General features: G+C 49.9%; 1 protein-coding gene across 1 annotated transcript; it reads right to left on the bottom strand.

Annotated features, from left to right (window-relative positions):
- Positions 1-24,071: 24,071 nt before the first annotated feature.
- On the bottom strand, positions 24,072-102,163 carry SLCO2A1 (solute carrier organic anion transporter family member 2A1). Its single transcript, XM_030873450.3, has 14 exons — positions 101,974-102,163; positions 66,370-66,507; positions 59,798-59,960; positions 44,089-44,316; positions 43,222-43,320; positions 41,222-41,358; positions 39,323-39,401; positions 38,638-38,802; positions 37,416-37,605; positions 35,657-35,822; positions 33,180-33,343; positions 29,801-29,865; positions 27,178-27,301; positions 24,072-26,336 (listed from the first exon to the last, which is right to left on the bottom strand). The coding sequence occupies exons 1-14, from the start codon at positions 102,067-102,069 to the stop codon at positions 26,216-26,218; spliced, it is 1,935 nt and encodes a 644-aa protein (XP_030729310.2). The 5' UTR covers positions 102,070-102,163; the 3' UTR covers positions 24,072-26,215.
- Positions 102,164-121,896: the final 19,733 nt, after the last annotated feature.

Genomic DNA, 121,896 nt, shown 5'->3' with positions numbered 1-121,896 from the left:
ATATGTGGCAAGTAAAAACTATAACAAACTAGTAAATAGAGCAAAAAAGAAGTAGACTCACAGATACAGAGAACAAACTGTGGTTACCAGTGGGGAGAGGGAAGGGGAAGGGGCAATATAGGGGTAGGAGAAAGAAAAAGGTTATTATGGGATTATATGAAATCATATGTGTGAAACTTTTGAAAATTGTAAAGCACTGTAGGATTTAAAGAATCTTTCATTCAATAAAAAATTTTCTAAATAAAAATAAATTTAAAAACTAAAAAATTCATCCTTTTCCCACTGGGAAAAAAACAAACAAACAACTGTTCCACTTCTCAGAATGGCCTTTGGTTTGGAGCCCCATAGACTGTAGGGCATCACCCTGGGATATCTCCCCTATGATGCCTGGCATCAGGCACGGGGCCACATTTCAAACTCCCACCCCACTTCTGCTCTGGGGTTTTGCTCTCTCAGGAGGCTGCATCCAGCATGGGGCTGAAGGATGCCCTAGAAGGAGACAAGCCTCCCAAGCTGCAGCCCTTCCTGCCTCTATGAGTGGTCCCTCCATGGGAGGGGCAGGGGAGGCACCCAGCGGGGCACCCTTCCTCCTACCCACACCTTTTCGTAACATCTGGTGCTGTCTTCCCACACACTCTTGTCACATCCTGAGGAAATCATCTGTGGGAAGACGAAGTGTGACAGAAATTGTACCATCTTATCGGTAAGCCTGCGCAAGTCCTGTGCCTTCCCTGACCATCTGGTCCATACATGAGGCAGTGGGGCCGTAGGGGAGGGAGGGGTTGGGCACGGGCCCCTCTGGGCACCTCTAAGCCTCTGAGTCAACTTACATGCTTACCAGCCCCAGCTGACTGTGGGCCAGGATGCCTTGTGGGACTCTGTCCAATTCTTCCAGTTCAAATGACAAAAGCCCGACTCCAGCTACTTAGGTACAGCGACGTGGGCTGGCTCAGGTAGCGGGAGCAGACAGTGGCATTGCTCACAGAATGTGGTCATCAGGCTATGGGATCAGAGTTGGCTCCACATCCCTCTCCTTCCCCATCTTTTGTCATTGCTCATCTCTCCTTATTTGGGGTCTTGTTCTTAACCTGCCCTAGAGCAGACAGGCTTTCTCCAGGTGGGGAAAACAAAATGTGAAATGTGGCCACTGTGACACTCAGTTTGGCAATCCCACTGGAACAAGTTTCTTCCACATGGCATCCTTGTGTTCCATTTTTGAAAATTATGTAAAGCTTCCTATTGAGGCTAACGATGTATATATAAGTTGTAAAGAAAACCTGTCATTAGGAATGCCCATTTACCCTCCACCCAGCTGGAGCAATCAAACATCACAATATTCTGAGGTGTCTGTTGTTTCCCTCCACTGCACCCCTGCTGCTCCCTCCCTCCCCAACACAGAAATGCAGAACCCCAGCTGCCTTTTCGTTGAGTTTATCACATTTGGATGTGTCCTTCAACAATATCTCCTTTTGTTTGCATCGTTTGAACTTTATCTAAGGTATCAAATGACGTGTTTTTCTCCTATGACTTACATTTTTCTTACGTCATGTTCCTAAGATTCATCTGTTGATGCGTATAACAGCAGTCCTTTCATTTTCACTGCGATTTTGTATTCCATTGTTTGCTCCAATTTTAAAATCATTTTCAGTAAAATGTGTCCAGTTTAAAAATGTAAAATACTTTTAGATTCACAATGATAACATCTTACATAGCCATAGTACATTAGTAAAACAAGGAAATTAACACTGGAAAATGTACCCAGTTTTCCTTCTGCTACTACAAATAATGCTGTTGTGAACATTCTTTATGTGCCTCCTGATACACCTGTGAGAAGTTTTTGCAAGCTGTGTTTTGAGTAAATAAACTGAGGTATAGAATTAAGTATATGTTTAATCTTATGCCAAACTGTTTTCCAACAATAATCCTCAGCTCATATAGCTCTACACCTTCACTTATAGTTTTCATTTTCTTCGAGAGTCTTGACTCTTCTCAGCTCTTTGCTATTATATGCACTTTTTAAAAACTTTTTAAAAATTTGAAGTATAGTTGATTTACAGTGTTTCAGGTGCATAGCAAAGTGATTCATTTATACATATTATTATATGCATTTTTAATTAAACTTTTTATTTTGAGATCATTATAGATTTACAAGTAGTTGTAAGAAATAAGACAGATCCTGTGCATCATTTATCCAGATTCCCTCAGTGGTAACGTCTTGCAAAACTATAGTACCATATCACAACCAAGATACCGACAGGTGCAGAACATTTCCATCCCCACAAGGGTGCCTCATGAGGTCCTTTTATAGGGACACCCTCTTCCTCCTGCCCCACCCCTTTCCTAATCTCTGGCAACCACTAAACTGTTCTTTGTCTCAATAATTTTGTCATTTTAAGAATGTTATATAAATGAAATTATACAGTATGTAACATTTTGGGATTGGTGTTTTTCACCTGGCATACTTCTGTGGCAATTCACCCAGGTTCTGTGTATCAGTAGTTGGCTCCCTTTTACTGCTGACCAGTGTTCCATAGTAGGGATTACCACAGCTTGTTTACCATTCACCCATGGAAGGGCATCTGGGTTATTTCCAGTTTGGGGCCATTACAAATAGAGCTGCTATGAACATTCATGTACAGGTTTGTTTGTTTGTTTGTTTTCATGTACAGGTTTTTGTGTGAACATAAGTTTTTATTTCTCTGGGATAAATACCAAGGAGTGCAATTTCTGGGTCATATGGTAGCTGCATGTTTAGTTTTTTTTCTTTTAAAGGAATAGCCTAACTCTTTTCCAGTTGGTACCACTTTATATTCCTACCAACGTCACATGAGGGATCCGGTCTCTCCACATCCTCACCAGCATATGGTTTTGTCACTATTTTTTGAGCCATTCTGTGAAGTGTGTAGAGATATCTCACTGTGGTTTTAATCTGCTTTTCTCTAATGGCTAGTAATATTAAACATCTTTTCATGTGCTTATTTGCTATCTGTATATCCTCTGAAATATCTGTTCATGGCTTTTGTTCATTTTTTAATTGGATTGTTTGCTGTTTTACTGTTGCATTTTGAGAGTTCTCTATATATTCTAGGTATTAGTCCTCTGTCAGATATGTGGTCTGCAAATATTTTTCTCCCAGTCTGCAGCTTATGTTTTCATCCTCTTAACAGGGTTTTTTGCAGAGTAAAAGTTTTCGATTTTGATGAAGCCCACCTTACTGATTTTTTTTCTTTTAAGAATTGTGCTTTTGCTGTTATGACTAAGCCCTAAGTCTCAAAGATTTTCTATGTTTTTTCCTAAAAGGTTAAAAATAGGTTTATGTTTTACATTTCAGTTCATGATTCACTTTGAGTTAAATTTGTATGAGCTATGAAACTTAGGTTGGAGGCTTATTTTGGGTTTTTTTGGACTATGGATGTCCAGCTGCTTCAGCACCATTGTTCTTCCTCTAGTGAATTATTTTCGGCCATTTGTCAAAGATCAGTTGGGCCTTGTTACTGTTGGGGAGGGGGTGAACATCCGGTCTCCCCACATGGTCTTCGCTGACACTACAGGTGGGAGTCACTGCCCACCTCCCCCCACCCCATACTGCCCAGTGGGGACAACAGGCCCAGCTCCCATCTTGGTCTTCTCTGATGCCCCCATCCCAGCTGAAGGATTGGGGCACCTTGATCTAGCTTAGAGATGGTAGAAGTCTATACTCACCACTTGGACTTTACTGGGGTAGGTAGGTGGGAGTGGGGGGACCTCACAGTTTTTCTGCAGTGTTTGACTAAAAGTTTTCTGTCTTACTAAGCTGCCCCTCTCCTGCTCCATTGACTAGAGAGAGCAAGCTTTGGTTGGGGCTTTATTTTTTTCTGTGCTCAGTGGTGTTTTTTAGTCACTAGCTTCTTCAGCTCCAAGTCCAGGACATAAGAGGTAAAAGGAAAACCCAGGGAACTCATCACCATGTCATTCCTCAGGCCCTAAGGTCCAAAGCTGGTCTGCCTTCTTCTCTCCACCTTTTAGAGTTTTCTTATGTTTGTTTTGTACATAATATCTGGAGTATTCAATTGTATTTAGCAGGAGGAACAGGGAAGAGTATGTTTGCTCCACCTTTCTACCTACATATTTTAATGTAAACTTTTATTAAAATGTATCATGCATGCCTAAAAGTCAACAAATCACAAGTGTACAGCTTAATGAATTTTTCCAGAGTGAACATATCTATCTAACCACCACTCAGATCAAGAACAGGAATATTTTATATATATATGTATAACTGAATCACTTTGCTGTACACTTCAAACTAACATAACATTGTAAATTAACTATACTTCAATTAAAAAAAAAAAGAAGAGGAATATTGCCAGCATCCCAGAAGTCTCCGTCATGCCCCTTCCCAGGCATTGTTCTGTTCCCACAAAGGAAAGAACTATTCAGATATTTCAGCAAAGACTGGTTTTGCCCATATTTAAACTTTGTATAAGTGGAGTCAAACAATATGTACTCTTTCTTTTATATTTATTTATTATTTATTTATTTGTTTTGGCTGTGCTGGGTCTTAGTTGCAGCACGTGGGATCTTCATTGCAGCATGTGGGATCTTTAGTTGCAGCATGTGGACTCTTAGCTGTGCAATGCATGTGAGATCTAGCTCCCTGAGCAGGGATTGAACCTGGGCCCCGTGCATTGGGAGCATGGAGTCTTACTCACTGGACCACCAGGGAAGTCCCAAACAATATGTACTCTTGCATCTCTGGCTTCTTTCATTAAATACTGGGTTTGTGAGAGTCACCCATGGTGTTGCATGTAGTAGTAGTTGATCCACTTTTGAGGTTGTATAGTGTTCCACGGTGTGAATGTATCAGTTTATTTATCCATCTATTGTAGAAGGACATTTCAGTTGTTTCCAGTGCTTGGTTATTACAAATAATGCTGTTATGAAAATTCTTAGATGTGTTTTTTGATGAATATATGTTCCAGATATACACGTGTATTTCTTCTGGGCATATACCTAAGTGTGGAATTGCTAAATCATAGAGTATGTCTATTTTCAGATTTAGTATATACTTGCAGCTTTCCAAAGTAGTTGTACCAAGCAGCAGTGATATATGAGAGTTCCAGTGTTTCACATCCTTGCTTACACTTAATATTGTCAGTCTTTTAATTTTAGACATTCTGGTGGATAGGTAGTGATTTCTCACAGTAGCTTTAATTTGCTTTTCCTTGATGCCTAGGAAGGTGTTATCTTTCTTTAAGGAGGATTTACATTTGTTTATGCCAGGCACTAGGGAATCCTAGCAAACGGTATTCACTTAATCCAGTTTCAGAAACTGAAATGCTTTGGAGCTGGACTGAAGTCTCTGTGAGAGCTGGTCTCCTTGCAGTCCAAACTGATGACTAGGCTGCACTTCTCTGGGTTCTCATCCCAACATGAGTCTCTCTTCTTCAGTGAGTCCTAGACTCCAACTATCTACCCCATTCCTTTGAGCCTGACTAGTACACCTCCCAGACTCTCGGCTGACTTGTCCAGAATTAGTAAATGCTTCTGGGCCAGAAGTAGTCCAAATGTTGGGCACACCTTCCTGGATTCCCATTTTCTCCAAAATCTAGGCCCACTACATCTTTGCTACTTTGTTCTCTCTCCAATACCTTCAAGTATATTTTTAAAAACTGCGCCTAGTTTTTCTTGGTGTCTGGAATGAATCACCTAAACTTCTATCAGAAGAGGCATGGGGTTTTTAAAAAATTGCTTCTTGTTCCTTCTTCCTTTTACAGATATTCTCCCTTATACCTTTGAATATATTTGCTACATTTGCTATACTTATTTTACACAGTTGATCTGTATGCATTGTGTCCAGTTTGTGTATATCTTTTATAGTGGTTTTAATCCTCAAGTCTCTCCTGGTTTTGGCTTGTGAACTCCCGTGTCCCTTGTGGTTATCAGCTGTCCAATCAGATAATGAGTAAGGGATACGATGAAGGTCTGTTTTTGTCGCTCCTGGTAAGTATGAAGGGTGGTGTGGGGATGACTCACACCAGATGGAGAGCCCTGGGTACTCCAGAACTGCTACTCAACCTCCTTCTTGCTTTTGTGTCACAGAGAAATCTCTCTAGTCAGGGACTCCTAGATTCTTCGAAAAAAGCAGCAATGATAGAAGACAGAGTCTTTAGAATGGTCTCATGAGTGGGATCACCTACTGTCCTTGAAACCGTCAGCTGCCATCCATGAGGGTCTGGAGGAGACTGGGATGGAAGAGCAGATGTCTGGGCATCTGGGCAGCCTGCATGTGCTTCATCAGAATCCCAGATGGGCGTGGCTCTGCTATGAGCCTGGCACCCCGAGCAGCCAAGTTGCTGCCGCTCATTCCTTTTCTCCCGTGACAGAGGCTCCAGCCATCCTCCGGGAAATACAGCAGCCAGGAACGAACAGAACTTAACATCTCTCCACCACCCTTTCTTCCCACCTGTGTACCTGCCACCCCCGCCTCAGACTGCTACTAACGTTTCCCATTAGTCACCCAGCTTAGTCTCCCAGGGGTTAGTCAAAGTGTTTATATTAGTTTCTCCATCTTACTTCTGTAATTTCTCTGTCATTGATTTCTTGGGGGAGGCAACCAGAAGACAGGGCTAGTTCACTATCTTGCACCTCCCTTTCTCTTCCTTGAATTCCTTATCATCATAATTTACGTTCCCTTCTTTTTCCTCCTTCTTCCTCTTTCTCCTTTCCTTTTTCAGCTTTAGGTTTGATTAGCGTTTCCTTATCTCTACTTTGCAAATTACTCTGCAAGAGAGTCTTTAAAATTTATTTTTATTTCTACTCTATTTCCTTTTGATTTGTTGTGATGTGTGTTTTTCGTAAATCGCCTTTATCCAGTCATTCTAGCTATGAATCACTCATCTGAGTGAGAAACTGAGCTTCTCTCCCATCAAGTTCTTACTGCGGTCCATTGAAGTGAGGCTTCCAGGCTGCTTAACCTACATAGGGTGGGGTGGAGTAGTTGTTAAACTATGTGTAAATTGGCAGGTCATGTTCAATAGTGGCTGGATGGCCAGAGAGCTGAGCAGTGGGTGGATTTTTGAAAGGTTTGCCCACAACAAAAATATCAGGCCAATGTTGGAGGAGGTCTAAAGCAATCCAAATATGGGCAAAATTTCTGCCTCATGGTCTGCGGCTGTCATCTTTGCTGATGACCCTTCAATAAAGAGGGGATTGGTTATTGTGAGAAGATCAGAAGTTTCAGTTATTGGGGAGATTGTTAACAGAGGGCTCCATGCTTAGAGCCATAAGATCCACAGTCTCTGTTGTAAGAATTTTCATATGGCTGAGAGATGATTAGGGTGTGAGCTCACAGACCTCCTTATTGCTCCCATGGAATGCTGTGGTCTTCTCTCTTTTCTTCTTTTGTTCAATTTTTTTTCTTTTTTTTATACAGCAGGTTCTTATTATCTACTTTATACGTATTAATGTACATATGTCAATCCCAACCTCCCAATTCATCCCACCACCACCCCCACCCCCGCTTTCCCCCTTTGGTGTCCATATGTTTGTTCTCTACATCTGTCTCTATTTCTGCCTTGCAAACCGGTTCACCTGTACCATTTTTCTAGATTCCACATATATGTGTTAATAGACAATATTTGTTTTTCTCTTTCTGACTTACTTCACTCTGTACCACAGTCTCTAGGTCCATCTACGTCTCTACAAATGACCCAATTTCATTCCTTTTTATGGCTGAGTAATATTCCATTGTATATATGTATGTGGTCTTCTTTTGATGATGTGAAATGGAATGAGATCACAAGAGAATCTTAGAGGGATACCACTCCTTATTCTATGGAAGGTCTAGATTTCAGAGTTATCAGTGATTGGATGAATTGAAAAACTGTCTGGATGAGTAGATGAATTAATAGAAAGGATAAAAGGATCCATGGGAGATGGAATGGACTAATTTTTGAATGGGTGGCTTTGTGGATGAATAGCTGAATAGAAGATTGTCCGGAAGAGTGGGTGTAATTATGTATGGATTTATGTACATGGGTGGATATTGGAGTAAATGAATGTAGATATATGGATAGACAGATGAATGGAAGGGTGGTGGGTGGACTGACAGACAAAATAGGGGGTGGATAAATGGCTACATATACATGCATGTAAGTCTGCATCATGTGTGTGAATGGAGGGATGATGAAGTAGGTAGGTGGATGTTGGATGGATGGATGGGGATAACAGATGGATAGAGTCAGAGCTACATAGGTGGGAATGATGGATAATGAGCGAGTGTGTAAGTGGATGAGGGCAGTGGATAATGGATGGATGACAAAAGGGTAAACTTTGAAATCAGTCCTGTGTTTTCATCTTGACTTTGCATCCTAGCTCTGTGACATAGGGTAAAATCCTTTAATTTCTCTAAGCCTTGGGAAAATTTTAAATATTCAAGAAAAAGTAAGCCATAAGTGAAAAATTTAAGGGGAAGTATTATTGAAAATAAATACTTCCAAGGATAAAAACATTCAAGAAATAAATATCAGAGAGGGGTTAAGGTCTTACTTGGAGTTAAATGTCTGTAAATCAAAATGTAGATTTCAGGAGTGGAGAAGCTGTGTTAAGATTTGGAAATATTTAACTATGAAATAATAGTAATACAAAACATTTTACAAATTGTAGTTACAAACTAAAATATAAATACTATTTATGTAAACATATTAATATCACAATATATGATGATGTGAGGGAGGGGAAGGAAGGTTTTGGATCTGGTGTCCTCATCTTTCATATCAGGGAGTCCAATGATAATGCCTACATTGAAGTATGGAAAGTAAAAATGATTACTCTCATATCAATGTGTTTTTTCCCTCTAAACTCTTTTTGTAATTATAGAAGGATCTTTTACAAAACCCTCTTGAAGTGAATAAATATTTATTTGAAATTTTATCATTGTTTCATGTTCCTTTTGATTTCTTTTTCAGGTTTTAACTAAAAATGAACTGAAATACAATAACATTACAAATAGCATATTAAAAATCACATATTTATCAAAATATTTCAATATATATACACTTGATCTTAGCCAAAAAGCTGAGAAGTGATAAGATATTTCAGTATATCTATTTAGCTTTTCTGGAACACATACATGAAACGATGTCTAGAATGATACCCTCCTAATGTAAATATTAATTATTTATGAGTAGTGGCATTTGAATTTCTTTAACCTCTACACAGTGCTTGAATAATTTATAATAAGTATGCATTCTTTCTACAAAACTCATACTGGTTTTACCTCATATGAAAGAGAAAATTTAAAAAAAAATTAATTCTCTGCTTATTCAGATCTTTTCATCATTACCTGAAGTAGTTTATTTGTAGGCGTGCTCTGTAACCCTCTAGCTCCAGGCTTACTGTTAATTCTCTCTGGAATGCAACCCTTAATCTCAGGACATAGAAACTGCCATGCTCGCTTTATTTTGTACGCTTGTTAGAGAAAAGTGTTCCTTTTTAAAGTGTGAATTATGTGCCCCACGAACGTCCCAGTGCAGTGAGGTGGGAGGAGAGAGGAAGGTGTGTCTCCAGAGATGCCCGATCAACACATAAGAATCATGCTCATGGACTTCCTTGGCGGTGCAGTGGTTAAGAATCCGCCTGCCAGTGCAGGGGACACGGGTTTGATCCCTGGTCTGGGAAGATTTCACATGCCACGGAGCAACTAAGCCCGTGTGCCACACCACTGAGCCTGCGCTCTAGAGCCCGTGAACCACAACTACTGAGGCTCTGTGCCTACAGCCTGTGCTCCGCAACAATGAGAAGCCCGTGCAGTGCAACGAAGAGTAGCCCCCGCTCGTGGCAACTAGAGAAAGCCCACATGCAGCAATGAAGACCCAAGGCAGCCAAAAATAAATAAATTTATTAAAAAAAAAACATGGTCATATGAGGTTATCCATCCAAAGACGTGGAATAAGATTCAGTAGTATTCAGGTAGACAGTACAGTGATTTGTAGATTCCTGACTCATTGCCACAAATGTTTTGTTCTGTCCCCCTGCCCTCCATGTGTCCCTGTGGCCTGAGAGGGCCCATCTTTGCAATCTCACACAAAGTCCAGTGAAAGAGTGTGATTTTTAAATTCTAAAATGTGTGTAAGCATATTAAATGAGTAAAGAAAATTCATGTATAGAGGACTGGACTTTATAAAAAAAACAAAAACTTTGTTCTTTTCTTTTTTCAATACATGAATTGTTTTTAATGTTTACTTATTTATTTTCTTATTAGTTATCCATTTTATACATATTAACGTCCATATGTTAATCCCAATCTCCCAATTCATCACACCATTACCCCCATACCCTGCCACTCTCCCCACTTGGTGTCCATACATTTGTTCTCTACATCTGTGTCTCAGTTTCTGCTCTGCAAACTGGTTCATCTGTACCATTTTCTAGGTTCCACATATATGCGTTAATATATGATATTTGTTTTTCGCTTTCTGACATACTTCACTCTGTATGATAGTCTCTAGATCCATCCACATCTCTACAAATGACCCAATTTCGTTCCTTTTTATGGCTGAGTAATATTCCATTGTATATATGTGCCACATCTTCTTTATCCATTTGTCTGTCGATGGGCATTTAGGTTGCTTCCATGACCTGGCTATTGTAAATAGTGCTGCAATGAACATTGGGGTGCATGTGTCTTTTTGAATTATGGTTTTCTCTGGGTATATGCCCAGTAGTGGGATTGCTGGGTCATATGGTAATTTTATTTTTAGTTCTTTAAGGAACTGCCATACTGTTCTCCATAGTGGCTGTATCAATTCACATTCCCACCAACAGTGCAAGAGGGTTCCCTTTTCTCCACACCCTCTCCAGCATTTGTTGTTTGTAGATTTTCTGATGATGCTCTGATGGTGTGAGGTGATACCTCATTGTAGTTTTGACTTGCATTTCTCTAATAATTAGTGACGTTGAGCAGCTTTTCATGTGCTTTTTGGCCATCTGTACATCTTCTTTGGAGAAATGTCTATTTAGGTCTTCTGCCCATTTTTGGATTGGGTTGTATGTTTTTTTAATATTGAGCTGCATGAGCTGTTTATATATTGTGGAGATTAGTCCTTTGTCCATTGATTCATTTGCAAATATTTTCTCCCATTCTGGGGGTTGTCTTTTCCTCTTGTTTACGGTTTCCTTTGTTGTGCAAAAGCCTTTAAGTTTAATTAGGTCCCGTTTGTTTTTTTTAATTTTTATTTTCATTACTCTAGGAGGTGGGTCAAAAAAGAAAAGATCTTGCTGTGATTTATGTCAAAGAGTTTTCTTCCTATGTTTTCCTCTAAGAGTTTATAGTGTCCGGACGTACATTTAGTTCTCTAATTCATTTAGAGTTTATTTTTGTGTATGGTGTTAGGGAGTGTTCTAATTTCATTCTTTTACATGTAGCTGTCCAGTTTTCCCAGCACCACTTATTGAAGAGACTGTCTTTTCTCCATTGTATATCCTTGCCTCCTTTGTCATAGATTAGTTGACCACAGGTGTGTGGGTTTATCTCTGGGCTTTCTATCCTGTTCCATTGATCTATATTTCTGTTTTTGTGCCAGTACCATATTTTCTTGATTACTGTAGCTTTGTAGTATAGTCAGAAGTCAGGGAGTCTGATCCCTCCAGCTCCGTTTTTTTCCCTCAAGACTGCTTTGGCTATTCGGGGTCTTTTGTGTCTCCATACAAATTTTAAGATTTTTTTGTTCTAGTTCTGTAAAAAATGCCATTGGTAATTTGATAGGGATTGCATTGAATCTGTAGATTGCTTTGGGTAGTAGAGTCATTTTCACAATATTGATTCTTCCCATCCAAGAACATGGTATATCTCTCCATCTGTTGGTATCATCTTTAATTTCTTTCACCAGTGTCTTATAGTTTTCTGCATACAGGTTTTCTGTCTCCCTAGGTAGGTTTATTTCTAGGTATTTTATTCTTTTTGTTGCAGTGGTAAATGGGAGTGTTTCCTTAATTTCTCTTTCACATTTTTCATCATTAGTATATAGGAATGCAAGAGATTTCTGTGCATTAATTTTGTATCCTGCAACTTTACCAAATTCATTGACCAGCTCTAATAGTTTTTAGTAGCATCTTTAGGATCCTCTATGTATAGTATCATGTCATCTGCAAACAGTGACAATTTTACTTCTTGTTTGCAATTTCTATTTCTTTTATTTCTTTTTCTTCCCTGATTGCCATGGCTAGAACTTCCAAAACTATGTTCAATAATGGTGGTTAGAGTGGACATCCTTTTCTTGTTCCTGATCTTAGAGGAAATGCTTTCAGTTTTTCACCATTGAGAATGATGTTTGCTGTGGGTTTGTCGTATATGGCTTTTATTATGTTGAAGTAGTTTCCCTCTATGCCCACTTTATGGAGAGTTTTTATCATAAATCGGTGTTGAATTTTGTCAAAAGCTTTTTCTGCATCTATTGAGATGATTGTATGGTTTTTATTCTTCAATTTGTTAATCATTGATTGATTTGCATATATTGAAGAATCCTTGCATCCCTGGGATAAATCCCACTTGATCATGGTGTATGATCCCTTTAATGTGTTGCTGGATTCTGTTTGCTACTATTTTGTTGAGGATTTTTGCATCTATATTCATCAGTGATATTGTTCTGTAATTTTCTTTTTTTGTAGTATCTTTGTCTGGTTTTGGTGTCAGGGTGATGGTGGCCTCATAGAATGAGTTTGAAAGTGTTCCTTCCTCTGCAATTTTTTGGAAGAGTTTGAGAAGGATGGGTGTTAGCGCTTCTCTAAATGTTTGATAGAATTCACCTGTGAAGCCATCTGGTCCTGGACTTTTGTTTGTTGGAAGATTTTTAATCACAGTTTCAACTTCATTACTTGTGATTGGTCTGTTCATATTTTCTATTTCTTTCTGGTTCAGTCTTGGAAGGTTTTGCCTTTCTAAGAATTTGTCCATTTCTTCAAGGTCATCCATTTTATTGGCGTACAGTTGCTTGTAGTAGTCTCTTAGGATGCTTTGTATTTCTGCGGTGTCTGTTGTAACTTCTCCTTTTTCATTTCTAATTTTATTGATTTGAGTCCTCTCCCTCTTTTTCTTGATGATTCTGGCTAATGGCTTATCAATTTTATTTTCTCAAAGAACCAGCTTTTTGTTTTATTGATCATTGCTATTGTTTTTGTTTGTTTGTTTCTGTCTCATTTATTTCTGCTCTGATGTTTATGATTTCTTTCCTTCTGCTAACTTTGGGTTTTGTTTTTTCTTCTTTCTCTAGTGCCTTTAGTTGTAACGTTAGATTGTTAATTTGAGGTTTTTCTTGTTTCTTGAGGTAGGCTTATATAGCTATAAACTTCCCTCTTAGAACTGCTTTTGCTACATCCCATAGGTTTTGGATCGTCGTGTTTTCATTGTCATTTGTCTCTAGGTATTTTTTGATTTCCTTTTTGAATTTTTCAGTGATATCTTGGTTATTTAGTAATGTATTGTTTAGCCTCCATGTGTTTGTGTTTTTTACGGTTTTTTCCCCTGTAATTTATATCTAATCTCATAGCGTTGCAGTCAGAAAAGATGCTTGATATGATCTCAGTTTTCTTAAATTTACTGAGGCTTGATTTGTGATCCAAGATGTGATCTATCCTGGAGAATATTCCATGCGCACTTGAGAAGAAAGTGTAATCTGCTGTTTCTGTATGGAATGTCCTATATATATCAATGAAATCTATCTGGTCTATTGTGTCATTTAAAGCTTGTGTTTCCTTATTAATTTTCTGTTTGGATGATCTGTCCATTGGTGTAAGTGAGGTGTTAAAGTCCCCCACTATTATTGTGTTACTGTCAATTTCCTCTTTTAGAGCTGTTAGCAGTTGCCTTATGTATTGAGGTGCTCCTATGTTGGGTGCATATATATTTATAATTGTTATATCTTCTTTTTGGATTGATCCCTTGATCATTACATAGTGTCCTTCCTTGTCTCTTGTAACATTCTTTATTTTAAAGTCTATTTTATTTGATATGACTATTGTTACTCCAGCTCTCTTTTGATTTCCATTTCCATTGAATATCTTTTTCCATCCCCTCACTTTCAGTCTGTATGTGTCCCTAGGTCTGAAGTGGGTCTCTTGTAGAGAGCATATATATAGGTCTTGTTTTTTTATGCATTCAGTGAGCCTGTGTCTTTCGGTTGGAGCATTTAATCCATTCACGTTTAAGGTAATTATTGATATGTATGTTCCTGTTACCATTTTCTTAATTGTTTTGTGTTTGTAGGTCCTTTTCTTCTCTTGTGTTTCCCACTTAGAGAAGTTCCTTTAGCATTTGTTGTACAGCTGGTTTGGTGGTGCTGAATTCTCTTAGCTTTTGCTTGTCTGTAAAGCTTTTGATATCTCCATCGAATCTGAATGAGATCCTTGCTGGGTAGAGTAATCTTGGTTGTAGGTTCTTCCCTTTCATCACTTTAAGTATATCATGTCACTCCCTTCTGGCTTGTACAGTTTCTGCTGAGAAATCAGCTGTTAGTCTTAAGGGTGTTTCTTTGTATGTTATTTATCGTTTTCCCCTTGCTGCTTTCAATAATTTTTCTTTGTCTTTCATTTTTGCCAATTTGATTACTATGTGTCTTGGCGTGTTTCTCCTTGGATTTATCCTGTATGGGACTCTCTGTGCTTCCTGGACTTGGGTGGCTATTTCCTTTCCCATGTTAGAGATGTTTTCGACTATAATCTCTTCAAATATTTTCTTGGGTCCTTTCTCTCTTCTCCTTCTGGGACCCCTATAATGCGAATGTTGTTGCATTTAATGTTGTCCCAGAGGTCTCTTAGGCTGTCTTCATTTCTTTTCATTCTTTTTTCTTTATTCTGTTCCACAGCAGTGAATTCCACCATTCTGCCTTCCAGGTCACTTATTCGTTCTTCTGCCTCAGTTATTCTGCTATTGATTCCTTCTAGTGTATTTTTCATTTCATTTATTGTGTTGTTCATCTCTGTTTGTTCTTTAATTCTTCTAGATCTTTGTTAAACATTTCTTGCACCTTCTCGATCTTTGCCTCCATTATTTTTCCAAGGTCCTGGATCTTCTTCACTATCATTATTCTGAATTCTTTTTCTGGAAGATTGCCTATTTCCATTTCATTTAGTTGTTTTTCTGGGATTTTATCTTGTTCCTTCCTCTGGTACATAGCTCTCTGCCTTTTCTCCTTGTCTATCTTTCCGTGAATGTGGTTTTTTTCCCCACAGGCTGCAGGATTGTAGTTCTTGCTTCTGCTGTCTGCCCTCTGGTGGATGAGTCTATCTCAAAAACTTTGTTCTTGAAATAGGTAGCTTGTGAGTATAAAATTAAACTATGTATAAACAATTAAGCTCCCATTTAAAAAGTAAATATTGTGCTCTGACAAGACAGAACATATGTATGCAGATATTTTGGGGTAAAAAGTTATTAATTAGAACATTTTAAGAGGAAGATGAATTTTGAACAATAAGTATTAAAATTTATTACAATTTATGCTGAATGTTAAAACTGATAATCCTATTTTTTCCCACATAATGTTTTTTCCCCTATCAGACAGTGCAGAATGAGGAAGTGGGGAATAAAAAAGCCACTTCTTTATTCTACTAAGTTAAAACAAATCAGACTTTTGGCTTGAAGCCATCTCTGTCTAAAATAAGTTGCAGGGCAGGTGGTGCCATATAACATGATAGTATTGGCCCTCATTTTAAAAAATCATAAATATAAAAGTAAATTGGTGCAAGTTTTACAATTGGAAATGCTTTCTATTTGAGGCACTTCAATACAAAGACCATTTATTTTAAAAGCTGGTAACATGTTACTGTACAATAAAATCACAAGTGTTGATTTTAATCTAAAATTTACTCAAAAACTTAATTAAATAAATCCTTGTAAAATCAAATCTTAGGTGTGAGTTTTACTTTAAGGACGATTCTGTGTTTCATCCATGGGGCAATGGTGCAATTACAGAGGTGCCAAAAGAGATGCATCCATGTCATTTTGACTCTTTATACTGTGAACTATGATACACAGAAGCACATAAAGCATAAATGCATGGCTCAATGAATTATCACAAAACAATGTATCCACCAGGAGTTCAAGAAGTAGAACATTGCTACAATCACAGCAGGTATCCTCATGCCCTTCCCAGTTACTAAGCCTTCCTTTCTTCCCAAACTAACCACTTTTCTGACTTACAACATGCAGTTTCATTTGAGTGGTTCTAGAAGCCCAGGGTATGAATTCTATTGGGTTTCAGCTTTTCACTCAACGAAATGTTTGTAAGATCCATCCATGATGCTGTGGTTACTGTATTCATTGCTGTATGTATTGTATATGTATGTGCTCATGTATGTGTATGGTGCAGTTTCCAGGTGGGGCTATTATGAATGATGTTGTTATGAAACATCTTGCTGGTGTCTCTTGCACACAGGCAGTGTATTTCTGTGGGTATATGCATAGGAGTGGGGTTTCTGGGTCAGATGATATGCAATGTGTTCAGCTTCAGTAGAAAATGCCAAAATGCTTTCAAAGTGATTACACCAATTTACACCCCCACCAGCCACATATGAGCATTCCTATTTTTGCCAACACTTAGTATCATCAGTCTTTATAACTGTGGCCATTCTGGTAGAGATGTAGTAGAATCACTCTGTAGTTTTAATTTTTATCTCCTGAATGACTAATGATATTAAGTACATTTTGATATATTTGTTGGCATTTGGATATCCTCTTTTGGGAAGTAAGTATACAAGTACTTTGCCTATTTCTCTGTTGGGGGTATGTTTTTCTTGTTTACATGTATAGGAATTTTATGTACAGGTTCTGGATACAAGTGTTTTACTTATTATATAAGTTGGAACTCTTTTTCTTCTCTGTGGCTTGCTGTGTCACTCTTTTAATGGTGTTTTTGCTGAAAAGAAGTATTTAATTTTCATGTAGTTCAATTTATCAATCTTTTTAATAGTTAGTGCTACTTGTACTCTACATAACAGATCATTACTGAGGTCTTCCACTTCCATTTCAACTTTGGAAACAGGCAGTTTCTTATGAAGTTACACATCACATACCCTTTGATCTAGCAATTTTTACTCCTAGGTTTTTCCCCAAGAGAAATGAAAACATAGATCCATAAAAAGATGTGTGCATAAATGTTCATAGCAGTTTTATTCATAGTAGTAAAAAAAATTGTAAACAACCTAAATGCCCAGGTGAATGGATAAATTATGGTATACTCATCCAACGGAATACTAACCAGCAATAAAAATGAATGAACTTGTACCTATCCACAACCACATGAATGAATCTAAGCAAAAGAAGCCCGACACTGAAGACTATGTATTGTGTGATCTCATCTATATGAAATTCTAGAACAAGTAAAGTTATCTGTAGAAATAAAGCGTATCAGTGGTGGTTGAATGAGGTGAGAGGATGGGGTAGGGAGGTAAGTGTAGTATTGACTGCAAAGCGGTATCAGAAAGTTTTCTGGAGGTCATGGAAACATTCTATATCTGGATTCAAAACTCACTGAACAGTAAGTAGCCTTAAAATTAGTGCTTTTTGTTGTATGCAAATTATATGTCAATAAAGTTGATTTTTTTTTTAAGCTTATTTTCCATTGTCTCCGAGGTTTTGGTCTAATCACTAGGAGGCTAGAGTGCTGTTAAGTGAGATGGGAAAGTCAGTGAAAGGAGGTTTGGGGAAAAAGGTGGGAGTTCTGCTTGGACTTCATTCTCCAGCAGGCCCCAATCAGCCACCTGCAGTCACCACTGTCTCTCACGGCTTCTAGCAGGCAGTCATCTATCTGGAGGTTATTTCTCAAACACAGCCCTTTGCTTCTGGACTGGCCCTTTCCAACATTCACCCGGATTTCTGGTGGCTTAGCTTGAAGCTTTAGGGGTGTAGGTATGTGTGAAAATTTAAATACCCACAGGGGCTAAGCACGTGATGTGGGGACCTCAGCAACCCTAAGAATACAGGGACCACCTGAAAGGGTGGTCTCTACTCAGCTCCAGTTCCTTGTTGTAGGACTTGAGTACTGGCCCAGGGTTTTTCCAAGAAAAAACTCCCGAGATTCAAACTCTCTCAATGATTGCAGCTAATTTAAAAACAAATGTTAAGTGGGCCAATTAGACCCCATGTGTTGGGCCCAGAGACAGCCAGTTCCCAACATCTATTTTTTAACAAGGCACATTCTGGTGCAGGGACCCGCTCCAGCAGGTCTCATGCGAACCCTCACACTCTGGGCAGCTCAGCCTGGCCACCGGGAGCCTGTGGGCCCCTGGGAGGCTCCTGCTTCTCGCTGGTCCCACCCTCGGCTCTGGACCTGCTGGGGCATCTCAGCTCTGACCTTCTCTAGCAGCAGTGCCCCCAGCAGCCACCAAGACAGGAAGGAGGCCTCCTTCCTGAGAACCTACCTTTGCCAGCCCGGCTCCCTTTCCCAAGTACAATGCAGCCCCAGCGGCCTTTTAAACCCAGAAATCTGGTTGCATCTTGCCCCTTAAAAGCGTGTCGGTGGCTTCCCATTACCCACAGGCAGCATCCAGTTACTAAAGGAGGTGTAGACGGTACGTGGCACACCTTCCCTCTAGAGCCTGCTTCCCAGCTACACTCCGCCTCCAGCAACTTGTAACTGTGCTACCCACCCCCGACCCCCCTCCAGGCAAACATACCACAAGCTTCTCCCCTGTGAGTCTCCAAGCCTGTAGCTCCCCCTGCCCAGAACACCTTCATTCTAAGGCCCCTGCTCCACAAACTTGCTCCCACCCTTCAAGATTCAGCTGGAGTTCACCTCCCCTACTCCTGATCCCTAATCCACTAGGGAACTGGCCTCTCTCACCTTTGTGATACCACCACATACCCCCCTTTGCCCTGCATTCCGATGCAGGCATCTGTCTGCACTTCTCCTCCATGGCACTATTGCAACTGGAATTATTAGCCAATCCCAACCACACAATTTGTGTGCCTTCTTGGTTACGTCTGTCTTCCACCGGGGAATGGCTTCTATTTGTCTTGTTCACCGCCACAAGCCTCGTGCCCGGCACTTGCCTGATGCCCGAGTCTGCGACAGGATGGGCAATTGGACACTCCCCGAGATGGACAGGGCCTGAATCGGACATAGCTTTCTCTCTGGTGCCCGCTTCTGTCTCAGGGCCAGACCCCAGGAGGTGCTCCAAGAACCGGAGTTAAGGAGGGATGGGAGGATACCTGAGCGCCCTGCAGCCACAGAACGATGGTTCCCAGGCGGCGACGCTGCGGGGAGGCTGTGACCCCACAAGGCGGGCTGGGGTGACCGCCCTGCCCACGACACGTCGTAGAGCGTGGGGGAAGACATATGTGCCTGCGGGCCCTCTCGGTGCTTCCTGGCACCCTTTTCTCTACCTTCCTCGTTCTTGAATGTGTTTACTGCACTTTCGTACTGAAAATACAGATAAACAGACTAAATGGCGCTTTATCGCGCGGCGGGGGAAGGAAATCTTCTCAAGGACACGCCAGAGGCAGGCGCCGGCGGGCTGAGACCCCGGGCGGTCCCGGGGTGTCCAGGATGCGGGAGTGGGGTGGGCGAGAGGAGCCCGGCGGGCCCCAGGGCGCCGGGGCGGGGACGCTGAGCTGCGGGAGGCGCGCGGGGCCGGGCCTCGGGGGGCCCCCAGACGCGCTTGGTGGGGACGCAGAGCCGGTCTCCCCCGCGCCGCTCCGGAGGGCGGGGCGTGGTGCCCGGCGTCTTACTCCGGGCCCGGCGCGGCGGGCGGCGCCCCCTGGTGGCCGCCTGCCCCTCGGCCTCGCTCCCATGGCGCCCGCGAGGCGCGGCTCTGCAGACCCCAGCGCCTGCCCCGCGCCGCCTTTCGGTGGAAATGAGAGAAAAGGGCCCCGGACCACAGTCCGCTGTGCCTCAGGTTCCTCATGGGAAACGGCAGGATAATTACATCTCACTGGGCTTGTGGTGACGATTAAAGGTGCAAACGTATGTGAAGCTCTTAGGACAGAATGAGTGGGCGCTCAACACACCTGATCTATTGAAACGCTGGGCTGCAGGAGCCCTTCTGGAATCTCGGTGTGAATGGAGAGGAAAGGAGCCAGACGGGAATAGCGTGAAACCTGCCTCGGTCTTTCGCAGTGGGGGACCCAAGGGAGAACTCATCCGAACCCGCTGCTTCCTTTTCCGCAAGCTGGTGGTAGTGAGGTGTAATGAGGGCTGAGGTTTAAACAAATGTTGGGCCCCGTCTGGGATCTCTGAGGTCACGTTTATGGAGCTGGTGTCTGTAGAAGGGGCTGCACGCTGATGGACCACAGATAAAGGAGAAGGGGGTAGCAACACTAAAGGCCTGGATGGATGCCCCTTTAAATTACCTGCCCCGTTCTGCCCTGAGACTCAGACTTTCTGACTCCCAGCTCCAAGTCTGGAGTTCCAACAGGCTCAAGTAGGGAGAAAGAGGAGGTGGGAGGGGAAGAGAGGGGATAGAGCAGCTTCCACCCCACGCTGGGCTGGGGCAGCCTTGGCGCTCTGGCCAAGAGGGAGGACGCAAATGGGTGGTTCCTCCAAGCACAAGACGTGGGGGCTCCCTGGAAGCATGCCAGGTGTGCTGGGGGTACTGAGAGGACCGCTCCCTGAGGGACGGCAGGGCCCACTCAGGAGCCCTTTCCCAGTGTAGACAGAGCCCTGGAGGGAACCTGAGCTAGAAGGACCTTCCTGGGATGGGTTGGCTGGGGCTCTGAGGTCCTCCTTCCAGGCCCAAGTGGGAAGAGGTGGGCGCTGACTCAGCCAGGACCAGGGGGCCCCACCACTCCTGGCCGCCCTCAAAACCCTCCAGGAACCGCTAAGCCCAGACACGACTGCCTCTCCAGAGATGACCCCTGCTCTCCTTCATGCACCCTGTGTCCAGTGAGTTCTCAGAACTCCCACAGGTTTTCCTGCTTCCTGATCTCTGCCTGGAATGTCTTTCCCTGCACCTTGGGGTCTCCTGAAATCTAGCCCATCCTGCAAGGATGGATCAAGCCCCTACTCTGATCTCTCAGCCGAATGAGCTCTCAGCACTTGTACCTAATTCTTGCTCTTAATTATGTGACCTTGGAGGTTAGGGATCATGTGTGTATCATCTTTTGTCCTCATCTACATCAGGTACTAAGTGAATAAAGGAAGGCACAAGTCACAACTGGGAGGGCCTCGTTTTCTTCATTTGTAGGGTAGAACTAGTCGTGCTGGCCTTTCAGGGCTGGTGGAAGCTCTGGGTGAGATTCCTGCACAGAGGATTGGCGCACCCCCTCTTCCTCCTCAGACCCCTTCACTCTGGCTCCTCAGCCTCCCTGCTCCCTTGGCCATTTGCCCCAGAAAGTCTCTCCCATCTCAGGAGAACCCTTCCCCGACCCCGCATCTCCCTCTGCCAATACTCCATCTGCTTCCTCTGAGCCAACCTTCCTGCCCACCTCCCCGTTCCTCGGCAAACTGCCTACGGGCTCAGCTTTGCCTGGAAATCACCTCCTCACCTTTGGGGACCCAGTACTGATGCTGCCTCCTTTGGAGAACTTCTTTTTGCTGGACCCCCTCCCCCAACACCTGATGCACTTAAGTGTCCCAGTGAGCACCTACCTCCATCCAGGTTCGCCCCAGTGGTGGAGGAGCCTAGCGCTTATCCATATCTGCTGTCTCTTCTGAGCTCACAAAAGGATTCTCTTTCCCCATCCCTGTGGCAGTTAGGCAGGGACACTGACTAGTTCTGGCCAAGGGGCTGGGAGCAGAGGTGAAGCATGTTACTTCTGGGCCAAAATGTTTACTTACCAGCGCAAGACCTTCGAGGACTGCCTGGCCCTGCTTCATCCATCATGGCAGCATGTTATGAAGTGGAGGTACTGAGCCACTGCTTGGAGGCCACTGCCCTGAGAGTCACCCAGAGCCACAGTAGACTAGGACGTAAACTCCTGTTGTGTCACGTGACAGATTGGTGAGGTTTGCTACCCAGCGCAGCCAAGCCTATCCTGACTGAGTTTCCAGTTAAAGGAGTTTGTTAAATGAATGGATGGCTTTGTGAACTGTAAATATCTGTGCACATTTTAGTTACTGTTATTGTCATCAAGCTGTAGCAGGTGCCTGGGATCAGGGACTTCAGCAAGCTGTGGTGACCCCTGTGTGGCACGGCAATGACACTGCGGGGGTGGGGTGGAGAGCGGATGAGTGGGTGAGCGGGCAGGGTGTATCTTGGGAGAAAAACTTTCTCTCACTTATAATTTGCCAAGGGCTTGCCCACGACCTGTTTACATATTTAATCTCTGGTTAAAGGTTATAATGAATTCTGTGCTGTTGGCAGGAGATGGACATTTCTCCCAGCTATTTAGTTCTTGTGGTTGTAAAAGATAGTATTTCTCTCTTGGATTCACAGAGTTTTTGTTTTTTCTTTCTCTCTTCCTCGCTCTCTGTCTCTGTCTCTGTCTCTCTCACACACGCACACACACACACACAGACACACACACACAGCCCCTGGGAATCTGTAATATAATATTTTAATATTAATTTGATAGTGACTGGATTCACCCCCAGATTAAATGTATCTCTTCATCTTTGAACGCAGCTGGAGAAAATCACAACGTGGCTTTGTTTCCTAAGCGAGACTGCTAACCCGTCACCAGGTGGGCGTGTCTCCTTGAAGGTCTGTCTGTGTGCAGCTCTCTCAAGGCCTTTTCTCCTAAAAGCCTTTTCCTCTTTGTCCCTTTTCTCCGTGACTCTCCTTTAACTTCTGGTGCTATAGGGCTGACGTGGCCCTGGTTAATGAACAGTTGTAACGTTCATTACTTGAAAAGCAGGTGGGTAAGTGAAATATTACCTGGTTCTCTCCATCTCCGTTACCTACCTTGCTTGGCCCTCAGTAGATTCCCCCACCTCCATCCCATGGGCTAGTGAACTTCCGAGGGAACAGACTGACTCAGTAGGGGAGCTGGAGCAGACAGAGAGCTCTGGACAGCCTGGTTTGAGTCCAGATCCGGCCAGTTATTATTTGCGTAAACTTGACTACACGGTCACTTCCTTGATTTCAGATTCCTCATCTTCAAATGGAGCCTTAAGACCAGTCTGGCCTCCAACATGGGGCTATGGTAAGGATCACCCCAAAGGGCTGTGGGCCAAAGCATGATTTATGGAGATGTGGCATTTAATTCTCACTGCATTTTCCCTTTCCTGTGCCAAAAAGGCTCAAGGAAGGATGGGATAAAAAGGTTCCTGCATACCCTTCCTTTCCTGGCTTTTTCATTCAGCCCCCGAGGGGCTGGGAGAGGGAGTGGAGCGGAGGGGTGGACTTCCTAGGACTGGATGTGGGGATGGGGAGCATCATTGCGGGTACACAGGACCCTAGTCTTGGGATCTGGCCTCTTGAGGGTTTCCAGGCTCAGGGAAGAAGCAGGGCTTCTAGGAGGCCTCAGACTGGGAAGGGACCAAAGACCCACAGTGGCAGGACCCAAGGACATGCAGATGGCTCTGAGAGCCAAACACAAGGCTGGTTGAGGTCGAATTTCCGGCCAGTCAGCAGCATGAGGGCCTGAAGTCAGACACAACCAATATGAAGAAATGACAGTGACACATTTTGCACTCTCAAGCTTGTAGAGGGAGAGTTCCACCCTTAGGACTGGTAGAACCCAATATAAATGTGGGCTCTTGCATTGTTTTCCATGTCCACTAGCCCCTGACTGGAGCCTTCTCCTCCTCCAGCCACCTTTGAGCTGACCACAGGCCCAGTGTGGGTCCGTGTCTCAGTGGTCTAAGCATAAGTGGACATCCTTGAGGCCCTGACGACCCACCACACAGGGTCTAACAAGCCACATCAGCCTCACACGAGGGGCCAGTTAAAAATGCCACTCCTGGGCCCCCTTCAGCCCCATATAAAGGGCCTCTGGGGCTGGGTGGAGAGGGTCGGGAATCTGCATTTTAACAACACACTCTATGAGAGTCCAACACTCAAGGAAGCTTGTTAAGCTTTGCACCGGAAGTGAAATGAAGGTGACACTATTATAGTCCCAGCTGGAAGGTTTGCTGTGGGCCAGTTGTACTGGCTGTGACCAAGTGATCGGTGATGATTACGATATTAGTTCTCTTTTGTGTCATGGACTTAGCTGTCCATGTCCAACCCCACTTCTGCATATAAACTCAAGGGCAGGGATCAGGGCTCCTGAGAGCCCAGCACTGTGGGGTCTTGACAGTCACCTGCAGAGATTCACTGAAGGGACAAGAGGTACCTGCTGCTGCTCTGTACCAGGATGATGGGTTAGAGTAGCATCACTTCCCATCCCCATGGCCTTGGGCCCCCAAGGGTTGGGGCAGGGGCAGCTCCTCTGGCCAGAAGGTATAGGTTCTGTCTGCTCTCTAGCCAATATACATGACAGTACAAATTCATGACCAAATTATATCAACAGCAGAATTATAATATATTAATAGCAATATCATAATAGAAAAAAAGGCTTGGGAGGGCAACCATCTTCCAGAATCTGAAGGTTGGCATTCATTCTTCATGAGCTCAGCTGAAGATAGTGCCTTCAGAATTTGGTTAAATGGCAGCGAGAAGGACCAGGGTTAGTTGCAGGGAATCATTTTCCAAGCAGGCCATTTAAGGGCCTGAGGTTGCATAGAGCCTCCCTTCCAGAGTGAGATCTGTGGAAATAGAGCTGGTGGCTTTGGAATCAGGCTGTCTGCGACAGTGGCTTTCACAAAGACTTCGGTCCCATGGCAGTGTGGCCGTTGACATTCCACCATATGAGGCCTTTCTGGAGGTGGCTTCTGGACGGGTCTTCCAAGAGCAGTGGCACTCAAGAGATCTGCATGTGGCCACAACCAATGTCCAAGTGCTCCAGAGGGCATGGCGAGTCAGCTCCCTGTTTGGTAAAGGCCAGGAGCGGGCTCAGTCCGATGGGGCGTGGACGGTCAAGGTCTTGTTGACAGTCTCCGGGTTCTTGCTTGTGCAGTCCCAGCCCTGCCCAGTGAGCCCACTCTGGGAGGAGGCCTTAGTGTAGATGGAGGGCGGGGAAGCTCCGGGAGAACCACGCGCCAGCGCCGCCTTGCACAAGGTCGGTCTCCAATAAATAAAATACTTGTGGATGAAAGGCCTCCCTTGCTGGTTTCTGACTCTGAACCTGCACCCACAGCAGCAGCGCCTCTCAGCCCAAGTCCGGAGAAGGCGCTCACCCCTCTGGAGGCGGTGAGAAGAGGCTGAGAAAATGCTGATGAGTGTGTTCAGGACCAGGAGAGTCAACCTCTCGGGCCTCTACTTTGTGGGCTGCAGATGGCCGAGCAGCCTGGCAGCTTTTGACATTCCCTGGGCTTCATCACCTGTTTTGCAGACATCCCTGATGGCCTCCCTTTACTCCGTGACACACAGGCTAAAGTCCAGATGAGGGAGCCCATGTGAAGCCACCTCATCTGCGCCTGGGGAGGCTTGTGGGGGAGGGGTTCTTCCCACCACTCTGAGATGACGAGTCCTGTCCTCACACCGTGGAGTGGGGCCTGGGCATCACGGCTATCCACAGCCGGCCACAGGTCTTCACCACAGCGTGGCATTCTTAGTTCGAGATATACCCCCAGAAAGACAGAGATAAACATGCACAGACCCGTGTACGGAAGGGCCTAGAGTTAACGTGAACGGCATTTGGATGGCCCATCCTTGGGTGTCAGTCCCAGCTCTGGCGCCTGAGCGTGGGTAACTGAGAGGGGAACAGCTGGCTGTACTTCCCAACGGGGAAGCTTCCAAAGTGGCCTCTCGGGGCAGGAAGTGAGGATCTGAGGGGAAGGGAGCCAGCCCCTCCTGGGTTCTGTGCTGGTGCCGAACCTGGAGGCAGAGGGGGCTGCAGCCAGCCTCCCCCTCCCCTAGCCTGGTTCTGGCCAGTAAGAGCTCAGCCCTCCCTTCTTCCTCTGGGCAGATACCCAGAGGTCTCTCCGCCTGGGAAACCACCCACTACGGGGCTGGGGGTGCAGAGCTGCCTCAGTGAGCATCCCTACTGCGCAGGATGAGCCTGGGCCTCTGGGGGCCCCTCCCAAGGGGCCAGGGAAGACCCAGCCCACCAGCTCTGTGCCCCCCCTCGCCCAGGTGCACAGCAGCCCCAAGGGACCCTGGGGTGCTCTGGGAGGGGGGGACAGGGAAGGCAAATGTTGGTGGGGTTTTCTCTCTTATTTAAGAAATGAAAAGGAGATGCCGTGTTAACGTTAGTAAATGTGGGCAGGTGCGGGGCAGGGTCCGTTCTCGAGAGCAGAGCGGCGGCCGAGGTCACCCGTCAGATGAGGCTGGCGGCCTTCTCCTGCACGTTGTACTCCTTGTTTTTCTTCACCCGCCAGCTGATGTAGAGGAGCAGCAGCGTGCCCAGAGCCTTGTAGCCCACCTGCAGGCCCAGGTACCTGTGGGGCAGGAGACAGGCCCTGTGAGGGGTGTGGAGGCTCTGTGGGCAGCATCACAGTGGCCTGGGCCAGGTGTCCTCACCACTCAGGGCAGGATCCGGGCCCACCCAGGTGGGGCTGCCCTCCTCATTCCTTTTAACCCCAGGACCACAGGCCTCGCAAGGAGTAGGCGGGGAGTAGATGTGGGACTCCCAGTTCACTGCTTCTCGTCCCTGCCCTGGCGACCCCTGGAGGGCCAGAGAAACACCGCAGACCCAGCCGACTGGAGGGTCCTGCTGCCCAGCACAGCCAGGAGGGGGCACCTTCCCGTTGCCTCTTGGTCTGCCCTGCTCCAGGCCTTCTATGCCACTCCCACGCCGTTTCCAGATCCCGTCCTGCCCCCTGAAGCCCACTCTCCCTGCTGTTTCTGTCTGTGTGATGAGGCAGCAGGTGAGGTGGCTGGAAGAGGTGCCAAACTCAGTGGTGCTGCAGCTGGGTGCCGCCTGCCCTTGGCCTCTGCCAGGAGCCGTGATGGGCCACCTCTTTCTGAGCAGTGGGAGGCTGGCCTGGCATCATCATCCCACAGCCACGGCCTCTCCCTTTGAAAAACCTTTCTGCTGCTGTTCCCACCCCCCGAGGGCCAGTGGGGACCGCAGAAGGGGGGCCACAACAGAGCAGCCCCTGAGTCTTGGACGGCTCTCTGTGGGCCCTGAAATGCCGGTCACCGGTGGCCCCGCTCCCTGCCCAAGGCAGCTCCCCTCCTGCCCTCTCCCTCGGAGGCCTGAGAGCCTCACAGTTGCCACTGGAGCAGATGACGGCCTCTGCTTGGGCCTGGGGCCTGGCACGTCGTGCGGGCCCTCACCTGTCTCGGAGAGCGTCGTTGTCGTAGTAGATGCAGGCCCCTCGCCTTCCAGAGCACTGCGCGCCCCAGCGGATGCAGGAGTAGTCGATGGTGAGGCCGTAGAGGGCTGGAGACGGCAGCCAGGCTGGCATCAGTGGGAAGAGAGTTCAGAGAGCTCAGGTCACGTGGAGCTGCCAGGAGAGGCACCCGGCAGGGTGGGGAGCGAGCCCCCCAGCACCCCTGCACAGCTCACGGGCATGAGCACGGCTCTGCCCCACCCTGGGAGGAACCACAGTGACTTTGGAAAGCAGAAGAGCTTTCCATGAAGCCTGAATTACTCTTTCACCAGAGGCTTAGAAGAGAAAAGGGGCCTGAGCCATCCTTCCAGGGCAGAGTGAGTCGCAGATGTCACCGTGGGCCTGCTCAGACAGATACCATAGTTCCCACACTTGGGGTTGCTAGGCTCCACTGGGTGGCAGGAGGCTCTCAAGGACACCAACTCCTCGGGTCCTCACAGCAGCCCGGAGGTGGGTGGCTGTCCTCATTTTAACGGGGAGGAAGGTGGGCTTGGCTGGCTCACCTTTGCATAGGCAAGCGGGGTTAGGGCTGGACTTTGCACCCTCGTTTTTGGAGGTTCAGATCCCACATTCTTCCACTACACGAAGCTGCCCTGCTGGTTTAGACAACACCCCCAGCAGACCCCCAATACCCTGGCTGCTCAGAACCTCCCAGGCCCCCTGAACTTCCCCACAGCTGAGTGGCGAGAACTGGTCCATCGGGGCCATGCCCTACGGCTGCTGAATATTCGGATGAGCCCCACATCCTTAGCTACAGTTCCAGGCAGTCACTGGACTGGGGAAGGGCTCGGCCGGATCCACACCTGGGCCAGGCCACCCCATTCTCAGAACCACTCTGAACAGTCTCTCAGACTCTGTTTTGGGCCCTGTGGGAAGCTGCTTCTGGAGGAAAGAAAAAGGCAATCTTCTGCTTCTGGCTCTGCCCAGAGGTGGGAACCTTCAAGAACCAGCCTCTCTATTCAGACCTGCTGGCTCCCTAATCTCCAGGTGAACAGGGGATGGAAACTGGACACAAGGACTGACCTTCCTGAATGCTGTTCCCTGAATAGAAATAAAGTCCAGAAAAATTTTCAGCCAAGTCCCAGTGGGTAATTTGAAACTTGCCAAGTCCTCTTTTCTACCCAGGGTGGAATTGCCTTCTCAGGTGATGAATGGATCCCTCCAGCCTGGGTTTTCTATCTGTGGTGGCCACACTGAGTTATCTGAGCTCAAATGACAAAACAAAGGCAGCAGGTGCTTTGAGCCTCAGGAGAGGGGCTGTTTTCACCGTGGCTGGAAGAAGCAGGGCAGGGCTCTCCAGAGCCCATTCTGGCTGCTGTTGGGCTGGGCGGAATGTAAGGTTTCCTTCCCAGTGGAGGTTTCAGAGCAAGTTATAAATGATAAGTTATAAATGGAAAGGCACTGTGGTGATGACCATACCTCTGCCACCAGGACAGGATAGATCCCAGTGTCCTGTGTCCTTTGTGCTTGTAATATAGGCCAGAGGAGCAGAGTCTGAAGGGGGGCTTCTGGGGCGAGAGGAGCAAGTGGCCAGACACCGAGAAATCCCACTGAAAAAACTGATTCACTCCTCATCACCCCACACCTCCCCCAGATTTGGTCGGAGAGGGCCTCCTGCTCAGCAGGCCCAGGAGAGACATCACCCACACACCCCAGTGTGATCATGGAAGCTGCTACGGGGTGAAGTGCAGATCAGACTCCCAGATAATAATGCACCATGCGCTCTGCAGGGATTTCAGCGTTTAAGGTCAGAAAGTGCACCCTGATCACAGATGAAATCCCTCCACTGCAGTCACCGTATTCCCCGCTGCGGTGCATGCCCCCGGGTCCTCAATAAATCTGTCATTTTATCTGGTCCCTTTACTTAGTGTGAATCCGTCCTGGAATCAGTCCCTTTACTTAGTGTACCTTCACTGCAAGGGTCTCCATATTAGTGCCCTGTGTTTATCTAGTGCTTGGAGGTGTCCAGAAGGGACAGTCCAGCGTGAGCAGTCTGGGAAAGGACCTGCAGGGCAAGCTGGGTGTTCCCTGATGCCTGCAGGCAGCTCGTCCTCCTGTCGCCAGTCCTGATTGCTGTGCACAGTTCCCTTCCTCCTGGGTTCTGGGCTGCTTGAGAGCAGGCAGGGTTGGTCGGCAGAGGGCCCCACTTTGCTAAATAGAGGTAGGAGGAGTGTATTTTGTCAAATGGAAAGGAAGCCAGGGCTGGGCTCCGCTGCCGTTCTGCTTGGGACAGGAGCACGAGGTTTTGTTCCTACAGCGAATTCTTGGAGAGAGATGAAAAAATACCTGCCTTCAATGTTCTATTAGGCATTCTCAGCTGCGTCCACTTTTCCTTTTTCTTACATACTTTCATTTGGTGTTAATGCCATAGATGGAATCTTTCCTAACCTCAAGTGATGGGGAAACCGCCCATATGGGATTTGGCATTTACTGTTGTGTTGACTGTGTACAGCTTCTCTTTACGACAGAGATGAGACGGGGCTTTCCCCGTCCCCACCCTGCACCCCACAGCCCTCTGATTCCCTGTCATCTGGGGCCACGGGGAGGGGGGCATCTCTGACACTTACCCAGCAGACGCATCAGCAAGAACTGTACTCCGATGGCAAATGACTTTTCCTCCTGGTTCACCACGCTGAAAAGGCACACAGGAAATCAGCAGTGGGAGGACTCAGGGCTGTGCCTTCCCCCCACCGGGGCAGCCACAGCCTCAGGGCGCGTCGGAACCTGCCCTCACGTGGCCTGGCTGGGTTCCCCGAGCTCCCGTTGCTCCTCTCAGTGGTTCTCAAAGCATGATCACTGGACCAGCAGCGTCAGTATCCCCTGGGAACTTATTTGCAAGGCAGATTCTCAGGCCTTGCCTCAGAAGAAGAGTCAGACACTCTGGGGATGGGGCCCAGCGATCTGTGTTGGAAGAAGCCCTCCAAGAGATTCTGTGCACACTCAGGTTTGAGAACCACTGGTCTCTGTGATTTTCTGGGCTGCCCAGAGCCCCCTTCAAGAAGCAAAGGGCAGAGTGTCTGGGAGCGGAGAGGATACTGAAGGCTGTGTTTATGGCTGCAGGTCTGAACAGCTCCTGTGGTGTTTACAGCAATAGAAGACAGCCCTGATACTAAGTGTAATTAGGGCCCCTGGGCTGTCGGCTCCTGTGTGCAACTAAAAGAATCCTCTACTTTGGGCCGGCTTCGTGGGCATGCGACCTGTGTGGCCTCACAGGGCCCCACCCTCAGAAAGGTCCCGTGTTTGCTTTAGTGCTCTGCTGTGGCTGGCTTGAAATTCTTAATAATTTTCAAACCAGGAGCCTTGCGTTTCCATTTTGCACTGGGTCCTGGAAGTTATGCAGCCAGTCGTGCTCCCACCCTTCTTCTCTAAAGAGGAGAGAAGTGCTTGGCTGAGGAAGGACGTTCAGAGAGAGAGGAGGCAGGCTGTCTGGAGGAGGTACCGCCAGGCCCTGTCATCCCGGCTGGGGCGTGGAGCAGAGCGAGGACACGCCCTTCCACGAGGTGGGGGGCCAGGGGCGGGCCAGCCGGGGCACCAGGCTTCCCTGTGCCCTGAGTGCACGCACTCCTGAGCGGGAGTTGGCTGGGGGAAAGCATTCGGGGGCTGAGGGGCCAGCAAGGGAGGGAACTCAGAAGTAATCCCCAGGTCTCTGCACACGTTTTGTTTTACCTCCATAGTTCTGCTAGCAAACTGGAAAGGGACCTTCTTTCAGCTTCTCAGAATACCCACTGGGGTGAAGCAGCGGGGAGGCACCCACTGGGATCCCCCACGTGGGAAGTGCCTCAAATCTCAATCTCATGGACACTCCCTTAATTGCCCACAGATGCCTTCAGTGGTCCGATCCATAGGAGAAGCTTCCGTGTCTTGGTCCTTATCCCTGGGCAGACTCCTCTGGATTCTCAGCCAGATGGGACTTGGGAACCCCAGTTTGGCTTCTGATAGAGATTTTGAGTTCCTTGTACTCTCTGCCCCTTCAGCCCCGAATTAACGCTGGCTCTCTGACCTCTCTTTCCTGATACATTTTCGGCAAACCTTCACTCCCAGCCTGTATTTCCATGCCTGGCTGGAGGCCACGACTGATACAAATAAGGTTTGGGTCACCTACAATGCCATCGTTAAGCCTCACCTTCTCCATACGACACAGCATCCATTCTTTCATCTTTCCCAGTGGGATTTATCTTTAAATCATTTTGGGATACTGGGGCCTCTTCTCCAATTTCACTCCAGCCCTTGACCAGAGATTTTCTAGAAAAGCCCACCCTGTGGTTGAAGTGGTGCTTTGCCTCCACTACTTCCCCATCCCTGGGGCTTGACAGCCCTCTGGGAGGTGATCTAACAGGGATGCCCTTCTCCGCTGCTCAGGGACTTCCTTATCCTATTCCCTCTCCTCGTCATGGCCACCCACACACCTTTCTCAGGATCCCTGGGTCCACCATGGTCCATCTGACTTGGGGTGTAAGAAGGGAAGCCCACTCAGGGGCCTTGGGTGAAAGCACGGGTACTTGGAATGCATGGATGGGGAGCAGTGGAGGAGAGGGTGGTGCTGGGAGGCAAGGTGCTCCCAGCGTCCCTACACAGTCTTGTGGAGTATGTTAAGAATGCAAGGTCCTGACTGTTCGCTTCGTGGGCCATTTCCCAGGGTTGTGGCTGCAACGAGCATCCTTGAGGCATGAGGTAAAATCTTCTAGACCAGCAGCAGGCTTGGTCTATATAAGCAGTGGCTCTCCCAAGCTCAGTGTTCCTTAGCTGTGACCTACACCCACTGCAGGCGAAACATACACCTGAGCCCCTCCACGTCACCCAGTAGGACTTGGGGGGCATGGATAAATGATGCAGCATGAGGTTCACACTGCTTGCTGTGCTGTGAGCAGCAAAGTCCTTTGGCTTTGACCCGGGAGTCTCCCAGACTCTGCCAGCATCCTTGTGGAACAGTAACAGAAACAGGAGCTTGGTAGTTTGCAAGCTAACTTGTAAATGAGGGAAAATCCCAGACCCTTCCTCATCTCCTAGTCTTCTGGGGAAACTAGCCACCTAGCTAGCTGATAATAGTAATAGCAATAACAATAATTTGGTTAATAGTGATAATTAACTAATATGCAGAGCACCTTGTATTTACAAAGCAATTTACCATATAACCCTGACACCAATCCTTCGAGGTCAATATCATTAACCCCCTTTCATCCGCGAGGAAACTGAGACTCGGTGAGATGGGCAACACCCAAGGACTTTCAGCCAGTACATGGCAGAAGTGGGCCTTTGACCCTGGCCCTGGGCTTCCAGATCCTGTGTTTTTCCCTCTCTGCTTGCCAGACGGATGAGGACACGAGGGAGGCAGGCAGGGGGTGAATTATGCCCACTTGGTTGAAACCTTATTTTCTCCTTCGCCGAGGGTGAGGTGAAGGGAGGTCATTCCCTGTCCACACCTCAGGGGCACCTCAGTGCTGCTGTAACAGGATACCTCTGTCCTCCCCTCCCACCTGGCCGGCCCCTCCCTTCTGACCTGGCTCCTAGCACACTGCGCTTTTCTCATTTCCATCCTTTCCGTGGCCCTCATTCTGTCTCTGGAACTTTCCTCATTTTCCTTCCCCGATTTTATGTATCCAACTGAATTCTCCTCCACCCTCTCAGTTCTTTTAGGACTTGAAGATAAATGAGTCTACAGATGTGCAATCAGGCAGCCTGGCTTGGTCACGTGGCTCAGCCGTCAGGCTCTGCCCTCCCTGTGCGGGATGGAGGCACAGGGACCCCGTGAGACACGGAGTGAGGCTGCAGCGAGGGACTCCCAACAAGCCCGGCACAGAAGCCCCCGCCACTGGCGCACCAGCATTATCTCCCTGTATCACCCCAAGAACGTCCAAGGACACTGAGGGGCACGAAAGGCAGGAGAGCTGAGAAGGGGGCAGTTGGGCACGAAGTGAGGGAAGCGTGGGGAAGGAGAAGCACACTCACCGCAGCACCATCATGTAGAGAGGGTTGTGGGAGATGCAGGCTATGAGCGCCACAAAGGAGATGAGGAAGATGGCCGGGAGCAGGAAGTGGGCGCAGGGGATGGGGCACGGGCCCGTCTTTGCTGAAGCGGATCCTCCTCTCACGCAGCTGCAGTTCGAGTAGGTCTTGGAAGGAGAGGGAGGGGAACGGGGGAAACATGCTGTCATTATTTCGACTCCACATACTTTTAAATGCCTGCTCCAGCTCTCGCTCCTCTGCCCTCCCTGGGGAGCTGGTGATGCTGGATGCAGAGGTTGGGCGGGAGACCAGGTGGGGGTTTCAGGTGCCCCATGGATACTGCCTCTGACCACTATTTGGGCAACAGAAACCATCTTCACCAAAACCAGTTGTCCAGCGTGGGATGGGCTCTTCCCGCAGTTAAACCCGCATCAGGATATGTAGGATTCCACTGCCAGGCACTGCCCACCCAGTGGGGACCGGGGCCTGGGAGGGCCCTCCTCTGGAGCAGCAGTGGTTTTGTGGGTTGCTGTTTTTGCTGTTTGTGTGTTTACTGCAGGGACATTAAAGGAAGATAAAAATAGGGGGAGATAGCAGTGGGAACCCAGAGGAATCTACTGTACTTTCTGCCTGAGAGAAATTCTTCCTGTCTGCAAAGGTCTCTGTCTCAAGTCTGCGAATCCATACGGCTCAACACTGTTGTATAGCTCTCCTTGGTGGCCACTGCCTGTCAGGTGGCCTTCACCTTTTCTCTCACATTGTCTGATAGACCAGCCTATGGTCCAATTACTGTAAGTGTCAAAGCAGTTATAGGGGCAAGATTAGAACTAATGAACTGGTATGCTTCCTTCTACCAGGCATTGGAACTATGTACTCTTTTTACTTTGGCTGCTAGGAAGCTCATAATTAAGTTATATACAGTGTTGCTGCTACCTCCTTCAGTCTGGATTTTTTTAAACATAGATACTTTTCCTTATAATTTGCTATTTTTTCTTGATATTATGCTAATGGATTTTGGTCTTGATGTGCTTGTGCTGTTACTGGAAACCTGTCAAGATTATTTCTGGAAATAGATGAGTCAGAGGTAAGTAAATGAAGATAAGAAAACCACAGAAGCCACCACAGGCTCCTCCAACTAGAAGGCAACTGAGAGAGTAACTTGTCCAAGTTCTTTGTCCTCCTGCTGCCTGAGAACCACGCTCCTCTGTTCGCAGAGCTGGCTGTGGAAGCAGCCTTGTCCTGTCCTCTCAGGGGAGGATGGTAAATGGGTCTAGCCTTGCCTGTGCCCTCCACACAGGCTTAAAGGAATAAGATGCATCCTCTCCTTAGGGCATCCTCAGGGGAACTGCACAGACTTCCCAGTGCTCTTAGGAAAAAGAACATCCAAATCCTAACCTGACCCCTGCCGGCTCCCTGGCTGAGCTGGGTATGACTCTTCTCCTCACTCCCTGGCAGCCCTGGCCTTCTCTCTTTTCTCCTGTGCCAGCTCATTCATGCCCTGGGGCCTTGCAGCTGCGTTCACTCTGTTCGTTTCACTCCCAGGTCTTCATAGTGTTTTCTTCTTCTGGTGGTTCAGTTCTCATGTCACCTCCTCAGGGAGACCCCCAGGCATTCTCTGTCCCATTAAGTCTCTTCATGGCATGGGTTACTTTCTAAAACTCCCTTGTGCGTTTATTTGGTAGAATACAAACTCATGAGGGCAGGGACCTGGGCTGATAGGTTCCCCCCGAATACTTAGCACCCGCAGCTGTGTCTGGTGTTTACTAAGTATTTGCTGAATAACCGCACAAACGACTGGACTTGGTTTGCTGCTGTCTGGTCCTGGGAGGCTGGGAGCCGTAGTGCTCTGAGGGCTGGCCAGGACCTCACCAAGTTAGCCTGGTGAGTGTGGGCTACCTGAGTGGGAGGCTGTGGCCAGGAGATACCTGGCCTTGCACAGACATGCCCCAGGCTGAGGCAGCACCCTGAGTTCTAGTCTCAGATCTGCTCCTAAATAGCTGCAGACTTCAAGCCAGTTGTGTGGCCATAGGTGAGTGTCGAGAGGGATTGAACCAAATGACCTCTATCACCACTTCTGGCTCTAAGCTTCCAGGTCCACATCACAGAGGCCCTCTGCCCTCGATTTATCTGGGCCAGTCCATGTGGCCTTGCAACACTGCCAGGACGCAGACAGGCCCATCAGGATCCTTCAGGGTGAGACTGGCAGTCCTCAGCTGAAGGAATGCTCTGGCTTGTTTCTGCTCTGAGCATTGTTAGGCCTCAGGAATGTGAATTTGTTGGACATCGGCCAATCTTTAATTGACTTTAGGCTGTAGACATCTGGTCATGACCCTAGGGAAGGGGAGGTGGAGAGAGGGTGGGTGTGGCCCAGAGGCCAGGATGCTGGGAATGAGTGGGGTGGAGCCCTGCCCGTCCCGAGTGGAGGAGCAAGCTGCAGGGGCACACACTCGGCAGTGGCCCGGGGCCCCTCCGGCCCTTACCGGTTGCTTGGAGACTATAGAGCTGACGTTGATTTCACTGCAGCCAGCATGGCAAGGGGAGAGGTACTCAACCCCATCGTCTCCACAGACCGGGTGGAAGATGGAATCTGGGCACGAGCAGTCCCTGCGGCAGGCGGGAGGCTGTGGATGTATAGAACTTGATGTGCTGCCAGCAAAACAGGAAATGGGAATCAAACAAAGCAAGACCAAAGGAAAACCTCTCCACTCCAGCCCAGCGTGAGTTCCCCGCCTGGTTAGTGTGCCTGTGCGTCTCTGTTTGTCTTGGGCCAGCGCCACCCAGGGATCTGAATTATGTCTATTGGAGCCAACAGTGAATTTGCCCAGTGCTCGTGGCACCTCTACTTCTTCTGCTAGTAGGGTCCCAAACTACTAGTCGTTGGAACTGCTTGGTTGGCAAATCCCCCACTTTGGAAGGGGTCGAGACAGCCAACCAGTCAGGACTCTGATGAGAGAGGTGGCAGATGCTATGGGAGAGTCACAGGCAATAATTTCCCTTCCCTTCTCTTTCATCTGAGCTCGGGCTGAGGCCCCTTGAGGCAATCCAGGGTCTAGATGGCTCCCGTCTCTGGGTCTATGTAGCCATCACCCAGGTCACTCCATTCCCCTGAGCTTCAACCAAGCGATTTCACTGGCTGATCTCACCAATCTTACCGTATCTGATATTCCTGATCTTCTTAGGGGAGGGTCGGGATTGGGGCTGATAAACCAAGGTTCAGAGCTTTGCTAAAATAATTACACTAATCCTAGTTAATGGGCATCCCTCATGCTCCAGGCACTGTGCCCGAGGGCTTTTCATGCGTGCCAGCCATCGCAGTATTAGTGGTGCTCCTTTTGTGGATGAGGAACCTGAAGATTAGATAAGTTAAGTAACTTTCCCCAACCAGTAAAGAACAGTGCCAGAACTAGGACCTGGTCTGATGACAAAGCCCCGTGCTAAACTCCCAGTGAAAGCCTTCTTGGTCTCTCTCAATCCACAGCCAGAGGACCAGGACAAACCGGTGGGTGGGTGGGGTCCCATCCTGAGTGATACTCCCTTCCCTCATACCCACCAGAGACAGGAGAGTTTCTTTCAAAGAGAAAGAGAAAACACCAAGGCTGAAAAGTATGGCATCTCCAAGTATTGCAACCTCACCGGGCAAAATCTTAAAGAAGAGCTGTTGAAAGGTGGCTCCCAGGAAAAAAGTAACGGCTCCTTGCTCAGCACACTCCCTCATGGGCCTCAAAGCCCTTCCTGAACACGAAGCCAGACTTAGAACTTAAAACCATGTTGCTTTATGCAAACCGACAGGTATGCTTTACCTGCCCTCTTCCTCACCTGCCCTAATTTTTCAAGTCTGCCATCACCTTCCTTGCTCTTTCTCAGACCTTTGCAGGTCTCCGTCTCTCATCTTTCTCTGGCAGCTCAATAAGACTGTAATTTTAGCTGGTACAGAGTGGATGCTAAAGGTAGACAGTTCCTGGTTTCTGAGGCTCACAGCACTACAGATTCATCCTGAAACCAAACTAATTAGTTTTTGGTGCTTCTTAAAAAACCGAACCCTAACCTGATTGCTGGTGCCCCACTAGGACCCTCTGATTTCCTCTCATAATTGAGCACACTACTCAAGATCTGATTTTCTCAGTTGCCACGTAAGAGATTAGATCAACAAGGGAAAAGGAGAGAGGATAGTTGAAGAAGCAGAAAGGAAGACGTGTGGCAGCCACAGACAGGCTCTGGCCCCGGCCTCATTCCCACTACCTGCGGGGGTTGACCTCTGCCACGACTGGTGTGGAGCAGCCCATGAAGAACAGAGGGGCACAGAGGATCATGGAGATGGTGATGATGGTGGCAGCCACACGGGGAATGGTTTGCAGAGAGAAAACAAAACGCTTCATGAGGATTCCTCCAAACAGCATCCCCAAGGCCGCAGCAGGGAGGTTCACAGCACCTACAGACGGAGAGAAGCTGGTCTGGGTGCACAGGCCTTGCAGTGTGTGTGGGCCGCACATTGAGCTGGACCACAGAGAAGGGGGCATGGCTTCCTGAAGCGACATTCAATATGATTAATTGCAATAGTAATAAACGACATTAATTGAGCATTTACTGCAGAGTTATCTTGACATGGCAGACTGCCCTGCCTGTGCCAAGAATAAAGAAAGAAGTGGGGCCCTTGCAGCCAGAGGGATGTGGGTTGAATGTGCACTTATTAAGCGCCTTTCATTACCTGGCCCGTCCTTGAACTGTGATCACATGGGGTTAGCAAGGCACTGGTGGCGCCCCCTGCCTGATGTGCTAGTCAGAGGCCAAAGGCTAGAGGCGTGAAGTCACAGCCAAGAGCCACACAGGAGGTCAGGGGTCACGCCCTGACCACCTTGCCACTTCCACATGGTCAAGCTCACCTGTGAATTGGGCCCCATAACTCCCTTGGGTACTTGGTGGGACCACATCAGTGCTTCTCACCCTCAGCTGCAAAAAACACCGATGCTGGATGCTGGACATTCTGCTTTCATTGATCGAGGGTGGGGCCTGGGCGTCCGTATGTCTTAAAGCTCTCCATGGGAGCCTAAAGTGCAGTGGGGATGGAGAATCACTGGGCCCCATACTCCTTATCCAGGTGAATGTCTTCAAGTCATTGGAGAAGAAGGAAAAAACCCAGAGGCATCTTGCCCAGCCCCCAGTTCAATCCTCTCTCTTTCCTTTGTCGCCCCTGATGATGTCAGGGCCTTTGGGAGGCAGTCAGGCTTTCAGCCCCTCTGACAGGGTGGAAGTCATCCCCCAGCCTCTGCCCACTCCTGTCTGGAATGATAAGGGCCTAAGAAATCTGCCAGGAACGGTCTAGACTGCCAACCTGGAAGAATGTCCTTAAAATTCTTTCTCTCGGGCAAGAACCCTCTGGCTCCTGCCTGTGTCCGGTCTGGGGGTTCCCGGCCCTGGGTGGGTGGCGGGAGGGCCCAGCTGCGGCGGCACCCGGGGGACTCACCGATGAGGAAGTTGGCATAGGCCGCGGAGGCGCCGTACTGCTTCTCCAGAAACTTGTTGAGGAAGGTGGAGAGGCCGGCAATGACGGAGGAGAAGGTGCACTGGGCCAGGACCACCAGCATGAAGAGCGGGCTCATCAGGAGGCTCAGGAAGATGCGGGGGAACCCTGCCAACAGGCTGCCGTCAGGGCCGGGCCTCCGGGCAGCGGTCACAGGGTCCGCGACACTGGCCACTGCCCTTCCTCCCCCCGGCCCCCCTCCAGGCAGCTCCTCTCTCTTCCTCAGGGCAGAATCCAGGCCCTGAGCTGTTCAGTGGCCTGTTGGGGGCACACAGCCACTCGGACTCCACTCAACATGCTCATGGGCTGAATGAAAGGAGGACAGGCCTGGAAGAAGTCAGGCGGAGGGTGATTGTACATGATGGCTGCATCCATGGGAAGGGAGGGGAGAGGAGAACGTGGGCCAGGCGGTGTGGGTGGGGCTACCTCTATCTGAGTTTGGGTCCCCTGCTATCTGCACAGCAGCAGTCACCAGGGCCCCTGGCAGAGCCCCTCGTGAGGGGTTGTCCAATTTTAGACCGCCTGCTTTTAGTGCCCCTCACCACACCTAATACCACATGGGCTGGGCTACCCCGGACCGCCCCCACCCCAAGCCAGCCCTCCCAGGGCTGCCGGGTCACTCAGTTACGTTTAATGAAATCCACCAGGGAGCTTCTTGACTTGGCCTCTTCCATCTTCCTTGCCTCATCTGCTATGGTGGGAGTCCTCTGAAGGCAGCGAAGGGGGTGAGGGTTAATGACCCAGGTTCCCTGCAGCCACCTTCCCTGGGCCCTTGATCCCTCTGGTCTTAGTGGCTCAGGGCTGGGCAGTGGTCAGCCACCCCGGGTGTGTGTGGGAGGGCGTCCAAAGCCATCACCACCTGTGTCGGTGAGCCCGGTGCTTGGCCACCGACCAGAACGCAGCCATGCCAGGGCCTCCCAAGATGTTATTTCATACCTGGGCATATTATTTCGTATCTAACTGCTGGCTGATGCCAAAAGGCATCTGAGTGGATCTCACCCCTCGTCTGTCTGTCATGGCTACACTTCTTCCCTGTCCTCAGATTCCAGGGGCTGCGGGCTTCTGGGACGCTCTGGTCTAGAATGACCTCTGTTTTCCAGCTCTCTCTTTCAGTCTCCTCTATGGAGTCCCTTCTTTCTTCTGGGCCCAAACCTGGGCACTGTTCAAGGCTCTGACCTGGCTCTCAGCCTGCACTTTCTGTGCAGACCTCCTCAGTGAACTCGCCTTCCGCTTCTGAACTTGTTAGCTGCAGCCTGAGGCCCCCAGCTCTGAACCACCACACAGACGCAAGGCCCCTGAGCTCTGACACAATTAGGATCCCCCAGGGGACTCATCAGCAGGCCTAGGAGCTCCCATTCGTTTAGTGCTTTCTCCACGGTGGGCACCACACCCAGCGCTCTGCGTGCAACCTCCCATTCCTCACAACCTCCTCCCAAGATAGGGACTCTATCTCCAGTATTTTAAAGCAGAGGAGATTTAGGAGCAAGGAAACTTGCCTAGGATCCCTCAGCTAGTTGACAAGTAGCAGAGCTGGATTCAAATTTGCCTCCCCGCAAAACCACCCCGATGTGCTGCCAACCTCTGAAATTCTTCAAGACAAGTGGAGGCCCCTCTCCCCTCACCCCTCCTCCAAGCTGGGCCTAGATCTCACACACCTCATTGCCAGACGTCCAGCTCTGCCTCTGGCTCTGAACCTCGGCACAAATTTTTGCCCCTCTCAGCTCACTGCTGAGTCCTTCTCGGCACCCCCTCCGAGGACATCTACCCCTGCCCTTGCCTCATCTGTCCGGCAGCCATGGCCTCGGTCCTCAGCTGCATCCCCCATCTCTGCACTGGCCTCATCAGATCTCCAGCCTTCATTCCTTCCCAACTCTCCAACCTCAACCTTGACCCAGTTGCCATGCTGTCACCTGAGTGGGCACCATTCACTCAGAATTTCATGGGATCAGAACAAGTTTTAGACCCTTCAGTCTAAGGGCAAGGCCCCCACCCAGACTTCTCCCTGCTGTTTTCCATTCTCATCCTTCCCTGATTCCTTTCCCCAACAGATATGACTGGAAGATGCAGGGCAGGGCAGTCGGCTCAAAGTATGCTCTACTCACAGCCCACCCTCACGCTCTGCAGCACTAGGAATCCCCTTCTTACTCAGTCCTTTAGGATTAGACATGACCGGCCCTATCACATGCAAAAGTCAACTGCTCCAGGTCACATATGCAGCTTTTATTGGCTCTTAATTCTTTATCCCACTTTAGATGAACTCAGTGTTTCCCCAAACTACATTCCCTGGAGCCCTCCTAATCTGTGAGATGCTAACACAGTAAGGGAACACTGATGAGATACCATCTTTTGGAAATTCACAAGCACTCTCACCTCTCAAAGTTTCTCAGAAGTCCTGTATCATGAAACTTGTTTAGATTTCACCCAGAATTTACTTAACCTGCTGCAACTTCTCAGCTCTGTTTATTTTCTACCTCTGCCTACTATTATGAAACTCTTATAATAGGTAGAATTGTGTGTAGAAGCTTACCTCCATTCCTCTGGGCATTGCTCGAGGAAAGAAAAAAAAGGGGAAAGAGGTAACAACCAGGCAGGCTGAGGAAATGAGCAGGCCCAGCCACCAGGCTCCTATCCATCGGGGGTCTCCGGGGCTCAAGTTAACTGCAGCTGAAGAGAAAACAAAGGACACAAGTGTTTGTTGGATGAATGCATGATCTCACCTTACTGATCGGGGGAACTTTCTTCCCATGATGCAGAAGAGGTAAGCTGTGAGCTAGCATCTTCGTCCAGTCGGCGTTCTCTCTCCAGGCCACTCTGGTCTTCTCAGAGAACGGAGGCCACTGGGAGGATCAGTGAGGTTAACTTTGGCCTGCAAGCGCCATTTCACTGGTCAATTTTCAAACCCATGCATGTATTCGTGGTTTCCAAACCTGCACTCTTAATCACTGGATGCTACTGCCTCCCAACTTTATTGATCCCTAAGAAAGGAGGCCTCATAATCCTTAGATGCTCAAAAAAACAACCACCAACAGAGTAGGCTACCAGGCCGCTGAAGGCGATGCTTTCTTCTTTGTAGTCTCCCATCCACGTCTAAGGGTCTGCCACTGTGTTTCTCTCTGTAAAGAAACTACATGGGCATGGAAGGAGGGAGAAGATAGCAGAACAGCCCTCAGCCCAGCCCTGTCCTGGGCACTGTCCCTGGTGGCCTGGGAGCTCAGTTGCTAGTCTCTTTGGGACCCAACTCAGGAAGTGCCAGTGAAGGGCAAAGATGGCTTGACCCTGAGCAGACAGCTCTGCTAGCTTTGCCCTTTCATTTGAAGTACAGGTGGATGACCCTGAGCAGATGACCTTGTGGTCAGACAGTCCCAGGGACAGGAGTCTATGGGCTCTGGCAGCATGACTGGGTTAAGGCCTGCCCACATTCTTTGTGAGACAGGCAGGTTCTGATCTGGGTGCTGGGCACTGGGGGGTGGGGGGGGGGTGTTATTCCTGAAGGTCTGGCTTGGACCTGCCTTCCAGCCACATATCACCCACACACGCCCCACGCATTGCCCCCTTGGCTCTGCCCGGATGGTTTCCTCCACTGGGAAGGCCTCTCCCATCACCACCTGTGTAATTCCACCCACATGGGATGCAGACCTCACCTCCCTGGGAGGCCCTCCCTCATCACCTCATCAAGCGCTTTGTCTGTCCCTCTGTTACACTGCCAGCCTTCCCTGCCTTGTGGGAGGCTGGGGTGTGTAAGGCAACCTCACAATAACCATATGCCCTTGCAGGGTCCATCCTGGGGTCGGCTCCCTGAACGGTTAACTCAGTACGTGTGCTCCTGTCTATGGACTGTACTTTCTCATCCTAAGACACACAGTGGCTTCATCCAGATCACTTTTTAAAGAGCTCACTCCTGTCAACCTCAATATATATCAGGCATGTTCTAAACACTGCAACATCTCTATTTCCCTATCATTAGCCCCTTTTTACAGATGAGGAAACTGAGGCACAGAAAGGATGAAGATACTTGCCCAAGATCACTCAGCCAGTAGAGGAGGTGGAACCAGGATTAGACACAGGCTCTCTACTACCTGTGCCCACATGGTTAAACACGATGTTACACCCCTCTGGATGGGAGTCATAATCCATGTGTGTACTCTATGTAGTGCTTCTTCTTTTCCCCAAAAGAGCTCTTACCAATATTTTTTTAAGCAATCAAAACCATCTTAGAATCAAAGAATCATAGAGCTCTTTTTAATACCACCACCAAGACAGGCAGCTGTGGTGGCAACACCTGAGGCCCTGCCCTAGGTCTCAAGGTTTCCCGCTGCAGAAAGTGTGTTTTCTTAGGGCAGAAAGTGTGTTTTCTTCAGCAGCGCATCCCCCTTGCCCACCCCCACCCGCTAGAGAGAGGAGGCCCACCTGTCCGCTGACTACAGGAGGGAGGGAGGGAGTGGGTGGCGAGGGGGCCGTGAGCATTTAAAGTTCAAGCTTCATCCTTGTCCTGACTGGCTGGGGGTCGTGGTCCTGGCACACACTCACCTGTGTCTACTCTGCCGTAGTCCACAAAGATCTGCAGCATGACCGAGCCCAGCAGGTACCCGAAAGCCGGTCCGAATACAGAGATGGCAAATAAGATGGCTGGAAAGGGGAGGAGGAAAGGAGGCTGAGAGGGTGGCAGCCTCGGGCTCTTTCCCTTGCTGAGGGCTTCCTGAGACATCACCCCATCTGTCCCCTGGCCCTGACGGGTCCACACCTGTGGCAGTTACTACAGGCACTCAAGATCCTGAGATGTGCGGAACCAAAGTTGTTTCTCCTCCAGCCAGATGCCAGAGAGATCCGCTTGCCGGGAGAGAAGCGGCCTCCTCGGCATTTGCAGATGCTGGCCCAGGTGCGTGTTGCTGGGCAAATCTCCTTGCAGGTACGGTGTGGCAGTGGCAGCCCTGGGGGAGCTTGTGGGCCACAGAGCCTGTGCGTGTGGTCTGTCTGGTCTGGGCCGTGGGCCCTGAGGATGCTCAGTGTGGCTTGTTCTAAGGGAAGGAGTTGGTCAGTCAGATGGTCATGTGCTATCTGCTTTGCATATGCTTCTTTGAGGCCAAACTTCTCCCTAAGTGGATGGCTCAGAGAACACATGTGCCCAGCCTGTGCCCAGACGTGACAGACGCAGTAGCTACTGCTGGTCGAGGAGCTGCCCGGTGCCTGCCCTGGGACTAAGGGCTCACATACATCACCTCAGGTACTCCCACGTCCCCAGTGCACAGAGACTGTGGGCCCCATCCTGCTGGTGAGGAGCTGGGGCCTGGGCTGGGACTCAAACCAGGTGTGTCAGATCCCCAGACCTCTGCACGCATTGGCTGGGCCACGTCAGGACCCGCCCCCATCCCGCAGCCCTCTTCAAGCCCGACTCACAGATGTACAGGGGCGAGTTGTTGGGCTCCGAGAAGTCGTCCACATAGGAGATCCCGAACGGCTGGATGGGCACCGTGCCGATGCCTGCCAGCAGCTGGGCCACCACCATCAGACCCCACATGCTGCTGGTCTCCTTCCGGGAGTCCTGGGTGCTGCTGTGGCACCTGCTGGGGGGCAGGCCCTGCCAGTGTTTCTGACAGAGCTCAGTCTGGAGACGGCTGCTGTTCCCTGCAACGAGACAGCGGGCGCCGGTCACCCCCACCCTGGAGTCCTGGCCGCATCAGCTGGCCTCCAGACCCGGACTTTCTCCCAGGCCTTCTGGGAGCGGCTCCAGAAACAAACGTGAGAGGAGGGGAGAGGGTGGGCTCCCTGCCCTGAGGCGGCGCAGCCCATGTCGGGTGTGAGAGCCATCCTCGTCTCCCGGGGGTCCATTCCTTCTCCTCTCTGGGTACAGGTTGGGGGCTGGGCATGGAGGGATCAGTACCTTCCTCCCTGGGAAAGAGGGAGCCAAGGTCAACACCCAGGCTTGTCGGCCTTCAGCGTCCCTGTGCGCAGCCTCAGGCTCGGGCCCCCAAGGTGTGGTTCACTTTAGCAGGACAGAGGTCATTCTGTCCCACAGAAGATGGTGTCACCCCCAGCCTGGGATGCTCGCCGGGGGTCATGACCCCCAGAGCCCTCACTCCTAGATGAACCCGGCATTGGGTCACGCTAAAGAGCCCTGTTGTCAAAGGCATTGAACGTGCTTACCCAACCTGGCAGCTCCCAAGGATCAAGAACCTGGGAAGCTGAAGGGACTCTGAGACCCTCTGGTTTAAATCCCCCTGTTACAGATGGGGGGCGAGGCTGCACCCACAGGAGCTAGGCTGCACCTTCTGTGAGGGCCCCAGAGGCCGCAGTGTGGCCTGTGGGCACCAGTGCCTATGGCTTTGGGGACCTGGCCAGGCTGGACTGCCCCTCCCATGCCACTGTTTCCAATTTGGCTCACACTAAACAAAGAGCACTGTCTGCTCTCCGAGGCCTTGACGGCTCCTGAGGGCTCCTTTCCATGAGATACCTTCTTTTCCAGCCTTGTAGAAGGCAATGGAAACTGCTAACATCACTGATCCCTCTCCTTGGAGTTCTGTTTCACTCTCATTTGTGGCCCTCCCAGAGGTGGCAGAGCTCTGAGCTGGGTGGGTCTCAGAGTCCCACAGAGAGGAAAAGTGAGGGCCGTGGACGGGATCTGTCCATCACACTGGACTCTGCCCAGTGCTGTTGAGCTCAGGGCTACCCTGGACGGTGGGGCTGGGCAGGGATCTGCCCTCCTATCGTCCCCTCACCTCCCGCAGACACACATGCTTGTCCATCCTGGCCCCAGCATCTCCTGTCCTCTATACTAGTGCCTGTGTAGGACATGTTTAAAAACCACTGGCCCAGGGGGCTCCCCCATCGATCAGGGGGCCCCTTGGCAAAGGGGGCCAAGACGCCTGTCTGGTCGAGGTCATCCAGACCTGACACCAGCCGTGTGCAGGGGAGCTGTGTGCACCCAGGCCAACGGCCAGCCCCAGACATTTGGGAGTGTCCCTCTGTACCTTCACCCTCCCACTCCACACCCGCTGTCCCACCTTTCAATTCAGGGTTTGGATAGAGAGTGGTCTAACCACATGGGTAAATAGGAGGCGCCTCTTAGAATTAGAGTGGGGAGGTGGCCTTACTGACATGCAGAGACAGCTGTAACATCTTGTAGAGTCAAAAAATAACTAGTAGGGCTTCCCTGGTGGCACAGTGGTAGAGAGTCCGCCTGCCGATGCAGGGGACGTGGGTTCGTGCCCCGGTCCGGGAAGATCCCACGTGCCGCGGAGCGGCTGGGCCCGTGAGCCATGGCCGCTGAGCCTGCGCGTCCGGAGCCTGTGCTCCGCAACGGGAGAGGCCACAACAGTGAGAGGCCCGCGTACCGCTAAACAAACAAACAAACAAAAACTAGTAGTTTGGAGAAGAATATGATCCCTAATTTATAAAATGTATGCGGCCTAATGGAATATGCAGAGAAAAACTCTGGAAGACCGTGGTTCTCTCAGGGTGATGGGATTGTGATGATCTTTGTGTGTGTGTGTGCTTGCCTCAGTGTACTTTCTAATTTTTCTATAATGAACACAAGATACTTTTGAAATAAAGCAACAGTGAAAGCTTTTAAAATAAAAATATTTTTTTCATAAAAATATATAGCCAAAATGTAACAATGTCTCTCCCACTTCTTATTTCTTTGTTCCACAGCCATTGCCCTAGGCCTGCAAAAGTCAGGCCCATCACACTAGGGCTGAGTTTCTCTGCCCCCCCCCCACCTTCCCTGACGCCTCTCCTTGCTTGTGTATTGGGCCTTTCTCTGACTTACACGCTTTACTGTAGAGATCCAAGTTCCAGCGCCAGAATTTTTAAGCTTCTATTTACTGCACAGGCAGACACTGCCAAGGCTGTGACGTACATTTTGTCCTGTTCACAGGGGTTATTGGCCCACATAAGTGGCTGATCTGGGGCAGAGCTGGTATTTGAACCCATATGTGCCTGACTCAAAGTCCTGAATGAAATCAAATCTGAAATGGCAGTTTTGAAAAGACACAACACACATTTTTCAGGGATGGAGGAGCCAGGCCTGGGGAGATTCCTCTACCCATCCCTAGTTACATTCAAACACGTGAGCCCTCTGACCTCTGTAAGCGGCTGGGAACTTCCTCCCAGGTAGAGGTATCCTGGAAAGGGGCTGGCTGCTGGGAGTTTTGCTGAAATCCGAGACAAAGAGACGAAACAAACACATGGTATAAAGAGTCAAGAAATTGGCTTTGGTGAAATAAGCCAGACACAGAAAGACAAATACTGTATGATCTCACTTATATGTGGAATCTAAAACAGTCAAACACAAAGAAGCAGAGAGTAGAATGGTGATCGCCGGGGGCTTGGGGGAGGGGTAAATGGGGAGGTGATGGTCAAGGGTATAAGGTTTCAGTTATGTCAGATAAGTTCTGGAGATCTACTAGACAGCATAGCGCCTCTAGATAACAATACTGCACTGTATACTCAAAATTTACTAAGAGGGTAGAACTTAAGTGTTCTTAACACACACACACACAACAGTAATAACGGGGCAGGAGGAAACTTTGGGACGTGATGGATATGTCTGTGGCTTTGATGGTGGTGACGGTTTCATGGGTATATTCATCCTCAAATTCATTAAGTTTTATACATTACTATGTACAGCTTTTTACATGTCAATCATATCTCAATAGAGGTTTTTTTTTTAAAGAAAGAAAAATTGGTTTTAGCGCCAGGTAGCTGTGTGATCTTGAGCAAGTTTCTGAACCTCTCTGAGCCTCAGTTCCCCTTTAGGCAGAGACCATAAGGTGGCCGGATAGGGAGAGTCCCCATGGGTCATTAAAGTGCTAGAAGGCTATGGTTCCAGAAAGGGGAGCAGGCATGAAAAGTTGGGCCCGCTGGTTAGTCAGCATGGCTGATGGCTGTGCCTACCCCTTTGTAGGAAGGCTGGTGTGCCTCAGTGATGCTGCAAGGGCCTGATTCTCAGGATCGTCACTTTAGTCTGGAAGCACAAAGCTGTGAAATGTTCCTGCTGAGAAAGAGCCACTCCTCACCACACTCAGGAACCCTCCCACCAACACTGCCCCATGTCCAACACTCAGAGACGGGGCTGTGGTGCTGGCAGACTCACGCCCATCCCCAGGGGGAGGCCCAGGTGGCTGTGGGCTGGCAAGGCCCATAGATGTTGGAGCGGCTGGACTGGGAGCCTGGGACCTGGGTTCTAGTCCTGGATCTGACTCCTCACATCAGTGACCTTGACTTTGAGAGACCTCAGAGGATTCTGGGGAAGGGGCTATGCACTGCAGAGGGTGAGCGGTAGCCGGAGGGCCAGGCTCACAGCACACTCCGTGCCCTCAGTGCGGCAGCCACACGGACACCCCAGCGGGTGAGCGTTTACACGCTGTGGGCTGTGCTAGTCTTTAGAAAAAGACCCCACTTCCCTTCTCAAGACCATATGGGCAGGTTCAGGAATGAGGGCAAAGCTGGTTGCCTGGCCCTGGCCACCCTCTGACCCGTGCTACCAACTGGCCAGGTGCAGCTGTGTGGTCACTCAAACGGTTGGCCACTCGCCCTGCTCACCTCCCTCCGCCAACTTTGACTGAGGTGACACACATCCAAAGGGCTCGTAAATTAAAAAGCTGCTCAAATGGGCAAGTTCTCAAATGGGCATTTCTTTTCAGAAGATTCAAACAAATTTTGAGTAGATTTTGTATGAGGAAACGAGCACAGTTTGGAGTTCCCTAAAACCGTGGGCTGCTGTCACTTGCAAATGTGTTTGGCTGAGCTGCCTGTCTCTGTCTAGGTGTGACAGCAGCTCCCTGTCACATGTTGTCTTGTGGGCTATGGGGTGGCAGGGCCAGGTCTCCCTTAAGTGCAAGGGTGGAGTAAAGATTCCCCCAAAGGCAAATGACCACACTGGGAAAGAGGTGCAAAGAATTGGCCCCTGCTCCCAGGGCAGCCACTGAAGGACCACACCCAGGCCCGTCAGCTCCCATGGACGATGCCTGCCTCACAGGGAAAAGCTGGGATGCTAAGACCTGAAAAGACACCTGGACACACCTTCCAAAGTCTTCTGTCTGTTGTGCTACACACATCATCAAAGAAGCAACCGCAATGTTGCCAAAATATTGCTCAAATCAAAACCACAGTGAGATACCATTTCAAACCCTTCAAAAAACAGAAAACAAGTGTTGGGTAAGATGTAGAGAAATTAGAACCCTTGTGCATTGCTGGTAAGAATGTAAAATAGTGCAGCCACTGTGGAAAACAGTATGGAAGCTCTTCAAAAAAAATTAAACATAGAACTACCATATTATCCAGCATGTACACTCCTGGGTATTTACCCAAAAGAATTCAAAGCCGGGACTTGAACAGATATTCGTACACTGGCGTTCATAGCCAGATCATTCACAATAGCCAAAAGGTGGAAACAACCCAAATGTCCATCAGATGAATGGTTAAACATAATGTGATACACACATGCAATGGAATATTACTGAGCCTTAAAAAGGAAGGCTTAATACACATGCTACATACAAAATGAATGAACCTTGAAGATATTATGCTAACAGAAACAAGTCAGACACAAAAGTACAACCATTGCATGATTCCATTTATATGAGGAACCTAGAATAGACAAATTCATAGAGACAGAAAGCGGAATGGTGGTTGCCAGGCAGGGGCTGGGGGAAGGGGGAAGAGGGAGTTAGTGTTTAAGGGGCACAGTTTCCATTGGGAAAGATGAAAAAGCTCTGAAGATGGATGGTGACAATGGCTGTACAACAGTGTGAAAGTACTTAATGCCCTGAATTGGACACGTTTAAATAGCAAATTTTATGTTATATATATTTTACCACAATAAAAAATACAGCCTGGTATCCACAGCGTACCAGAGAGCACGTGGGGAGGCACCAAGCCCAGTGCTGTTGGGGAGAGGGTTTGGGAAGGATTCCCAGAGACAATAGCCTCCGAGCTGAGAAGAATCAGCAAGAGACAGAAGAGCAGTGCTGAGGAGGGGAGAGCTCAGAGGTTCAGCGGGCTCGGTATGCAAACACCACCAGGGCGAGGCCCAGCTGCTCCTGGAGGGCTGCTGTGTCCCGCAAAGGGGCCTGGATTACATCCTAAGGAGAGCCCAGAGGGTGACGATCAGGAGGGGGGGCAGTACAGCTAACACACTGGAGGGATTAACCAGTTTTCTAAGGCCCATGTGTAAAGAGCAGAACTGACCCAGCCAAGAGCTACTTCGGTGGTAAAATAGGTGAGGCTGCGTGTTGCCTGAGAGGCACGTAGGGAGTGCTGATCTACTCCACGGCTGCGAGCACGGGGATGCTCAGCCCACAGTGGGTGTGTCAGATACACAAGGCCAGGCTGGCTGTACAGAAGCAGGAGCCTCAGAAACAAAGGGCCAGAGAATAAGTGTTTCTTTTCAGAGTTCTAGTTCTTGATTTTGCTGATTCTTATTATTTTACTAAAGTCACATTTATTAGAACATTGTTGCTGGCAAAATTATTTTTTGTGTGCCATTTAGCGGTCATCAAAGATTGTAAAAATGTTGACTGGCTTATTAAGTCTTTACATGGCATGTTGCACGGTGCACCAATGCCACAAAAATCCTCATGAAATTTCACCTAATGAAGTGTCCAGGAGGCAAAATTCTCTGGGGATCTTTTAACTATTATCATTAACTTGTAGAACGTCAGATTACATGTCAGAAACTAACTGCCTTTATTAAAAATGTGTATTTGGGGACTTCCCTGGTGGCACAGTGTTTAAGAATCTGCCTGCCAATGCTGGAGACACAGGTTCGAGCCCTGGTCCGGGAAGATCTCACATGCCGCAGAGCAACTAAGACCGTGTGCCAAAACTACTGAGCCTGTGCTCTAGAGCCCACGAGCCACAACTACTAAGCCCACGTGCCACAACTACTGAGCCTGTGCTCTAGAGTCCGCGAGCCACAACTACTGAGCCCACGTGCCACAACTGCTGAAGCCTGCACGCCTACAGCCCTTGCTCTCCAACAGGAGAAGCCACCACAGTGAGAAGCCCACGTCCCACAATGAAGACTAGCTCCCCACTCGCCACAACTAGAGAAAGCCCATGTGCAGCAACGAAGACCCAACACGGCCAAAAATAAATTAATTAAAATAAATAAATTTTTTAAAATGTGTACTTTAAAAGCTAATCAATTGGCCCCAAATTAAATCCAAGTCTACTGAGATCTTCTTGGGCTATTCTACATTCCAAATTGATTCAAGATCTCCCAACAAACTCTCTTTTCCTTATGCCTGCCCTAAGTGGGGCCAAATCCACCCCAGACCAGGCTGTGACACAAGCGAAAGGGAAAGATCAGTTCCTCCACCTGGGAAGCAGCGGCTTGCTCTCCGTCCTGGAGGCGGGGTACGGCGGTGGGGAGGACCCGCTGCTCCCTGACGTGTTGTGTTGTGGTGAACGTGTTTGTCAGAGACAAGGTCTGAGCTTTCCAGGAACTCACGCCTGGGCCTCCCTGCGGTGATGGCCGTGGCCAGCTCACTCTGGTGAAGATAGAGTCTTCTAGAGTTTAGAACATTAGGCTCTTCTCTTAAAAAGAAGAAGACAGGGCTTCCCTGGTGGCGCAGTGGTTGAGAGTCCGCCTGCCGATTCAGGGGACGCGGGTTCGTGCCCCGGTCCGGGAGGATCCCACGTGCCGCGGAGCGGCTGGGCCCGTGAGCCATGGCCGTTGAGCCTGCGCGTCCGGAGCCTGTGCTCTGCAACGGGAGAGGCCACAACAGTGAGGGGCCCGCGTACCGCAAAAAAAAAAGAAGACAGTGATGGAGTGAGAAGACCTGTATCAGGACCCATTGGCAGAACTGTGGGGCTCAGCTTTCTGCAGCCCACCCCACCCCTCTCCTCCCTGGAGCAGAAGAGCTCGGGCCACGTGAAGGAGAGAGCAACCTCTCCCCGCTCCTCAGGCGTTCCAGCAAAGGCCCCACACCCAGTCCTCTCCTTGGACTTAGAGAAGCTCACCACCCTCCTTCTCCCACCTGCCCACCATCAGATCCTGTGATATGGTCAGAGAAACGCCTGCTTCTTCCAGCTACCACAGACTCGGGGGCCACCCACCTCCGCCTTGAGGGGCCTGGGTAAGGGAGGGAGGGGGGTATGTTTGAACTGGCTGTCAGTCTGTTTCTCATCTTCCCTGAGGCCCACTTCTGGAAGGCTCAAGTTTGTCAGAGCACATTCTTCTTCCCACAAGACACCAGAGGTCTAGCCGTGCCAGTTTTCACAGGGCTAACTAGAAACAATTCAGGACCTCTCCCCTCCTCCAGCTACCCCCCCACCAGCCCAGATGCACGCCAGTCAACCCTCTGACTCATCCCACAATTTACATACGCAGAATTTCAGCTCTTATTTCTGAACCCCTCCGTGGGTTTGCAAAGTGGGGACGCGGTGGCAGGAAGGGCTACCTCCTTGGAATGGGACCCACGGAGATGGGTGAAGCTGGGCAGACTAAGGCCTGGCCTCTCCATTGTTCAAGGACACACGTTCCAGGTGCGGCCAGGCTGAGGCCAGCGGGCTGTCAAGGGTCTAATAAGAGGTCTCTGCACAAAGATCCAGCGCTGGGGCCAAGAGAGAACCCTAGAAGGATTGAGCAACATAGGAAGGCTGTGGCGAGTGGGCTTGCCTTTGAGTAGTGCTTCTTGTCTGGTAGAGGAAAGGGAGAATTGTGCCAGGAAACAAGAGGGCAGCACCTTGAAAGCCACCCATTACCTCCCTGCTCGGAAGGGGGCACCGTTTGCGAGTGAGTAGGGCCAAATGAGGAGGAGGTTAGCAAGGCCCAAACCTCAGAAGCGACCCATAGAGAACAATAGAGAAAGGCAGCGGTGTTTCCAGAGAGTATTCTGGAAGCGTGGCCAAAATGCCAAGCCTCGAGCTATCAGCAAACTCCTGGAACCTCATTCAGAATGTTCCACTCTGAAAGACCTATTTCCTCATCCTCCCAAATTCGGCCACTCAACAGTTCTTCCCGAAATTCTGGCCACGCCCACCGGCAGGCCTGGAACAGGCTGTCCCGAACTTACCCATGATTGAGATCTCAAAGTCATTTATAAAGTGACCTGTTTTCATATCAGAAGTGATTGGGTCTCCATGGAGTTCACAAAGCCTTGTCAGTCCATCGTGCCCCTGTGATAACATGTGTTCTCTTCCAACCAGACTAAGCCTCCACTTAGAAAATGATTTCTATGGGCACGTGCATTCTGACTTTTATTTTGGGAAACTAGGAGAGCATATCCTTCTGCACTAGCTGGGGGTTGACAGCTGGTGGAGCAGTGCAAGGAATTCATATTTTGAAGTCAGACAGACCGGGTTCAAATCTTGGTTCCACTGCTCACCGGTCAGGGAACTCTCAGAATCTTAGTCTCTTCATCTCCAAAACAGATACAGATAATCATACCTACCTTGTAACATTCTTATTCAGATGAAAATGAATAACAATGTCATAACCTGGGATATAGTGATTTAAACAGATGAGGGAGATGGCGGAACCCTGGAGACAGGCATTATGGCCCAGGTTTTTAAGGACTTGGGGACTGGATCCAGAAACTCAGAGATAAGTAAGATCAGCGCTGGTCACTAGCAACGGATGGATGTAATAGAGGGGTTGAGGGCAAGTGGGTTGCTTGCAAGGATTCACATCCATGCAGGAAAAGAGTGAGCTTAGGTGAGTGGAAGAAGAGGGATCCCCTGCTCTGATCTCAAGACTGACTTTCCGAGACTGAGACTGAGGCTGGACGCCCCTTCCACACCGCCACCCTGGCACTAGAGGGGCCTTGGGGAAATGCCTACTTGTATTGAGGAGGCCATGTGGCGAGTGAGCTGGGCATGAGAGGGCAGGTCCACTGTGCGCTGTGTGACAGGCTGGGCACCACGCTGCTGGCAAGGGGCTTGCCTCAGCCCCACCCTACCCCCCTCCCCGCACACACGCCCGCCCCTGAGGAACTGCCACCAGGCCTCGGAAAGAGGCATCACCCAGCTCAGCTCATCATCAACACTGTTTCTTAGTGGATAGGAGGGAAGCAAGACACACCCGAGGCAACAGGATGGCAGCTCAGAGCCATTTAATTTTACTATTCAAACAGAATGTGCACCCCCCAGTTGGGAGTGAAGCAGAACTTATTGTTCACAGATTTATTAACAGGCTAATGAGGAGCAATTTGAAGGGGGAAATAAAAAAAAGGGGATTAGCTGAGCCAACATGAGTTCATCAAGAGTCAGTCCTGCCAAGCCAAGCTCATTTCCTTTGTTAATGGGGCTCCCAGACTGGCAGGAAGCCAGAACACGGTGTTACTTGAGTGGAGGAAGCCTTCTGACAAAGCCTGTCATGATATCCTGACAGATATCCAGACCAGAGGTGGACACGCGGCTGAGTCCTCGAGGGAGAACTGCTCAAGGCGTGCCCAATGCAGGCGTGGATGGGCCAGTGTGACCTGGGAGACACCACGCAGCACCGCTGTCCCGGACCTGGGGACAGCTGAGAGCAGCTGACAGATTTGTGAAGGACATGATGAATGGTGTGAAGCCGGTGGCAATGGCAAATAAGACAGTCCAAAGGCTGAAAATTCAAAATGAGATCCCAGGCTACGAGGAGGGGCTCCAGCCAAAGGGATTGAATCTTCTGGAGTCAGCTGCGGCTGCTGTACCAAAGAATCATAGCCTGGGAGGCTCACACACAGCGGAATTATTTCTCACAGTTCTGGAGGCAGGAAGTCCAAAATCGGGGTGCCAGCCTGGTGGGGCTCTGGTGAGAGCCAGACTGCTGACTTCCCGCTGCACCCTCACGGGTGCAGACAGCTCTCTGGCCTCTTCTACAGGGCCACGAATCCCAACACGGGGCTCCACTTCCATGACCTCCCCGCCTCCAAATACCTGACTTATCTTTGCCGTCTCCCCCTTTAGATCTCTGAGCCTCACATCCCGTGACGGTGGCCAATCCAAGCTCTGAATCCTCAAAAGTCCTTTTGTTCCTGAGAGAAAGAAACTGCTTCTGCTGGTTTCCTGCCTCATGGTGTGGGTCGCTCGCTGCCCGAATGTGCCTGCTGGTTCCCTAGTCAAGCCTTTGGGCCACAGGAGGTGTCTGGGCACAGCAGCCTCGAGTGTGGCAAGAAGAGCAGAAGCTGCTCCCTGTGTCCTCTGGGGGTCCTTGGGGGCCCAAGGCCTCAGGCAGGAGGCATCAATGGTTTCTTCAAACCACAGTGCCCCAGGGGACAGGGGCTGGCACCCTGCTTCTGTGGGGCTATCCCCGACCCCCTGACTGTTTTTCTGGGGCAACCATAGCCACTGGAATAGTAACCAGCCTTCCTTTTCCACCCTGGCTGATGACTTTCCCCAGGAGACCCTCCCTGCTGCCTTGGGTGGGCCCAGGACACAGAGTCCACCAGGGGTCCCTGGGATGCCGCTCTCCCCAGAGGAGCAGGACGCAGGACGCAGCCTGGCCCCTAGGCGTCCCTCCTCTCCTCACCAGACATGGAGCAGGCCTGCAGCCCCCAGCCTCACCCCTGAGCAAGGGAAGTGAGGAACAAGCCTCCAGGGGAGGGGGAGTCACCCCCAGGTCTCTCCTGGGGCCAGGGCTGGAGACCCAGAACAAGGGATCCCGCCTCCAGGCCAGCCAGGGTGGGTCGTGACTCTCCCACAAGACAAACGTTAAGAGAGCCTGACAGGCAAACGCTCTCAGGTCAGCCGCTGGGGCCATGCCTTGGAGATGCCCGTTCTCCGCGGCCCCAGCTCCTTCCCCGGCCTTCCCCTGACACGCAACACAGCAGCCTGGTGTCTGCTGTCATTTCTCCACACGCGTTTGTCTTCTTTCCTATACTGTGTGTTGAAAATGTGTCCCACATCAGTCTTGTTAGCTTAGCTGTGCTCATCCGTTCAGGGCTGTTTCCCTCTCAGTTGACTTGATAATACCCATGTGTTTTGTGACGCGCCCCCCCTGCTGCTTTCCCCCCCTTTTCAGGTTAAACAGATCCAGCTGGCAGGGCCATGCACCTCCCGCTCGACCGTCCACCCACTCTCCGCCCCCAGCACACCCATGCTCCCCCCGCCTCCCTAGGCACCTCCACCCTAACAGCGGCCCTGCTGCCCCCTCGTCCGTCCCCGCCTCCACCTCCACACCCACGCAGACCCCACACCTTCCACCCCCCCCTCCACTGCTGGCCACCTCCTCACAGAGGAACGCCTCCCTCACACACACTCACACTTCCCCCGCAGACACACTCCCTTCCCCCACAGTTCCCAGCAGGTCCCTCTGGCACCACGGCTGGGTTCTCCCCGCTGAACTGCCCTGAGCTCAGGGCCCCTGAACGGCTCCCCCAGTGGAAGGACCCTGCGTGGCACTGGGGTTCTGCTCCAGGCCGGCGTGTCCTCCACCGAGGAAGGGGCGCCGTCACTCAGGAGCCCGAGGCTCCCGTCCCCAGGCCTGCCCACCACCCTCCTGCCCAGGGACGCCTCTGATGAACGGAAGTGCGTGAGGGACTGGCAACTTCATGAGCAGAGGACTGGAAAGCCACTCTTCCCTTTCTTTTTTTGACTGCTCCAAAAATACATCAGACTCCCCCCTGCCCTGCTCCTCCCACAGGAAGCCCCTCCTGTGTGCATCCATCGTCTGGGTGGGGCTGACTTCCCTCTGGACTTGGCTCAGGACCTCTCACAGGTTACACCTACTCCTACCAGACACTTGTTTCCGAAGCCCCTGCTCTTGTCTCCCGGGAGAACTGGTCTCGGGTTGGCCTGTTTCCCCCCTATCCAAACCTCTCTGAGCCTTCCAGAAGTGGTCTTAGAGGCTCTGGCTTGGTGGCTAGGCTTTTCTCGAAAGGCGCCAGGCGTATTTCCGGACCCCACTGACATTTAGAAAATCTAAACATTCATAAATGTCTGCATGGCCTTTTTAAAATTAGCCATGAGTTGTTAAAGGTCTCTGTGATTCCCACAGTATTCAGCTCCTCTTTAATTTTTTTCCCTGAAATACAGAGTTACTTTTCATTTCCCACATTCATTTCTGGAGCAGCTTTGCTCCAAGGGGAAAGAGTCAGCCGTCAACACATGATAATAGGTCTGGGGGTCATTGCTCATGAGGAAGAGATTTCAAATACCGCATCAAGGGCAGGCAAAGAGAAATGTGCTGAACAGCTAACACGGGCGAAGCACTTTACCTATACTATGTAGTTTTAATTTTGCCCTCGGAACACACTGAAAGTGGAGGTGTTATTGTTCCCACTTTACAGATGAAGAAACTGAGGTTCAGAAAGATGAACAGCAGCTTGCCTCAGCAGACTTAGCACCTAAATGGCTGAGCTGGGATCTGAATGTCTATGCTCTCTCTACCCAGCATACCAGGTGACTCCCACTGAAGGGTCTGGGAATAGAGCAGAACAGCAGCCTATGCTTCAACCAAGAGAAATCCTATGCCTCACACGTAAAGGCGCAGCAAGGACTACACCAAGGAAGGGGCCCCGCTCCGGCTAGAGCAGAGGACAGCCGTACAGTGAGGACCAGGGAGAAGCTGCCTTCAGATGCCCGCAGGACGCCCAGCGCGTTGGCTGTGAGCTGTCAGACTCTCCAGAGGAAGCAGGCGCTTCCTCATTTGGGACCCTAGTTATCCAGCATATTACACGTATTGTTCCCAGCACCGCTTGTTATAAAAGCCGCCGCTTAATGGTTACCGCATGTGCCAGCCCCTTGGCTAAATTCAGAGCATGCATCCTTCGGCCTTCGCAGCCCTGCGGGGGAGGGTCCATTTTATACAGGTAGGAACTGAGACTCAGCTGCGGAGGAAGTGGCCCAAGGCCATGCTGTTAGGGGGTTTCAAAGTCCAGCTTCAGATCCCGGACCGTCCAGATTCATGACATGATTCAGGGTGGCGCGTTTAATGAGATTTGTGTGTGCCTGATGGCCCTGCATAATTTAAAACTGAAGTTCCCATAGGAATACATTTGAAGTAAGAGTCGTATTTCAAACTTTTCCCACGAAGTGAGATTTTATGAATATTTTTGTTTGCACATATTAGCATAGCACATGCCCCCGCTGTACGGGCACCCACAGCTCCAGCTAGATCCCAAGGATGTGGCTCCTGGGCCAAAGTCCTCCTTATCCCAACCCCCTGGCACTGGGAAGATGCCCTGAAGGTAGCCCAGCCCTGAGCACTTGCAGCTGCTGCTCTGATTCCAGCCAGCGTAAAGGAGACTGTGTCCTATCGTTGCAAATAGAATTTACACAAACAACAAAGCTCACGCTCCTGGACAGCGATTCCTCCCTGCAGGCTGGCAGGCGCGCTGTGGTCCCTCTCACAGTCCCCTTCTTCCCTCTCTCAGTGGAGGTGGGCTAAGAGCACTGAGGCAGAGAGTGTGCCTCAGAGCAGGGAGGATGGTGGTGGAAAGGACCCAAGACGCCCGCCCATCCCTAACAAGGAGCAGAGTGATTGCTTTCAGAGGCCCGCAGGTCTCCAGCCACGCTCTGTGGTGGCTGCTCTGCGTGATGCAAATGCCCCTGGTATTTGGCCCAGGCTGGGGGAGCCAGCCCCCAGGCTAAGCAGGCCATGGTGTGTGGCGCCTAGCAGGATGCCCTCCCCGAAGCCTGGCCCCAGCACCCCAGGTTCCCTTGCTGGTTTCATTAGCCCAGTCTTCATGCTGACGGGGAAGGGCAGGGACCATGTGTCTGGAGCAGGCTTGGCACATGGCTCTCTGAGGTGGCCAGCAACTCCTGACTCTCCTTCAGAGCTGGCCTCAGACCCCTTGTCTAGACCGAGGGGGAGAAAGAGCTTAGACCCCTAAGCTTGGGTCTGTCTTCCTCCTGGGCCTATTTGAAGCAAGACTCAGGCTTAAAGAGTCCAAATAGATCCAAGGCCACAGTGAATTTATGGTAATCATCAGTGATCAGTCTACTGGTGATTACAAGGGAGGTGGGGAAAAGATTCCCAACCCAACAAACATTTCATCATTACACATCACTGTTCCTCCATTCTTTTTCCATTCCAGCTACCCACCTCCCCACTGTAGGTCTCACAGCCTATAAAGCATTCCTGTTTGGCATTCTAAGTGACTCCCCTCTTGGATCTGATCTGCATATATGACTAAAAACAAGCCTGGTATTTAAGCGAACAGGAATCAGCTACCCCTCCGCGCATCCCCGGGTGGCCCGGCTATCCTCAGACATCTTCAACTCCAATACAGCAGACCGACAATAAGCATTTAGGGGCTGGGCCTCTCACTTGCTGCTCCTCACAAAACCACTGCCACATACCATATCCCTTAAAACAAGTACAAATTGATCCCACGCCAATACATTATCATAAAATTGGCTCCAAAGCAGTGATGTTCCCAGGGTGCCAAGTAAATGCAAATACAAAACCACCCTTGGGGCTATTTCCTACCCAGACCACACAAAATTTCCACAGGGGGAAAAAAAATCCCACTGCCAATGACCACACCATCAAACATTATAGAACATAAAGGAAACACTCCACCATAAACAAGAGCAGGCAGACACAGAATGTGGGAGGATGAGCAATCTCAAAATTTGCACTAATAAAACAATCCAAAAAGGACTATAAAATAAATACATTTAAAATAGTTGAAGAAACTAAAATGAAAATAGAAATCATAAGGAAATACCAAGAAACCATGAAAATAGGGCAGATAGATTTGAAAACCTATTTGAAAATAATGCTAAAGGATGTACTTCAGGAAAAAGGAAGTTAAATCAACAAAGGTGGGTGAAATGCAAGAAGCAACGGTGAGCAAAGAAACCAGTAAACTTGTGGGTAAATATAAATAAGTACTGAACTATTTATAAATAACAACTGTATTAATAATAACCACTGGGAGGAGGGTAAAGACAGGCAGAGCTAAAATATAGTCAACAATAACATGGAAGATGGGAGAGTATGCTGGGCATCCAAACATCCCAGGATCCCACCAAAAGCACAGGAGGATTGAGCCAGAGTCTCACAAAGTTGGTTGGGGTGCTTCTGGGGCAATGGATACCACTCTGGGCTATGCTGTCCTCTCCCAACAGAAAGTTTCTTCAGCTTTTCTCCCCAGAGCGTATCTGAAAGTCAGAACCTACAGAATCATGTACCCTCATCCCCTTGAAGCAAGAGTGGGAGGCCACTTACCCATGCTGGTCATGGTGTATTGGTAAGGTTCTGAGAGGAAGTGTGGGAGGGTGAGGACAAAGGCCCCCGAAGCCAGGAGGAGACCCCCCATGCCGATCAGACGCGGACGGTGCACCCGGCTGCCAAAGTAGCTGACAAAGATGATGAGGATGGCGTTGCTGATCTGCAGAGAGAGCAGAGGAGCCAGTGAGACCAGAGGCTCTGTCCTCACCCACCCACAGAGTGGACCTGACCGTCACAGCAGAGAGGCAAGAAGCTGCCTGGTGTCGCCCAAGGGCCCAGGCAGAGCTGTGATGCCAGCTTTGCCGGGAGGGCCAAGCATGCAGTTTCAGCTTTCCCCTGTTGTCAGAAACCCTTCCCAGCCTCAGCCTTCTAGACCAGACCAAGAGAAGTATCTAGAGACCATGGGAAGCTCAACCATTAGGACCAAAGCTTTGGGGGCCAAATTCAAGAAAGCTTCCTATTCTGGCTGGCTCCTAGGAACAGTACGTGTTCCCTAACTAAACTCCCTAAGGACTGAGTTCATAGTCAGAATAACCACCAAGCAACCTTCACTATCTCATTTCATCATGCAACAAGTCGCATGTTTGCAGACGACACAATTGGGGCTCAGAATATTAAGTAACTTGCCATGTCCATGAGGTCAGGAGGCGGCTCAAACAAGGACTGCCTGAGTTTAAAGGGCCCCGCCTTAACTACAGTGGTCTACTGCCCCTTGGAGAAGTGAGTTTCTGCCCCAGCAGCTCTGCTCCTAATCGGCTCTGGCCCTCCCTGGGTTGGCTTCCACCTCTGTGAATGAGGGATGAGGGCTAAAGCGCCCTAAGTCCCTTCCCGGGTGGAAACACCAGTAACTCATGTTCCTGGTGCTCCCTGGAAAGTGTGCTCTCTGAGCCCCACCCAGAGCCAAAGAGGGGAACCGAAGGCCCCAGCTTGGGGAGCAGGGTCTTAAATGGTAAAACGGGTGCTGGCAGATCTTCTGACCTCGACTCCATCCAAAGAGATGGTCCTCTGCCCCAGAAGGTGAGTCCACCTGAACCAGAGGAGCCCTGGATGTCAGCACTCATAACCCCTACCCTGTCCACACCACAGTCTCCTTCCGGCTGTTAAAGCAGGTGTCCCTGTCTCGGGAAATAGGGACCAGAGTCTTGGTATGTGGCTCTTGCCAAGATTGTCAATGACCTCCTCATTGCCAAGTCCGCTGGCCAATTCTCAGTTCTCTTCTCACTTGATCTCTCAGCACCATTTGATTCAGTTGACTGTTTCTGCCTTCCCGAAACACTCCTTTCGCTAAGTTTCCATGACATCATGTTCTCCTAGTTTGCTGCCCCTGGTTGCTCCTTCTCAGTCTTCTTGGCTGGCTCCTCTTCGCCTCCCTGATCTCTCAACTCTCAGAGCTCAGTCCCCATACCTCTGCTCTTGTCTTGGGAGCTCAGCCAGTCCTACGGCTTTCCTTGTTCTGTATGCGCTTCTGATTCCCACAGGCCCGGCGCATCCCAGAGCTCATTCCTCACCTTCCACCCAAAATCTGGTGCCCCCCTCCCCAGTCCTCCTCCTCTCAGTAGACGGCACCTCACCCTATGAGTGGCTCAAGCAAAACGTCTGCGCATCATCCTCGACTGCCCTTTCACACCGACATCCAACCACCAGCAAATCCCATTGGCCGGGCCCTCAATGGAAGCCAACCACTTCTCACCACCTCCACCACTACCACCTGGTCTCAGCCACCATGGCACCCTTCTGAGCTTTGCCTTCTACCCACTGCCACTCTTGCCTCAGAGCCCTCTATTCTCCTCCTAGCGGCCAGAGTGGTCCTGCTGAAATGTCAGACCGTGTTCCCTCTGCCCAAATCCGATACGGGAACAAAAACAAAGTCAGTCCCAGAGCCTCTGAAGCCCTGAGGAGCCTGTCCCCTTCCCCTTCACTGCTCCGACCTGCTCTCCTTCTGTCCCCCCCACTTCCTCCACCCCAGCCACTCTGCCTCTTGCTGCTCCCTCATCTTACATGTCTGCGGGGGGCTCCCTTCTCAACGAGCCCTACTTTAGATCTCTGCTCAGGTCGAACCTTCTCATTAAGGCCTTCTCTGAAAAAGAAGGGGGTCGGGTGGGTGAAATGGGTGAAGGGCGTCAAAAGTACACACTTCCAGTTATAAAATAAGCAGGTCCTGGGATGTCACATACAGCATGGCGACTATAGTTAATAACCCTGTACTGTATATTTGAAAGTTGCTAAGAGAATAGATCTTGCAAGTTCTCATCACAAGAAAAAAACTTGAACCATGTGAGGTACTGGTTGTTAGCTAGACACTGTGGTGATCGTTTTGCAATATATACTTATCTCGAACCATTATGTCGTACACCTGGACAGCTAATATAAAGTTAAATATCCATGATATCTTAATTAAAAAGGAGTTATTTTAAATATAACTTATATTTGTAATAATTAACAGAAATAAATTATAATATATTAAAATATATTTATAATTTAAATATAATTCAAAGAATAAAGTTATTTAAAATGTAACCACCGTGCCCCTCCACGATTTTATTTCTATAAATAAATGTCATATTTATCAGTAGAATGATATATATGAGCAGAGATTTTTGTCTGTCTGTTCATTCCTGTCTCCCCAGCACCTAGAATGGTGTCTGACACATAGCTGGTGTAAATGGTAAGTTTTTTCAAGAAGAGGACACGATTGCCCAGAGACCCCTCCTGTGTGGCCAAGAGTAAGAATGGTTTATGACACACAGAGAAAGGGGATGTGAAGGTGGGTGAGGAGGCAGCCTAGTCTGATCGGGAAAGACGTGGTTCTAGGACATTCTGAAACCAGCACCTGGAAACAAAGCTTTATCCTTATGCTTCCTAGATTTCATTCCGTTTTTGTTTCCCCATCATTTTGCATGAAATGATTGTAAATGTCAGACCATATCAGCTAAGCTAACTGAGGCTGACTTGAAAAGGTCTGGGAGAGGGACGGGAGAGGGCCCCGAAGGGACCCAGGGAGGAAGGATTGGGGGGTGTCCCACCCCATCCACCTGGAGCGGCCCTTCCTGCGCTCCCCCCAGGGCCTGGGCTGGCTTCTAGGAAGGAAGCTGGGCCTCTACAGCTGTTACGGCTGATGCTGGCTTAAGACCTTGGTTCCCAAACTTTCCTTCAGCTGTGGCTTTCCTTTGAAAAAAATTATTTTCCCTAATATTAAAAAAAAAAGAAGAGCTGTTCTAGCTGAGGAGAATAGGGCCTCTGCAGCCTGGGCCTCAGCCCCTCGGCCCGGAAATGGCCCCTAAAACAACTCTGTGGACTTCGTGTTAGAGCATCTGAAGGTTATCACACAGCCCATTTGTAACACATCCCTGCCCATGCCTCAAACCAAAGGGGCCCAGGGCAAACTGATGGGGGGCATTAAGGGTGGCTGACTGCATCTGCTCAGCCCTGGCCGTGGGTGGGCCAGGGAAGCCGCTACTTCACCGGGCTGGATGCCCCACGTCTTCCCTGCCAGCCAAGCCCTCCTCCTGCCGCTGGCTTGTTACACCCAGCCCTGGTCTCCCCTTCTCCTCACCCTCTGAACCCCAGCGAGACTGGGTCCAGCGTGAAGGCTCCCGTCTCCTGGAAGCTGGCTGCACACTCCAGGCATCCAGATGGGCTCGCCTTCCCCTCCACCAGGCCTGGCTGGTTCTTTTCTCACACCCCTCAGGCTTCTGATAGGCAGCCGCCTTGTGGTCTGCGGTGCTGCCAAATCCTGCCTTTTCTTCCTTTGCAGCACTGCCGGGGTCCTCTTCTCCCCCAGCCGCTCAGGCCTGGTTGTGACAGCCGCCCAGCCATCTGACTTCGGGATACACTGTCCCTCAACTCAAGTGTCTACCAGGCACCTCTTCCAGAGGGTTCCTCTTCACGAGACTGTGCACCCGGGCCTGGCTCTGCTCAAGAAGCCAGGCCAGTCCCCTACTGACCCCCCCAAAAGCTGGGAGCCTCGAGCTTGAACATGAAGCCCCCCTCTGATTTGGCTGCTCTCTGCTCTTCCGGTAAGACTCCTACTTTCTTACTCAGTCTGTTTCTAAATGCTTCGGTCAGAATCAACGGGATTGTAGAAAGCCCTTTGGCTGAGTTCCTCTCCTCCACACAATCACCCATCCACTCCCCCTCAACACACACAGATACACACACACACACACACAGATACACACACAGACGCACACAGATACACACACACACACACACAGATACACACACAGACGCACACAGATACAGAAATACAGACAGACAGACACACGGATACACACACAGTCTCAGATCACAGATACACATATATAGTCATGCACACAGACACGCACAAATACTGAGACACACAGAGAAACAGATATACACACAGACACACATTTTCCCACTAAGCACACACACAAGATTGTTAGGTTCAAGGAATTAACTTTCTTATGATGTTTGCCTCAAACCATGCCCATAGGCATGTTCTAAAACCTGACTGTTGAAAAGCTCATCTAAGTTTAGAAAAGAGAAAATTTAATGGGTGAATTATTTTCATTTTTTATTGAACTATAACCTGGGGAAATATTTTGCCCCTTATTTGCCTAATCAGTCTCCTGCCACAGACACACGGATACACACACAGTCTCACATGTCCCAGCTAGCTACTCCCTGACCCTTGAAAAATCCAGTTGTTCCTGGGCCCACATCTTTGTTCCAAGCATGGGAAAAATAAAAATGAAAATTTAACCATCAAAGATCATAGATTCAACTATCATGTGAGCCATAGTGGAAGAGAGGATTAGCCTACACACCAGCTCTGATATTGATTAGTAGATGTGCCTAGAACACTGTGTTGAGAAGGATTCAGAGTCTGGACTCAGCAGAAAAGAAGACTGCAGTTGATTAGTGATGTCTGCCAGGGTCACGGGATAGGACTGTGATGACACAAATGTCAGAGATTTGTTTTTCTTGTGTCCTTCGTGAATGAAGACAACATGTGCCAGAAGCATTATCAAAGTCACAGGCCAACACATAGAAGGGTGCATTTTGTGTGAGTGGTGCCAGGTCCCTGTCCTGTAAGAGAGCACAGCCTATGTGGAGGGGAAGACCCCCGTCACTGGGCATCACCAGGAAGCTCAAGACACAGATGCACAATCAGGTAGACAGAGGCATACGTATGCACGTGTATACACATACATTAAAACACACGGACACAGACACACATCCAGAAAGCAGTGAAGGCATCCACGTGGGCCTGGGGGTTCAGAGGAGGGGGTTTGAGGCCCATGAGGCCAGCAGGCATGACTGATGGGCCTCAGGGCTGTACGTGTGCAAGTACGTGCACGTCACAGGGTGGAGGAACAGTCCATGGGGAGGAGGAGTGCGTGGCGACCGTCAGACGGACCTGGGCTCCCATCCTGGCTGCACTACACACGTGTGCGGCCACTGGGATGGGGGTAGACTTTCTGCTGCCAGCTTCCTGTCTGGAAGACGTGACTGTGAAGAGAGCCTCCTCCGAGGACGGCAGGGGGATCTAGCACAGGCGTGGCGGAGAGGGCTCCTGAGGGGCACTGCCGTGTGGGCCGTGGAGGGCGCAGGAGTCAAGGGGAAAGGGGCGTTTCCAGCAGGGAGCAGGCTGTGCGATGGGGAGACTGGAAGGTGGGGGTTGGGGGACGTTGGAACACTTCCCACCTTCTTTACAGCCCATTCCAGAAGCTGTCTGGGGAGCCCAGACTCTACTGGGTCCGTTGTTGGCCTGAATTTCGCTATGTCAAGGGAAGATCTAATTGCATCTGGGCTCCTGGGAGGGGGAGGCCAAGACCTCCATCCCAGAACAGTGGGCCCTGTGGGAAGAAAAGACAGGAGCCAGGCCCAGGGCCCATCTCCTCACCTGGAGCCGACGATGCTGCAGCCGCGATGCAGGGGCTTGCGGCCTTCCCTGCCCCTTTCTCCCTGGCTTCCAGTGACTCCTAGCTGACCCTGCCCTCTGACCTCTCACCCTGGCCTCTTGGCCCACCCTATCTTCCTCTAACTTTGATGTGCCATCAGTGAGGGACAGTGTAAACTCCACGTGGCTGGGAGGTCATAGACCTCTGACCTTGCCTGGCAGTCAGGGCCTTTGAGCAGCTCTGTCTCCTGTTGCCCTCCTAAGACAGGAGCTGCCAGCCTGGGGCTGCTTCCCTAGCTGCATGCCTGGGGCTCGTCTTCCCCTGGACCGGGGATGGGCAGAGGCCACATAACCTTGTGGATGGTCACAGAACTCAATTAGAGGCACAGAGTTTGGAGGCAGCAGGCCTGCACACCTGGCACAAGCTGCTGCCCTTGCTGAGCCCTGGTGCCCTCAGCTGTCAGCAGGGAGGAGCAGAGTACCTGCTCGCAGGGCTGCTGTGAGGAGGTCAGGTGCCTCCAGAGGCTCTCAGCTCAGCACCTGGTGCAGGGCAGCCTTGGGAAATGTAGCTGGCTGTCTCCATCCCCCAAGGGTCCAACCCCGCCCCCCCCCACCCCGTTCTTCTGCTCCTCCCAAGGCCCTTCCTGGATGCCATGATCAGGGTGGTGCACAAGTGGGGTCTGATGGACTACAGCATCCTGCTTACCTCATTCAAGCTGGAAATGAGACCTGAGGAAGAACTGGAGAGGCCAAAGCGCTTCTCAATGGTGGTGAGGCTGCTCTTGAAGTAGGCGCTATACAGGAGCTGGCAGAGCTGCAGCAGGCCATGGCACAGCACGAACACCTGGGGAGGAGACCTGGATGGTGAGGCCTCTGGACAGTGAGCCCTGACCACCCACCTTGGCCCTCCATTCGGGGGCACAGAGGCCCAGCAGCCTGGCCCCGCTCCCCTGTTAGTTGGGAACACTTTCTCCATCAGGTGGTCCTAGGGTGAAATGTCATCATCCTCGGACCAGTTTCACCCACAGCCTTAGTCAACACATGTGAACCATTCCCATCATTCCTGCCATTCTTGTCACATTATCATCAATGGCAGGAAAACCACAGGGTTGAAGAAGCATCCCTGAGGGAAAGGCCTGACTCATCAGCCATGGCCCAGGGCATTCAGCACCTGGAATTGTTCTCTGACAGCTCTGCCCTCCCTCCTGTGTCCTGTGAGGGCTGAGGGCCACATTCATGTCACTCCCAGGGGCACAAACAAGCCAGGGGTCACACTGCTCCATTCCTCTTGACCTGCCTTCCGTTCTCCTCCCTCCATCAACACCCATCCTCCCAGGCCCACCTCTCACACCCCAGTGAGGCTCCAGGATGGGCTTTCACACTAGCCCATTTGAACGAAAACACTAGCCAAGCTTGTTACCACCTCTCATACGGGGTATCTGTGACTGTGCCGGCTCCTCTCCTGAGTGGATGATGAGGGCCTGGAGAAGGCATCCCACCCTGCCCCATATGCCTTGTCCTGTGGGTATGAGTAAATGTGACAAGTAAATGTGGTTGATGGGGAGGGTGGAGAGGGCTTGTGGTATCTAGAGTCGGCTGCAGGCCGAGCTCTCCTGGGTCCTTGGCTATTGGGCTGAGAGCAGGCTCAGAGCTCAGAGCCCAGAGCCCCACATCCTGAGCCCCCTGGAATTGCCCCTTCTGGAGATTCACTTTTCCTCCAGGGAAGGGTGGGGTGCCATTATGTTTCGTAGTCTGCCAAAGCTCTTCCCTTAATTGAAGGGCTGGCATCTCAGGAGAGCAACTGGGGCTCCACCTTCATTTCCGTTTCCTTGTAAAGCCAAGCCAGCTCCTCCGCAGGGGCCCGGCTCCAGGCTGTGGGATCAGAGCTGACCTCCCCTCTCCTACCTGTCAAGGCAGAGCCTTTGTGAGGCCAGCGTGCAGCCCTAGTTGCCTGCCCGTGCATCCAAATCCAAGGAGGTCATCAGGCCACAAAAGCAGACACACCTGTCCGAACCACCAGCCCCCTGACCCCGGAGCCCGCGGGGCCTCCTCACTCCTCATCAGTGGCAGAAGGAAACCTGTCCACCTGGAGTCAGGGGCAGCCTGCCACCCCTGCCCCCTTAGGGAGGCTCCACTCTGCTTCATTTCATATACTAGAATTCTTAATATTCTGTGATAAAGGTACCCTGGAAAATGATCTAGTCTCTCTTACAAATGGGGAAACAGAAGTCCAGAGAGGGAGAGGGGGAATCCTAGCGCCCCAGAGTTGGGGAAACCAAGGGCCTGCGAGGGTGGGAACTGGCCATGGCTGCTCCACTGTGTGAGAGGCAGGCCCAGAAACGGTCCCCGGCAGGCATCTCAAGTGCCTGGCACTAAGCCCACAGTGCCTGCCACATGCAGGACAGAGGCCATTTGGTCTTGGATGCCTTGCCAGATCCTCTTCTTCTGACCGTCCCCTAAAGGCTGATGCCCCCCCAGACTCTGTCTGTAGTCCCCTTCTCTGCGCACGGCACCCTTTCTGCACACACTCATTGGAAACCCCATTTGTGGTGCCCACATCTCAGACCCTCCTCCAGAATGTCCCCCAGAGCTTTTACACTCAAGTCCACCTCATTGTGTGCTGGACGTGTCCACGTGGACATTCTCAGACCCCTCAGGCTAATCGCTTCCCAAATAGGGCTCAGGGTCCTCCCCCACAAACCTCTCTAGTTTTTCATTCATTCCCCACCACCTTCACTCAGTTCCCTAAGCCAGAAACCGGGAATCCTCCTGGATGCCTGTTCGTCACTCCCTGGCATTCGGTGCCACTGCTGAGCCCTGTGATTTCACCTTGGCATCTCTTGTATTTGACTGGCCCTTCATCTCCAGATTATGCCTTGCCTCAGGCCCTCTCCCCTCTCCCCTAGATTCCTTCAGATTCCTCTCACAGATCTCCTGCCATCCCCTCAAACCTTCCATCCCACCACTCCAGAAAGAGCTTTATCAAACACCAATGAGAGCAGGTTACTCCCAAATTAATACCTCTCACTGGCTCCCCACTTCCTACAAGATATAAACCAATGCTCATGGTTGGTATCCAAGATGCTACAGGTCCTAGACCCTGCCTGCCTCTTTGGCTCCACATCCTGCCGTGGCAGATCAAGTTTCACAAAGATGGCTACACCAATATCTCCTGTCCCACATACACCTCTAACGGTGGGACAATGACATTCGTTCATCAAGAAGTGGGCTCTGTACTCCCTCCCGTTCAATATGGGCCAATTTTAGGTATTTGCTTCTAAGGAAGAGAAGGAAGAAGAAGTGATGCTCTGTGACCCCTGGAGCCAAGTCCTGAAAGTTGATAGTGAACCCCCAGCCCTTTCTCTCTTGGGACCCTTACACCCCAGACATCACACTATAAGGAAGCCCCGTCTTCCCTACTCACGGGGGGTCCACATGGTGGTGTTCCAGCCAACAATTCCAGTTAAAGTTTCAGCCTGCAGCCAGCATCAGCGGCCAGACATGTGACTGAGAGCCTTCAGAGGATTCCAGCCTCCAATGCCAAGTGGAGCAAGAGTGAGCTTCTATGGATGGCAGATCCGTGAGCAAACTAAATGTTGCCATTGATTTAAGCGCTAAGTTTAGGGCTGCTTTGTTATGCAGCACTCGAGCTAGAACACCTTGTCCTTCAAACTGCATCAAGGTCACACCACCCCACAGCACACACTCATTGTCTGCATCTTTGCTCACAATCTGCACAAAATCATCTTCCCCGCCTTTGTCTGGATAACCCTTCGCTGGTCCCCTTGCCCAGCACAGGGCTCAGGTATGTGTCAAGTTCAAGATAGCTTCCGAAAATCCCGGCACCTGATGCTGACTTCTGCGAAGAGGTATTTTGATGCCTTGGCACATGGCTGGCATTTAGGGCGACATCCAGCAGAGGATGAGGGCTGTCATAACAGCCTGGGGGAGAGACAGTGAGGGCTGAACCAATGTCCAGGGCAGTGGGGAGGTGGGCAGGGGCCGATCAGAGGCTCCTGCAGAGGTTGAGTTGACAAGGCTGTCACTGATCCCAGGTGGAAGAAAAGGGGCAGTGTTTCCAGCCTGAGGGCCAGGAACGGGGCAAGGCTGTGTGTGACGGGGGCCCACGAGGAGGAGTGTAGATGGAGAGGGTGGTCAGTGAGTTCAGGTTTGGAACACCCGAGGTTCTGAGCATAAAGCTCAGAAAAGACTGTCTCCCTCTAACCAAATTAGTAATGAATTAACAGGAGTGACTAATCTCTCCTCAGTTCCCTAGCAGTCTCAGGAGAGGAAGGTGAAGATAGTGGGGGGAAAATCTGTCTCAGATCTTTTCCTGAAAGATAAGCCTTTGCTTTTTCCAGTAAATACAAAAATCCCTTCAGATATGAGGTGGAAGACTCCACCTAGAGCCAGCGGGTGCCTCCTCATTCCAGACCCCCACACACACACCAAAGAGCCAACCACACGGCCAGCTTTCAGCCACTGCAGTCCTGTCAGGTCGGGGTGCCTTATGGGTGCCCCAGCAGAAGATGCCAGGTAAAGAGAAAGAAGTGGATGGGTGGTTCCAGCAGAGCTTTCTGGCCTGAGCCACTCAGAATCACAGCCATCTGGTCCCATCTACTGAGCTTATGTGGACAGGACCCAGGCTGCTGAAACTTACCAAGTACCCACTCCATGGCCAGCATGATATGGAGCAGCAAACACTCGACACCAGGCAGGACACCATGCGTGGACGCAGAACTCCACCCCTCGCGAGAACATGGGGCTTATGAGCATAAGCAGACGGATTGGTGGGAGAAGGAAAGGTGCGCTCATTGGGTTGCAACCCACCTCCTGCCACCACCATTTAGACAACATAGTGTTGTGGAATTTGATAGTTTGGGTTTGGGAGTCAAACAAGCCGAAGTTCACATCCTGACTGTAAGGGACGGCAAGACCTTCGGCCACGTATTTGACCCTCTGACAGCAGTTTCCGCGCTAGTGAGTGGAAGCTGTGGTAATACCTGTTCCCGCTGCCTTGTGAGGCTTGCACGAGAGAGTCTGTGTTTAAAGGCCTGGCGCCCTGCCTGGCCCACAGAGAGTGCTCCACATTCTGGGGGGATATGTAGTAAGCCCAGGCTTCCTCCACTCCCTCCTCTTGCCCAAATAATTGAACCTTTCTGTTGCTTTCACGTCTCCTGTGGCATGAAAACTCTAGGATAGAATTTCCCACAATGTCTTAGGCAGATCACCACTTGCTTGAGATGCTCCAAGTTGAAAGGATTCCCAGGAGAAAAAAGTTTGGAAAACTTTGCATGCTATAGTCCTCCCTTGCAAATATTTACAATTCGCATTAGCATATTAAAGGCTCTAAGAAAACCTTGGGTAAAGACCGTCTTAACTTTGTTTTACCCAACTTTCTCCATAGCTTCTTTAGCCATGTAACCCCCTGCATATATATAAAACAGATTCTAGCATTCTGCAGAATACAGCTTAGGGAAAGATTCCATGTCCCTTTTGAAAGAAGCTTATGGTAGAATCTGGGTCTGGAGATTTCTTCACAAAAGGAAAAGAAAATAAAGATATATTACATGGGCTGTATTATCTTTTTAAAAATAGCACACCAGCATTTTCTGTCTCCTCACTCTACTTTTTTCCTTTTTCATAGCACTTATTGCTTCCTAAAATTACATCATGCATTTGACTTCTCACTTATGGACATCTACCCCCACCAGAATGCAGACTTCACAGAGGAAAAATGATGTGTTTTTAAGATGCTACATACCTGTTGTCTGGAACAATGCCTGGTCCTTAAATGGGGCTCATTCACTGTCAAGTGAATGAATATGTCTTTAAATAGTCTAACTGATGAACCCTCTTCCAGAATATACATCCATCAGAGTACCCATTTAGGAAGCTGCAGATTTGTTCCAATGATCTGTCCTCAATCATAAATTTCCCCTTCAGCATTGCTTTTAATCAGTCTACAAGCCACAAAGTTTACAAGGTACAAAACATCATTTGTCAGTTCAGCTGCCCCACCTACTCACTTGGCTCGGCTTGAAATCGTTTTTGGATATTTCTAAACTCAAATTAAAAAGTTAAAGATTTGCATTTATGTATGAAGAGACTTTCTGGGGTGGTAGAAATATTTTATATTTTGATTGTGGTGGTATTTACACAGGTGTATGCGTTTGTCAAAACTCATCAATTATTTAAAATCTGTGCACTTTATTATATGTAAACCATACCTTAATAAAGTTGATTTAAGGATCTTTTAAAAAAGATCTGCAACCAGGAAGGTATTCAAAATAATGTTATGAGCCTTTGCAGGGAATTCCACAAACAGTTTTTAAAAAATACTGTGAGCATGGGCAATTTCATTGGAGTAGATCTGTTTATTTAAGGGGTTCACTTTGAAACCATCAAAACCCATGTAAATATCTATGTGTGTGTGTGCTAATGTAAACATCTAGGTTTGTGTGTGTGTGTGTGTGTGTGTTAAAACTATACATTTTCCCTTCGAGAAAGCTCGAAGGGAAAGTTAATGCAGGGGGAACAACATTCTTGTAGGGTGTGGTGGGCAGGAAGTTCTAAAACTTCTAACTGTTCATGTTCACAGCTCTATTCTTTTTCCAATCTTAACAAACATGAAGAGGAAGTTCGACGAGGAAGGAAGCAGGGAGATTGGAATGGTCATGAAGATCTTTCTTTAACAATGAGGACTCTTTTTACCACCTTTGCCAGAGAGCTAAGAAAGGTTGAAAAGATGCTGAGATGCCAAGTGAAGGTTCAGAGTGGGGCCCCAGGCCCCAGCCAAACTTCAGAGCTCTAAGTAAGTAAATAAGTAAGTAATCAGACCATAAGGGTAAACCATTAGGACAAGGGGTGAAACCCTCACAGCACAGGATGAATCAGAAAGGATCAAAGTCCAGCCTAGCCATAGTTTCCTCTGCTCTACACGTTCATGACCCTCTTTTCCAAACTAGACATAAGAACTATGATCTGAGGCAGCTAATTAGAGTTACAGGGACACTGGGAGAAGTTCTGCAGTGTGGACCCCACAGGGTTATTACCTGTTTAACCACTGACTCTGTTGTTAACCAACTCTGATTTCATCCACACGCATCCTGATAAAGGCAAAACTCTAGAAAATTCAGCTGATGCCTTAGGTCCACTAGGGTGTGATGTCTCTGAGTTTAATACACTTAGGGAGCCCAGGAGTGGGAAGAAAGCCATTCAGGAGCAGGAGATGGGGCTGGACTGGGACATCGGCTGTGACCTCCCAGTTTGGAACAATGCTCTGATCCATAAATGGCAGGTGTCAGCAGTCTAAATGGAACTATTCTTCGGAAGGAAGGAAGGAGGGGAGGGAGGAAGGGAGAGAAGGAAGGAAGGAAGGAAGAAAGGGGAGGGAAGGAGAGAGAGATGAAAAAGAGCTCAGGGAAACCTTAATCTCACCCTGCCCAGCAGTGCAGGGAGGGCTCAGAGGAGCGCTGAGGGCTGCTTGCAGCTCTCCTGAGTGAGCGAGGAGACTCCGAAGTGCCGCTTGCTTTAGCTCCTCCAGCTTCTACGGGTCAAAATCTGGCCCCAGGGCCCGTGCGGTTCCTCCTCTCTGGGTTGGAGCGGACTGCAGTCCAGAGGCAGGAACGGCTGGAGGCTCCCATGTCTCTGGGGCAGCACCAGAGCTGCCCAGCCATGGTGATAACCCAGCTGGGTTTGAGCCACACTGGCTTTCAGAAGCTCTTTTTCACGGTCAGCTGGAATCCCTCCTACAATCATAAATCCACTTACATTTATTTTCACTTTTTCATTTTTTTCTTTTATTTTGAATCAATGTATCATATGCACATGTTTAAAAAAAGTAATATGGAAGGGCTTGGAACGATAAGGCCAGCCCTGAGCTCAGCTGGAGCCCACCGCCAGTACTGCAGGGCAAGGACAATCAACCACCTCTGTTTTTAGTGTTTCTGTTGATTACATCCACGCATCTCAGAATAATATGCTTGCTCTGCAATTCCTTGATTTATCACTTTTGACTGTGTGCCATGATAGAGGAGCATTTAGCTCACTTATTCAGGTCCCACCTCTCTTCCTATTCCCCTCAACTTTTAATAGTTCTATCAGTATTTGTATCCTTATTGAATCACTTCACTGTGTGGCAAGCAAGCTGGGAGCCAGGAGCAGGGCTTCCGCCCTGGGGGCGAACCCGCACCAGCTGACGGCCCCTTGGTTCATGGAGAGAAGGCTACCTGTGCTTTCCCTGGGGTAAAGGGCTGCTCCGTACTAGCCCCTCGGGTTCAGCTTCACGTGTCATCTCTGCCTTCTGCCATGTCTGCCCACTCTGAATGCGCTGTTCCCCATGGCTGTGCCGAGTCCCAGGTCCACAGGCTCCCCCGCTGCCGGCCCCACCCACGCACTTAAGAGCCCACCCTCCGCCACTCTGTTCCATCCATCAACACTTCCATCTTGCTGAAGCTATTGGACCATTTCATCCACTCATAATCCCTCTCCCTTTCTTTTTTCTGTTGTTGGTCTTTACCATTTTTGAATTCATTGCTCTTATCCTAATGAGAGTGCTGGAGATGAGGGGAGACAAACGTGATGAGCCTACCATCTTGAATTATGAACCCAACCTACCTCCTGATGAGGACTCCAGGACACAAATTAACAATTCTGTCCCCACTTTTTCAATGGGAAAAAAAAGAAGTGGACTAAGTGGTCAAACCAAAAAGTGTACCCAGGCCCTTCTCCACAACCTTCCCTGCCCCACCCCCAGGACACTCATGCATCCTGACACCTCATGATTTGACTAGAATCTTCCAAAATGGTTGGCATGTCTCCAACAGAAGGCACATGGCTGGAGAGTGATGCTTGCTTGGGGTGTCTCCCCATCTCCGCTTAAATATTTCTATGTTTTTAGTGTCTCTATTCTCATAGTCCATGCTCAGTCCTGGTTGGAAGTTCACCAAATGGGTAAGACCTGGAAGGTGAGGCTCAGGGCTCAAGAGGCCCTAATGCAATGGGGACAGAGAAGGAAACTCAGAAACGGTGACTCCGGCTGTTTCCCAAAGATCTCAGAGAGGCAGCATCTGAAAGGGGAAGAGGGTCTGTGGGTTGGCTCCTCTGAGGCCCCTCAGAGCTGGAGGAGAGAGGGGATCGTTCCCCCATCCTGCCAAAAGAAAAAGGAAGCAAAGCAAAGGTGTGTCCTGGAGTAAAGGCCTTCGGCCTACTCACCCCTCCTGTACCTTCAGCAGGGTGTGACTTTGGATCCGAACCATGGCCCAGTGGCCACAAAAGGGAATGTCTCTTCCAAGTGATTCAGAAAATCAAGTATGTTCCTGTGTAGCAAGAATGCTGGAAAAAACATAAAGTTCAGATATTCAAAATAGCTAGCCTAGGGTCCAAGGTGGTGGTAGTCACAGTAGCAGGAATAGAAGGCATCTTTAGTATCATTCGTGTTATTATGAACTAGAAAAAGGTTTTGATAAGACACAGTCCTGGGGACCCTTGGAAGTATAAAAATCAGAACAATCAAAGAAAAACACAGATTTTCCTCACAGCTTCCTTGTTCCCTAAGAGGGCAGTGGCCAGGCTGAAGAGCTGGGACTGGGATCCTGCCTGGGAAGGGAGGCCAGCTGAGCCAGGGCCCCGACAGTACCTCTGCTCAGTGTAATTGTCCTTTCCAGGGCCCCCGAGCCAGCCTCTACTGTCCACACCGTGACCTTCCTGTCCGGCAGGTTCTCCTCTGAGGTCTGTGGGAGCTGCTCCAGGGAGGACTGGAGCCTCAGTGGAGGCCAGGAGGCCACCAGAAACCACAACAGGCCCAGAGGACCACGGTGCTGAAGTGGCCTAATCCACCGTTCATACTCCTGGGGGGCGGGGTGGGGCTGGCCAAGTACCTCTAGGAGCCAGGTGGCCAAGGAATTGGGTTAGACCAGGATCTTTCGGCCAGTTTTTAGTTTAGTCCACTCAGCTTAGAAAAAAATCTCACCTGAAGGCCTCTAGGTAAGAGAAAATTTAACTGGACAATGGAAGTCCCAATTCGCATAATTCTGTGGTTTTTGTTGTTATTGTGAGCTAGGAAAGGCCTTTGATAAGACCGAGTCCTAAGGGCCCTTGGAAGTACAAAGATGGGCACTATCTGTAAAGAAACACATGGATTTCCATGGCAGCGGCCCTGCTGGAAGCGACACGACCACGGAAAAGCAAGGCAGACGAGCTTCCTAGCTCCTAATACCAGTAAATTCTCACACGCTTTTGGCTGTGGTTGTTTTGCTCTGCTTTTCCCGGTGGTGCGTGTCTGAAGCTCAGCCCCAGGGATGAAGAAGGCAGATGGCTGCGTTGACCTGGTGGCATTTGCAAGGGAAGATGAAAGAGCAAAGGGCGAGAGACCGCCTGAGGTGACCGGGACCTGCAGTGTGGGCTTTAGAAATCATAGATGAAAAAAAAATTCTGGAAGAGATGAAACATAAGCGCATGAGACTAGATGAATTTATCAGATTAGCTAGAAGCATGGTGCTCAAAGTTTCCCAGAAATATAGAAACTTTGAAACAAAATTATCATTGACATTTATGTAAATATGTGTCCAAATTCTTCTTCAGAAATTTCCAAATTTCTTTTTTTTTTTAAGTCGGAAAAGCTTTCCCTCACAGAAAACAAGTGCCATGTGTCTTCTCTGGAAGTTGGCACAAGAGCAGTTTGTTAGGTGAAGTAAGGAGCCATTAGGGAAACTGCTTTGAATCCATTTATGGCAGGAAAAGAACATTCAAACTGTATTAATATAGAAACTTCACCTATTTTATATTCTTCCTATTCTTTGTGTAACAGGATGGGATGTTAATATTTTTCCTCACCTCCCTGAAGGGTTTGCAGATTAAGCTCTTCCCTTCCTGCCCTCAAGGAAGGGGAATTTAGTTTTTTCAGAGAGAGAGAAGGCGGGGTGTGGGGACGTGGTATCAGAAGAGCCCAGGACCCTGGGAGCTGATCCCTGGGAAGCCGGCCAGGAAGGAGGGACCCCACTGCCCCAGAAGCCTGGCTCATGGCCACAGGGAAGCACTGAGGGGCTATTTTCCTCACTCATCTTCTTTGTTCTGTCTTCCTGTTTGTTGGTCACCCTGTATCCTCTGCATCTGGCTGCCTATCTGGCACATAACAAATGTTCAATAAATATCTCCTGCATAAAGTGAATCCTCATACCACCCTGAGAGGCAAATATGATTCTGTTGGTTTATGGCTGAGGAAACTGAGGTTCAGGGAAGCTTACAAAGTTCTCATGTCACACAGTTGGTAAATTGTAGCAACCGACTGAAGCCATGTCACGCCCTCGTTCTGCTCCACCCAGCAGCCCAAGCGCATGAGAGTCTGGGCAAAAGAAGGCATCGCTGACATTGTTTTCACCAAGATTGCTGGTTACCTAACTGCCAAATCCAGTGGGCTCTCCAACAACGGCTTTACCCAAGTCCTGCAGCATCTGACACTCCTGTTTCCCCTCACCATCTGTGATGTCATTGCCACCCCCGAGCTCTTGCAGTCTCTCTAAGTGTTTCTCCTTAGAAATTCTTGTGGGAGCTCTTTCCTGCCACCCCACCCGAGCTTCTGTCCTCAGCCCCCTTACCCATCTCTTTGCACACACTCACCCTGGGGGTCCTACTCGTCCACGCCAGAGGTCATCCTTGGCAGTGTGCTGGAGCCTCCAGTCCACAGCCAGGCTGTGGACCTCCCACCTCAACCCCCTGCTTCCCACGCAGTTCAACTTTACTCCCAATGATCAGTATCTGAAATTCACGCCCCAAACGACTATCGACTATCGTTACCCGGCGCTGCCTCCTCTGGGTTCCAGTCTTCGCCCTGCTGCTTCGACCTCCAAACCAAGGCTCCAGCCCACGCTGCAACTCCACCTCCACTGCCACCTCCCGTCCAGACACCACCTGGCCACTACCACAAGTTCCTACCCTTTCCCCAAGCCCACTCCTTCCTCCTCCCAATCTATTCTTTAACCAGCAGCCAGAGTGATCTTTTAAGAAACTTTATTTAAGTATAACATTCACCAAAAAAAGGCAGAAGTCACAAGGGTACAGCTTGATAAAAATGTCACATGCCGAGGACACGTGAGGGACCAGCACTCAGACAGAGAAACAGAACATTTCCGGCTTCCCAGACGTCCTCCAGTGCCCTCTCGGTCACCCCCCACCCCCCCAGGGGAGTGACTCTCCTGGCCTCTAGCAGCACAGGTTAGTTTGCCAGTTTTGTATTTTACAGAAATACGATCATATAGTGTGTCAGCGTGACCTTCTGAAGATGGAGACCAGAGCCTGTCACGACACTGTGAAAAAACCCTCCAATGGATTCCCACCAGCTCAGATCAAAATCAAGCAGAGCACCCCAGCCTACAGGGCCCTCCCTGTTCCAGCTCCCATCCACCTCCGGCCTCGTTGAGCTTCCCACCACCATGGCCTCTCCTCGGGTACTAAGCTACCTACATTCGGTCTGGGGTAACAGGCAGTTGAAATTTGTAAGCTGTTTGGAAAACTCATGGCCCATGTGAGACGATGTGTTGCCTCAGAGCCTTTGGTGGTGGGGCCCATTCTCTCTATGGAGGGAGGGGCTCTTCATTCCCACCCCCTCCCTTGCTTAGCTTCTACTCACCTATCTATATGATGGCAAAGAATGTCCCTCCTGTTACACATTCTCCATTGTTACTTCATGGCCCTGAGCCCAGATTACAGTTACAACCACCTTAAGTGTTTGGTGCCCTGTGGCAATCCTGGCACCCAGAGCATAGCTGTTGCCAGCCAGCGGGGCAGAGGAAGAAAATGACCACAGAAGCACTGCTGCTACTTTATGAGGAAGAGGCAGTCCACTCAGCAAATATGACGATGAACAAATCAACGGGAAAGAATGAATTTCAGGGAATGACACCACCCGTTACATAGACACCTGTAAGCCGTAAGTAAGTGGATGTAAAATTATCAATGTGGATCATGAATTCCTTGAAGAAATAGGTTTTCTTTTTTTCCCCCTTCTACTATGCCCATTTATCTCCCAAGGAGGTAAGTCAATTTCTCAGCAAACCCTTGTAAATTCTTTCACTGTCATCAGGGTGACACCCAGAGCCAGCTGTGCATCAGAGCTCCCAAACATCTCCACTTGGAGAAATGAACCCCTGGACTTGTGTTCACCTCTTGGCCCTGCCCGATTTTTTAGGAGAAAAGAGACTGGAGACATACTGAGCAGTGAGGGAGGGCGTGTCTGGGTGTCCCCCCAAGGCTGCCCGGCGGGGAGTCTGAGGTTCCATCGGGAACAGTGGGTGCCCCGCTGGGACAAGAAAGGAGCCCTCGCCCGGGGAAGCGCTGCCCGGCAGCCTGTGCCCACCCCCTCAGAGGCTGCCGAGCTCCTGATGGACCACAGCACGCCCAGCCCCTTCAAAGCCACTGTGGAGGTCTGAGAACCCAGTTTCGAGAACCTGTAACAGAGTCAAAGACAGCAGACGCCTGAGACGAGGGTGGGCCCATCGCCCACAAAGAGAGGCCAAGGCACAGGCGTGCGTGGACGCCACGACGCTGGGTCGGCTCGTCGTCCCACTGGCCCTCTCACTGGCTGCTCTGGTGTCAGAGCGCCTCCTGAGGCTGTGGCATTCCGGAGCCGCACGGACGCAGAAGGCGTGTCCCGCCGCCGCCGCCGCCGCCACCGCCTGAGCTCACAAAGGCGGGGACTCCCCTGCAATAGGCTGTCACTGGCAGCGACGCTCTCCTGCACGGAAGCATTCCCACACCCCAGCCTGATCACCCCGGCATTCCTCTGCCTGCCGGATACCCAACATTCATAACCACGGCTGTTCTCACAGGTGCCTGCTTCCTTCCAAGACCGCCCCCATCACTCCAAAAGCCACGGCAGCTCCCTGAAAACTCCGTCCCAAGAGGAGAGGCCCCCGGCAGCCAGGATAAGATGTTCCCAGCCGATGGTCCCTACACAGGACAATCGCCACACAACGTGGGCATGCCCTCCCTCTGCTTTTCTGGCGGCAGGTGGAAGGGTGGCAGGAGGAAAAGGCTTTGTCCGACATTCAAACTTCTCTATCCCATCAGATGCCTCAAGAGGATGACGTGTTCTCCCTAAGTGCTGAGCACAAATCCAGATCCCACCACCTGCCCTCCTGGAGGTCCCTGGAGGGGCGTGGAACCTGGTGGTCCCGGCTCCCCACTGACCGCTGACAGTCAAAATACCAAGGATGTTGACCCAAATGGCTGCACCTCCTGCAGGTGACTCTGGCAAGGAAACCAGGATATCTGTCGCCACCATGCCCTGTGGGCCTCCACTTCACCTCCCCACAAGCCCCTCTCCCCTCCAACCCCCCAGCTGGTCCCCCCGCATCCTCGTTACGATCCTCACGACTGATCTCACCTCTCTCTCCACCCTACTCCCTCTGCCTCTGCTAAGGACATTCCCTATCACCTGTGCTGTCCCTAGCCTCTTTGTTGGGTATTATGGGCTGAATTGGGTCCTCCAAAAGATGTCAAAGGCCTAACCCCTGGTACCTGTGAATATGACATTATTTGGAAATAGGGCCTTTGCAGATATAATCAAGTTACGGTGAGGTCATACTGGATTAGGCTGGGCCTTAATCCAAAGACGGGTGTCCTTATAAGAAGACCAAATTTGGGTACAGAGACACAAGACACTGGAGGCACAGAATGGAGTGATGTGGCTAAAAGCCAAGGATTTCTGGCAGTCACTTAGAGGCACACCTGCAACTCCCTTGGTCCTCTTCCCTCAGTTCAGTGAACAAATCCTGTCGCTCTGGCCCAGATGTCCCCAGCTGACCCTACTAGAAACCTGGTTCACCTCTCCCGGGCCCACCACCCTTCCTCCTCCAGCTTCGGAGAGAGTCTGCGCTCACCTGCTCTCCAGCTGACTGAGGAAGCAGGTTGCCTTATTTTTAAATTTTTCAAGTCCCTCCAAATTCACCCAGTTATTTTCTTAAGTCCGCGATTACTCATCATTGTTCTCTGTGGACAAACACCAAGACAGCCGAGGCCTCCTGCGCTGGTCACCCATCTCCTGCCTCACTCTCCCCCACCCTTGATTTGATTGCCTCTGGGCTCCACTTCCCTGCCCTGGGTGCCCCCCTCTCATTCCCAGGCTCTTCTGCCTTCTGTCCACACCTGGGGGGGCCTGATCGCTCACGTTCCATGAGGATTTTCCCCCAACACAGACCTCTCCTCTGTGGGAGCCAAGTCGTTACAGGAAGCCCGTGTGGAGTGGAAGGGCCTTCCTTCTCTCCACAAGCTGAGACTGCTTCCTTCCTTCCCTTCGAAGCTGTCCTGTAGGGTGGTGCTCTGCCTTCTCGGCTGATAGCACATTCTCCCAGGTAGCAGAGGCAGTCTGCAGGCATTTCTCCACAGGCCAGAGAATGTCTACCCACCATTTTTTTTAGGCCTTGTGAAAGACAGAACTCCAGATTGATTGGCTTTTCCACACTTGCTCTAAACCTGAGCCTGCAACATGTGTACCTGAAAGAGGCCTCCACGCCTTGCAGGGCTGTGCAGCCCCGCCACACTGAACTTGAACTCAGCCCTCTTCATCCAGGTTACAACTCCTTGTGCATGCTGCCCTATGCCTAGAACATTCTCCTGCCCCTTCCCTTGCCTCCTTGCTGGCCTGACTCCCCTGTCAAGCACTGTTTGAACATCGCTTCCCTAGGAAGGCTTCCTGGTCCCTTATTTAGGCTACTCCGCTGCTGACACATACCCCCACAGGGACCTGTGGACCCCTCTCTCCGACGCCATCACACTTGTGATTCCAGAGCAGTGATTCGGGCATCCGCTCCTGAAGACCCTCATTTACTTCAAAACACGCACAAGTCAAGACATCCTTCACTGGAGGCTGTGTCTCCCTATGAAGACTGAAATGGAACCTCCCTCTGGCAAAGGTGCAAGCACAGTTTACAGTTCCTGTGGTCGGCCAGCTTTAACAGATCTTATTGGGGGCTCTGTGTGTGTGTGTGTGTGTGTGTGCGCGCGCGCGTGTGTGGCAGGGGGTACATTATTGCTAATTTTGCCCAGAAGGAACATTTGAAGTAATGTGATAAGCAAATATTTATTGAATATCATTATGGGCCAAGCATATTCCAGGGGAGACCAAGCAGGGCTAGACTCCTCTGGGGCAGTGTGTTAATAAGATGAGGTATGTGTACATAGTAGTGGCAACTACTCTCAAGGCAATATGGCAGATGCCAAAGGGGCTCAGGACACACGAGGGTGAGGGAGAGGCTCCTGGAGAAAGGGAGGCTGGACTTAGGTCTTTGAGGATGAGGAGAACATCAGAAAGTGGAATGGAAAAAAGGGGCCATCCCAGGCCCAGGAGGCAAAATGAAGAGTAGAAAAACACAAGTGTGATTAGGGGTCAGGAAATGATCTGGTTCGTCTGAGGAAGTTCTGGCTAAGTGAGAGGAGAAAACCAAGTCAAGTAAGAGGACTGGTACCTGAGAGGAGCCACAGACTTTTCTCTCTCTCTGGCTATCACCGACGACTTCTGAGCAGGGATAATGCATGTCAAACATTTTTAGAAAGGTTAATCTGTAGCAGAGTAGAGGCAGGGAGGCCAATAAAAGATCTTGGGACAAGGTCCAAGAAGCCTCTAGTCAGGGGGTGGCATTCAGCAGGGACACCAGCACGGGAGAAGGTCATGACCTGATGACTAAGGAGAAGTGGGGGATGGTGAGTGGGCATCTGAAGACCAAGGGAAGGGAAGCAAGGAGCTCAAAAGACAATGCAGAGCAGGTGAATGGTGGAGGCAGAGGTGGGCTGTGGGGCAGGGGAAGACCCAAGTGGACATCCAGGGAGCCATCCCTGGTTTCAGGCTAGCCGGCAGGTACCTCTAGGGAAAGATGCCCTCACTTCTGACAGCTCTTTAACCCCACACCCCAAGAAGAAAGGAGGAGATCCCCTCAGGACCAAACGGAATCCAAGGACTAATCACTACATTAAAATGGTGACTCAGTAGCTACTATTTGGGGTCTTGAAATAAATCCCCCTAGGGCTTTATGTTGGCACTCTTTGAGCAAGACCACAGCTGTGGGAAGATGTCTTGTCCTATTATCTCTGTTACCTTTTGTTCCTTCTCCCAGAGGTCAGAGCCTCATGCCTTGTTAGACTTCACACAGCTGCAAGTCACTGTCTGTAAGATGGACAGGTTGCCTGCAAGGAGCCCCAAGGATATCTCCTAACAGAACTTCACTTGCTAAATTTGCAGAAGAATCAGGAGGACAAAGGGGCTTTTGATGAGGCTCTCTGGGACATGTGAATTCTGACTTGAAAGATAAAGGATCTGGCCCCTGACAGAGGCTATTTGATTTCTAATATGATTTGGTCCAAGTCCAGTCTTTTGTCTAGTCTTTAAATGGGTAGAAGTCTGCCCATCTGGTCCCCTTCTCCAGGGGTGGGCAGCTTTGTCACCGAAGGCTGCATCAGGATGAGGGTGGTCAAGGCATCTACTTGGTCTTCTGTAGTCACCCCCGGCCAGCACAGTGGCCTGGGACATCTTTGTCCCAAGGAGCCTCTATTCCAGCTCTACTCTCTCCATCACTTCAACTTATTTCTGGACTTTTCTGGGCTGAGGGCTGCTCCTTCCATGGCCTCACCTCCTGGACTTTCCTACGTGCCTCCCAAGGTGTTCCCCTTGCCCTCTGCCGTGTCTGCCTTCCTTCCCACTCCACTCTTCAGATCTGCAAGGAGCAGGGAAGAGGGAAAAACAGTTGCAGGGCCTGGAGAGGGGAAGGTAGAAGAAACTGAGTGGGATCCAGCCCTCGGCTGACAGGAGAGGATTTCAGTCAGCACCGCAGAAAATGCCCTAAGCCTTTCTTGGAAAAGTTTCCTCAGGTCCCAGGTTTGGCCTGAGAGAGGAAAGGAAGCTGTTAACACGGAAAGGTCAAGGCAGGGGGCCAAGTGAGGCATGCTAGCCTCTTTCCCATCACAAAGCCACGTTTAGATGAAAGCAACTGAACATCCTTTCCTGGTACCCACACCCTCCGTTGCTCCCTCCCACCCCCGCTGCCTAGGGCCCCAGGGAGCGAGCAGGGGAGTGGGCCACAGGGGTCTCTACTGTTGCTGGGACGGGTCGTTTAGGCTGTGAAGGTCTTCTCTGTGCCATGAAATGGCCAGTCTAAACACAGGAAATGAGGGCAGGAGTGGGAGCAAGGGGAAAGCAAACCAATTCCTCAAATTCCCTGTTTACCTATGGTAAGCTTTAAGCTATAAATAGCATTAGTTACAATGCCCCTGACCTCGGCCTCCGAGAACATCTGCCATTTCCAAACTACCTGAGGGAAAAAAGAGAGCAAAATGGAACTCAGCGTAGCAGAGCACGCCTGTGTGCCCTGAGCTCCCTGGAGATTCTCTGAACGTCAGCGTGTGGCCGCAGTGCTCCTCAAGGCCAAGAAGGCTCTGCTCCACCCCACCCACCTTCCTTTCTCCACAGGGAGCTCTGGGAGGCCTTCGCTGGCCAGTCTAGAATGCTTCCCAAACTTCCTCCCTTCAGTTCCTCTCTACACAAGAGACTCACGTTCCCTGGGAACCATTTCAGTTTAATACGATTACTTCCCATCAATCACTTTAACGAATACCTTGGAGACAAGAATATCACAGCCACCTCAGTGCCTGTGAATCAGTGCTCTGATATGTGCCTTGCCTTAGAGCAGAGGTTCTCGACCTTTAGGGTGCATCAGAGTCGCCTAGAGGGTTTGTTAAAGCAGCATGCCCCACCTCCAGCTTTGGATTCAGTAGATCTGGGATAGGGCACAAGAATTCACATTTCTAACCAGCTCGCACGGGACGCTGAGGCTTGCTGGTACAGGGACCACACTTTGGGAACCACTGCCTCAGACTCGAGTAAGTCCCCCTGAACTCTAACCCAAATCCTTACTTCTGGGCACTCCTTTCCTGGAGACAAGGCCCAACGTCTGTGTAAACCCTTTACAAAGGAATGGGGGTAACACTGAGACACACCCTTGATGTCTCTGCCCTCCCCTTAGCCATCTGCCCATCTGGGTACGGGATCTGCTCGCACAGTGAGGCTCTGTCCGCGCTGTCGTGTGGGCCGAGAGCACCCCACAATTAGCTCTGACTAGGAACTTCCATCCACCTCCCAACTCCTTTGAACTGCCTCGCATGGAGCTCTTGACAGCAAGGGCAAGGGAATGTGATTTCATCTTCCACACCTGGTCTGTTTGGCTGGACTCTCTCCTGGCAGGTTTCAAGACTCCTGAATGAAATCATCAGTAACCATCTTCAGATGGGGAAAGATTAGCTGGGCAAATACTCGACGCCTACCAGCCGCAGCCCTGGGAGGAGCAGACATGAGCTCACCCACCCTTCCAACACTGCGGGCGATTCATGTCTGCAGCCCAGGGGGCTGTGACCTCAGCAGCAGGTCACAGAACAAATACTGGTGGGCAGCGTAGGAAGGGTCATTGAGACGCTGGTGATATGCTGGGCATCTGCTCTGTGTAGGGGAGGGAAGCACAGCCCGATCATGGAATTTTCAAACCGTGGTAAGGAGAGGATGGAATGCCCCATTGCAAGCCTCCTTGTGGAAGCTCGCCCCTAAGCACAGCTTCCTCCCATCAGTGACGTCAGCAAAGCACCTCTGGCCCCCCACGCCCCTCCTTTTTCAGGGCTATTGACCAGGGGTGCTCACCTCTCCTTCCTGCAGGACATTCTGCCCCATACTTGTCCTGAATGTCACTGCCCTTTGACCTGGGGCAGTGCTTTTGACGTGTCAATTTGGCCACGCTACAGTCCCCAGTTATTCAAACACTAATCTAGGTGTTGGCTATGAAGGGAGTTTGCAGCTGTAATTAAAATATATAATTTTCAGGAAGATTATTTTAGATAATCTGATAATCTGGGTGGGCCTGATTCAATTAATCAGAAGGCCTTAAAAGCAGGGTGGAGAGAAAAAGAGAGAGAGAGAGAGATCGATTCCCCTGAATAGGAGCTTTGGCCCAATGCCTGTGATCATCCTTTCCTGACTGCCTGCCCTGTGAATTTTGGATTTGGTTATTCACCCCCACAACTGTATAAGCCAATTTCTTGAAATTAATCTCTTTATATATACACACACACACACACACACACACACACACACACACATACATGTGTGTGTGTGTTTGTATCTTCTCTTGGCTCTGGTTTGATTAAACCCTACAGTAGAGAAAATAATGGCCTCCCCAATGCCTGTGTACTGATATTAGAACCTGTGAATACGTTGCCTTACATGGCAAAAAGAACTTGGCTGATATGATTGAACTAAGATTCTTAGCATAGGAGGTTATCCTGGATTATCTGAAAGGGTCCAGTGTAATCACAGAGGTCCTTATAAGAAGGAGGCAGGAGGGTCAGAGTCAGAATAAAAGATGAAAAGGAGAGATTTCAAGATGCTGAACTCCTGACTTTGAGGATGCAGGAAGGGGCCAAAAGCCGAGGAATGTTGGTGGCCTCTAGAAACTAGGAAAGGCAAGGAAACAGATTCTCCACTAAAACCTTCAGAAGGAGCACAGCCCTGCCAACACCTTGATTTTAGGTCTTCTGTCTTCCAGAACTGTAGGAGAGTAAATCAATGTTGTTTTAAGCCACCAGGCAGTAGTACACTAATACAAACCCTGGTTCATATCAACCCTCCCCGTCTTCCCCCGCTTCAATGTTCTCACTCAGGCCACTTCTTTTCCCTCGGCAGAACCACACCTCCCCTTTTTTGACATCTTCGGGGGTCTGTTCTCCAACTTTCCACAGGAAGGCTCAACGGTCTTGTCTGTTCAGCCCCCCTCCTGAGAACAGGGCTCCCCCTTATTTTAGAAAAAGGTACCTATTCAACTATGAGAAGCCCCCAGAGACCCCACCTTGCCTCAAGGCACATGACCCAGCTGAACCAATGAGAGTCCTGCCCCAGTAGTTTTTCAGGTTGGAACTAAATGAAGGGCAGCAGGTAAGCTGGTTGCTGACCATGACTCAGCCATGAAGAGGACAGAGGTTTACAATGGAAGACAATGACGAGAGGAATTAAGAGAAGAGGAGAGAGGAGATGGGGGCAGCTGGCACTCCAGGCCACCTGCCCAAATCCTTCACACATTTTTCTATTGTGTTTCTTGTCTTTTTCTTGTTGGTTAGCAGGAGATCTTTGTATAGTCTAGATATTAGTCCCTAGTCAGTTTAATTTTTTTTTTTTGAATTTTATTTTATCTATTTTTTATACAGCAGGTTCTTATTAGTTATCTATTTTATGAATATTAGTGTATATATGTCAATCCCAATCTCCCAATTCATCACACCACACCCCCGCCCCGCCACTTTCCCCCCTTGGTGTCCATACATTTGTTCTCTACAGCTGTGTCTCTATTTCTGCCCTGCAAACTGGTCCATCTGTACCATTTTTCTAGGTTCCACATATCCTAGTCAGTTTTAGACATTGCAGACATCTCACAATCCGTCTTTCTTTTTGCCTGAAACACTATTTTCTGTTATTAAAGTAGATAAGTCTTCCTTCTTTAGTTGGTATTCTCCTGATATATCTTCTTTTGTCCTTTGATTTTCAACATTTTCTTTTAAAGAGCATGAAACTAGATTCTCTCTCTCTCTCTCTTTTAGGCAGTCTGTCTCTAGCTTTGAAATGGTGAGAGTACTCCACTTTCTGATAAACCTAGATTTATGTCCACTTCCTTTTATTGTGCTCCTATTTACCATAATGTTTCTTGTTTGTTTGTTTTTGCCTTTTATTCTCCTCTTTTCCTGCCCTCTTTTGGTTGACTAGGTTTCTACTTTTTACACTCTTCTGCTTTGGAAGGTATGCATTCAATGTCTTTACACTGAATGATTACCCATACATTTTAACTTAATGTTTGACTTAAGAAAGACTAAAGTTAATTAATTATTCCACTCTCCTCCCAAGCAAGCCAAGGACTTAAGATTTTAACTCCAAATTTCCCTGCCAATTCTCCATATTATTGGTATGTCTTATTCTACTTCCATCTTTTCTGCCCTCCATAAATCATTATTATTTTTGTCTATTCACAATCAATAATTACTACCATTCTGTATCATCTTTTTCTGTGTTTGATTTCTTGCTTTATGAATTTCATCCTTTTGTAGTTTATTTTAGTAGGACTCACGATTAGTAAATTCTCTACCTTTGTTTGAAAATCTCTATTTGTCCTCTTGAATTATCATTTAGTTATAACATTTGAATTTGGTGGTAATTTTCTTTCAGCATATTGAAAAGTATTCCATTATTTTCTAGTATATCTATTTATTTTGAGAAGACTGTTATTGGTCTAATTATTGAGTCTTATGTGTAATCTATAATGTTGCTCTAGTAGCTCTTAAAGTTCTTCTGTCTTTACTGTTCTGCAGTTCCAGTATGATATGTATAGGTGTACTTTTTTGTAAATTCCTGTCAGAACTTACTGTGCTTTTTTATTTTGAGGTACCATATGTCTTATTAATTCTGGAAATTCTCTGTCATTTTTTCAGTATTGACTATCACCTATTCATTCTTTTCTTGGAGACTCATTTCAGACTTATATTGGACTTTATTTTTACTGTTTTCATGTCTCTTAAGCTGCCTTTTAGAGTTTCCACTATTTTTGTTTTTGTTTTGTTTTTTTACTCACGAAACTATACTTTATTCAGATCTCATTAGCTTTTCTCTTTTTCTGTCCCAGGATCCCATCCAGGACACCATACCACATTTGGTTATCAGGTCTCCTTAGGCTCCTCTTGGCTGTGACAGTTCTCAGACATTCAGACATTCCTTGTTTGGAGGAGTACTGGTCAGGTATTTTGTAGAATGCTCCCCAGTTTCGGTTCGTCCATGATTTTCTCATGGTTAGACTGAGGTTATGTTTTTTGGGAAGGCCACAGAGATAAACCGCCCTTCTCACCACATTAGTTAAAGGGTACATATTTTCAAGATGACTTATCACTGATAATGCTAACCTTGGTCACTTGGCCAAGGCAGTGCTTGCCAGGTTTCTCCTCTGTGGAGTGTCACAGTTTCTACTTCTTTATTCCTCTGTGCTGCATTCAGGTGACTTCTTCAACCCTATCTTCCACTTACTAATTATCATTTTGTGCAGATGTCATTAAGTTAAGGACTTCAAATTGGGAAATTATCTAATCTGTTAATTAACCAATCATTGTATCTAATCTGCTATTTCACCATTTGCTGAATTGTTACTTTCTGTATGTATAGAATTCCCATTTGTTTCTCAAATCTGCCTGTTCCTTTTTCACAGCATTTGTTCTTTCCTGGTGTTTTCTATTTCTTCTTACACTTCTTTAAACATTTCAATGTATTTTTATAGTCTCTTTCAAAATGTTCCATTATCTTAAAATCTTGAGGTGCTAATCTTCCTCACTGAATATATGTACTGCCTGTGGCTTATGGTGGGTCATTTCCTGTATAACTGTTTATCGTAAGCTCCTGTTCCACGGACATTGTCTTCTCTTGGGGATTCCAGTTGGTCTGGACTGTAGAAGTATCCCTCCAGAGTGGTTTTGCTCTTGTGTCTACCAGATGACAAAGAGTTGTCACCAGCCCGGAATGAATTTCTTATCCTAATTTATATGCTTAGAGATTCCCATACTGTGTGGATAGTATGCATTCTGCTTCCAAGTCCATGTGGCATGGACTTGGTGTTTTGATTTCTCAGCGGAATTATTTTACCCAGAGGTCCTGTTAGAGATATACCTCTAACCTGTAACAGGGTGGTGGGCAAAGTTTTACGGGTTCCTTTCTGAGCAAGGGACCCAGTTTCATGCGTGAGTCTTCGTGCCAGCTCCCCATGTCATCTTTGGTGCCTGTAGGATTACTAATACCCAATCTGCAACAGGAGTTTCTTGAGGGTTTCTTTATACACAGCTTCCCCTCAACCCCTGCTGGTACAGTCATTGTTCGGGTGTCCAACTCATTCATCGTTTCTTGCCCCTGAAGATTTCACTTTCTTTCTTGCAAGTTCAGCTCTGCATTTAAATATTTGATGGTGTTCTATTTTATGCAGTAACTCTAGGTATTTGTAGTAGGAGGGTCCCATGTTTTGTAAACCTGTCATATGGATGAAAACCACAATTCACTATAGTTCTTTATGACCCATCTTATCCCAACTAACCAGAGTCTTTGGAAGACAGGGACCTTGCCTGATTCATGGTTGTATTCCCCATGCAGCGGCTAAATAGCAGAAGCATGAAGGTCGCATGTTAGAGTTCAGAGTATGCAGTCCCAGATGTATTGAGCAGAACCCAGTTCTGTTTCTACCTTCTCCTCCCTCACAAAACCCAGTTCTTTCCCCTCTTATTTGACACATCTTATAACTTTGCATCTATTTGTGCATCTGCCCACTGTTTACATCTTTCATGAGGGCATGGCCCATTCTGTTTTGTTCATCATTGTACCTCCAATGGTTGATGGTAGGTGATCAATAATTACATGTTGCATGAATAAATGAACAAATGAATGCATCTCAGGCAGCTGTACTGACACCATTCCTAGCCTCAGAGTTCTGAAACCCCTGCTGTTTATGACATCAGCAGAGTCCTGCCTTGCAAACAGTGGGTCACCAACTGACTCAACACTCACCAAAATGACTGTGTGAAAGCCAACCCAGGGATGTCATCACATCCTCCCAAGTATAAAACTCCAGGCTCAGGACCAGACCCCAGGCAGCCCTTAGCAGATTCTGTCCCAGACTCTGCCCTCACCACCTCCCCCTGAGGCCCATTCTTCCTAACATGGCATGGAGCTTATCAGGTACACTCACTCCCCTAAGATGTTTGGCCAACCCTTAGGGCTGGATTCCCAAACTCTGAGCCAGTCCCTGGGAGTGGGGCACCAGAAGAGCAGAGAGGCCTTCCTGGACAGAAACACTTCTCAATCTTCCCAGAAAAGAAAATGTTCCATAGTTTTGCCTCTCTTTAAGAGTTAAAGCATTGTTATCTGACTTCACCTCCATCACTGAGGAGCCATAAGACTCCAGTGAAATAATAGATGTAATAACGCAGTGACAACAGTGATGGGCACAGGAGTGGTCCTTATAGACAATCCCGTCCCCTGGCTGCCCTCCTGGCCGTACCTCTGGTGCATCCTCAGGGACCTGGAGATCAGCCTCCTCCCACCTTACGTCTCGCTTCATAGACCACAACGACAGATCTCATGGCACCAGGCAAAGGTGGGTGTCACCGCAGACTTCAGGGCTTTTAATTGGTAGTTTTTTCTAATTATAAATGCAGGACATGTTTATTGTAGAAATATGGAAAACATAGAACATCACAAAGAAGAAGAAACGATTTATAGGATCCCACTCAGAGCACTATCTCTGTTTAGGTATACCCTCTTTAAGTCTCGTGACTTTTAAAAATCTGGATCATCTCTTCATACAGTTGTCCATCCTGCCGCCTCTACTTAACATTATAGAACGAACCCTTCCCTCAAGTTGAAACTTTTCGCAATAAAACTTTAAAACATGTCTTGTAAATATCTCATAGATGGATGTCCCATGATTCATTTATTGCCTTGCCAATAACTAGCTATACGAGTCATTTCCTCATTACAAGTTTCTGAACAGACGAGTTAAATGATAAAACGTTGTTCAGCAGACTGGGTTTCCATTTATTTGCTCAGGAAGGTTTTCTAAGCCACTTGGTCGCTGTTCCCACCCCACGCCGGGTCCCTGGTCTCAACGCTTGTGTGCTGTGGGTGAGACAACGTGCCACAAGAGAGGAAGACTGAGGAAGAAGGACTTTCCGGGCCACCAGTGTCAGATTTGGTTCAGGAAAATAAAACAATAAATAGGAACAAGCAGCCCTGCTGTGTCTGTGAGTATGGGCACGGAAGTAGCAGAGTCCTGGCTCGGCTGGTTGGGGTTTGTGGTGGGAAATGGAGAGCAGCCACAGAGGACAGGGTCTTAAGACAGAGTGCCCGAATTGCAGCTCTGTCACTGTGTGATGTGGCAGTGTCCACAAGCTGCCTGCCACTTTCCTCCACTACACAACATGGACAACATGCACCTCGTGGCAGAGAGAGTGTTTCTGAAAGGACCTGCCCTTGTTATTTCACTAAATTTGGCACATGTGGGTGCCCCCCAACAAAGCATTTGCATTCACAACTAAATATCCACATATCCCCTTACGCTTTATCACACAGATGTGGCCTAATAAAACGCGTCCGTCTTTGTGATGATAGCTCAGAAAATCATAATTGCTGCTAAAAATGTGTTGGTGCTGAGGGTGGGAATTCTAAAATTTGTGACTTTAAGGTAAACCAATACAGGCTTGACTAACACCTGTCCCCACTCCTTGTTAACTGTACGTGTTTATGTATTAACTTCACATGTTGACTCAGTGGGCCTGTGCTTTCCCGGGACACAGAGGGAGGAGGCTGGAGCGGCAGCGAGCCCGAGAGGGCAGCCTCCTGACAGCAAGCGCAGTTTGGAAATGAAGCGGCAGCCACAGGGCCCTGAGGCTCACTTTCCAAGTCAGTGACAAGGTCCAGGGCTGGAGACAGTCTGCTAGACAAGGCCGGTTCTACCTCGCTTGGGCTCGGCCAGTCTGCGTGGGTGGGATGTGGGCGTTACAGCCTGGGGCACAGGCGGGGGTCCACAGGAATGTTCCCACTGGCATTAGGCCGGACGCCCTCCTTAAGGGTCTCTGTCAGGCCCCCTAATGATCAAGTCAGGGACTCTGGTCCTTGTCTACTTGCTCCAGAGAGATGTCGCCCAGCTGGAGGCCGGGGGGTGGACCCAGTGACCTGTCCAGGGCTCTTGCTGGACTCTCCATGAAAATTCCAAGTCAGGGAGAAGCGAGAGCTGGGGTGAGAAGAGAGAAAGATGGGGGTAAGACGGAAGAGTGTGAGAGCTGGGGCGGGAGCAGGCCTTGGGCTCCTGAGAGCATAACAAACTGTGGGGTCCCAATCATGGGAAGGTCTCTGCTGGTTCCAGGAAACCCCGGGCCCACCAGCCTCCCTAAAGCCTGAGGTCCCCTCGTGAGTGATAACCAGAGCCAGCGAGGAAACCTTTGTGATCTGGGACAACAAGGGTCGGAGGGTCACATGTGCCCCTCAGCAACACCCACCTTCAGAGCCTGGCCTGGCTTTTAGAGGAGGGTAGCCCAGGACACGTGGCTTTCTGTTTCAACCTAGCTAGAGGACTTGTGGGAGAGGGGAGACTGCTTTCTACCAGAAGCAATGAGGAGAGTGGCCAGGAAGAGGGGGCTCTGCTAGCTTCACTCTGGGGGTATACAATTCTGAAATTCAGTAATTCTGTAAGTGAGGGGCACCATGTTTCTATAGCTCAGTTTTATCATTACTCGTATGGATTCTATACAGTAAGAAGTTAAAAATGCTGCACAGGGCTTCCCCGGTGGAGCAGTGGTTGAGAGTCCGCCTGCCGATGCAGGGGACGCGGGTTCGTGCCCCAGTCTGGGAAGATCCCACATGCTGTGGAGCGGCTGGGCCCGTGAGCCATGGCCACTGAGCCTGCGCGTCCGGAGCCTGTGCTCCGCAACGGGAGAGGCCACAACAGTGAGAGGCCCGCGTGATGCAAAAAAAAAAAAAAAAATGCTGCACAAATCACAACGGGCAATGAAGGCAGGGCCAGGCGGGAGAACTTCCATGTACTAACAAGAGGCAGAAGTGGGCCCTGCCGCTTGGTTTCTCCCTGGAAGCCTCCAGTTCCTTCCTGTCATGAGTCCTTGAGGCTTATTTCCATTGTTGGGCACCATCCCTGGCTCTCCATGGGCACCTCCCCTGCCCCACAGTCAATGGGTGGAAGTCCATTCTTGTAAAATGGCAGTGGGGTGACCAACTTAACCCAATCTGCCTAGAAGTCTTCAGTTTTAAAACGGAAAGTCCTGTGTCCCAGGAACCCCCTCGGTCCTGGGCAAATCGAGGCAGTGGGTCACACTGAGAAGCAGGGCCCTACAGGCCATTGTTTCTTGGAAACGTGGGTGTCTCTTCGAGAGCTGAGTGCAAACAGCGAAGCCTGGGGAAGAGCCTCCCTCCGCAAACATGCAGTAAAGGCTCACGAGTGAGCGAGGCCCAGGCTCCGACATCCACACTCAGCTCCCCACCACTTCCCTCAAATGCACTGTGAATCAAAGGCAAAGCAGCACAGTTTCAGAAGGGCCTGGAGCACAGGCAGGAAGGACATGTAAAACAGACTGAGAATGTGGTCAGTTTAATTCCATCCTGAAATCTCTCTGGCAGCCAGTCGGGCAGGACAAGTGTGGCTCCGGCAGCCTGCCGTCCTCCCCCTCCCCTCTGCCACTGTCCCCTTTCCCCAGGCCAACAGGGGTCTCACTGCGTTCTCTAGCCGGTTCCTCTCCTGGGGTGTCCCACAGGCTCAGCCCAGGAACTGTCTGCTATTCACACCCCACACCTGTCCCACTTACATTTCCTAGGTTCCCTCTATGCCCAACAAGCTGGCTGGGTTAGAAAAACTAATTCTGACTTGAGGCCTGCTGTGTTGTTTCCCAAACTCCACCTGGGGTCACATCTGGCAGACGTGAGCTAGACATGGCATAGCTTCCTGAAGCATCAGTGTTACTCCAAGATTTGGGGGGAAATACAACATATTGTTTGGAAGCATGTAGATATATTGTGGAGGAAAATATAAAATACACTTGATTCTAGGACGAAACATAAAATTCTACAGAAATGTAATATCCATGATTAGTTAAACCACATTTCCCGACACCACCCTTCATCCCCTTATCCTACTCCATTGTGGAGACCGGTCACTCCCTTCTAGAATTCAGGGCATCTTGGTGGGCAGATTGACAACCACTAGCTTGCTATACCCTCCCTGGTGCCCTCTGCATTTTAACTGAGGCCTTCTGTGCTCCAGGCCAGCATCTCTCAAGGGTGTTGGATGGAACATCTTTCAGAACATAAATAGGTATGGCTGATGTTTGGGTAAACAAAATAAAACTTGTCATCAGATTCCTATAGGACTTGGTGCACACTAAATGATAAAGAAAGGGTTAGTTTGCCCATATTTATAGAGGCAGTGGTCAGCCCTGTGGGGGTCAGTGCCAATGCTGACCAGACTGAGTGTCCCACAGGTCACAAGTCCTGGGGTTACTGCACCGGCTGGTGCCTTCTCCCCAAGCCACAGCCTCCATAGCATCTCCACCCAACAAGGCAACGAGGCTGGGAAGACAGCTCTGGGAGACGGCTGCTCGCTGGATAGGATCATCCCATCCATCCAGTCCACAGTGTAGTCTGAGACTCCTGGCCTTGGGTTCATCCTTCACCCCGATCAAATTTAATCCATCCCAGGGAATCAAGGTCCATGAAACCAAGAGAGCTGGGATTGATCGCAGACAACCGGGCCAGCCGCACCCTCCTCTTTTGCCAGGTTTCAGAGCAGGTCTCCTGGCAAAGCTCAGACCCAGCTGGCCCTGCTCCTGGTCTCATCTCAATCAGCAACTTAGCATGAGATGGGAATCTGAGAACCTGAAAGGACCTCAGAGATCATTGCGCTCAGGCCCCAAGGTTCATGGACGAAAGAATCCAGAACTGAGAGGCATTCTGGGGCCATGGGAAGAAAGGGGCTGGGAGTGAGATGACCCTGGTGGGAATTCCTGCTTTGCCATTGACTGGATATGTGGTCTTGGATATGCCTCGATTTCAAGTATGAAATGGAGATGCTGATACCTCCCTTGCAGGGCTGGCATTACGCATAGAAAAAGCTTAAGAACTTAGACTGAAAAATCAAATTCAAGGGAAAAGACAACCATTCAGCTAAGGCCAGAAGAAAAGCTGGAAACATGTAAATATGTAAGATCCCATCCACCTACTAAAAGCAAGCTTTAAATCTGTCCTTAAATCTTCCTAAAAGGCAAAGTAGAAGAGAAACTGAATGGGTTATAAGGTTTGGTAATCATTCCATTGCAGAATGAAAATCAATTTTTACCTGATATCAAGACTTGCTATTTAGCTACTGTAATCAAGACACTGTGGTACTGGCAGAGAGATATACACATACATCAATGAAGCATGATAGAAAACCCAGCATGGACCCACCCAAGTATGGCCAACTGATCTTCAACAAAGATACAAAGGTAATTCAATAGAGAAAGGAGAGTCTTGTCAACAAATGGTGCAGGAACAATTGCATAACCACAGGCAAAACAATGAACCTTTACCTAAACCTCACATCTCTACAAAAATTAACTCAAAATGGATTATAGATTTAAATGAAAAATTATAAAACTTTTAGAAGAAAACAGAGGATTTCTCCTTCAGGAGTTAGGATTTGGTGAAGAGTTTTTAGACATGACAACAAAAGCAGTATCCAGAAAATTAAAAATTGATAAATTGGACTTTATCACAATCAAAACCTTTTTCTCTGTGAAAGATTCTGTTAAGAGGATGAAAACATAAGCTATAGACTGGGAGAAAATATTTGCAAACCACATGCCCAACAAAGGACTTGTATCTCACATATATAAAGAACTCTCAAAACAACAATTTAAAAATCCAATTAGAAAATGGAGGGACTTCCCTGGTGGCGCAGTGGTTAAGAATCCTCCTGCCAGTGCAGGGGACATGGGTTCGATCCCTGGTCCGGGAAGAACCCACATGTCATGGAGCAACTAAGCCCGTGAGCCACAACAACTGAGCCCTCATGCCACAACAACTGAAGCCCGCACGCCTAGAGCCCGTGCTCCGCAGCAAGAGAAGCCATCGCAAGAAGCCTGCACACCACAACGATGAATAGCCCCAGCTCGCTGCAACTAGAGAAAGCCTGAGCGTAGCAACAAAGACCCGATGCAGCCAAAAATAATAAAGAAAAGAAGGAAGAAAGAAAGAGAGAGAGAGAGAGAAAGAGAGAGAAAGAAAGAAAGAAAGAAAAAGAAAGAAAGAAAAAGGAAAAGAAAAATGGACAAAATATATGAACAGATGTTTCAGTGAAGAGCATATACACATGGCAAGTGAGCACATGAAAAGATGTTCAACATCACCAGCCATTAGGGAAATGCAAATTAAGACCATGATGAGATCTCACTACACACCAATTCGAATAACTAAAATACTCTACTTCCAGTTCCCTGAGACCTTGCACAGGTCACCTCCCCTCCTGGGCCCATTTATTTAACTGGAGGAGGTTCCTTCCGGTGTTTACATTCTATTGTTGCATAAAAATGGGGTCCTCTGGTTTATTTTCACCAGAGGCAGTGCCTCTCTGTAGGGGTGGAATTCTTAAAAAAAAAAAAAAAAAAAAGGATAGCTAAAATAAAAAGCAGTAACACTAAATACTGGCCAGGATGTAGAGAAACTGAATTTCTCATAGCTTGCTGGTGCAAATGTAAAATGTTATGGCCACTCTGGAAAACAGTTTGGCAGTTTCTTTTAAAAATCAACGTGCAACTACCATATGACCTAGCAAAGGCACTCCTGGGCATTCACCCCAGAGAAATGAGAGTTTATGTCCACACAACCTATACATGATTGTTCATAGCAGCTTTATTTGTAATAGCCCCAAACAGGAAACAACCCAAAGGTCCTTCAATAGGTGAATGGCCGGAGAAATCACGATACATCCATGCCATGGAATAGTACTCAGCAATAAAAAGGAACAAAGGGCTTCCCTGGTGGCGCAGTGGTTGAGCGTCCACCTGCCAATGCAGGGGACACGGGTTCGTGCCCTGGTCCGGGAGGATCCCACATGCCGCGGAGCAGCTGGGCCCGTGAGCCATGGCCGCTGAACCTGCGCGTCCAGAGCCTGTGCTCTGCAACGGGAGAGGCCACAACAGTGACAGGCCCGCGTACCCCCCCAAAAAAGGAACAAACTATTGATACATGGAACAGCTTGGGTCGATCTCAAGGGCATTATGCTTAATGAAAAAAGCCAGTCTCAAAAGGTCACACACATATTTCATGACTCCATTTATATAATGTTCTCAAAATGATAAAATTACTGTGCTAGAGAACATATCAAGGATAGGAGTCAGAAGGAGACCTTTGTGGAGATGGGATAGTTCTGTCTTGAAGCAGTGGGGTGGTGTCTCCCTGAATCTGTACACACGATCGAATGGCCTGGAACTATACTCACACATCATGGCAATGTCAATTTCCTGCTTTTGGTATTACACTGTAATTATGTAAGATGAAATCCTTGGGAGGAACTGGGTAAACACAGGACCTCTCAGCACTGTTTTTCCTATGCATCTATAATTATTTCAAAATAAATCCCTCTGCCACTTGTTCTGTGGCAGCACAGGTCACGAATTCATCACCAGGAGACACGAGGAAAGCTAGGAAGGGCTTTGAGCATAGTTACAGGAGGAAAGGGTCTAAGTGACCTTTGACCACCACCCCACCCATTCCCATGGTTCTCCCTCCCCACCCCCCAAACCATCCCCCAAAACTGCCTCCCCAACACACACACACAAGCAGGGCAAGGTGGGCCTCTCAGGGGACAGACACCCTGGAGATCATAATATATGCTGTCCCCAATGTCAGAGAAATACATCCTGGGGAGGGAGGAGCATATCTTAATCCACCAGGTTGATGAAGGAATTCTTTTGGCCCAGAGGGTTCTCTTCAGAGTGTCTCCCCAAGCATGGATTGCAGGTTGCTGGGATATAGCACTTTCCTCTGGAAACTGAGAAGTTAAGTCCAAACTGCTGCCCCATGATTGGGAGTCAGAGGCCTCAGGACGTTACGGACACAGGCCAGGACAAAGCACCTCTCCCTCATTCGGGGGCCTCCCTCCAGGTCACAGGTCACAGGTCACCAGGGCCACCCAGGCCAAGCTGTGAGACTCGTCTATCCCTTTCTTCCCACTGTTCTTCCCCAGCCTTCCATCCACCGACTGGATATCCATTATTTCCCTACACTGGGGCCCTGGGTGTGTTTAAGTTCCCAAACTTTGGGCAGCAATTACCAATCGACCACTCCTTCTATAAGACAACCTCAGTTTGGCCCCAAAAGTTTCATTTTCAGAAGAAACAGATCTCTTTGAGGCTGCCAGGATAAGTTAGCCAAAAGGCTCCCCGCTAACTCCCCCACCCCTGCCCCATAATTGCTGAATGAACCTGTTTTTAATTTAGAGCTTTGGCGTACTGGATGCCAAACTGCTCCCTCTAACCATGACTGGCGAGCAGGTCCTCTAGTTCTTAAGAATGCTGTAACCCAGAGGCAATTGAGACTGTCTCTAGATTAACACGATTGTATTGACTCCTGCAGAAGGAAGTACCAAAAACTCAGCCTGAGCCTGAGAGTCACCAGGCTCGAGATGAGGTCGGGAGGAGTGAAAGGGTCTGAGCCTGTTACTGCTTACGCGGATCTGTGCTGCAGCCATGGCAGTGGTCCCTGGTCACGGCTGAGATGTGTGTGTCACCAGGGCCTGGAGAAAGCCCTGACCACTCGGAACAAGCACATCTGAGGAATCTCCACGCGCTAACGCTGAGCTGACCAGTGCCGTGCGACAGAGAGGGCCAGGCGCACAGGGGTTAGGGGTTCTGACCTGGAGGCTCACGTTCCTGGTTCCTCTACACTCCACTCTTTCTGGTTATGTATCCAAGCCCAAAGGACCAGCCTCACTAAGCCTTGTTTTCCTCATCATTAATGGGGACAGTAACAGCATCCAGTTGACAGAGCTGTAATGAGGACTGCATATGGGTAAGATATTTCCATAGTTCCCAGTAAATTCAGACAGACCTGTTGCTGTTCGCTACTATTGCTATTTTTGGATATTATTATTAACTGTAGTTTTTCTTAACTATTAACTATGTCTCATAGAATGAGGCGTAATTGGTGGAATAATCGATCCTAAATGACGTTTGAATTCACAGTCTTGTTTGTTGAGGCGAGAACTGACCTCACAATGATGCCAATCCCAGAAAGCCCAGTATGGTTTACAAAGCCATTTCCTCTGCCTCATTCCACATAATCCTTATGAAGGCCTTCTCTACCCTGCCTCCGGGAGGAGGGAACTGTTCATGTTACCCAGTTTTTTTTCACATAAGGACTCCGAGGCTCAGGGATACTTCCCTGTGTTACCTAGTTAGTAAGGGGATGGCATGGGGCTTGGATCTGAGTCCCCTGGCTTCATCTTCTTTCCCTAAACCATGTGGTATGTGGCGTTTTGCAGGAATGTCATAAAGCCTATTGGTTAGTCTGTCCCAACAACAAGGAACCTAGAAAAATGATGGGTCCTCAGGTTGGGTGTCCTGTGTTCCTCCCATGTTACACATGTCACGACATGTGCAGTCCATACCCCCCTGGCAGGGTGCATGGCAGCCACCAAACCTCTCCCTGGGAGAAGGAAATCTCTCATCAAATAGCAAAGCCCCCAGAAGCCAGCCCTACCCCCTGGAAGAAATGACTTCAGGGAGTTTAACTAATGGAATTCCAGCCCCCAGATGTGCCTTGAGATATCCAGTCTCCTACCTGGTTTCAGGCGGATAAGTGAAGCTAAGTGGAAGTTGCTCCTAACTCTGGTCTTAGAATTACTATGGATCAACGGAGGCAATGATTAAAGGAATCTGGTTTTTAGAGTTCAGAAAAACTCCTAACTGGTATGAGCCTTCCGGAGGCCAATTGGCCTGGGCCCAGGCCTCAGGCACATGTGGCTATATCATCAGCATGTGATACATTATCTTATTTTTATAGATCTTCAAAGAAACTGCTGCCATAAACTCATTTATTTTAGGGACTCAGGGCAGGTCTAAATGGATCAGTCTCGTTTGGCGTTACCCTCGCTGTCAGCTGTCCCTCCTGCTCCCAACCCTAAGAGTGGTGAAAACAGAGAGAGTTGCCCCCACCCTGGCTCCCTCCTGGGCCTCTCTCTTTTCAGACCACCCAACTGTTGCCCCTGCCCTTTCCTCCCAATTCCTAATTTATAAACCCCAAGTTTTCCACAATTCTCTGCTGAAACTTCTCTAAACTCCTTTAAATGATGGAACCAAAACCACACACAGTGTTCTCATCAGGGTCTGGCCAAAGGTGAGGAGATTTGAGGATTATTTTAAACTATCTCAAAATTTCTATGTGTTATTTATGTCCAACCATGGAATCAATTCAACCTTTATTTAGTGTGGTGTGGGGAACGAGCAGAAGCAGGAGTGGGGAGCCCAGCTCTACTGCTAACAATATGAGTAAGTACATAGATGGGCTCCACTGTGACCTCCAGATCCTTTTCTGTTGGACACACATAACTGGCCCACAGAGACCCCCATCCTCCATTTGTATGTTCTGGGTTCCCCTTAATTGCGCCACTGGAGGCATTACCTAGCCCCATCTGATTGTGTGCTTGCCAGAAACAACCTCTCTGCACCATAATTCCCACCCTGACCCCAAGGAGCCTGTGACCTGGGCTTTACAACCTCCCACATCCTCACCACCGGAGGTGCATTCCTCAGTTGCTTCTGCCCTGCCAGAAGAGGCAAAAAAGCCCGAGTGTGGATTCAACCATTCCAGTCCTCTTGGACCTGTGATGGGGTGGAAAGCATTCCTGACCCCCTGGGGGGTCCTCACCACACTACTGCCTACACCCCTTCACCTACTCCCCATAACTTGCCAGGCACCTGCCTAGACTTTACGGAATAGACTGCGAAAGCCGCTGCTTTCCTGGGGCCAGTTCCGGACCAGGAAAGCTGGTCCAAGAGCTGCAGTGTTGGTTGCCAGCCTCGGGGGAATTCTCAGCATTGCAGGCAGCAGCCCGTTCAGGTAGCAGAGCTCACGCACTGCCGCCCTTGGGGAAGACGAAAGCCTAGCGGAGAACAGCCCTTCTGCCAGCCACCCAGGATGAGATGGGCTCTGATATTCATCTCAGAGGGACCCCAGCCTGTCCCCTACAAGGTGCCAGACACGGGCAACTCCAAGTCCATTCCCTTAACGAAGTAACTGCCCACAGGAGCCCAAAAAGGTGCCCCGGAGATGTTCTTTTTCAAAGAACAGAACAATTCCCTCGGCTAGTGCCAGGACTATCTGAATAGATAGTTGGCCCAATAAGCAAGTACTTTCATCGCCCTGTTTCCTACCCTGACGAGGGCGTGTGAGCACGCGCGCGAGCACATACTCGCACAAACACATGCACACACGCACACACGCCCAGCACGCGCTTCCCTGGCCAGGTGCCTCCTCGCCGGCGGCGCGGGGCCCGCGGGGATGCGTCCCGGAGCGTGACACCGACGGATGGATGGCGGGGGAGGGAGCCCGCCCGGAGGGAGCCCGCCCCCCCAGCGCCTCCCGAGCGGCCGCAGCACTGACGCCGGGACCCCGCCGAAGGTGCGCCCGGCGCGGCTCGGGCCAGGACGTCCCGGGTTCTCCGCTCACCTTAACGTTGCTGAAGATAGAGCGGGGACAGCGGCCGGCTCGGCCCGCAGAGGCGCCGCTGCCCTGGCGCGCGCCGGGCTCGGGTAGGAGCCCCATGGTGGCTGCAGCGCGGGGCCCGGGGCGGGAGGCCGGGCGAGCGGGGCCGGGACGCCTGGGCTGCGGCGGGCGGCCGGCGAGTGGCGGTTGCGGCGTTGGTGGCCGGAGGAGGCACGCGGCGCGGCCGGAGGAGACTGAGCGCGAGGGTGCGCGCCCAGAAGTTTTATAAGTGGCCGCCGCCGCCACCGCCGATGATGAAACGCGCGCTCCCTCCTCCCTCTTTCCCTCGGGTGTCAAGGGCGCTGCGAGCCCCCGCCCCGCCGCCGCCCCCTCAGACAGGTGTGACGCGGTGGCCGGCTGCGCTTGACCTCGTTCCGGCCGGAGTTGTCTCCGCGCCCGCAGCCCTGCAGGGACCCGCGAGGCTCGACCGCCCCGGGAGAAGGTCCCGCCCGCTGGAGGGTGGGGGCGGGAGGTGGCGGGCCCCGGGAGGGGGAAGTCTGAGGGAGGGGGCGGGAGGCTGCTGAGTGGGGTGGGGGGGGGGGGCGCCCGGGGCGCTGACGGGGCGGGGTGAATGCCGCGGGCCCGCAGACTGCAGGGGCCCCGACAAGGGATCGGCAGGGCTGCGGGGGCCGGAGGAGACTGGCGGAGGAGCGAGGGGTGCCGGGGGGGCCAGCGGGAGCCAGGGGCGTCGGAGAGGCGCCGACGCTTGTGAAGGGAAGCGGAGCCTCCGCGCCCCTCCCGACGCGCTCAGGAAGGTTTACGGAGTCGGTTTCTGCTTGTTTGCACTCGTCCAAAACCTGGGCTCTCAGTTCCAGTGATGGCTCTGAGACTTGCCGAGGCTCTGTTTGCGTCCAGGACTGATTTATATTTAAACTGCTCTTTGCGCTGTAGAGGGGCCTGGTAACAAAGGTGGAGAGGTGGGGGCCGCCCCGGGCTGGGCCTGGACTCTCTGGACGGGAGCCAAGGTAAACTGGAGGTGCTGTCGAGTGTCAGCATGGCTGCGCCTGGCCTGGAGTGTTGAGGGGAGGCGGGGGAGGTCGTGGACAAATGGGATGCACCCACTGATCTCCTTTTCAGGGCTGGAATAGAACAAATGCTTACTTTTTTTTCCCCAAGATCTTTTCCACCAGGAGAGGTAGTGCAGAAAAGAGAAAGAAGGTGACACTTTCACGAGAAGGGTAAGAAGGGTCTGCCCAAAGCAGCTGCAGTAAGGAATCCAGTTCTGGGGGTATTTTTCTAACTCCCCAATTCCTGTAGTTATCTGCAGAACCAACCTCTTCAAGACCCCACCCTCACATCCTCCTCCTAGCTATTCCTAGGAAAAGATGCCCCTCAACTCCCAGGAAGATTTGGCTAAGACAGGGGCCACAGGACAGATGGACCATGTAGGTTTCTTACTTCTACCCAAGGCCTGATGCCTTTCTGGGCCTGGTCTGGGCTGTCCGATGTCCAGGGGCTTCTCCTTTCTACCTGTGGCCCAGGACCCTGGACACAACAACACACAGTGCTGGAGGAAAAGCCGCTGGACAGTGGGTGGCCTTGGGCCACTTTACTCACCCACAGATCGAGGGGCATCAGCGAGGCTTTCCAGAGCCCTGCAGCAGCCCCAGATCCAGAGTAGGCATGAAACTCTGGTCACCAGTAAGCCGTCTCAGAGAACTTGCAACACAAGAACGGCCTTCCCCACAGAGCACTCAATGTGTGCTGGGCGCTGGGCTGTAGCAGCCATGATGGACTGTGCCAGGCATTCTGCTGGCACCCTCAGGCACGATGCCACAGAACCCCAGCATTAGCCCAACGGTTATCAGCACTGTCACAATCTGGATTTTACGGATGATGATGAGGTCAACCAAAAAGAGTGACTGGAAGTCATACCCCCAGTAAGCGATGCAGCTGGAACCTGAACCCTGCTTTCCTGACTCCAAAGCCCAGACTTGCAGCACTATGCCCTTTGAAAAGCTATCTATCCCAGCAGCCCCATCTCACAAGTGAAACCAAGCAGAGACCAGAGAAGGCCCAGGCCAAGGTCATGGTCACGTTAGGGCCACCATAACTGGAGCCTCTTCCTCAAACCTTGAGTGAGTCCTTGCCATGGTCCTCTGACAGAATCCTAGGCAGGGTCGGCCTCTCTAGCCCTCACCTTGTCCTGATCCATTCATCTTGCCTCTGCCCACTGTCAGGACTAGCATCATCTTTAAAGAAAAGGTCTATTCAGAAATGCCCACAGATGGTTATCTGCCATCATCTGCCTTTTCTATGGGGGAGTGCAGCTAAATGTAATGGAGACCCAGCTGAAGTTGGGGCCTCAATGAGATTTATTTGTCTTTCATAATAAGAAGCCACTAGTAGGTAGTCTAGGGGTCATGACCTAGGTCCCTTCAAGATTCCTTAGTGTGTGACTCCCGTCCTTATGGCTGGCTCATCATCACAAGATGGCTGTTCCACCGCCAGCCTCCTCTCCTAATTCCAGGGAGGAAGTGGAAGACAGAAAACAGGAAGGGGCCGTGAGCACATCAGGGAAGCAAATCTCTCCTGTGCACGCTCAGCTACCTTTCCTTAAGGCTTGTTGGCCCAAACTGGGTCACATGGTCACCCATTAGAAGGCGGCTAAGAATTGTAGTTAATACTCTAGCTGCTTCCTTTCAGCATCTACACATAGGGTAACCCATTTCCCTCAAAGAACACCCCCAGGGTCTGTTTCTAAGACTCTTCCCAGATCCTTTGATTTCAGCAAATACTTTTTAGCACTAGAAAAACAAAACACAAAGACAGTTCCTTGTGAACTCTATGAACTCAGGGTGGGGAGTGAGGAGAGGAAGCATCAGTGTGACCTAGGAAAAGAGCTGTTGTGCACATCTGCTGTGGGAACACAGAAGAGGGGTCCTAACTCGTCCTGGGGCAGCAGGGAGGTTTCCTGGAGGAAGTGACTTTCAAGCTGAGCCCTAGGGACTGCCAGGATTGGGAGGATTAAGGTGAAGGAAGGTAAATCTGCTCCATGATTTCAGTTTGGCTGGAGCATGAGACCTGGGGACCGTGGGAAGGTGTGCGGTGAAGAGGTTGGACACGAGCGGCATGCAGTGAAGTGTAGGTCTTATCCCCAACATAATGGACAGCCTTTAAAGGCTTCTGAACAGGGGGTGACGTGGGCTGTTTGGCATTTTACATGGGCCTTTCTGGCAGCGGGGTCACAGTGCAGTGGGGCAGTCTAGAAGGCATCTCAGGAGCTCTGCGGGGATGACTCCCAGGGTCTGACTTGGGCAGCCTGCATCAGTGACACCAACTACTGGCAGAGGGGACCAGAAGGGGCAGCAGCAACTGGGGGAATGCGATGCGTCCTCCTAGGTTCCTTTTGAGTTCAGATGGCCTGGAGCACATGCAGGCAAGGCGTCCAGCAGGCAGACTGGTACAGGGGTCCAGTGCTCAGGGCGGACGCTGAGCTAGAGATTGTGGCCTGGACATCTGCATGGAGGCAGTGGGTAAGCCTCAAGAAAGGATGAGTCTCCTGGTGAGAATGTCTTGGAGAAACAGGTCCAGGACCAGCCACAGCAACATCCAGGTCACGCAGGGGATGGAGCCAGCAAAGGAGACAGAGGGGAAGAGTCCAGCATGGAGGGAAGTAAACCCGAGAGTGCATGTCCACATGTTGATATAGCCCCGGGGTAGTGTTTCAAGGAGGAGGAGGTCAGGAGCAGGCCTAGGACGGTGAGGAGGGAAGATAAGACCCAAGGATGGCCATCGGGCTGGCTATAGGCTGGCACCGAGGACCTTGGCAAGTATTTCCGGTGAGTGATGTGAGCAGAAGCCAGACTACGTGGGCTGAGGGGGAGCTGGAAGGGAGGAAGTGCCAACGGAGGCCGGCAGAACTTGCCCCAGGAGTGCAGAGGGAAGAAGAAAGATAAAGGAGCTGAGCAGCTTCTCATCTCAGCCCTGAAACCTCCTGCTTTCTCTCCGCTTGAAACTGGAGCAGTTACATGTCCCGCCTCCAGGCTTTTGTTCATGCTGTTCCTCCTGCCCTGCTGCCTGCCTCATAGCACTGGGCTTCTACCCTTCAAGGGCAGCTCCTGTTACTGCCTATTCTGGGCCCCCATAAAAACAATAGAACCTGTCACATACAGTATCCCGTGTCGCTCACGAAACTAGAGGTCATTATGCCCATTTCACAAATGAATAAACTGAGGCTTGGGGCTCTTCCCCAACACATACCATGTGTTCCTGCCTTTATTTTCACAGGTTCCAGTGGAGACAATACATGTGTTGCTGAGGGCACAGACCCCAAAGTCAGACATAGATGCCACTACCCTTCACAAGCTGCGTTACCTTAGTTGGCCTGCTTAACCTCTCAGCTTCTCTGTGCCCATCCTGGGGCTGTTATAAGTGTGTGAGGTGGTGCCGAGAGTTCCTGGTGCTGGTGTGGGAGCTGCCGGTGCCTGGTGGTTGGTGGAATTGATGGTGTTCTCTTGCTCCAGATCAGCTGTGAGCTCCTTGAGACAACGGTTCTGTGTTCATTCTCTTTGCATCCCCCATTTGGCCGAGCACATCCCGTTGCTTTAAAATGTTTATTTAATGGAACTGAGCTGAAATGAAGTCCAAAAAGACCCAGTGACTGGGAAAGGCCTCATTGCTCCTGAGGCCTCCAAGCCCTTGCTGTCTCTGTCAACCCCCTACTGCCTGCATTCCGGGCCCCTCCCTTCTGCCCCCTGGAGGCCTCCCTCATCAGCCTTGTCGTCACTGGAGGCTGGCCAGGGGCCCCTCGGTATGTTTATCAGTCCCCGAGCCACACCCAACACTCCTGCAGCCACTAATGGGGGTCTGTTGACAATTTGGACACAACTACGATCTTGCATTAACTCTGCCCACCTAGCTCCTTGTGTGCCAAGTTGGGGGGGGTTGTGGTGAGGGGGGCCCAACGACCACCCCATCACCAAGGTGGAGGGCACCCCTGCAGCCAAGTGCTCCACCACGTTGTCAGTGACACTGGTGGGGAGGCCCGGTCCCCTGTGAGCCGCCCTGGCCACTAGTTTATATTTTTATTGGACAAACATGCAGTGTTGACAGTCCTTGCCCCGTGCTGGCACAATGCTGATTCATTTAATCCTCAAAACAGCCCAATAAGAGGGATTACTTTTATTAGTGCCATTTTATATTTGGAGAAACTGAGGCACTGAGAGGTTAAAATAACTTGCTCAAGGCCACACAGCTAGGAGGTAGCAGAGCCGGGATTCAAACCCCGGCCTCTCGGTATAGAGTCCCAGCTCCTGGGGACCTCCGCTCGCAGCGTTCGGGCAGGACAAGTGTAGTCCCCCACTGGATGGACCTTCAGGGGTCCGAAGCTACCTTGGGCCTCACCCATCCCTGCCCCCTCAGAACCTCCGCTGCCAGCAACACACCCAGCCCAGAGTGCTCTCCCTGAGTGGGGGTCTGAGCACAGCCCAGGGCCTCCGGGACCCTTCTAGATCCAGCTCTGAGGGCCCTCCATCCCTCTCCCCTCTACCTGGCACCTTCCCTCCTGCAGCACCTGCTGCACGCCATTCTCTCGGCCACTGGGCCCCTCCCGGGGTTGACCTAGCTCCCCACTCCCCATGAGAAAATGCAGCAAAGAGAGGAAGGGGCAGGGGTCCCGCTCCTGGGACCCCAGCTGCGTCGCATGTTACCTGGGGTACACCAGTGCTCGTTCAGGGTGGGGCACACAGATGGGATGTTTGCTTTCTTCCGGGAAGGGCTTCTCAAGGCCTTGGTGTCCTGTTCCAGCTCTAGGTCTCACCCAGTGCAGGTCGCTCACTGCTATGGCAGGAGATGCAGCAGACGCAGGAAAAAGAGAGACCACAACAGGGCTGGCCCTGCACCCTTCCCTGTGAGTGAGGAGCCCAGCCAGGCCCCATCCTCTGTGCTCCATCAACCCGGGTTCAGGTTGTCCCCAAGCGGTGTTATCATAGCCCGTCCTCCTGTGTGATCACCAGCCAGCCTCCCTGCAGGGCTCGGACTTCACCGTCCTGATCCTGCTGGGGGTCATGCCACACACTGTCACGAGCATCTAGAGTGCCCTTGGCCCCTGAGGGCCTGGGGCCCATGGATCCTGTTGTTTGGATGTTACCAAGTAACCAGAAAACCAATGCTTTGTCTCTTTGCCATGACGCTTGTTTTTGAACTGTTTGTTAATCTTTATATTATAGTCTTTCAAAACTAATTTAACTGTGTTTGAACTCTACTCCACCCATCATCCCACACCACTGTTAAAACTTTACTCAGGTTTCTACTTTTCCCGTTTCTTTCCAATAAGCATGTTTCTACTTAGAAAGATCACAGTATAGCATTTAGCTCTTACTTTTTACAATAAGCATTTTTCCACGTTGACAGGGGCTTGTCACCATCTCTTTGAATGGCTGAGTGGGCAACCAGGAGTTATTTAAGCCCTCCGCTGTTGTTGAATGTTGGGGGTGTCTCTAACTTTTGTCTTTTACACACAGGGACTTGATGGATAACTTTTTGCAGAAAGCTCTTTGCCTTTGGACTGCTGGCCAGCAGTGTAATTCAAACACCTCTAGATATTTTCCTCTGTGATATTCAAAATCATTCCTCCTGCTGCATTTCTACCCCTTAGGTCTTGTCTCCTCACCAGTGACACCCCTCCTGGCCCCTGTAGAGGAAAGCCAGCACCCCAGGGGAATGGCCTGACTTGCTACTGTAAAGTCCACCCAGGCCCTGGGAACCTCCTAGGGTCTTTCTTGTCTCCAGTAGCCCAGACAAAGCCCTGGAACTCAGAGAGCCAACTCAGGGCTGATCCCCAGATGCCAGGTGGTGTGGCTGCCTTGATCCGACACTCTGTACCCCATCCCCAGTTCTGGAGAAGGAACTGTAGGCACCTTGTCTGGGCACCTTCCCGGAGAGAGCTGACTCCTCACCTGTATAGTCAAGGCATTGGGCTCCATGGTCCAAAGAGGGACCTCTTGTTCTCCCAGCTCTGTCAGCTTACTGGCTGTATCACCTAAGACAAGTTGCTCAACCTGTCTGTGCAGCGCTCGCTTTCTCCGAGCTGCGTGGGGAGTGAGCAGCTCCGTGGTGGTCACCATATTGTTACCCTTGTTGTTTTCTCCTAAGCCAGCAGTGCTCCCTCCTAGGCCCTGATCCCTCCTCAGTTGTTCCCTGCTTTCCCCTTCGGAGGCTTCCTTTCTCCAGAAACATCTCCCCAGAGGCTTCTGCTCAATGGAGCCTGGGAGACACTTAATCCAGCCTCCTCTGTGGAAGCTGAGCCTGGGTGGGGGCTGTCACCTGTCACCCCAGGCCAGAGGTGGTTGAAGGCATGAGGGGCCCAAGCCTGCCCATCCCTAAGGAAGCGTAACTGGAGCCCCATCCTCCCCTAATGTTGGGGATGGAGTTGGGGGTCCAGCAGGGGAACTGCAGGATTAGGCCTCCTTCCAGGCCCCGTGGTCTCTCCTCCCCATGGTGTCCCCTCTGTGTGCACTGGGAGAGGCCAAGCGTCCCAGTCCCAGCCCTGGAATTCCACACCCTCGCCTGGGAGCCCAAGGCCTGGGCTCTGTCGTGGCTGCAGTGTGAGGGTGCGCGCGCGCGCACACACACACACACACACACACACACACACACACACACACGTGTTTCCTGCTCAGAGGTACCCATCCTTTCCTCACCCTGCCCTCTCCTTGAATCTTCACACCTGTCCACAGCAGGGTCACCCCACGGAAGCCCCAACGAGGACACGCACTGCGCACCTTTTCCATTTCCTAAAGTTCCCACTTGGCCTGGACGACGTCCCTCTGGGGCACCTGGATCCTACTCTGCTCCCTGTCTGTCGGGCTGTGGGTCGAGGTCTGGCCTCGCGCTCCCACTGGTCCCGCCTCGCTTCTGGAAGGAATTTGCTCTTTCGTCAGTCTTGCTTCTTCACCCATATCTCCTCCTCCTGTGTTTATCCAGGTCTGTGGCCTCCTCACCGGAAAGACCTCCAGCTCCCTGTTTCCTTCCCTCCCACCCTCCACAGCTCCCAAGGGTATTCTGGGGCCTGCTTCTGTCTCCTTCGAGGAGAGGGAGTGGGCCCTGCCTGGCTGTGCACACACCCTCCGGCGCTGTTTGGACTGACCCCATATCAGGTGGATTGTGAACCTTTGGGGCAGGGACCAAGTGTAAACATGTACGCAGACAGCAGGATGTCACCCGGGGGACAGAGCAGGAGCCCGACTGTCACTCAGGTGGGAGCAGCTCGTGGGGACACGCTTATCACACAGACCTCACTTCCCAACTGGACAGAGCTTGGCCTTCCCAGCTCCCGGGCCTGACCTGACGGCACCAGTGCTTCCTCTGACAGCTACCCGTTCTGCTGCTCTGCCCTCTGCCTGCCCACGCTCTGCCAGGAAGCATCAGCTCTGCGTTCTCAGCGGTACACTTTGGGGCCTCCAAAGCTCCGTGGGGTCCTTCCCCTGCGCTGGGGTCCCTAACACACCCTGGGCCCTGGGCCCTGTTCCCCGTGCGCTGAGTCACCTGATGAGGTCACTGCGAGTCAGGCCTCCTCCCTGTTCATGGGTCACCAGGAGCGATCGCCTGGGGGTGTGGCCCCATTGCTGGGAATTCGGGAAGAGAATGTTGACTGCTTCCGTGCGCAGCCAGCTGGGGAGGAGGTGGGGGCGGGTGACCGGGCAGGATTTGAACCCAAGGCTGGGGAGTCCACAGCTCCCTCACACTGGGGTGTGGTGGGGACTCCTGCTCTGAGAGCCTCCCTCTAGCCACAGTAGTAGGAATGATGGCCAGAGAAGTGGGCATCTCCGGCTGGCCCCTCCCCAGATCTGTCCCACTTCTGGTGGAAGCACCCGACCTTCCTTTGGGGTACCCCCTCCCCACTCTCAGGTTATGAGGTTAGGTGGGTGGACCCTGCTGGGGCAGAGGGCATGGGGCCTGGCCCTCTACTGGAGCTGTCAGGACAGCATGTTCTCTCCTGGGGCTGCCAGCAGGGGGGGTGCCTCCCTCAGGGAGGGGTCTGGGGCATTCTGGGAGAATCTGTCCCAGGATGCGACCATTGAAGGAGCAGGAATGTGGTACAGAGGTCACTGAGGCCTGTGACTGTGTCCTTCAGGCCCTGGGTCCCGCTGGACCTCAGCATCTGGACGCTGTGATTCTGTGAGCCAATTTAAGCTGTGTGGTGCTGGATTTCCTGTTGCTGGCATGTAAAAAGTGCTAATGAATCCAATAAACCAAGGTTTGGACAACACCAGGCAATTCACAGAGCAGCCTCAGAGCTAGGATCTCACTTAACCTGGGAGCTGCCTTGCGAGGCAGGTCTGGTTGCTACTACCCTTCTTTCAAAGAACGAGAACGAAGGCAAGAGGTGAGCGTGGCCTGGTACCTAGGTCTTCTGAACACAGACCTCGTCCTTCTGCTGGGTCTCAGGTGTCAAGGAGCCCTAATGCCATGCTGGAGTCGGGCCCTGGAGGTTGAAGACACAAGTGTGGAAGCTGGACCGCCCAGCACCTGGTGAGACGGCCGAGCTGCAGAGACTCCGAAAACATGTGGAGAAACAGCTCCGTGGGTGTACACGGTCACTAAAATCATGCTCACGAAGAATCTGCAATAATAAGGAAAACGCTGTGTCATGATGTCAAATTAAAAATAAGACAAACTGGTGGCTTCCCTGGTGGCACAGTGGTTGGGAGTCCGCCTGCTGATGCATGGGACACGGGTTCGTGCCCCAGTCCGGGAAGATCCCACATGCTGCGGAGCGGCTGGGCCCGTGAGCCATGGCCGCTGAGCCTGCGTGTCTGGAGCCTGTGCTCTGCAACGAGAGAGGCCACAACAGTGAAAGGCCCGCGTACTGCAAAAAAAAAAGGACAAACTTATAGATTACACACACACACACACACACACACACACATATAATACTTGCAATTATGTTTTTCAAAAAGCTTGTGCATAAAATTTTTTAAGACTAAAAGAAAATACAGCAAAATGTTAATAAAGATGATCTTTCCATGGTGGAAATGTGAACTTTTTAACTCATTTTTTCTACATCTTTCTCATTTCTATGATAAATTTGCTTTACAATGAATCAAATATAAGCTTTATAAAAAACAAAAGAAAGAAGGAATCACTTGGTCACACAGCAATTTTCCATAAGTACCATTTTCAGCATTGAAACCAAACCGATCCCTTGTCTGGAAGGGCGTTGGGGAAGCTACTCCTGGTCCAGCCCTGCCGTAACCACTCTCCCCTGGTGCTCAGGTTCCAGTCAGTGAACGCGGCCGAAATTCACATGCATCCTGTTCCCTCCTATGAGAGCTTGGCTACTCGGAGGGCTCACGTCACACCCCTGCTAGGCGGGGGCCGCCCTCATGGTGCACTCCAGCCCACAGCAGCCTGTGGGGAGCTCCGGGCATTGCCCCCCTTTCACTGGGGGGGGGGTAAAACGAAGTTCAGGGAGCCTAAAACTTTGCCCTCAGCCCTAGGGCTGGTGAGGGGCAGAGCTGGAACTTGAACTGCAACCCGTCTGATTCCAAAGTCCACACCACTGGCCGTGCTGTGACGTGGCCTCTATTCTAAAACCTTCCTGGGTCACTTGTTTATTTGTCCCTTTCACAAATATTTGCTGAGCATCCGCTATGCCCATGACACAATTTTTATTCACAAAGGAGACTCGGAGGAAATCTGAGACAACTGCATACCCCAGCAGCTCATAATGCAGCCCAGCTGTCCCAAAGGAGAGCGTGTGCAGCCTGGTCGGATTACAGGATCATCCTCTGGGCAGCGGTCTGAATACACCACAACTTCTATTATAGCTGTTTTCTGTCTAATAATTTTTCATTTCTGTTTTTAAGCATTTATAATATACATGATATACTGATATAGTGACATCCCTATAAAACACACGTGATAAATCTTTGATTGGCATATAATCTTGTTTATATGTTTATATACATGAAACTGTACATTGGGATGATCAGGAAAGGCTTGTGGAGAAGGTGGGAGCTGCACTGGGATGGGCTTTATCCAGGCAGAGTGAGAGAAAAGGGCATCAAAGGCAACACGAGAACATCGCCAGCCACAGCCCCATGGGGAGGTGTCCGGCCTAACTCAGGGAGTGGGATTTCGGCTCGGAGCCTACAGAGCATTGGCTGGCCCTGCCCGCCTCTGGGCCCCCGTGTTTCAGCTTGTGTTCACCCAGTCCAGCAGCTAGGCTCCTACCCTGGCCCGGGACATGGCCCTGAACTCAAGGTCTTTGAAGCCAGATCCTCTGCCTCCTCCACCCCTAGACCCTCCATGCTTCCTACCAGACCCAACTGCTCCCACCGTCCCGCCCCTTCCAGCCCAGCCCACCTTGAACCCTGGGTCTGTGGTCCCCATCTCCCACCTCCTCAGCCTCTGCCTCTCTGCTCCCTCCACCTGCATCTCGAGGAACTGGCTGCCCTCAGGGCCCACCTCCCTGTGCCCTCCTGGGCAGAGCTGCACACCCTCCAACACCCAGGCCCAGGCAGTGGTTGCGGGGTTGGCTGGAGGCTTTCCCCTGGGCCCCAGAGGCCACTTCCAAGCCTCCTCTCTGTGAGCCCTGCCTCTTGCAAGACTTGGAGTTCCAGCCCAGGCCCCCTCAGCCCCTCCTCATTTCTGTCTCCCAACCTTCCCCAGGCCCCTCTCCTCATTTTCCAAGGCCGTGACTCTGGCTCAGAGCTTTTCCTCTCGGCCTCCACATCACTGCCCCCGGGCAGCATGGATATCCACATGGACTGACCCCCAGCCCCCACCCCACACCCCACACCCTCAGTCCTTGACCTCCTCCACTTCGGAGGCCTTTCTCTCCCAGCAAAGGGGTCACCTGCAGCCACACGCGGGGTGCCTCGCTCCCCTGGGAGCTGCTCCACCCCCAGAACACCCACATTCTACTCCGGCTCATCGCTCTGCACGCAGCCTCGCATTTCACAGAGTCGAGTCACACGGTGCTTTAATGCCTTAGTTCTCCCATTTATCTGTCCCCACCTACTTTCACTTCCTTCCAGCCTAGAAACCAGAGAATTTCCGGCAAGGGCTGTCCCTCTTCTTGACCAAGAGTGACCAACCCTCAGGCTGTGCCCTGGGTCCATCCTCTTCTGCTTTCTTGGGCAGTAATTTGCTCCTTCAGATTTCCTCCCTCCCCACTGCAGCTTCAACTTTCTCTCATTTGTGAACCTCTTCCTTCAGCAGACTTGCTTCTCTTTCCATGTTTCCCCACATGAGTAACAGAGGAACCATTCACCCCTTGGCTTCCACTTGCCTCTGTCCTCTTTCTTTGTCCTCTTTTACGGTCAAGCTTCCTGAGATTGTCTCTGTTTTTCTCACCTACCACTGATGGCTCAACCCACTGCAAACTGGCCTGGGGATTTCTCCATCACAATGGACTGCTCGTGACAGGATCACCAGGGACCTTGTTAACTTATTCCCTGGACGTCTGGGTTCTTCTCCTGGCAGGCTCTCCGCAGCCGCAAACACGTGCTCGTGGAGGCTTTCTTCCGGCTTAGTCTGCACACCGCCCCCTCCTGCTTCCCCTGCCCCGACTCCGGCTGCCCTCAGGTTCTCTCCCAGCACCCTCATGGTATGTAGCCCTCAAACACCCATGGGAGAGGCCAAGAATTTGCATTTCTGACAAGTTCCTGGGTGCTGCTGCTGCGGCTGGCCCACAGACCACGCTTTGAGAAGCACCGCTTTGGAGGCAAGTGCCTTGTCCTGAGCGCCTCAGTGAATAAAGCAGGCTCGTTGCAAAGTGGGGCCCTGCCACCCAGACTGGGAGAAGGTTCTGGCTCCACTTGGGCTCTGCTTACAACAGTGAGGCCCTTGACCTTGGGTTGGACTGACTCCTCTCTTGGCTCAGTTTCCAACTTATTGTTGGTCCTCGTTGCTGTGGCTGGAGAGCAGGAAATAGGTATTAATGGTCATTACTGGTGCTAAAGGTGGAGGTAGAGAGCAGTGATGGCCATCCGAGGGTGCTCTGCCTGCTCCGGGGTTAGACTCCCACCTTCCTTTCTTACCGCTGCATTTTATCTATGCCACATTCTTTGTGGTTTAAAGGCACACAAAGCTATGCTTCCTCAAAGACCTGAAAAAAGGTATCTAATAATTACATTCAGAATTATTACTCAGTTTCCTCTAAGGCCATGAGCTCCCTCCCCAGCACTCGCTTCTGGGCTGAGGGTCAGAGGACCTTCCACGCAGGGCAGATGCCCCCCTGAAGAGGAAACAGTGAACTTATTCCTGCTGTAGGAGCTCGCTCCCCAGGGGCTGAGCCTCACAGCTGCCTGGCTCCTTCCTCTCTGCCCCAGCAGCCTTCACTGTGAGCCCCTGCCAAGGGTCTGCCCTGTTTCCCACAGCCGGCGTGGACTGGCGGGCTGATGGTATCTGCACAGGAAGGAGGGCTGGCATGCTCGTGCTCATGAATGCACGAAGCCGCTGAGGCAGGGGTTGAGTTTCTTTGCATGGAGGCTAAGAGTGACACTTTCTTTGGTAAACACTGTAATAACATGGTACTCATTTCCTTACCGCGACCCAGATCTGACTCAATCATTCAAAACAACCACACTTTAATACAGCCCGTGGAGCAGTGCCTGGATCCTTGCCTGGCACTCAAGAGATGCTCGATAAATATTTGTTGAGTGAATGAATGCGTTCACTCCAGTATAATCTGTCCATTCCAAGAGATCTGAAGTGATCCTGGCTACTCTTATCTAAACTGAGTTATTCCTGTTTCTTTTTTTTTTTTTAACATCTTTATTGGAGTGTAATTACTTTACAATTGTGTGTTAGTTTCTGCTTTATAACAAAGTGAATCAGTTATACATATACATATATCCCCATATCTCCTCCCTCTTGCGTCTCCCTCCCACTCTCCCTATCCCACCCCTCTAGGTGGTCACAAAGCTCCGAGCTAATCTCCCACTAGCTATGCGGCTGCTTCCCACTGGCTATCCATTTTACATTTGGTAGTGTATATATGTCCATGCCACTCTCTCACTTCTTCCCAGCTTACCCTTCCCTCTCCCTGTGTCCTCAAGTCCATTCCCTACGTCTGCGTCTTTATTCAGGTTCCTGCCCCTAGGTTCTTCAGAACCTTTTTTTTTTTTAATTCCATATATATGTGTTAGCATACGGTATTTCTTTTTCTCTTTCTGACTTACTTCACTCTGTATGATAGACTCTAGGTCCATCCACCTCACTACAAATAACTCAGTTTCGTTTCTTTTTATGGCTGAGTAATATTCCATTGTATATATGTGCCACATCTTCTTTATTCAGTCATCTGTCTATGGACACTTAGGTTGCTTCCATATCCTGGCTATTGTAAATAGAGCTGCAATGAACATTGTGATATATGACTCTTTTTGAATTATGGTTTTCTCAGGGTATATGCCCAGTAGTGGGATTGCTGGGTCGTATGGTAGTTCTATTTTTAGTTTTTTAAGGAACCTCTATACTGTTCTCCATAGTGACTGTATCAATTTACTTTCCCACCAACAGTGCAAGAGGGTTCCCTTTTCTCCACACCCTCTCCAGCATTTATTGTTTGTAGATATTTTGATGAAGGCCATTTTGACTGGTGTCAGGTAATACCTCATTGTAGTTTTGATTTGCATTTCTCTAATGATTAGTGATGTTGAGCATCCTTTCATGTGTTTGTTGGCAATCTGTATATCTTCTTTGGAGAAATGTCTATTTAGGTCTTCTGCCCATTTTTGGATTGGGTTTTTTTGATATTGAGCTGCATGAGCTGCTTGTAAATTTTGGAGATTAATCCTTTGTCAGTTGCTTCATTTGCAAATATTTCCTCCCATTCTGAGGGTTGTCTTTTCGTCTTGTTAATGTTTTCCTTTGCTGTGCAAAAGCTTTTAAATTTCATTAGGTCCCACTTGTTTATTTTTGTTTTTATTTCCATTTCTCTAGGAGGTGAGTCAGAAAGGATCTTGCTGTGTTTTGTGTCATAGAGTGTTCTGTCTATGTTTTCCTCTAAGAGTTTTATAGTGTCTGGCCTTACATTTAGGTCTTTAATCCATTTTGAATTTATTTTTGTGTATGGTGTTAGGAAGTGTTCTAATTTCATTCTTTTACATGTAGCTGTCCAGTTTTCCCAGCACCACTTATTGAAGAGGCTGTCTTTTCTCCATTGTATATTCTTGCCTCCTTTATCAAAATTAAGGTGACTGTGTGTGGGTTTCTCTGGACTTTCTATCCTGTTCCATTGATTTATATTTCTGTTTTTGTGCCAGTACCATACTGTCTTGATTACTGTAGCTTTGTAGTATAGTCTGAAGTCCAGGAGCCTGATTCCTCCAGCTCCATTTTTCTTTCTCAAGATTGCTTTTGTTATTCGGGGTCTTTTGTGTTTCCATACAAATTGTGAAATTTTTTGTTCTAGTTCTGTGAAAAATGCCATTGGTAGTTTGACAGGGATTGCATTGAATCTGTAGATTGCTTTGGGTTGTATAGTCATTTTCACAATGTTGATTCTTCCAATCCAAGAACATGGTATATCTCTCCATCTGTTGGTATCATCTTTAATTTATTTCATCAGTGTCTTATAGTTTTCTACATATAGGTCTTTTGTCTCCTTAGGTGGGTTTACTCCTAGGTATTTTATTCTTTTTGTTGCAGTGGTAAATGGGAGTGACTCCTTAATTTCTCTTTCAGATTTTTCATCACTAGTGTAGAGGAATGTAAGAGATTTCTGTGCATTAATTTTGATCATTTCAATAGATGCAGAAAAAGCTTTCAAAAAAATTCAACACCCATTTATTATAAAACCCTCCAGGAAGAAGGCATAGAGGGAATTTACCTCAACATAATAAAGGCCATATATGACAAACCCACAGCCAACATCATTCTCATTGGAGAAAAACTGAAACCATTTCCTCTAAAATCAGGAACAAGACAAGGTTGTCCACTCTCACCACTATTATTCAATATAGTTTTGGAAGTTTTAGCCACAGCAATCAGAGAAGAAAAAGAAATAAAAGGAATCCAAATCGGAAAAGAAGAAGTAAAGCTGTCACTGTTTGCAGATGACATGATACTATACATAGAGAATCCTAAAGATGCTACCAGAAAACTACTAGAGCTAATCAGTGAATTTGGTAAGAGTAGCAGGATACAAAATTAATGGACAGAAATCTCTTGCATTTCCTGTTTCTTTTAATCCTTCCCTTTTTAAAGTTCTCAGATGGAGCAGAAAACAAATCCTCTTTCATCCTGCCAGGAAACATGAAGCAGTCATGTACAACCAACGCACACATGAAAATCCCTAGCCACGGGCTCCCTCTGCACTCAGCCAACCCAGCCCTCCCTCCATGGGCCCCACCCCAGAGGGAGCCCCGGGCCACCTTCTGATGACCCCCCAGTGGGATGTAAGGGCTGCCTCCCCTTCTCTGGAGATCTAAAGCTCCAGGAATCTGCAAGAGCAGGTGTCGCCTGGTGACTGTGCTGGTGTCCCTCCCCTTGTAGATTCCTCGTGACATGATGTCCCTCGTTCCCAGGCCTCAGGAGATCTGGGGCCTCAAAAGAGGACTAAAGAACAAAGAAGAGCCAGGGATGTGAGCCAGGGGTCAATGAAAGGCAAATGAAAGATGTTTTTAAAGAATTGATTTTGTCGCCAACTTGTAAAATAAACTTGCTTTTTGGAGCCAAGAGTTGGGAAGATTGCACCCAGCTCTGCTTCTTTTCATGCCCAGTTTCTCTTCTTGATCGGGCTCTCAATGCCAGAACCTCACCAATGCAGGCATAGCCCTCCCCTGTAAGGAAGTCACAGTCTTACTGGGCATAGCCATCTTCATCAAAACGGCCATGCAGGGCTTCCCTGGTGGCGCAGTGGTTGAGAGTCCACCTGCCGATGCAGGGGACATGGGTTCGTGCCCTGGTCTGGGAAAATCCCACATGCCGTGGAGCGGCTGAGCCCGTGAGCCATGGCCGCTGAGCCTGCGCGTCCGGAGCCTGTGATCCGCAACGGGAGAGGCCACAACAGTGAGAGGCCCGCGTACCGCAAAAAACAAACAAACAAAAAAAACGGCCATGCAATGTGACCAGGTGGCAGAGGTTAAAGAAATCACTCTACAGCGTGTCATGGTATCATAAATGGTTATTGGTGAATTTAGTGTCATATTTTTCTAGTTTTGAACGAATTAGAAAAAAATTCATAACCATTTACAAAAATGCTAAAGTTTGTGTAGCTAAACTCATGTCAAGTACCCCTTGCCCCAGGCTCCAACCTCAGAAGACTCCCCGTGTGCCGCTCCAGCAGATGACTGTTGTCCCCCGAGGCCAGCCAGGCAGGCAGGGTGCATGCTGGATGGGGTTGGGCAGCACTGCCCAGCTGGGCCATGTGGCCCAAAGTCAGAGCCCCAGGTTTCCCTCTCTGGGCTTGGATGCCTGACTTGTTGGAGCAGAGCCCCTGGAGAAGAGGGAGCAGGAAGTCCGTTCATCAGTCAGCCGAGGCCGGGGTCTGCCTCCCTCCCATCCTGGCCCTTTGCCTCCACAAACAAAAAGCAATGCAGCTCCTCTCTCTCCCATTCCTTCTGTCAACATCTGATGCAGTTCGTGACCTGGCATCTTCAGGGGAACCACGACGAGAAGAAATAGGAGTCAACTTGCCAGCGATTTCAGCCCAGACTGATGTCGAGGGAAATGTGGCTACCACCCCCTTGAAGCTGGGGAGCGGGCAGAAACCCAGTCCTTGACCCCTCCTAGGGCTGACTGGGGCATGGGCACCTCCCTAGAACCCTGTGCTGTGATGCGGGGCAGAGTGTGTTTCAGATGTCGTCTTTTAGAGAAATCATCCCGAAGTGTTTCACAAGCATATGAGTAAACACACCAGCCTAAAGTGTGATACTTTACAGGAAAAATTAATAAGGTTAGCTAAGTTTTCAAATACTGGATATTTTTCCATAAATGTTGATTCCATTTGCATATCTCCAATCCACAAGTATTATTAAGAAGATGTATTATTGAAGATGAAGAATAGAGAAACCTTATTTACTATTTAACTTACAGATGCATACAGTGGTATCATTAACCTGGATAACATCCAGCTCTGAGCTCACGTGGGAATCAGTCACAGTGTCTTTCGCGCCTGAGTGCAATGTTGAGCTGAGGGCTCTTGTCATGCTGCCTTTTTCCTTTCTAAAAATGTGTTCGAGCTGCTATAACAAAACACCATAGCCTAGGTGGCTTATAAGCAACAGATATTTACTTCTCATACTTCTGGAGTCTGGAAGTCCAAGATCAAGGCATCAGCAGATTCCTGGTTCATGGACAGCATCTTCTCGCTGTGTCCTCACAGGTGGAAGGGGCAAGGGAGCTCTCTGGGATCCTTTTTATAAGGGCACTAATCCCATTCTTCAGGTCTCCACCCTCATGACCGCATCGCCTCCTAAAGGCCCTACCTCCAAATATCATCACCTTGGGGGTTAGGTTTCAACATATGAATTTGGGGGACACAAGCATTCAGCCTATAGCAATGCACCAAGAAGAGGAAGAAAAGCAAGAGACATGGTGAAAGCATAAACTCAGAGCACTATGCAGCTGGTGACCACTGCAAAAACTGATGCGCTGGAGTGACCTCTGGGGGCATGAGGGTCTGGGTATCAGTAAGATTGTCTAGAGGCTATATGCACTTTCTAGAACCCAAGAGAGGGGCATTATGCCAGGAGCGGCCTGGGCCAGCCCACACACGTAGATCATTGACAAACCTCAGTTCTTTACTGCCAGTTACAAGCTGCTTGCAGAGCCTCTGACACTGGATGGCACGCGCCAGTGGATGTAGGTGCCAAGTTAGGGTCCCCAGATAAAATGCCGGATGCCCAGTTCAATTTGAATTTCCAACAAACAACAATTTTTTTTTTTAGTATAAGTATGTCCCAAATACTGCATGGGACAAGCTTATACTAAAATATTATTTGTTGTTTCCTGGAAATTCACATTGAACTTGGTGCCCTTTATTTTTACTCACGAAATCTAGCAACTAGCTACACTGGGTGCCTGACGGCCTTTCCGGACCAAGTCAGGGTGCTGATGACAAGCATCACTCAGGTCTGGGGTGTGCCCTGGTCAGGTGACAGCAAAGCCACTCTTGAGTGACCTCCTAGAGAATGGGGCCATTGAATCCATTCCACAAGCGAGGGTCCTCATCCTGCATTTCATCTCAGACACAGGTCAGTGGGGTAAAAATAAACAATAGCCAAATCTAACGTGAAGACTGTGGGTGAAACTGAATCTAGATGCTTTATATCAAACGTGTCACTGTTTCTTTTTCTGAGGTCACAGATGTCAAATTTTAATGGGAGGAGGACTTAAAAGAGAGTTCTCCCTCTGAACTTTTTCTGTGAATTGGGAAAAGACTACCATTATCTTATATGAAATGCAGAACGTACCTATTCCAGCCTGAGAAATGTCAAGGATCCACCAGGACACAGCTTGTTAACAGACATGCAGCACAGACAGACACCTCGGAAGCAATGGGAGAGGGATCCAGGAGAGCAAGCCTCGGGCAGAGCTGAACAATTTCACAGGGACCAGGAGAGGCGCAGCCGACCTGAAGGCAAGCGGTGTTCTGGGGGAAGCGGTGTTGCCTAAGGATGCACAGTATCTGTGGGGGCACACGGAGGCCTGGGGGCTATGTGTGTTTGTGGTGTTGTCATTGTTGGGGGCACTCTGGAGAATGCAGAGCCCAGATGACTGGCCATCAGAGCCCCAGGCCCTGGGAGGGCAATGCGCCAGGGCAAGTCAGGCATAGCCCAAGTGGGAGGGGGCATGGGAAGCTGAGGGTTGCTAACCCAGAGAGAAATCTGGGTCTGCTCATGGCCTGCCCTGCCACACAGAAGGGACCCTTCTAGGAGTAGGGGGGACCTGTCTGAAGGGTTGGAGACTAGAGCTGAGAAGCCCAAGTTT

Source organism: Globicephala melas, chromosome 4 (assembly GCF_963455315.2).
Source record: "Globicephala melas chromosome 4, mGloMel1.2, whole genome shotgun sequence".
Classification (NCBI taxonomy): Eukaryota; Metazoa; Chordata; class Mammalia; order Artiodactyla; family Delphinidae; genus Globicephala; species Globicephala melas.
Note: the sequence above shows the minus strand (reverse complement) of the source record. Positions and strands in the feature narration are given on the sequence as shown.

Coding starts and splice junctions, on each gene's coding strand:
- SLCO2A1 (XM_030873450.3), bottom strand. CDS start 102,069: ATGGGGCTCCTACCCGAGCCCGGCGCGCGCCAGGGCAGCGGCGCCTCT. Junction 43,321..44,088: donor CAACTCGCCCCTGTACATCT/GTGAGTCGGGCT, acceptor TCCCCTTTCCAG/CCATCTTATTTGCCATCTCT. Junction 35,823..37,415: donor GCAGAGGTCAACCCCCGCAG/GTAGTGGGAATG, acceptor TTTTGCTGGCAG/CACATCAAGTTCTATACATC.